General features: G+C 38.1%; 1 protein-coding gene and 1 long non-coding RNA gene across 2 annotated transcripts; one reads left to right on the forward strand and one right to left on the reverse strand.

The window, feature by feature from the left end:
* Positions 1–5441: 5441 nt before the first annotated feature.
* plpp4 (phospholipid phosphatase 4) lies at positions 5442–115166 on the reverse strand. Its single transcript, XM_084390761.1, has 7 exons — positions 114694–115166; positions 47118–47226; positions 43668–43758; positions 38185–38248; positions 33142–33266; positions 15471–15641; positions 5442–6498 (listed from the first exon to the last, which is right to left on the reverse strand). The coding sequence occupies exons 1-7, from the start codon at positions 114780–114782 to the stop codon at positions 6287–6289; spliced, it is 861 nt and encodes a 286-aa protein (XP_084246887.1). The 5' UTR covers positions 114783–115166; the 3' UTR covers positions 5442–6286.
* LOC311279342 lies at positions 89158–90058 on the forward strand. The gene is made up of 3 exons (XR_014625551.1): positions 89158–89475; positions 89726–89757; positions 89921–90058. It is a non-coding gene; the product is annotated as an uncharacterized lncRNA (long non-coding RNA).
* Positions 115167–118725: the final 3559 nt, after the last annotated feature.

Genomic DNA, 118725 nt, shown 5'->3' on the forward strand with positions numbered 1-118725 from the left:
AAGAATCTCCCATTTAGATATTAAATCAGTAGGATTTTGTTGTTGTACTGTAACACTGTGCATGTTTTAATTTGTACTTATATTTTCTAATATACCAATTGTAAATTTGTGGATGTACATCCTTGGAGAATAATAAGTAACACTGATCTAAAACAATCAATTTCGAAGTTCAAATTGTAAGATAATTAACTCAGCGTTGTACTTAGAAAGCTTTTAATAATACTTATTTAATCATGGCCATTTTTCGATTTGTTTTGGGCTTTCCGTTTCCGTGTGTATCTCACACAAACATTTTGCCGCAAAAAAACTAAAAAACAAAGATTGTGTACAGTCTTAATAAAATACAGATGGTGATTTGTAATTTGACATTCCTTTAAAACACAAATTATAATTTCTGTGTGATGGCAGAGCAGCAAACACATGATGTATCAATGCTAAATACAACTATTTAAAACCTTTTTTATATATAATATGTAACTTCATTTGCATTTAGCACCAAAATATATTCATCACTCTAGACCACTGTTGTTTTTCAATGCTATTTTTTCAATACATTCAGAACTGGAACATATAAATACAACAATTGTTCTCTAAAATATGAAAATCAGGTATGCCAACCAGGGGAAAAAAAATTTTTGCATTACTATTTGTGTTGCCAAACCCCTCAGGGAAACGTCCTTTGGATGATGCTTATGTTCTTTGCTTCCAAAAATAAATCCAGCAAGAAGATGTTTGAAACAAACTTAAACTAATCAATCGTCATCTTTTCCAGGGGAATAACACTCACAAAAGATATTAAACATGCTGACCTTGCTACTGAAACACAAAATAGATCATTTTGCACAAGCTTAGCCTTATTTTGTCCTCTGCTACTATTACACAACTACTTAGACAATATGAGGACAGCTATTAAAGAGATCCATCTTCCATCTTCATCAAAGCTATTGAAAAGGTGTTCAAAAGTGTTTCATTAAAATTAATGAAACACTTTTGACATACGCTGAGAATAATTTCTGCAGCAGATGTTAAGGGAATTGATATGCATGGGCAGAATCTGCTTCATATATAGATTCATTTTGTGTGTTGGATTGAACAGCTGTGTGATGTTGACCCTACCGAGGGATCCTTGACTCAGCAGTTACACACAAGAAACAAAAGTGTTCTCCATTCTGCATTCTGCACACAGAATATAATACATATCGCCTACTATGTTATTGTGAAATAGTTCATAGTATACCAAATTAAACACTTCAAACTGGAATATTCTGTATTGTTGTGACATGACCTCACTATTGTATGTTTAATTCAGTACGAGTCATCCAGTCATCTAATTATGAGTCAAGAATGAGATTTCATTCACAAACATTCACATTACATTGTTCACTAGGGAAACAGAAGTTCAAGTCGATTGCATTGCATTATGGGATAATGTATCCCACACAGTGTGCTCTGAATGGATACTGCATATTTTGGCAAACATGGTAGGTCCTCCAGATATAATACATACAGAAATGTGTACAGCAGACTGTACATACAGCACAAACAACCAGTGATATCAGGGCATGGCAGATGGGACAGAGTGCTGTACCTGTCCAGGGCTGAAGACCTTGGTATCAGTTTATAATGCAGTGAACACTCCAGTTTTACCTAACTCTGACTAATCCTAACTCCAGTCATTAAACAAAACAATGCTAGATGCATGATCTTTTAAAGCAATCTAAGTTGAAAAATATGCTGTTCTAAATGAGTGTAACACATTTTAATAACACTTTGTTAAAGGGATGGGTCGGAGTAAAATCAACCTAGGGTCCTTTGCACCATGACCTCGAGCCAGACACCCCCCCTCCAGAAGCCTTTTTTCCCTTGGTTGAACATTATTAAAGTTAGAGCTTATTTAGAGATATCAGCCGGATGGCTTAGTGCAGGCGCTAATGGATCCTATGATGTATCTCGTAAATTACCCCACTAATAATGCCCAGAATGGTACCAAACTTCTACAGTCGTACAAATAGGTTCTGTACTCATAAAACGAGGCATTGGAAAGTTTGTAAGTACATCAGGAGTTTATTTAAATAACACTTGCCTGACGGCTAATGCTACTGCTAACCCGGACGTCGACGTCACTTCACTGAGTTCAGAAAAGCACGTAAAAGTCCTGGCAGAAAGCGATGCATAAGGATGTAGTGTAACGACGCCCAGTTCCAGGAATGCACTAATATTTTATAACAATTATTAGTTAACACTAAGTTGTCAACACTTCGAAAAAAATAATAATTCGTTGTTACACTACATCCTTATGCATCGCTTTCTGCCAGGACTTTTACGTGCTTTTCCCAAATCACTGAAGTGACGTCGACGTCCGGGTTAGCGGTAGCATTAGCCGTCAGGCTAGTGTTATTTAAATAATCTCCTGATGTACTTACAAGCTTTCCAATGCCTCATTTTATGAGTACAGAACCTATTTGTACTACTGTAGAAGTTTGGTATCATTCCGGGCATTATTAGTGCGGTAATTTACCAGATACATCCCTGGATCCGTTAGCGCCTGCACTAAGCCATCCGGCTGATATCTCTAAATAAGCTCTAACTTTAATAATGTTCAACCAGGGGAAAAAAGGCTTCTGGGGGGGGGGTGTCTGGCTCGAGGTCATGGTGCAAAGGACCCTAGGTTGATTTTACTCTGAACCATCCCTTTAAGACAATCGCAATAAGTCTAATTTAATGTGTAACTTCAATGATTTTCAAACAGCTTGTATTTGTTACAATGTCTGTAGTATATGTAAATGAGCAATGTGTAGTTCTCTGTGTTACCGGACCGATAAATTCATGTTTATTTGTCAGCAAAACGCATCACTCTGTGTATTTTTGACAGCTCCTGGGCTTTCGTGAAAACTACAGATTATACTTCCTATAATGTTCGTATCCCCACCTGCGGACAGTCGGATCAACAGAGGGTTATTAACAAAACAGTTATTATAAGAGTAGGTTTATCACTGGAAATTGTATCGTACTATGTAGTCTTTAAACAACATTATGGTAAAAATGGAACACTATGGCAACAGCTTTCTGACCTGTATGCACTCCCACTAAACGTTTACTCTTGCAACCAGGAACAAAACAAGTCGACACCGTTATGACTAAAAGTTTGCTAAGAAGTATTTCCTACTAAAGCAAGGTGGGGATAAGGTTAGGTTTAGACTCTGGTTAAGCGTTTCCATAGCAGACTGGTGGGATTGGCCTTGGACGCAACATGCCCAGGTGCATTATGGGTGCTGAAGTTTTCCTACCTATTTGGCAAATGGGAAGACAATAGCCTTTTTTCTTTGTTTTCTCTAATCAGGTAGCACCAATAAAAAAAATTAAATAAAAAAAATGTTTAAGCCTTTCTACTTCATAGGCAGACAAAAAGCCCATTTTTCCAGCAGTGAAGTACCCTTTAAATTTTCATTATTTTTTTTTTTTATTGACCTTTGTTCATTATTTAAGGAATAGAGAATATAAAAGGAATTTTTACTCATCCTTATGTCTGTTGTTTAAAACTTGTTTTCGTGGACCTCAAGATTCATTCAAGCAAAAGACCAAAATGTACTTTTATGGTGCTTATTACCCTTTTGGCAAAAGGATGATGTATTCACTATGAAGTGCTGATGAATGGAAAGGAACATATACTCTTCAAAATAATCATTTCGTGTATGGGCTTTTGTCCTTTTATTCGTGGCTTAGGATGAGATGAATTTAAATTTTTGGGTGAACTATTCCATATAATGGACCATAAATCAAATTTATAATCCAATAATACTGGTGGTGATGATGAATTAATGAACTATGGGAACAATTACTGTGAGCTACTGGATATTTTGCTAGATTGCTGTGATGATTACAGAAGTGCTTAATTTTCTCACCATGTTCTCACATTACCTCCTTGAAATCAAGTTTCTAATCATCCCAAGGATATTAAATGTCAGTTCATGAAAATCTGAATGAGGGATGAGTGAGAGAAAATATAAAAAGGGAGATAATGTTCTACCTGGGTCTGTGTGGGTTTCCTACGGGTGCTCCGGTTTCCCCCACAATCCAAAGACACGAATTGGGGATGTTAAAATGTCTTTATGTGTGATTGTGAGTGCAAGTGTGTGTGTGTGTGTGTGTGTGTGTGTGTGTGTGTGTGTGTGTGTGTCCTGTGATGGACTGGCCATCTGTCCATGGTGTTTCCCTGCCTGTGGCGCTGGGATAGACTCCAGCATCCCTACAGAGGATGAGCAGTTTGGAGAATGGATGGATAAAGATAATAAAACAAACAAACAAAAAAGGAACCGATAATGGAACAGGTAAAGATCAAACAGTGGAATAGTTTGATTGGATTGAGAAAACAATACAAGGAGAAAATAAGACAAAAGCTGAAAAAGTACTTTGCTAATATGCACAGTGGCAAAACCGTGGTACAGTGGTCAGGCGCTAATACCATGGTATTTTATGATTACAATATCCGGTGTCCTTTACAGTGTCCTTGTTGGGTATGTTACATGTACTTACCATAGTATTAACAGTAAATGATGCATAATTACATGCAACTAACCCTCAAACAAATCCTAATCCTACCCTAACGCTATAGTAAGTGCATGTAGGTCATTATTATTACCCAGTACTTAAATGTATAATTACACTGTAACAATGAGAAAATAAAGTGTAACCCAATATTCATATACCATAGTACTTAAATAACCTTGGTATTAACATGGCAATGTGTTCAAAACCTGTATTAGTTGTATGCCAGTCGCAAGTGTATGTGGTTTTAAAGATAAAAAGGAAGCATTTTGAAACAGCGTAGGTTGAAGGACACAAAATGAAGAACCTTTAAGCTACAGAAGAGGAAAAATAAAGTGAGTAAAAGAAGAAATGCAGCGAGAGAGAGTGGCGGAGACTGTCGATGTCACGGGCCGATGATCTCTGGAAGCTCAAGTGTAGCAGGTCGATATTTATCGGCAACATAATGCGAATAAAAATACAACAGAGTAGCAGAGACGCAGTTTGTGAAGTCAGTAGAGACGCATTATTGGGTATGTTATATCTACACTTTTATAACTATGTTGATGCGTCACGGCTTGATTTGCAACAGCAATTTGAGTCTGTCTACACTGGAATTATAGTAATAATGTTGCAGCTGCATATACAAATGGTTAGAAACTTTTATAACAAATTAATTATTTGTTATATATTTAGACTCCTGACCAGTACATCAGACATATGCTATATAGGGCAGTGGTTTGTTTTGGTGGGGGAACAGGATTCAGAACCTCACATAGCATGTGTGGTCACAGATTAACTTTTATTTGCTTGTTGCAAGGGCTTCAAACCTGGCTCTTTCAATCAGAGGTTGGAATCAGAACTATCCTTTTTCTAAATAATAATTTAACATTTTAATAATTGCAATGGGACTCATTCAATCAAAAATTGGATTTTTTTTTATAGGGTTAGGGTTAGCTTGGGTTAGGTACAATGATGATATTAAATGGGAGTAAGATGGCAATCTGACAGCTGGGCATTGAATTATTACCAAATTCTTACACCATGATATTTACTTTGAACTTCTAAAACATTCAGCGACCAAAACCTATGGTTTGATCATAGTACTGTCAAAAAAATAATCTGTTCTTGCATCTAATTCCTCTGTGCCTGGCACACGGTACATGGCAAAGCTACAGAACATGGCACAGTTTTACACGAGCCGCTAACATGCATGCACACCTGCTACTGAATAAACACAAAACAATATGAAGGAAACCAGTGCAAATAATGAACTGGTTAGAACGAGGTTAGAGATTTATGAATGAAACCTTTTAGAATAAGAATCTCTCAGAGAACCAATTTGCTATTTGGATCATAGGCAGCCCTTACAAAAAGTCTCAGATGGTTATACAAGAGATACCTCAGCATACTGTTTAATGGCACTGAATGATTACCGTTTTTATCAATCATGGTACTCTTTATTACGTGCCATGGTACTTTTTTGTTAGAGAGAGATTCTTGCGCCAGGTTCCAACTTGCCAATGCTTATAGTCAGTGATCAAATAAAGTGTAACGGATCTGTGAGCAGCAGCTGTAACTCTGCTTAATGATTGGAGGAGGAAGAAGAAGGAGAAGAAGAAAAAGAAGAAGTAGAAAAGAAACTACATGAAATGGAATGGTCCAATTCATTGGAATGTGCAAGTGTCAGTCAAGTGTGGTTCATACCACGTCGGTGTGGTAGGGGGTCAGAGGACTGTGAGCCTCGGTGGGTCTCTATTAGTCATACTGGTCCCTCGGTCATGCCCTCCAGAGGCAGGCTGGTGGCATTATCAGTGGGCAGAGGTTGATCCTGGGAGGTTGGCATGTTGTGGGCGGTCGCTACAGCCAGACTAGCGTATGGCAGGTGGCAGTCTGTGTGGAGGAAGGGTGGGTAGTGCTGCCGATAACAGATGTAGGCAAAGAAGAGGCCGATCACTCCCCCAACAAATGCATCTGTGAGGGACAATTCAAGGTTCACAAAGTAAGACACAGTCACAATAAATCTCATCCATCCTTACAGCTAGCTTTCTAACTGTCTTGCCTGTCTTTAACATGTATGTTTTAATTATTTTATTGTCATTCCCATGAATAATTACAAACAAAAACAAAAAGACGATAGATTGTATTTTATACGATTTTACAACATTTTAAAAGAATGTCTTGCTACTGACCTAGGATTCTGTAGCAAACACAATTCACTAAATGGTTTCTGCCATTTAATGCCACCCTGAGAGGAAGCCGTTAAGCACCGCCATTAAAAAGATCTGCAGTGCGCACTGACACACAGCTGTATAACCTGCGTATATACACACCACACAGCTATTTAATTCAGTCTAAAATCAAATCAAATGACTGAAACATCATTTTGAGGATGGACTGAACAATTGCCACACTCATTAAAGGATTAGTTCACTCTATCCTCATTTACTCGCCCTCAATTTGTTTCACACCTGTATGAGTTTCTTTCTTCTGCTGAACAGTTGGTCGGTAACCAAACAGTTGATGGACCCCATTGACTTCCATAGTATTTTTTGTCCTACTATCAAAATAAATTGGGTCCATCAACTGTCTGGTTATCGACATTTTTCAAAATATCTTCCTTTGTGTTCAGCAGGATGAAGAAACTCATACAGGTGTGAAACAAACTGAGGACAGAATTTTCATTCTGAAGTGAACTAACCCTTTAAATCACTATGAGGGCAAGCTTTTATGAGTCCACAGCTTGTATTTACTTGGACCAGATTGGACCCATCAAGTTTAATGGTCCATGCCACTATTGTTCAGATTAGTTCTGTTCTACTACCCAGCAGGCTCTAGGGGATAGGTCCATATAGTCACACTAATAAGTATCCGCTAGCAGTTGTTTGACTGATATGAGGAGTCTATATGAGGTGACGAGGAAATACATATAAATAAATGGTAACACTTTACTTGAAGTGGTGAGCATAAGACTGACATGACACCTTCATAATCATGACATGACACATGTCATGAGTATGAAGGAGGTTTTATGCAGGTTAATGACAATTGTCATTAAGTGTCATTCGCTCAATTATGTCATTTTTAATGCAAAGATGACATTGTTTGAGATGTCTTTGTTATGACAACTTGACATAAACCAATACATCATAACCTGTCAGTGTCTTTGTCATGACAACTTGACATTACCAAGACAACATAACCTGTCATAAATATGTCATAAACATGACTTAGCAGATTAATCATCAAACTTAAGAAACTACTTAGCTTTATGGGTTAACATTACATTATATTTCTGACCACTTTTTTTTCCAGTGGTACTAATTTAATTTGTCATTAAAATGTCATTAAGTGTTAATACTGTCAAATTATTTTATAACTAATACTGGAATACTGAAAAAACAAAAACAAAGTGGTCCAAATATATTCATGACACAGTTATAATGGCCTCATGACAGCCAATGTCAAAACCAACCACATGACAGTTTAATGTAATGTTAACCCATAAAGCTAAGTAGTTTCTTAAGTTTGATAATTAATCTGCTATGTCATGTTTATGACACATTTATGACAGGTTATGATGTATTGGTTTATGTCAAGTTGTCATGACAAAGACATCTCAAACAATGTCATATTTGCATAAAAAATGTCATAATTGAGCGAATGACACTTGTCATAAACATGCATAAAACCTCCTTCATATTCATGAAATGTCATGTCATGATTCTGAAGGTGTCATGTCAGTCTTATGCAAACCCCTTCAAGTAAAGTGTTACCAAATAAATAAATAAATAAATAAAATAAAGGTAACACTTTATAATAACTTTCATTAATAAATCCTTAATAAACATGATACAATGCTTAACAGAACATTAGTTAATATATATTCACATAACTAGAAATATGCTTTTTAATGTTTACTTACTAATGAATTTATTAAACATTACACGTTGATTGATTAACAGATCATTGTTTAATGTAAATTAAAATGCTTACAAATGTCATTAAACTTCAGTTCATATAATACCTAATGCATTTTTTTTAGATTTACAAAAGTACAAATGCAAAAAGGTGTTTGGTAGCAATGAGTTATCTGGATGTTCAACAGAAAATTGAACAATATAAGATTGACTGGTCTTACTTTATATTTGGTGTCTTTAACTACAGTATATATGCTTGCGTAAAATTGTTATGTACTTCATGTGTTCATATTCTATTACAAAACACTCTTGCTGCTATTGACGTGTGATACGGGTAAGGTAGGACAGGTTTGGCAGTATGGGTAGGTTTAAGGGTTGGTTAAGGGGTTAACAGTGTAAAAGGGTTCAATATGATTACTATAAGGGAACATGGTTCAAACTGTTTATATTACATAATCTATCAAAACAAACAAGTATTTTCTTGTAACAAGTATTTTTGCAAAATGTAATAAAATCAAGACTCTGTGATTTGTTAATTCTCTTTAACCATTATTTACAGTTTCAATCCAAATTATTCAACCCCAAATGCAAATCGGGTTTATTGGCAAATTTAGTCTTTCAGCTGTTTGCAATGAACAAATCATACAAAAGAAAATGGCTCATTAATTATTGGAATAGCTCAACACAAAAAATGTTTTAAGTGGTTTCCCCAAATTCAACTGAAAATGCAACTTTTAATGACTTCTGCAGTGTCAAAATTATTCAACCCCTTCTTGGCAAGCATCTTTAGTACTTAGTAGAACACCCTTTTGCTGTTATGACCTGCTGAAAAAGATATGAACAACCAGACACCAGCTTCTGGCAGGAAGGAATATTAGCCCGTTCCTCATGAGCAATGGCCTCCAGTTCAGTGATGTTCTTGGATTTACCGCCTTCTTCAAATCCCATCAGAGATTTAGAATCTTCCAGGACTTCTTCTGAGACCAAGCCTTGGTGGAATTTGAGGTATGCTTGGGATCATTGTCCTGTTGGAAGGTCCAATGACACCCAAGCTTCAGATTCTTCACTGACGGCATGATGTTTTCTCCTAGGATTTCCTGATACTTCAACGAATCCATCTTTCCTTTCACACGCTGCCGGTTTCCAGTGCCAGAGGATGCAAAGCAGCCGCAGAGCATCACCGAGCCACACCATGCTGAACTGTAGGCAGAATGTTCATTTCAGCATAAGCTTAATTGTTCTTCCTCCAGACATACCGCTGAGCCATAGGGCCAAAAAGTTCCAGTTTTGTTTCATCGCTCCACAGAACAGAATCTTAAAACTTCTGTGGCTTATTTATAGGATTTTGAGCACTTTTCTTGTGCTTTTGGGTTAGTAGTGGTGTAGGCTACATGTTCTGGTATGCGTTTAGTACGTGCCTTACTGTGCAAGCTGAAACCTCAGTGCCTATTGCCACCAAGTCTTGCTGTAGGTCTTTTGCAGTCACTCAAGGGTTTTTCTGAACCTGCCTTCTCAGAAATCTGGTTGCAGCCGTTGATAGCTTCCTTTTTCTGCCCCATCCAGGTAGTGTAACCACTGTTCCTTTAACTTTGAACCTGCAAACTATGCTTCCAACAGTGTCTCTAGGAACATTTTGTGCCTTCGCTATCTTTTTGTATCCTGTTCCTTGTTTGTGAAGGGCGATGATATCTTCTCTTAACTTTTGGGACCATTCTTATTTCTAACATGCAGTCAAACGTGACACTCAACAAACCTAGCCAGTTCAGGTATTTCATGTTCATTAGTTGAATCAGGTGTGCTTGAGACAACACCTGTTTCGCAGATTTGTGCTGTTGTGAGAAATTCTATTTTTATTGAATATTGAATAATTTTGAGACTGCATCGAGTCATTAAAAGCTGCATTTTCAGTTGAATTTTGGGAAACCACTTGAAATATTTGTTGTGTTGAGCGATTTCAATTACTTTTGTGAAAGTCTGTACATTTAACCAATAAACCTCATTCAGCTACAACAGAGTGGTTTCTAGACACTCTACACTGTAGAAGGGATGTGATTGATGGATGTCTCTTATTGAAAATGTATGGCCCATAATGAAAAGGAGAATCAAACAATGATGATCACGGGACTGTTGAGCAGCTGTCTTGTATAAGGCCGGATTGGGCAAAAATTCCTCTTGAAAAACTTGTGTTGCATCCACAATTTGTTTATATTTACCAAATACACTTAAGTTGGTCAATGAAAACTTTGAAAATCTTTCTTTGCACTTTTGTCAGTTAAATAAAGTTTAAAGAGAATTAAGAAATCACAGATTCTTGATTTTAATGCATCCCAACTTTTCTGGATTTTGGGGTTGTAAATGACTTGTAAAGATGTGTAAATAGCGTGAATTCAGGTTATTTCCAGGTTTTGTTACTTTTTTAAGGACACTTTTTGCCATTGAGACGACTTGGAAAAAGTGTCTTAATATGTACTAAATGATTATAAACACGCTACAATCTACAAATAATGAATAGTTTCAACTTTAGATTGTGTACTACAAAAACATGAACAAATAATGAATAAATGATTCATAAAAAAATAAATAAAATACACACCACAAAAAATGAACACCAAATGTATGACTTTTACAGACTGTGGTTATGAGTTATTGAATAATATGTTAACATGAATAGTGTGTGAAGTGCTCAAAATGACCAATTCAAAAAAAAAAATTCGCAAAATGTGTCAATTAGGTACAAAAGTGCATTAGGTAATAAATGAATCGAAGTTTAATGAGATTTGTCACCATTTTATTTACATTAAATCATGATCTGTTAATCATTATGTAACATTTAATAAGTTCATACGTTAACATTAAGAAGCACATTATCTCATATTTCTATGTGTAAATATAATTACTAACTAATGATCTGTTAAGCATTATATGATGTTTGTTAATGATTTATCAATGAAAGTTATTATACAGTGTTACCAAAATAAATATATATGTTGTGTTAATATGCATATTTAGAGTTTAGCAACATAAAATCTAGGACATACACACTTTTCTGGAGATAATTAACAGGGCTAGCTGCATATATCCAAGAAAACGGTCCTTTCTGCTGTCATTCCTTTCAAGGATTTCACTTTTTTTATTCTTGCTGTAGTAACTTTTCAAAATGCCACACATGAATACATTACATGAATAGTTCATCCAGAAATGAAAATGACTTCTATTCTTCTGTGGAGCACAAAAAGAGTTATTGTTCACAATAAAAGTGAATGGGTGGAATGCTGTGGAGCTCTAAAGGTGACAAAAAGTCCTGAGAATGTATTGTAAAATTACTCCTTATAATATGTGCATGTATTTTAAGTCTTCTAAGGTCATGTGCAGTTTATTTAAACAAAACGTGAACAAACACAAAATAAACAAAGACTTGACTTGAGCATGAACAGGAGATAAACTCACCAACAGCGGTAACACAAAAACAAAGCTTTACAAGAGACAATGGGAACATGAGGGCTTTATATACACAAAGACTAATGACTAACATTATACACCTGCAAGCAATTAAACAATTAACCAATGAGAAAAAGACACATAGAGCAAAAGAAGCACATGACATTATCACATTAGTGGCAAAGGTATCACATTACATGACAAGAAACATGATAACAGGTGTGTTCGCCGGAGTGATGAGATACTTAGTAGACTGTCCTCACTCAATGGCTGGCTGTCTAAGTGATGTCCGCAAAAGAATATAGGGTTCATAGACAATTGGAAACGTTTTTGGGGCAGACCTGACCTGTTGAAAAGAGATGGTATTCATCCCTCCTGGGATGGTGCTGCTCTTCTCTCTAGTAATATGGCACATAGTCTTAGAGCTCAAACATGACAATCTGGGGCTCAGGTCAGGAAGCAGACAGACTGACTAAACCGACCGTCTGCCAGCTGTCTCACGTCACTGAGGTCAGATAAATCCCATCACACACATTCCATCACATCACAGAGACTCTTTCACCTAGATATCATCATATAGAGACTGTGTCTGTTCCCCGAATTAGGAAATACAAAAAAACTCCCAAACCCATTTAAGGGTAAAAATGTAATCGATGTTCAACAAATAAAAAATAGATATAATACAGATGACCAAATGATAAAGCTCGGGTTGCTGAATATTCAATCCCTTACTTCAAAAGCACTTATTGTTAATGATATGATTACAGATAATCTAGATGTGCTGTGTTTGACAGAAACCTGGCTAAAACCAGACGATTACATTACTTTAAATGAGTCCACCCCCAAGATTACTGTTATAAAAACGAGCCACGTCTGAAAGGAAAAGGGGGAGGTGTTGCTGTAATCTATAGTAATATCTTCAGAATTACTGAGAAGTCTACACTCACCTAAAGGATTATTAGGAACACCATACTAATACTGTGTTTGACCCCCTTTCGCCTTCAGAACTGCTTTAATTCTATGTGGCATTGATTCAACAAGGTGCTGAAAGCATTCTTTAGAAATGTTGGCCCATATTGATAGGATAGCATCTTGCAGTTGATGGAGATTTGTGGGATGCACATCCAGGGCACGAAGCTCCCGTTCCACCACATCCCAAAGATGCTCTATTGGGTTGAGATCTGGTGACTGTGGGGGCCATTTTAGTACAGTGAACTCATTGTCATGTTCAAGAAACCAATTTGAAATGATTCAAGCTTTGTGACATGGTGCATTATCCTGCTGGAAGTAGCCATCAGAGGATGGGTACATGGTGGTCATAAAGGGATGGACATGGTCAGAAACAATGCTCAGGTAGGCCGTGGCATTTAAACGATGCCCAATTGGCACTAAGGGGCCTAAAGTGTGCCAAGAAAACATCCCCCACACCATTACACCACCACCACCAGCCTGCACAGTGGTAACAAGGCATGATGGATCCATGTTCTCATTCTGTTTACGCCAAATTCTGACTCTACCATCTGAATGTCTCAACAGAAATCGAGACTCATCAGACCAGGCAACATTTTTCCAGTCTTCAACTGTCCAATTTTGGTGAGCTCGTGCAAATTGTAGCCTCTTTTTCCTATTTGTAGTGGAGATGAGTGGTACCCGGTGGGGTCTTCTGCTGTTGTAGCCCATCCGCCTCAAGGTTGTGCGTGTTGTGGCTTCACAAATGCTTTGCTGCATACCTCGGTTGTAACGAGTGGTTATTTCAGTCAAAGTTGCTCTTCTATCAGCTTGAATCAGTCGGCCCATTCTCCTCTGACCTCTAGCATCAACAAGGCATTTTCGCCCACAGGACTGTCGCATACTGGATGTTTTTCCCTTTTCACACCATTCTTTGTAAACCCTAGAAATGGTTGTGCGTGAAAATCCCAGTAACTGAGCAGATTGTGAAATACTCAGACCGGCCCGTCTGGCACCAACAACCATGCCACGCTCAAAATTGCTTAAATCACCTTTCTTTCCCATTCTGACATTCAGTTTGGAGTTCAGGAGATTGTCTTGACCAGGACCACACCCCTAAATGCATTGAAGCAACTGCCATGTGATTGGTTGATTAGATAATTGCATTAATGAGAAATTGAACAGGTGTTCCTAATAATCCTTTAGGTGAGTGTAGTTTCAAATATAATTCTTTTGAAGTGTTGGTGCTTAATGTAACACTATCTAGTGTAAATGATAAACCATGTAACACCCGATGTACTCGTTACATCATAAGAAGAATGGCATCTACGCTAATGTTAGTCTTTCTGCTTATTCCGAGGTTTACTATAATCAACTAGATCCAGGCCGTATCCAGATCAGATGGTGGATCTGCGCCTAGACACGACCACAACGCATGATATCTTTTTCCAGGAGGCGTTCTTAGTGGGAGGGGTACTGTCACAGTTCACAGGTGTTCATCTTGCTTTTCCTGTTGTGTTTTCTGCGTTGCTGGGCAAAGCTTCTCAGCTGATGAGCTAATCAGCACAGCACACCTGAAGCTCGTCAGTACTGCCTTTAAATGTGGTGTGTTTGCTCTTGTCTTGTCAGATCGTTTTGGTGCTCATGCCTGCTGTTTCAGGAATTCTGAAAACCAATGGGCCATGTTGTGTTCTTTTCCTCTTCATCGGTTATACATCCCTTTCCATCATATTATGTCATGCTTTCTTTGGTGATTCAGACTATTCATTGGATACATCATGTGGCTTCACATCCTGTCTGAGGCTGTTATTGATGGTGACAGTATAGCTATGCGCCAGTGTGATTCTGGATGATACACAGACATGATTAATAACTGTATGGGTAAAACATCTAGAAGCAGGCCAGTGAGCTGTAAAGATGATGTCAAAGCTTGCAAACAATTGCTGAAGCTTTATCTATCTCTATCTCGAAGAAGAAGTAACTCCAACAAACCATGCATACTCAGTGTTATGTTCTACAAGTATTGAAGACAGTTCAATCTGTATAAAAGTTCATTAGCTTGATATATATTTTTAATTATCATGCTTAATGAAATAACTATTTAAATGGTAGATCGTGTAAAGATGTCAATAATGTCATAAATGCTAGACAGAATAAACATTTTGGTTACACTTTATATTGAATACATATTATATAACTAAGTCTCAGAGTATTAGTAGACTGTTAGATTAATGGGTGTTAGGGTTTGGGTTTGTAGAATAAGATGACATGTTTCAAAGTTACTTATAGTAGAATGTCTGTTGAGGAGCATCAAAATAAAGTGTTAGCAGATATTAAGCAGACAAGCTCATACTCTAATAAGAGTTAGTTGCAACGTTACTTAGTAGAATATCTAAAGTGGACAATTGAAATAGTGTTACCAAGATTACATGTGTTATTACACTTGAGAAACAATGTTTTAAAAGTACATTTATGTAGTGACATATTTCAGTAATCTATATGATCTAATTATGTTTTTAAATTAATGGTCTAAGTCACTGTGCTGCTAAACAAACCATTTCTGTAGTGTAAATGTAGATGCTCACACGCATGTATTAAGCAGTTGTGTGCTTTTGTAGGACACTGCTGCAAACCTCTGACCTTGCCAGTGATGCTTGTAATCGCAGGTGCGGGACAGCGCGATCATCATGGCACTGTAGAGGGGCAGGACCATGGCACAGAGACGCCAGCTGCGCCCGCGTCCAGCATCTGTGAAGCACTGCAACTTGCCCGCCAAGTAAAATGAGGTAAAGCCCAGGCCAGAGAAAGCAACTAAGACAAAAGGTGAGAGAAATAAAATATAGAGTAAAAGTAAATGCAAAGTTCTGTAAGAAACCATATTCAGTAGGAAATGACTGAAGTGAACTTTTTAATATCAAAACTGTCTGCTAGACAGCGGTGATATTAAATAGATAGCAAATGGCGTCTAATCCTACTATAGAAGTAACAGTAATCTGACATGTGTCTGCTCTAAAGTTTTAAATGAGAGCTCAACAATGCCTTAAAATGTGCTCAGATTTGCAAAATACCAAGCTCTGAAATCAGATGTCAGATATCTCAGTATGAATTCAAATATGTCTCCTCAATTCTTTCCAAACCAAATTATCGGAGCTATGGCAAATTTATTTTATAACTCTATGCTTTGTCAATGGTCTCATTTATTTCAAGCGAATTTTATGAGTGAAAACCGATTATAATCATTTTGTAGACATTGGGATATAAATACATTGTTGTATAGCACAGAACAGAGCTTGTATTTCACTGAATTCCATGGGAAAACATAAATAAAAATGGGATTTGCTAGCACTCTTCCTACTTTCCTGTTCTCTGCAAACCTGTTGCCCTGGCAACCTGAGGTAGCATTAAAGAATCAAGATAGATTTATTGCTGTTGCATTTTTAAACTCTGTATTACATCTCATTTATTGAGATACTACAGCTTCTACTTACTATAAATGAGATTAAATAGAGATTTGGACTCCAGCAATGTTGCATTAAAAAGCATAAACTGATAACACATAATTAGGCATCCAAGCTGCTAATTCAAAATTTGCACATTGGATTCTGCAAAGTGATTATGCGCACTCTCTGTAACAATCGTAAGACACGCAATGTCGGTTTTCCTAACCAGGGGTTCACATTTACACTGACAGTGATTGCATTGACGGAGGTTGCCCAAATCACTTACTGTTTGTTGGGTACTATGTGTTCCTGCTTAACTAGAGACTGACTGTCTGCCCTCCCGCTGGTGCATTGCTTCTCATTTGCATCAAGTCTACCTTGGTTGCATTACCTTTCTTCAATTACTCATGCTGCCTCAAATTGTAAAACTCTCAATGACAATGAAAGACTAAAAATGTCAATGCTAAATCAAATTAAATATTTTTCTAAAGTACAATGTTTAAAATTATGCAATAAATTACTCTGACCTCACAAAAAAGTGGGTCTCGTTCATAAACTTGTGTGCAAAATCTGCCTACAAACTATTTCATTTCATACAAAAATGTATTTAGAAAAAAAAATAGGAAGGAACAACTAACTACACATACAGACCCTTTCCAAAAAAAAAAATAGAATATCATGGAAAAGTTTATTTATTTCCATTATTCCATTCAAAACGTTAAACTTCCATAGATTATAGATTCAGGGCCCACAACTTAAACGATTTCAAGTATTTAGTTGTTTATTTGTACATAATTTGGGCTTCCAGCTCATAAAACCCACAAAAACAGGATTTCAAAAAATTTGAATATTACATGAAATCACACAGTAATTACACAGTGATACCATGGTCATTGAACCAGGTTTTGGTTCTTTTGGCAGTGTGGGCAGGTGCAAATCCTGCTGGAGAATGAAGTCAGCATCTCCATAAAGCTTGTCTGCTGAAGGAAGCATGAAGTGCTCTGAAAATGTCCTGGTAGACGGCTGCGTTGAGTGGACAGCACAGTGGACCAACACCAGCCGATGACCAACACAGACTGTGGAAACTTCACACTGGACTTCAAGCATCTTGGATTGTGTGCCTCTCCATTCTTCCTCCAGACTCTGGGACCTTGGTTTCCAAATCAGATGCAAAATTTGCCCTCATCAGAAAAGAGGACTTTGGTCCACTGTGCTTTATTAAATCCAGAGTCAACGCAGCCGTCTACCAGGACATTTTCAGAGCACTTCATGCTTCCTTCATTTTCCAGCAGGATTTGCACCTGCCCACACTGCCAAAAGAACCAAAACCTGGTTCAATGACCATGGTATCACTATGTAATTACTGTGTGATTTCATGTAATATTAAAAAAAAATTGAAATCCTGTTTTTGTGGGTTTTATGAGCTGGAAGCCCAAATTATGTACAAATAAACAACTAAATACTTGAAATCGTTTAAGTTGTGGGCCCTGAATCTATAATCTATGGAAGTTTAACGTTTTGAATGGAATTATGGAAATAAATAAACTTTTCCATGATATTCTAATTTTTTGGAAAGGGTCTGTACTGTATGCAAAAATCACATCTGGGTGCCTATATCATCAAATTTTATACATAAATATTTCCTCTTAATTATATTCCATCATATACACAGAGAGAGAGCGTCATATGTTTCCTGAGAGTAACAAAAGGTTGTAAAGGAAAGGTTGTGCTGTGGGTATGTTTTATGCAGATGTCTCTCCTTGGGCGAGCAGTCGGAGAGTGGAAAGAACACACGCCTCTTTGCGGAGTATGGTGAGGAGACAGGTAAATATAATTTTCCGAGGAATAGCTTACGGGAGATCAGTGGAGTATCACAAAGAGAGCCCTGGAGATTAATAAGGAGATGGCTGTTTCACAAGGGAACTTCACAGGTAAGTAGAGAGGGTATATTGGAGACCAGACAAAGAGTGACTGTGAGGTGTGTGCTTTTATACAGGTCCTGATTGGTGTGCTGACGAGGGACAGGTTCAGGTGATCAGTATTCGGGAGAGAGTGAACGTTGGATGTGTGAGACAGAGGAGCCTGGTGAGTGCGTGACACACGTGTTTCCTATTAGGCAGACATTTTTGTGAGAACTTCTCCTGTGCATACAAATACGATATAATCAGGGTTCAATAAGGCCTAAAGAATAATAATAAGAAGAAGAAGTTTTATTTATATAGCGCCTTTCCATAGCTCAACGTCGCTTTACATTGTACATTACAATACATTTAAACACCCACACATACATATACAGTCACATAGGATACATATAGTCACATTATCCAAAATGCATGTTATATAGATATGTTTTTCACTTGGTCTTGAAAGAAGCCACTGATGAGGTATTACGTAGTGTAAGAGGTAGCGAATTCCTCAATTGAGGAGCATTAACACTAAATGACCTTCCACCTACAGTAGACAACCGGAAACGAGGGATGGACAATAAACCAAGTTCTGCTGATCTAAGGGACCGGGCAGGGTGGTAAGGGTAGAGTAGGTCAAGTCAAGTCAAGTCAAGTCAAGTATATTTGTATAGCGCTTTTCACAATACAGATTGTATCAAAGCAGCTTCACAGTATTAAATTAAAATAATACAACAAGGTTTGTTTCTAGTGGAATTTATTGATAAAATCAAATTAGATATCCCCAGAATAGTAGGTCAGACAGATATTGGGGAGCAAGACTATTTAATGCTTTGAACATTAGAAGCAATACCTTAAAGTGGATACGTGATGCCACAGGTGAAGGTCATGAAGCAGAGGAGTTATGTGAGCAGAACGCCTAGTGGAGGTGAGAACTCTTGCTGCAGAGTTTTGAACGTACTGTAATCTTGCAATACGTTTTTTGGGAAGACCAAGAAATAAGGCATTGCAATAGTCTAGGCGTGATGTGATTAATGCATGAATTAAGGTTTCAGCATCAGCTAAAGTGAGAGAAGATTGTAGACGGGCAATATTACAAAGATGGAAAAAAGAGTTTTTAAGAATAGCTCTGAATAGCACAATAGTATTACTATAACATAAGTACATAGTAAAGACAATTTCTGTTCAAACTATTGGCCTTATTAAAGCACCTATTGGTGCAACAACTCTTCACTCAAATGGTGTGATCCTACTTAGGTTACGCACACTTATTTCCCATTTAATAGGAAATGCAACCATCCCACAACATGTAATGCATTACAATCAAAATTGTAACCATGAATAATTATTTACTTTGTAGCCTTGGGCAACTCATAATGTCCTTGCCAGTGATGCAGGCTTGATGATGTGAATTAGTGATATGGAGCGGGATGGGGTCTCTTTGCATAAAGAAATTAAACAAAAATAGAGTGTTTCCTATTACCATCTTTTATTACCATTTCTTAAGAATATTTTAAATGGCACATCTTAAACCATATTGCCATAAAAGTTTCACCTACAGTAACACAATTAGATTTGGGTTGTAATAAATCGAAGACAGGTATGTATTTTGACTGGATATAACTTTGAGAGCAACTTTAGGTTTCCCTTATCGCAAGAAGTCTAGGAATTTTGAATCTGTGCGATTATATAACAAAAGCACTCTTTGCATTTCACATTCATTTATGTCAAGATGTAAATTTCAAAACAACTTTAATTTTGTAGCAGATTATATATATAAAATCAAAGCAAACCTGGTGTCTGAAAATAAAAACATTGATGTCATGGTTATGGTCTGTTTTGGCTTAGTTTTGTGCTCTTCGTTCCTGTGTTAATTTTCTGTCTTCTTTAGTTGACCTTTAGTTGACCTTAGTGTGGTTTTTTGTTCTTCTGTATATTTGTATGATCTCCTGAGTATTTTAGTTTATTATTAAAATATTGTTTGAATTTGATATTCCCCTTTGTTTGATTGAACCATGCTATTACAGAAGAACCGACCCTTGTTATGAGCTCAATGGATGATTCAGCCCACCTGGTGTCCTGGAACGATGGCATGCTCAAGGTAAGCTTTTGGAGTCCTGGCACAGTAAGTCGACTACGCTCTATGGCTCACCCTTCACGGTTGGAGAAGTAAAAGACAATGTCATTCAGTCATAGACCTCCCAGTCCACTCCTGTCCTACTGATCCCTCATTTGGGAGACCAGAGCCAAAACCCACCAAGGACCTTCCGCGGATGGAGAAGGTCACTTCGTAGCCAGAGCTGAAGCCATACTCGTCCTGGAGCCTGGGCTAGTTGCAATGTCTGACCAGGTGCAAGAGTAAGAGCAGATGGAGTTAGACTGTGTGAAGTTGGACCCCAACCATGCCTCAGCCCTGAGCAGTGGCGGATTTAGTTTTGTATTTCACGTTTTCACTATTTCAATTCAATTCTTGTGATTTGATTCAATATTGACTCATTTGGATAAATATTAGGTACACAAGATAGGCGTTTATTTTTCTGAAGAAAAAGAAAACTCACATAATGCTGTAAACATACAGAGAGCCCTATCAGCTGGTAGTATTATTTAAGGTTAAAAATAATTATAAACATAATATATTTTTATTATAATAACAACTTTATTTAATGTAGTATATACTAAATATGTAATATAGTACACATATTTAGCAAAATACTCTCTATAGCTCTTTTTTTCTAGCCAACAAACATGCTATAGCCTATATTATGGTCATTAAATGGCTTTCCTGAGGTAAATGTTGTGTGGCAATTGTTCTCCAGCTGTTTTACCTCTTTCCGCGGTTGAAAAACACTGATTGATCGATATTATGTATGAGGAATATACATTTCGTTAAGTATCTTTCAACATTGTTCATTCGTGTTTATTTAGCCTACTATTAGCTAGTAGAGATGATCGGTTCACGTGCCGCTAGGGATCTGTCACATCACATTTACAAGCGCCAAAACAGTATTTATAGTAAGTGAGTGAAACGGGGTAAGAGGGGCGAACTGGGGAGAGGTGATGTTGCATTTGGCTCTAAGCAAATCCACCTATATCCATGTGAGCGTGTTAACGTTATCCCCACCTAGCCCCACTTCACAGCTAGCTGCTGTAGCGGCATGTTCAACGCTTTGGACGCTGTTGTTCCTGTCTGTATCCCCAACAATAGCCGTAAAAAAGTTTGTAATCTTTGGCAGCGTTGCCAAATACTTATCAGCGTCTTTTCGCTTTTTCTTTTATTTGAGCCGCTTGGGTAAATTCGTTTCATTTTCGCGTTTAGACTCATCTTGCTTCGTCTCTGTTTGTGTACTTCCCAGTCCTCCTGTCACTGCGTGCTTATCTTTCGCGCCGCGCACCATTACGGACTAGTCCATTTCATTGTGAAAGTAGGGGGTGTATGTGTAGGGACAGATAACCATAAACTGGACATTTTAACTACTACTTCAACGTTTCAACGTATTTCTTAAGAATATTAAAAAAATTTACCATGCGTTTGAAGCGTTCATGATGATAAGGGGCTTTTTCTTTTCTTTTTTTCTGTTCTTTTTTTGAGGTTGGTTGGGGGCCCCCCTACTACGACCGCTGGTAGGGGGCCCCAAGCAGCCGCCTACCTATGCCTCTATGTTAAGACCGCCACTGGCCCTGAGGTAAATTTGCTCCCTACAAGCTTAAGTAATATAATGGACTGGTTCCATTCAACTCTTATGTTCAGCTCCACCAGACTCCCTTGACCCTCCGGCTACGCCTTGGTCAGTCATTGCTCTGCAGCCCCACAGACTTCCGGGTCTTCAGCTGCACTTCATCCCTCCACCCCTTGGGCTTCATCGGGCTCCGCCTTCCTTCTGGCTTCACCTTGGTCCTCGGTCACACCGGCTCCGCCTCAGTCATGTGGCACCCCACCTCCACCTCGGACCCTCCGTTGTTATGGCTCCGCCTCGGCCTTCAGGACCATCAGTGTTGCCCTGTCTCTATGGCTCCTTGGCTCCGCCTGGGTCACCAACTATCCTGACTCCACTGCGGGTCTTCGGACGTCTGACTCCACTCTGTCTCCTCCCACCATCAGTTCCGCCATGGGCCTCTATCCTGGCTGGGCTTTGGATCATCCTCCAGTCTCCACACTGGCTCCTCCCACCTTCTTCTCCTCCCTGGTTTCTCCTGCCGTCATCTCCTGTGTATAACCCTTTGCCAACCCCTCGTCATCCTCCAAAGCAAGGAACCCAAACTCCATCAGGTGACAGAATGGAGAAAAAAAAACTTGTCAGAAACCAGGCTCAGTCGGGGGGGTCAGTTCTCCTCTGGCCAACAAACGAACAGTGCATGATTACGATTCAGACAGCATTATGGTCAGAAGTCAGATTGGGATCGGAACATTCAAAATAGTTAATCCACTTCCATCTGGTTGAAGATCGCATCAGTTGTATTGGTTCTTCTGGGCCCAGTTGCACAAACCCCTTAAGCTAAGAAAACCCTTAGTTATAATTATTAAAAGCCATACTCGTCCTGGAGCCGGGGCTAGTTGCAATGTCTGACCAGGTGCTCTCTGGTTTCTCCTGCCATCATCTCTTGTGTATAACCCTTTCCCAACCCCTCGTCATCCTCCAAAGCCCCCTCCCTCCCTCCCTCCCTCCCTCCCTCCCTCCCTCCCTCCACAGGATATTCAGTTATGGCATGAGGACACGCCTTATGGGAGGGGGCGACTACTGTGATGTCATTGTCCAGCTCAGTTCAGTTCTCATACAATGGTGTCAATGCAGGCAGATCTTATATTAGATATATATTAGATAATAATATTAAGTGTCCCAGACTAAGCAAGCCAGAGGCGACAGTGGCAAGGAACCCAAACTCCATCAGGTGACAGAATGGAGAAAAAATAAACTCGTCAAAAACCAGGCTCAGTCGCTCCGTTCTCCTCTGGCCAACAAACGAACAGTGCATGATTATGATTCAGACAGCATTATGATCAGAAGTCAGATTGGGGATCGTAACATTCAAAAGAGTTAATCCAGTTCCATCTGGTTGAAGATCGTATCAGTTGTATTGGTTCTTCTGGGCCCAGTTGCACAAACCCCTTAAGCTAAGAAAACCCCTTTAAAAATTATTAACAGGGATTTGTGCAACAGCTGCTGGTCGTTAGGAATAGAAACTATCCTACGTCCAGAGAACTCTTTTATCCCAAAGATGGAAGAAACTTTTATTCCTCATAAACATGATTTTTAGTATTCAAACCTGTGTACGTGCCAGCACATAATAGACCAGTTGGGTAAAAAAAGAAATGCAAATGACGGCTGTACATTAGGGTAGACACCTGTTACTATAGAGTGTAAATTAAACCAGGGCAACTGAACCACAGAAGATCGACATTCTTTTGTTGCACACAAAGGAAATGCATTAGAGCCAGAAGATCTTCATCAAAAGATCCAATACAAAAAAGGGGTGCGAAGAAAGAGAAAGAGCCTGCTTTCAGGAGAGATGGAGCTTGAAGAAAATGCAGACGTAATTGCACTACTGGTGCGTCACTGATCTGTCCAATCTCTGCTGATATATTTATACTATTCTCAAGCCTCAAAGTCTCAAAGAGTCCAGGGCTTTGCTGATAAATGCCTTTTTCAAAAGTGATGCAGCTCTAAGAAGCAAAGTGAGTGTTTGGCCAGATGGGACCCATTACCAGACACTAAGCCTCCTGGCAAGACTGCAAGTTTGGTAATTAAGTTATAAGTGGAAATGACAGCCTTTTGCTTTTATTAGATTTTTTGTTATAATTGCATCTTCATTTGCCTGCAGATGCTTATACTGAATAAAATATTAAACTCACTATAAATAAAGAAAACCACAGAACAAAAACATTTGTAACACTTTATAATAAGGGTACATGAATAATCATGTATTAACACTTGAATTAATACATACTTTAACATGAAGTAATGATTAATGAACATATTAACTAATCAAGAATGATACTATGACTTTGGCTTTATGTTGTTTGATAGTAATGAACTGTAAGTGCCTGGCAAATGTTCCACTAACTGTAGTGTATATGTTTCCTGTTTGGGTATTTATTTTGGGAACAAATCATTTTTATTTTTATTTGTAGGTTTTAGATTTATTATTAGCTTTTGTATAGCTGGGTATAAGCCAGAGTAGGGCGAGTTTGAAGTTTGAAATAATCTTGTAAATCAGAGTATCAAAATATTGGTGAGTTATTAGTGTATTTAGTATTTTCTACATTTGATAACAAGGATCCATGTAAATAATGGTGAACTAATGTGCCATCCAATATATGTTATAATGAAACCGCAGATGGCAAAATTTTACATTATGAAAATATTAAATTATTCACCTTTAATTCAAAGTCAGAGTACTTCTTGTTTATTCTTAAAGAGACTGTTCAGTTAAGTTCCCCCTAAATGTTAATTAATGCATTAATTATCATTATGGTTGTCATTATTCACGCATGAAACCACATGGAAGGTTAGCTCTTTATTCGTTCTTGATTAGTCATGCCTTCACTAATCATTATTTCAGGTTAAAGTAAGTATTAATTCAGGTATTAATAAATGATTATTAATATACCCTTATTTTAAAGTGTTACCAAAGCATCTGTATGTATTGGCAAAATATTTGAGGAATTTTGAGACATTGTGTGGGATTAGATGGCTTTTCTTTTTTAAACTTAAAATACAGAAATTGAACCATTTTAAAATCTGATATTAGTTGACACCCTCAAAAGATCAATCCCTTTTTCCATCCAATTAGGCATCATTCTCAAGTTACAACCCTAAATGTTGGCCTACAGCGCTCATTAACAAAAACTACCCATGTGGGGAAAAAATCGCATAATCTTCATGCAAAATAAATAAATAAAGTAATTAATACAGGGTTTGTTTAGATGAGATTCATGTTGTCAGTGGGCAGCTGTTCTTGCCAATCACCACTGCAAACATAGTTAATTAAAATATCTCGGTTCTCCCATCAGATTTAAATAGTTTTAACATTTCACTGATAAACACAATTACTGTTCTTCATACATATTAATACAGCAATATGTGAATTCCTGCAAGAATAAACAGGAAACTAATGAGATAGTCGGATCATCAAAGAGCTGTTGGATTTTTCTTGCAGGCTCAAAATTAAGGTTACCGAAGAACTTTTGGAGAAGAAAAGGAAATTAAGAGAATATCTTGGCTGCAAATAAATGTTGGAAACCTCATTTCTTCTAATCAAATTATTCTCACTCTTGGGAGTGAATTTAGAGCTTGAAGTGAAATTAGAGCTTGATCTTTCAATGCAAAGACTGCTTTTTTTTGCCTATATTTTTCATATAGGGCCAGCAAACATTTATATTTATGGATTATAATATTTTTGTGGACGTTAATTTGGTAACACTTTATTTTGATGGTCCCCTTTAGACATTCTGTTGACTATACGTAACTTTGCAACTACATGTCAACTTATTCTACTAACCCTAACCTTAGCCTAACCTAACCCCTTATTATACTAACCCTAACAGTTTACTAATACTCGACTACTAGTTGAAAAATGAAGGTGCAACATTACTTTTAGTCAACAGAATGTCTAAAGGGGACCGTCAAAATAAAGTGTAACGGCTAATTTCTCATTAGACACAAACCTTAATGTTTTACCTACCTAATTACTTTCATTTTACTATTGTAAAGTGATCTTACAATAGATGAAAAGCACTGTTCAAATCCTCTGTATGCAACACAATACAGTATACTTTCAATTAGTGCACAGAAATGATCAGGTGCAAGTTTTGGGCATTTGCTAAAATGCCCAAAACTGCTAAAATGCTAAAATGCTTTCACCCCTGTACACGTTAATTATGTTTTCCTGGTTCTCCCATCAAATTTAAACAGTTATGACATAGCATGGATATCCACAAATAAAAAAATATGCAAATGCAATTAATGGTCTTCATACAAAATGTGAATCACTGAATGTGAAATTTGAGATTTGAGTATTTTGCTGTGTTCAGCTGTCCTTTCCTTTGACCAGTCCCTCATTCCCTATACCTCACAGCGTGACGCTACACCTCTGTGCTTCACAGCAGGGATTGTACATATGAGCAGTGCCTGATTTCCTCCAGACATGATGCTTCGAATTGAGGTTAAATCTTGTTCTAGACAGTGTAGTCATTTAGGTGCTTTTTTTGTGTGTGTGCAAACGTCTTTACTAAGGAGAGGCCTCCATCTGGCCATAAAGCCAGTTCGGTGAAGTGATGTAGTGATGGTTGCACTTCTGCAAAATTTTGACATTGGTGGGGACATAAAAGCAGTTCCCACAGGAGGATTTGTGCAGTTATGATAAACTTTTGACCTCAATTTCATTTAATCTAAAGCCTTTATTTATAGATATGGTAGCCAACTCACTCATAAAGTAAGTTTTATTTTTAATTTTTTTTTATGTCAGTTACACATTTTCTATTATGTAAACTAACAAATTGCAATAGCTTTCTAAACTTCATGATGGAATATACTGCATAATATATTGTATGTCTACATAAAAAAAAAAAAAATTTAAAAAAACATTACTCAGGGATTTTAGTCTATATTGGCTCAATGAATAATAAAATAAAGGGTAACAAATGATGACAAGGCATCTTGTTGCAGACATTACTTTATTTTAATATTAAAAATGAATTAAAAGGATGATGATTCTTAAAAGAAAACGTGTCGTGACCCTAACAAAAACATGAACTTTTACATGAACCTGATTGACAGATAACCCATTCACTCTTTATATTAATTTTGTGGATATTTCATCCAACAGTTTGCTTTATATATTCAATATAAAGAGGGTAAACCTTAAAATGTACTTGCATTATGTTCTTGCTCTGTATTATTTAATCATGACGGTCTTTTAAACTTTATCATAATTACTTTAACTCAGCTAATGTCAATGGTGTTACCCATTAAGCTGTTATTAGCCTCATATCATCCTTATTTAATTTAGAGACTGGGATCTGAGTCAGGATGCTTTAGTAAAAGAGATTCTTAATCTCAGTAAGACTTTGGACCACACTTACTCATTTTATTAAATAACAAATAACAAACATAGCATAAAACAACACTGATGCATCTCGATTGCCTTGGATTTGTGTCTATTTTTCTAGGCAAAAAAACATTTTTCAGGATTCATTTCATTCGTTTATTCATTCATTCATTATAGGATTTAAAGGGAACACATTATAATGTTGATAAAACTGCACCAGGGTAAACTTAAGTCTTAATTAGACAGGCTTAATTTTTGCTTTTGATGAATAGGAGGGGCAATAACAAAAGTTTTTTTGCGTCTCAAGTCGGTTTGCTATCTTGACAAAAGCAAGTGTTAACCTTCTGTTAGTCAAGTCAAGGGCTTGGGGGAAGGCTAAAAAATGTATGTTACAAAGTCAGACTTTGGAGTTTCTGTTTAAATTTGTTGGCCTGTCACTGAATATGGAATAAATGCACTTATTTACAAGCATTTGCTCTCTACACGATGAAATAAAGAATGACTGTGCCTGCAGTAAGTGCCAAGGCGCCATAACATCCGAGACCAAAGAGTCTTCCAGCTTAATAAATTCACCAACTCTAATCCACACGGCCAAACCTCAGGAGTAGCAGACTATAAAACAACTGTTCCTTCATCGTTCTCTTACTTTGTTCTTCTATGCAACCACTCTGAACAGTTTCGAAGTATTTTTACAAGCCTATACATACCAAATGCCTCTGAAGTATAAAATACAGATGCAACAATAGTATTTATATTCTGAGATCCTTTATTACCCCTTTTCCACCAAGGCAGAGCTGGTGCTGGTTCGGAGCCAGAGCCTAGTTTCAAATCGGTTCTTTGTTTTTCCACCGCCAAAGCACCAGCTCCGAACCAGTAAAACTGGTTCTTAAGTAGCACCAAATCATTGCAGGGTCTAGAACGGAGCCAAGAAAGAACCGCTTGCGTCAGACGCTGGGGGCGGGGTTACCATGGCCAACAAGACTGAAGAGAAACTTGTGACCGCCATTTTCAAATAGCAGCTAATCGAGCTAACAGCAGCTAAACACGATGGACGCGATCTAAAATATAAATCTAAGGCTAAAGTCGGCATCTTATTGTTAAAAATAAATGTTATGTACATGCCGTTACTCTCGCTTGTAATCTCCGTCTGTATAAATAATGGCGAGCCGCGCGAACACGTTGGATCCGCCGTGTTTGGATGCCGATGTAGGTCCGCAAAGCCATGAACATCAATAGCAAAGCAACGTGCGCCATTGTTGATGATGTGTTTGTGTTTGTGTTTGGCGCCGCCGCGCTAACGTTGCTGAAAAGATGAGACGTAGCTGTGACGTAAGACCTGGCTCTGCGTTGGCTCTTTTAGCCTGTGGAAAAGCAAACCGGTTCTTTGGAGGCTCGTCAGTCGAACCAACTCCGAACCGGCACTAGCTCTAGCTCCGAACCAGCACCTGGTTCTTGTTGGTGGAAAAGGGGTATCAGTCACTCAATATCATAGTCTTTCACTGTAAAGGCAAGATCCCTGTGCTGAACTATAAGGCCAGACGAGTCTAAAGGCTTTGTACAGATGGCACGCAGGCATGATGTTTGGCTTTCATAACGTTTATTCTTCTTTCTTTAAGCTTTCTTTAATATTTTTTAGGACAAGGGTTTGGAACCATTGTTGTATGTAGATGCATTCAGTGTCCTTGACCGCAGATGTTGTTGTCACTTGATGCAATTACCTTAAAAAGTCAGTTGGCGTTGCTGTGTGCTGTTCAATATCTAATCACTTTTCATATCCTGATGGTGCCGGCTGATAGGTCCTTTACATGCAATCAGCAAGCATTCACACCATTACCACAAACTGCATGGCACAAGCTGATTGGCGCCCTTCCCTCGCTATCTTCCCTCCGTCTTGTTCACTCGGATGTAAAGCATTGCTTATTTTGCACGAGTACCCACTACTTGTTGAAGCATTGCAATGTGTTTAAATGTGACGCACTTTTGTAGCCCCTGATCACTTGCAATCAGCAATGGAGCTGATTTATTATTTACAGTTTTTCCATTATACATTTGTTTGCGCACCATTCTATTGCCCTGTTGGGGCTGTTAAAAAAATGTAATACAAACAAATGTTAAATATTAATATAATATTATACTTATATTAAATATAAAATACAAAAATTGCGTTGAAATTGCGTTCCGGTTGATGATTTACAAGTTTGTGTATGATGCAAAATAAGTTAATTAAGTTTATAATCAGTCTAGTGAGAGAGCATGCATTCTGCATTTAACAACAACGGCAACAATAACAGCATCAGCAGAATTTAAGGCAGCGTTGTTGCTTGAGGAAACAGTGAGTTTTGCCTGAATGAGAACCCATTAAAAATGAAATAGGCATTGGGATGAGCTAGCAAGAGAAAGCAGGGAGATTGTTCATGCAGTGCAAATCCGACCAAATGCAACAATGAGTTGGCTAATGGAGGACATTTTTAGTTGATTTTAGTCAAAAAGGCTGAAAAATCATTTCTACAGTCACTAGTACCATATTGTTCCGAATATAAGACAATCTTTTTTTCTTAGAAATACATCTGAAAAATTGATTTCGTCTTATATTCAAGGTCTAGACTTTTACATTTCGAAGATACGCCCGCAACAATAGGCGGCGCCAAATACGCATAAAACGAGTGTGCCAAGAAATACGGTGTGTCAGAGTGTAACGTTAGAAGAATCGCGAGCACAAAAAGACAATCTTAAAAACGCAAACAGTCAAAGAAAAGCTAACCGTCTAAGAGCTGCGTGACTCATGTTTGCATGTCTCTTTGCAACTTCCCCCCGTACGTGATTTCAATTTTGCTAGGCAACATGGTTTTCACTATGAGATGGATAGCCTAATTGTTATATAATTCAGATGGGCTACAGGTTATTTTTATGGTATGACAAAAATTGTGTATTTTTTAATGCTCCACTCCTCATCTCCAGCATGGACCATCAGGCATTTGGCCAGGGTCCCTCGGACCTTCTGCTCCACCTGGGTCGGACATCGCACCACTTTCGTAACGGACCTGCGGGACTTTGTTTTCATTTGCATTGTTTCTCAGTTTCTCTTGGGTCACAGATTTGATTTCATCATTCAGTTCAGGTGTGTGTGTGTGTAATCATCCTTGTTTGTATTTAAGTTCCCTTGTTTCTGTTCATTGTTGTCGGGTCTTGTCTATGTTGGATGTGTGTTTCGCTACTCTTACTCTGTGGATTACCCTGTGGATTTATTAAAGACTGCCTAATTATTCCTTCTATGTAAAGCACTTTAAATTACCATTGTGTATGAAATATGCTATGTTAATAAACTTGCCTTGCCTTGCCTAATTATCTTCATCTTGATGTTTGTAAGTATTATACCAGGACAATCCGTGACAGTAACGCAGCAACAGGAAGAGGATACAGCAAACATAGCTTGCATGAGGCCATGTTTTATATGAAAATAAGTCATTTTGTTCCAGTAACACATAGTGTACATTCTAAGTTTGAGCCTTATTGGCTCAGGCACACATACTATAACTGGTTTAGGCCAATATTTAAACAAACCTAAGGTTATGGCACCCAGGTACACACTGCTCACTTGCAAGTCACTAGTTAAATATATTTGGGCTTTGCTAGCCCAGACAGCCTCTAGATTTTAAGCAATTCAGCAAAGCAGGCCCAAGCACAGGGATCTTGGCGATAGATCTGCTGTAGTGTCCTGTTGTCTTTCTGATGTGTCTGTTGAGATGATTTAGGATATTTCTATCAATACAGAAGTATGTTTCACATATAGCAGCATGATTGCATCTTGTATTTGTATCATCTCCTTTGTTTTTTTGTCTTGTTGAGGAATTTATTTGTGCCTATTCATGCAGCAGCACCATATCTGTGTAGTCAAAACTCCAGTCCGCCAAGATCAAATACATTATCATATTCATTAAAATGATTCAGAGAGTTGTCATGATTGAAATATACATTAGGGATGCACAATAAATCGGCCACCATATCGCTATTGCCCGATATGGAGAATGAGAATGTGCAAAATGTCTGTTTGCATCACTGAAGCTTGGTTCTGATTGGAGCAGCTGCTGCCTGTTACAACTGACAATACTCTCCCCTATTCACCTTATTTTTCGGCGCCACAATTTTTTAAATATAATGTATTAGATTTCCGGTAAGCCACTTCCGCTAATCGTAGTTGTATTGTGAGCCCGTAGTTTTGCGTCGACTGTGTAGTTTTGACTGGCTATCTACTTTTTAATATGGACTACAGACAGACTGGCGTCCTTTGCACAGTTAGGCCGGTTTTTAGCCAGCTGAAAACTCTAGACGCTCTGCTGAAAACGCCAAGCTGTGGGCACTTGAGGGCGTTTTGGCTGCACAGTGTTTTTTCAGTTGAGACGCTTCGTTGCTATAAGTTCGTAACTGAGTTCGCAGATAATTTGTTTCATACTAAAAATTTATTTTTCATCCATTTTGTTCAGTTAGCTTTGCTGGTTTATGTTGTTGTACAGAAAGAATGTTGTGACAGTTGGTCGGTGTGGTATTTGTCCCGCCCCTCCTCTACTGTGATTGGACGGCTGGGTAAAAAGTGACAGTGATGAGCGCTGCGTTTTACCCAAAGTTGAACATTTTTCAACTCTCATTTTTACAGGCAACCTGTAAAAAACGCGAGCGCTCAGCGCTTCAGCGTGAAAAAAACGCTCAGTGCCTCGTTACGCTCATGGCGTTTTAAAAAACACGGCGCTCCCATTGAAAACAATTGAAAAAACACGCCAGCCGCGTGAAAAAACGCTTTTGGTGGACACACGGCCTTAGGGTGTGCCATAATCACTGGTTCAAGCATAAAAAATACATGCAAGATATTTGTTTTGACCATAATCCACACACCAGAACTGAATGTGGACGTGGGGCAACCTATGATCTATACGCTGCAAGAAGCTCGTCGGCTTTGGTTAAAAGCATTATTGTAATGTTTGAACATGCTGGCAATCCGAGTTGCTTGTTATTTTTATGTTTTAGTCAAATAGTTAAGTGTATCTGTTGCATTAACCATTCAATCACTATTTTGAGGTCTTTGCACGCACATGCTTATTGTGTGACACGATGCGTTACATGTGAAGCGGTGCATGTTAAGTTACGTTAAGGCTCTAAATGCAGCAGTAGTTTATGTATTTCTCTTGTGTGTATTTGAGCGACACACTTGTGAGAAACCGACAAAATTTCTGTACGTTTGCTCTTTCCACTTCGTTAATGGCAGACCCACGGAAGATCATCCCTTTAATATTTGGTCACTTCTTAACGCTAGAAATGTTACAGCCACTGTAATTTCTTGAACAATAACATGTGGACATCAAAACACACACACTCATGAGGGTTTAAACTTTTATTTTGAAGTCGCGATGAATGAACAGTTTGCATATATAGAAACATTTTGATGTGTTCTCCTGTGTTGGCATAGGTTTATAGATTATTTACATTACAAATCTGGTGAAATGCGCACATTGCGTTCCCATATGAATGTCATAAGCAACCCAAACTCACAGCATATGCAGAGATGGCATTTGTTAAATGAGCGGCTGAGACGCACATTGAAGACCCGTCTACTCCGAGTCACAACACAAAATAATTGAAAATACTCTCATTAGATTTCAGGCCACTTCTTCATTTCATCCCCCCACCGCGGGTGTGATCAATATTAACCATCACGGTGTTTAATAGTGTTTTGTGCGTGCTCCCATAACATGGCTTCTTACCTACCGGCTAGCGAAACAGAAGTCTGACACATTAAAAGGAAGTACGTGATCGTATTTACTTCCGCGTTGCAAAATAAGGTGAATGCAGGTTTGAAAGTTTAGCCAAATAAATGATTTGTATAACTAAAGCAGATCAAGCAATGTGTTAAGCTTACGCATTGGCACTTACAGGAGGAATGGCTGCTGGGAAAACTCTTCCGACCCTCAGACACTAGGTCTGGCTCTCCAGTGCACAGCATCTTGGCATTCATTTGGCCATCAGGGAAACAGCGGTGGAAGTAGTCTGGCCTTGGCCTGAGATCAAGATCAACATTAGAGATCTCAGCCATTGGTAAGAGCATGATTACAAATAAAAGCACATATATAATAATAAAGGGGTGCAAAATTCAGTTCCTGGAGGGCCACAGCCCTCACGAGTTGGAACGCTCAGAAAATTACCAGTTTACAAGCTGTAATTACAAGTTATACAAGGATGTGAATGTTTTTTACAAGTAAGAATCTCGAAATTATGGTAATTACGACATGGCATGAAAGCACCTTAACTCTGCAGGGCTGTGGCCCTCCAGGAATTGTGAGTTTTGCACCCCTGTCCAAATAGATCTTTATACAGCAGAGGTCTTCAACCCTGCTCATGGGGACCCACTGTTCCACAGAGTTTAGCTCCAAACTCACCTGAACCAGCTAATCAAGTTCTTCAGGATTGCTTGAAAATCACAGGCAAGGAAATTGGTCTATCTAGCACAATAACAGAGGCGGACATAGTACACAGCTTCATTACTTGAGTAAAAGTTTTTTCTCAAGTACAAGTAAAAGTACTACAGTCAGATGTCTACTTAAGTAAAAGTACTAAAGTACTTGTTTTTAAAAGTACTTGAGTATCAAGAGTACAAGAGTACATTTTCTAAATATTGCATTACTACTGCCACAGTGCTTACATTGGTAAACACAGCAAACACTTGAAGCGAAAACTATCATTAACTTGTTCAGAAAATTGAAATAGTCTGGCGAGGTGGGGCCATGCGATTTTCCCAGGATGGTAGGGGAAGACTCATGAATATTCATTAGGGAAGTCATCCCTGATTGGTCTGATGACCTACCCCTAACCCCACCCCTAAACCTACCTGTCACTGGGGGTCTTATGACCTCCCTAACCCCGCCCCTAAACCTACCCGTCACTGGGGTTAAGACCAATCAGGGATGACTTCCCTAATGAATATTCATGAGTCTTCCCCTACCATCCTGGGAAAAAAAATACTCCCGGGATGGACCTGCTGCGTCTTCATCCATTGTTTCGTCTCTTATCTAAATCTGACCATGGAGTTGATTTTGGCAGAAAGCTGAAGGTGATTGCTGATAGGTTGTCCCAATCAGTGGCGCCTGCACAATCCAATCACATTTGAGAGGGAAACAACAAATTGAGGGTTTCCGAGATGTTCCGAGAGATCTTTGTTCCTTTTTTTTTTTTTTTTAAGAAGTAACGGGTACTCATAGTTATGGATAGAAATGTAGTGGAGTAAAGAGTACAATATTTGCCTCTCAAATGTACTTGAGTAAAGTCATGAGTACTCCCCAAAAATTATACTTGAGTAAAGTACAGATCCTTCAAAATTGTACTTAAGTACTGTACTCAAGTAAATGTACTCCGTTACTGTCCGGCTCTGCACAATAATCATATCTAGTGATGGATGATCTGTTATCTAGTTATTAAATCACTGTATTTATTTAGGTGGAACTTAGGTTTCCAAACCTCTGAACTACATAATAAACACCACTTATATGTACAAAATTGTGCAATTATCCATGTTTTGTATTTTTTGTATATTTTTATGATATTCTATTTAAGGCCTACTGGCCATCCAGCCAGAGTGTTTCCCTGCCTATAGCCCAAGACGCTACGAGAGCTTCCACCATCCTTCAGCAATAGAACATCTCAGTGTGACTTTGCTTCCCTGAGAAGGGAACTAGATGCTTCACCAGTAGCTGGTGCTATGGGGGACACCCTCCAGGTGTGATGGTTATCTGAAGCCTGGATAGAATAACGCCAATGTATTGCTAGTGGAACTCACTGCAGAGTCAAATGAATCAAATGGGTCCACCTCTTTGGATCTAAGGGATGTAGCTTAACCTAATTTAGTTGTAGGGATAGGGTTAAGGTTAGGGCTAGGGTGTGGTTAGGGCTAGCTTTATGTCAAGCTCCACCCATTGTCTCTGTAGTGAGCAGCCTTTCAATTTTAAGCTGATACACTACATATTAGTGTCATTATCCATGTTTTCATGGGCACTTTCCAATTGATGAATCCGAACAGTGTTTACACGAACGCTAAATAAAGTGATCGGATTGATGTGTGTTTATGTCACATGATTCAAATCGGATTTAATCTTTTGACATGCGCCCACTGCACGAATATACAGAGTTCCCCGGTGTTGTCGTATACTATCAATCATCCTTTTCTTTGTTTTAAAAAGCAGACCAAATATTGATCTATTTTGGGTCCTAATTAGGAGAACAACATCGCACAAAGCTTTATGCAATGATACTTATATTAATCAGGGAGTAAAAACGCCCATTACCACACCCAAAACAAGGTGGCTGCAGATGAGAGTCCGAAGCAAGCACTTTTGGGACAACGTTGTTCTGCACCACTTCACAGACGATGAGTGGACAGAGAATTTTAGATTAAATTTCAATCGGTTTTTATTCCGATTGAGGTGTTTACATGGAGCATTTTCATTCAGTTTGGACTTTTAAACCAATTCACATGGAATTCAATGCACCATGTGAATGCACCTATTGATGTCACCTATGCCTCAAAAAGACATGCTCGTGCCATCACCCCTCAGATCTCCAACAAAGGAAACAAAAACAGAACAGAGGTTCACTTGCGTTGCATCAGTAGCTGACACTATGGAAACAGTATACCACAACAAAGTAGCTGAACATGAAACTGATATTATCCTCCAAGGAAGACCCTCTAAACAATACTTTGGAAGAAGTTACACTCCTAGTAGAGTTTGCATGAATGCCCAGTGGCAAAATCAATTAATGAGCCCCATAAGCTGCAGAAATAGCATTTTCTTGTTTCAAGAACGCTCAATGAGGCTGACTTCAACAGTTATAACTGAGAGTCCGTCAATCCCTGCAGGGCCACGGGCAAATCCCATGAAGGAATGGGCCCGTGTAGGCCTTAGCTGTCTCCACACATAAAGTGGGAAACCAATGAATGTTTTCACTGAACCAATAGGGCAGTGGACTGGGTCCAACTCCCACTCCCTGCACCACAACACAAAGAGCCGTGACTTATAAGAATAAAGACGCTTCATAGAGGAAGGTCTAGTATTCAAAATGGTTTCAGTTATCTCAGAAGAAAGGCCAGAACCAATCAGAGTGCTCCGTACAGAGGCCAGAAACAGGTCAAACAGATACACCTTTGCCTTATCAAACCTCTGCTTACTTCCTCACACTTACTACTTGAGGGTGTAACCTCCACTTATGGTCCTCAAACTGTGCCTTAAAAAGTTTTGTCGGGTTTTGTCAGATCAGTGTTTTACCCCTAATGGAGTCATCATTGTTTTCACTGTTGGTCAGTGCAGTGTGAATTGGCCTGTACTAGTATCTAATTTTGCAGATAGTTTGCTTCTGATTATAAAAATTAAGACTTGTAAAGTACTTGCTCTGCTTTTGGATGATTTTGTTCCATTTGCAATCAGGATGTGACAATTGGTCACTGTGGTATTCGTCCTGCCAGGCATTGAAAACAACTGAAAAAATATTCTGGCCTTAGGAAAAAATGCTTTGGTGGACACACGCCCCAAGTCTGCTCCCAGCTTCAGCCGATCTGGAACATGAACCCCCCTGACAGACAGAAACTTGTTCTAAGCCCAGAGCAGAACGTGCCTCGCTAACTTTCACAGGGAGTGAGAATGCATTCCCCCTTGCTGATTCAGATAAGAGGTCACTGGCATGTTGTCCATTCTGATCAACACGGGGCAGTCCGACAGTCCAGAAGGATTTTGTTTCAAATTTCAGAAAAACCACAAACAGAGATGGGCACCCTCTCAGACTCAGTAAGCCGGACGGACTTGATAGACCATGTCCCAGCCTACCAAAGAGGCATCCATCTTGATCACAGACCGCACCTAGCCAGACATCCTGCGTCAAAAACCAGGGAGTGTTCAAAGTAATAGAGTACAAAATCCCTTGCAAGTAACTCGAATAACTCTGTGGTGAGAATGCCAACTTGGGGTTACCCAAGTGAATCGTTGATCCACCACTGAAACAGATTCATTTGGAGCTGGCCCAGCAGAATTAAGAAAATACCTGGGAAGGATGCACTTCCTCTATGGTTCCTTTCTCCAAAAGAGAAAGTATTTCCTGCCTGAGTACTGGAGTTTTCCATTAGTACTGGACAACAGTCGTGGAAAGCACTCTGTTGAAGCGAGACGAACCCCGTCGAAATTGGTTTAACCATGTTGTATAGTTTGTAGAACCCAGCAAGATACATTGAGCAGAAGTCACAGAATGTACTTCTTTCCTCAGAAAGAAGGTGAGTCGACAGTCAGATAGGCAGTTAAGTGCTGCTTGAGCAAATACTTCACACACACATCATATGTGTCATCATTTGTAAAGAAACGCTCAAAGAAGGTTGTCTGAAAATGATTCTCTAAGGTGAGAATAGGAAGATAACGACTCACTACACAGGTCAGATCAACCACTTCCTGAAGAAAAGAAATCTGAGGAGTGATGTCGCGAGTGCGTCCTTTTGAGATACAGGTGATGTGTGCCTCGATGGGTGGTGCAAGCACCATCAGCCAGTAAATTGCTGTGATTCTAGACAATCATAATAACTGAAGGGTGTTCCACATGGCATCAGCTACTGACACAGCACTGAAAGAACCTATGATACGAAACATGAGAAGTCCACCATTGTTTTCTAACTGTGCCAATCTATTCAACATTTGCTTGCATTCTGCACCCCTGTGTCTGTCTTTTGTTCACTCCTCCAGTGTGTATTTTAAAATGTATCACCTGGCCTTGTTTACTTCCATTGTAAGTGCCTTATTGTAGCTGTGATTTTTGTTGTTGTAAAGAATACTTAAAGATGAGTCTAAAATCCTTTCAGTGATTCCAGTTTTTAATCATCCCGGAAAACAATCCTTTAAAGTGCTATAAAATTCTTATGGAAATGATACAGAAATCATGTTTTTACATTACCTGCCAACTATCAACTTGATGGTATTTGTGAAGACGCCGTTCAAAGCTAGTGCGAGAGATACCGCTGCAAAATAGAGAAAACAAGAGACAGGCAGATAAATAATGACTCTGTTAAACAGCATTCACAGTTAAATGACCTTTCTAATCTGACATCAGCCTTAAACAATCCACTATATTATGTCCTAAACAGCAACAGCTGTCTTCATGATTGATGCCTGTTAAATACTAGATTTACATTTACATTTAACCATTTAGCAGATGCTTTTGTCCAAAGCAACTTACAAATAAGAACAATAAAAGCAGTTAAACCAACAAAATAGTAACAATATGTAAGTCTAGAACAGTACACAGTTATATATATATATATATATATATATATATATATATATATATATATATATATATATATATATATATATATATATATATATATATACAAAAAAAAGATCATTGTTGACTACAGTGCAGCATTGCTTAGTCGTAGGTTTCAACTGAAATTTCTTGTTAACTGTCAAACCTTTTCAGGTACACTTTTCAGGTGCTTGATAATAATAGAGAGTGAGTTGAAGGGTAGAATGAAGGGTAGAATACTCACAAATTGTACTGATTTAAAATTACATTGTGAGAATTATAATTTGTAACAATCTATTACATTACACATTTTAGATATTTACACATAATCTGAATGCTTTTTTATTACTTTTGACATAACTTTTTCTTCCTGTTTTCGGTCGAAGTCCACAGTAGTCGATTGTCGAGTTCACGCGCGTGATAACCTATGCGCGTGAACTTGACAATCGACTACTGTGGACTTCGACAGAAAACAGGAAGAAAATACAGGTATGTGCGCTGGCTGAATTAACATCATTTTTATTCATATCTTTCACATCTACTGCAGTCAGATTCACCCGTGTTAACTCTAAAGGAATCACTCACATGGCTGGGCACTTGTAATGACACATCAAGGATGTTAAGAGGCTAAAAGCAGGTTTAAAACTTGCCCCATTTAAGTCAACGGGGTGCAAATTTTAAAAAGAGGATAACACGGTGTAGGCAACACCGATTTTTGTCGTTGTTCTCTGTACTGACAGCACTCCAAATGTACAAAAAAAATGAGCTCAATGTTAAAATTGACCGGAGTTCTCCTTTAAGAGACAAACTTCCATACGTTTATCACACTGATTTGAATAGAATAATATTGTACCATACTGATATGAAGATACAAAGAGAAAAAATATATATATTTTTTTAATCAAAAACAGTTAAAAACAGTGCATTAAACATTACATTACATCAGGGTTTCCCAAACTGTGGCTTGTGAAGGAACTCAGTGGGCATTTACTTTCAATTCTGAAAGAGGAAATGCTCCCTGACACTGTGGGAATGGAAAATCATAATTTTTTACAAATGTTTCATTGTGAGCGGCTCTTGCTCTAAGCTTGCCATCCTCACAGTTCGAGTCCAGCTGTTGCCGAGGCACAGCGGCGGCTCAGATTGTGGGGATCGCAAATGGATCTAGTGGAAGGGTTTGAGACAGGACCAGCCTTTTCTCTGCCCTCAACCACTGGATGTATGATGCACTGCCTAAAGTGGAACAGACGCTCAAGAACTATCTGTCTTCTAATACGGCATTGTCCCTCAACCCACCGACCCATGTAGAACAGCTTCGACTTTGGTGGGTAAGGCTTACATTGCAGCAGGTCAGGCCGGTGCATGTCTACATACCATGTCGCTTTTGTAGGCGTACCAGGCTGACCTGTTTCGAGACCTAGATAAGGCGAGGCTGTGGGCCCGGATGCATATTAGCTCAATCAGAGCAGATGGCAGTTCGGCATTTAGATCTGGTCCTTGCCCCATATGAAAATGTTGGAGTTAAGGCTGAACGCAAAGTACCACTTTTCTAGGTGTGGTGTGGGATTCGACGACGATGCAAGCACATCTGGCCCCTGCTTGTATTGTTTCGATCCTCACAGCCTCAAACAAGCTAAAGCTAGGCCAGTCACTCACTGTCAAACAGTTCCAGAAGCTGTTGGGTCTTATGGCAGCAGTGTCCACCGTGATGCCTTTTGGCCTGCTGTACGTGAGATCCTTGCAGTGGTGGCTCAAGACCAAGGAGTTTTTTTCCCAATCCACAAGATTACCCGCAGTTGTCTTCGTACCTTTGCGATGTGGAAATAACCTCGGTTTTTGTCCCGAGGTCCTGTGCTGGTAGCTCGACAGATGCATCTCTCATAGGCTGGGGAGCGATCATGAGTAGTCGCGTTTAGCACAGGGAGGGACCATCATCTTTCGTAGCACATAAACTGCCTGGAGATGATGGCTGTCTTTCTAGCTTGGAAACACTCAATATTAAACTATTTTAGGCCTAAAGGCTTAAATAATCCTTTACCTGGCATAAGCGATATAACCGGCACTCCCTGTGGTGGTATCCACACACACAGCTACACAGTCCATTGGAAATTAACTGTGGGAAAAAATAATTCTGAAAAGCTTCCTGTGCTATACTTTACCATCCCAATTTTACTTCTGCTGTCTGGTATCTCTATCCATTAAAAAGTCTGTTCATTTGCTTGAAGCAAAAAATGTTGAAGGGATGAAGGTTATGTTAAAGCACTGTGCAGTTCAGACTCGAATCAAAGCATAAAATGCATATTGTATTACAGTACATTATATGCACTGACATAACCAGGTCTAACCAAGACCAATGAGCCATTTGATAACATTGATCGTTTTATGATTCTTAATGCTGGCTTGATTATTTATTTCCAAAACCTTAGAAGCATTAAAAGCCAAATTGAAAAAATGTTATTATAATACCTGGTTTTATTTATTAACTTGTAGGCTTTGCATTATGATATGGCACTAATGTAAATTTGGTAAAAGTGTATTGTCAACTTGAATATTAGCATATAGATGTTAGCCTCTAATGACTTGCAGGGCCCTATTTTAACGATCTAAGCGCATGGTCTAAAGCGCACGGCGCAAGTTCACTTAGGGCGAGTCCGAATCCACTTTTGCTAGTTTAACGACGGGAAAAATGGTCGGCGTGTCAGGCAGGCACATGGTCTAAAAGGGTTGTCCCTGTTCTCTTAATGAGTAATGAATGTGTTTTGGGATTTACGTGCGTTAAACCAATCAGAGTCTCATCTCCCATTCCCTTTAAATGCCAGTTGCGCTCGCGCCGTGGCAGATTCGCTATTTACATGACGGAATTTGATAGTGGAAAGACCGAACACGTCTCCAGAGCGCAAACGGATCTGCTCGTGCGCGAGGTAAAAGTGCGCAAGCAGACCAATCTTTTACATTGCAATCCTATTATTTTAAATATTTGGCATGTTTGTGTGCTGCTGTGCGTCCCTGTGTGTTTAATAAGCAGAATGTACGCGCGTTGTGGACCCGCCTATAGGCGCACATTACTAACACGCTCTTTAAATAACAAAAAATAAATAAATATTGCGCCATTGACTTTAGACCAGGTTTCAGTTGTCTATTTCTGTTGCCTCAAAATAGCAACGTGCCAACAATACGCCAGAACACACCTCGTTTTCAGACCAGCACGCCCATGGGTGCACAAATGGGCGCAAATGCATTTGCTATTTAAACAGCGTGGCGCAGGACGTGAAAATGATAACTGCGTCGGGCTGAAACTAGCAAAAAACACTTGCATCGCGCTTGGCGCTGCATTGCACTGGGTGTAAGATAGGGCCTGCAAACTCTAATTATGATTGTATGGGGTCTTTTTGAACTATTAGGACAGCAATGTTGAATAATTTCCATTTACGTAATCAAAAAACTGCTTGACAAGTTTAATGTAACACCTTCATAAACACTTATTGGACAACCAGAATACCTTTCTGAGGTGTAGGAGACAGTTCCTGTTTTTCTTCAAAATAACATTAGGTTTATTTTAGGAATTTACTAATTGGTGCAAGCTGAATAGCTGTCCACACTCTAGTGTATGAACACAGAGAAAATGTGCCTATAATTACTGTATACACACTGCAGTTCTTAAGTGAACTGACTGACCTAGAATTGATGTTACTTTTTACTGACACTGATTTGTTACTTTTAGTTAACAGTTACAGTTAGTTGGACTGTTTTGAACCTTTTTTTCAATGCTTAAGCTTGAGGGGAACAACGTCAAGATTAGAAAGTTGTGAAAGCTTCTCTACGAATGAAACATCATTAACACTGAGAGTTTCTATTCTGATTCACCTTTGGCACCTGTTTGAACAGTCTTCTCACAATACACCATCTAAGACACTTCATTAGAATCTCTGACATATTTGAATTGGAGGGAAGAAATAACTTGCCATGATGCATGACCCTCGACACAAGTACTTTACCACCTGAGACTAAATGTTCATTGTCATTACTTCTCTCACCCATACTGGGTAATGCGAATGATAAAATTCTGTAGAGTAGAAAAGAGTGTGTTGGCCCTGCACAAAAAAAACAAAAAAAAAACATTGCATTCCCAGGCTGCTCGTTGAGGCTTAAGGCAAACAGCATTAAATGTTAAATGTGTAATGTAAGTCCCATAGTGTTGACTTTTGTATACTCTCAGCAGAATGTGGGATTACCATGGAGACAAATGGCTGATTAAACAAAGAAACACAGAAACATGGTTTTGAGGAACAACTTGAACAAGCAAATAAGGCAACAAGGGAGAGCATGTGTAACCATTGCATTTTAGATTCTTTGGGAATTTGTGGCGTGATAAAAAAGCATGGTGTGTTTCCTGAATTACAGGGCAGAGTGTATGCAATCAATTTAAATAGGCCTTTATAAAAAAAAGCACAGTGATTACATGTGGAACATGAAATAAACAAATTATTTGACTGTGACTGGGCAGATCGAGTTTATGATTGTCCAATAGGCATTGTGGGCATCATGTTTAAGAACCATTTTTGCAGCTTTGGAGAAACCTTTGAGTCTCATAGTTTCATAGTACAGTACATCATGGTTTAAAATCTTGCCTGCATATTGTCTTAAAGTCACCATGAATTCAAAATTGACAATTAGATTTTTTTATGGAATATTGCAGTAATTATTATTAATAGATGAATAGATTTATGCGTGCACATCACCATTTTGAGCCCTTGAAATGTTTATCAAAATAACTTCCTCTCCTTCCTGCAGTGACATCTCTTCTCTGATGACATGTTTACTGGCACGAGGGCGGGACAACCTGTCACTCACATGAGATCCACCAATAGCAAGCCACAACCATAAAAACATCCAATCAATTCCCCACGGACAAAATCAAGTCTCACCCTATGTTTTTTCTTGTTCCAGAAGTGGTTTCACTCGGATATATGTCACAATAGGGAAGAAAAGACAATCACTCATGCAGTATAAAAGTCACTTTTCATGTTTACCTAAGTAATAATGGTAGAAACATTCATTTTGTACAGATTTGAATGATGTACATTAGTCATTGACTTTGTTGACTATATGTTTGGCATGGTTTGGGTACTCACCTAAACAAGCCTCTTTAATTTCTGTCTTGTCTGTCCTCTGTATAATCTTCACCACGAATATCACAGCCAACGGGGTGAGGAATGAAATCGCCTGTAAAGAAAAATGAACATAATATCCCTTCGCTGCATCCTATTTCACAAAGCCGGCATGATTATGGTAAAAAAGAAAAGAAAAGAAGAAGCTGTTTTTCTATCCAAAAGCATATAATAGGCTAGATGAAATCAAAGTTTTTTTTTTCCTGCCACTTCATGAATGTCTTTGTATCTCGAGGTTATAAAAGCTCGTGCAGTGTACACCTCCACCTCCCACACAAAACGGCTCAAACTGTTAGATGTTTTTGTTAACATTTCTGGATTTAAAGAAAATCCACAGAAGGGCGAGATCATGCCTGTAAAATGTTAAATCCACAGATTCGTGACCCTTTATAAGTACTTGAAAAATTAAACATCTGTTAATATGGGTAATATATGAGTTTAAATATCTTTAATCTGAGAATTTCCCCACTTCTCATCTGAAGGAAGAATATGAATTTTTGGAGCATTATATATATATATATATATATATATATATACAGTGGGTACGGAAAATATTCAGACCCCCTTACATTTTTCACTCTTTGTTATATTGCAGCCATTTGCTAAAATCATTTAAGTTCTTTTTTTTTCCTCATTATTGTACACACAGCACCCCATATTGACAGAAAAACACAGAATTGTTGACATTTTTGCACATTTATTAAAAAAGAAAAACTGAAATATCACATGGTCCTAAGTATTCAGACCCTTTGCTCAGTATTTAGTAGAAGCACCCTTTTGATCTAATACAGCCATGAGTCTTTTTGGGAAAGATGCAACAAGTTTTTCACACCTGGATTTGGGTATCCTCTGCCATTCCTCCTTGCAGATCCTCTCCACTTCTGTCAGGTTGGATGGTAAACGTTGGTGGACAGCCATTTTCAGGTCTCTCCAGAGATGCTCAATTGGGTTTAAGTCAGGGCTCTGGCTGGGCCATTCAAGAACAGTCACGGAGTTGTTGTGAAGCCACTCCTTCATTATGTTAGCTGTGTGCTTAGGGTCATTGTCTTGTTGGAAGGTGAACCTTCGGCCCTGTCTGAGGTCCAGAGCACTCTGGAGAAGGTTTTCATCCAGGATATCCCTGTACTTGGCCGCATTCATCTTTCCCTCGATTGCAACCAGTCGTCCTGTCCCTGCAGCTGAAAAACACCCCCACAGCATGATGCTGCCACCACCATGCTTCACTGTTGAGACTGTATTGGACAGGTGATGAGCAGTGCCTGGTTTTCTCCACACATACCGCTTAGAACTAAGGCCAAAAAGTTCTATCTTGGTCTCATCAGACCAGAGAATCTTATTTATCACCATCTTGGAGTCCTTCAGGAGTGCTTTCATGTGTCTTGCACTGAGGAGAGGCTTCCGTCGGGCCACTCTGCCATAAAGCCCCGACTGGTGGATGGCTGCAGTGATGGTTGAATTACTACAACTTTCTCCCATCTCCCGACTGCATCACTGGAGCTCAGCCACAGTGATCTTTGGGTTCTTCTTTACCTCTCTCACCAAGGCTCTTCTCCCCCGATAGCTCAGTTTGGCCGGACGGCCAGCTCTAGGAAGGGTTCTGGTCGTCCCAAACGTCTTCCATTTAAGGATTATGGAGGCCACTGTGCTCTTAGGAACCTTAAGTGCAGCAGAAATTTTTTTGTAACCTTGGCCAGATCTGTGCCTTGCCACAATTCTGTCTCTGAGCTCTTCAGGCAGTTCCTTTGACCTCATGATTCTCATTTGCTCTGACATGCACTGTGAGCTGTAAGGTCTTATATAGACAGGTGTGTGGCTTTCCTAATCAAGTCCAATCAGTATGATCAAACACAGCTGGACTCAAATGAAGGTGTAGAACCATCTCAAGGATGATCAGAAGAAATGGGCAGCACCTGAGTTAAATATATGAGTCTCACAGCAAAGGGTCTGAATACTTAGGACCATGTGATATTTCAGTTTTTCTTTTTTAATAAATGTGCAAAAATGTCAACAATTCTGTGTTTTTCTGTCAATATGGGGTGCTGTGTGTACAATAATGAGGAAAAAAAAATACCTTAAATGATTTTAGCAAATGGCTGCAATATAACAAAGAGTGGAAAATGTAAGGGGGTCTGAATATTTTCCGTACCCACTGTAGATATATATATATATATATCCCTATCTTTTTACTAAAATCCTTTTTCTTAAATGTTAGACAAATTGAGGGGGAATCCATCTGTACGTGTTACTGCCTTTTTGTATTACTATTGGACTTCTTTGCTATTTACTATTCTATACTCTTATTATTGAGCCATCTTTTTACTGTAAGTTATCTATAGTACTGATATTACAGATATAGTTTATAAGTAAGGGATAATGTAGAGCGAGGCACTTGTTATAGTGAATACAACCCGGACAGGCTGATCAGGACCCCGATGCGAAGCGGAGCTTGAATCAGCCTGAAGGGGTTGTATTCGCTATAACAACCGCCTCGCTCTACATTATCCCGCTTATTACATGGCTACCTACCAAATAAATCAATAATTTTACACAAAATAATGATTTAAAAAGGAGTTTATTGATTTAAAAACTATTGTATTGCTTCTGCTAAAGAAAATAGTCCATTCCGTCTCTACGGTTAGAATCCTGCGTGTCCATGACAACGCTCTGCTTTGCATGGCAACGGTGTGTTATACTTATACTTAGAAAATATTCAATTAAAATATTCAGTTAAACCATTTGGAAAAATGTTGATTATTGTTGAATTTAATTTTTCATTTATTTATTGCTTTGTTAAAGATAATGATGTATTTTGGGTCTCCTGTATGATAGTTGCACATGCCTCTTTTCTATAATAATGTGTGGTGGAAACATCTGTTGTTGTGGCATTGTAATATATAAACAGTTCCTTTTGTTTTATGTGTTGTAATGTATTACAAATTATATTGAAAAGAATTTGATAACGACTTTTAACACACCATTAAAATACACCAACACAAGTGGTTATTGAATAAGACCATTGAGGAAAATAGGCAGACTCCTGGAGATAATAGCAAGACTTGTGTAATGACTGCATTGGATGTTTTTATGAATATGATTATTGCTTTTTGTAATAATATGTGAGTGCAAGCCACTAAACACTGTTAGCAAACGGAATTAAAGCCATGCACACCCTCAGCAGTGTTCATATCATATTGAACCCATCAAACTATTATGAAATCAGTGTGGAATAATAAAAATGTGCCTATAGTGTGTCTCTGAAGCTCCTCTTCAGCAGTAATATGAAAGCAGTCTGGAAACTTAATGAACAATCATGCATCATGTTAAAATGTGTTCAGACGAGTTAAAGCAATCCAGCCTTACTGGAAAGCATGATTAAATCTGCCATAATATTTGTGCTGAATGATGTGCACTCACAAACATGACTCTCTTCGGGATGTGGTCTGATTCCACCAGAGGGTTCTTGTAAAGCCATAGTTCTTCAGGTTGGATAACTCTTTCAAAAGGCTCCAGGAACTCTGTGAACCTAGACAGAAGAAGAGAGGATGAGACCGTACGCTGCTTTCAGTTTTACTATAAAGCTTTACTATAAAATGACCTGCAGGAGAGTTTGATCAGGGTTTGAGCAGGGCTTAAGGCTTGGATTTGAGGAACCCTGCTGTACACATTTCAACATTTAGGGGCCCTATTTTAATGATCTGAAACGCAAGTATCAAACGCGAAACGCAAGTAACTTTGTGGGCGGATCTCGGGCGCCGTTGGTATTATACCGGCAGGATAAATGACTTGCGCCCGACGCAAATCTAAAATGGGTTGGTCTGAAGTAGCTTCATTACTCATAGGTGTGGTTTGGGCGTAAAGTGAAATAAACCAATCAGAGCGACATCTCACATTCCCTTTAAGAGCAGGCGCGCTTGTTCCATGGCGGATGGCTATTATAACAGCGGATTTGCCAGACGCACGCCAGGAGCGGTTCACAGCCGAGGAGACCGACGTTCTCGTCAGGGCCGTAAAACACAGAGAAGTGACATTGGGGATGGAGAAACACACCCAAATTAGCTTCGGTTAAACAGGCGTATAATAATTTTGGTAAATGTGTAAGCTAGATTTATGCCTATTTTTTCACATCTTCATGGACACCACAATGATTTCCCTCATGTGGAATAATTTTCCTTGTAATTATGTATGGTTTGCAAAAATGTCAACTGTTGCGTCTGTGTAGATGAGAGAAGCAAAGTGTATGCGCGTTGTGCACACGCTACATTATGGCCAAGCATGCGCCCTCAAAATTGCATCTGAACGGGCCACTGACTTTAAACGAGGTTTTTCCTGGTCAGTGGTGGAATTGTTTTCTGGAACTGCAAAATAGCACCAGGGAACGTTTGTGCCGGAACACGCCGCCTCTTTTCGCTGAACCGCCCCCGGGAGCGCAAGTTCATTTCCTAATTTACCGACGTGCGTCTGTGGAGGGAAAAGTCTGCTGTGTGTCGGGTGCAAAATAGGAATGATACATGCGTCGGTGTACAAAGTCAATTGCGCTGGGTGCAAGATAGGGCCCTAAGGGTGTGCAAGGCTATATAGTCAAGCAGTCCCTCCAGGATTTTGCAGAACTTTGTGTTCGGTGAGTGGTTTAGCATGGTCGAGTGGGTTTCAGGAAGGACCAACAGTGGAAGATAAAGTATCCAAGCCTTATTTACTCTATTTTTAACATAAGCGTGGACACATGCATGTTTAACTTGGCTTTCAGTGTCAGCCACTTCCAGTTACAGTATTTTAGCTGCACAAAAACAGTCCATTATGCTGCTTGATATTGCAAACTGATATTTGTTATCATATTCTTTTAATTTGTGGTCATAACCATAAACACACTGGCTTGTAGCAGACAGTTTACTACACTTATACCTATAGTGGCTAATGAATTAGAAATCTGAAAAATAAGGTGGATATTCCCAGGGAATGCATACACTGATTGATTAAAGGGATACCTTAAATTCAATGCAAGTTGCTTTGGATAAAAACATCTGCCTAATGCATAAATGTATGTGTAAAGAATCCAAACCATTATCCATAGAACAGCATACAGGTTTTAGACTCGCTGCAAAATATAACAAACAAGAGCACAGAGAAAACATACAAATATATTGTGCCTATATTTGCTCAGTTATTCACTTTATTTAAACTGGTTTTGGAAATGGGATTTTTTTGGGTTACTGGTTCTGCAGGTGAAATGCAAGAGAGCATCGTGTGTGAATGGCCCTTAATTCAAACAAAATTAAATAAAACATATGAATATTTAGTTTAATATTTAGAATATTTAAATGTTTAGCACTAGTCTGAGCTTATTTTGGTATTTGTCTTTGAGGACAACATTTTGAAAATATTTCTACATACTGATAGTCTCGCCCATAATGGATTTTGATAATAGTCAAAGCATTTAAGCCACAAACTCACTTCTGAAGAGATTATAATGTACAGTAATCTCTGCAAATATGCTGACTGTGACACTGGGACTCTGCACATATGCCTTTGTTTAACCTTTTATTCCAGGATATCTATATATACACACACTGGACAATAATATTAATAATACTATGCATTTCTCAGCCTTTAAAGGTTTGTTGCCTTCACATTCAAACTAGATAAGAGCGCTTCAATATATTTCAGATTACAATAAATGTAAATAACTGATGTGGCAGGCATTCTGAGGTGAACAGAAATGATTCATCATATTATATGCCACACAGAAAAAGATGACAGCTACTGGGCTTTCTTTCCTTAGCTTTGTTTTGTTTTAGCTTCAAGATATAGCTTCAGAGAAGCCATAATCCTCTGGGGAGAACAGAAGCACTGAAGAGAGAAATATTACTCAGGCAGCATTACTAATTCAGAATAACTTGTTACTGGATACTGTGTTTAATTATTCTGTCATGCAGTACAGTATACAGTACAGTACAGTTAAAACATGAACAAATATGTCATTCTACAGGCTAATGACTTGTCTAAAAGCTAATTAGAGTCAGAATTAAACTGCCCTTAAGCAATGAGCCGAGATTGGAGGTGTTTGTCAGAGCCACTCTGCACTATTTATAATAAAATAAAAAAACTCTGACATTTTGAGTTTGCTATTCACAAGAACAGCTCTGCGATAGTAAGAACATAAAGACAGTAAGCGAAAATGACCTGGATGACCTACTACTTCCGGTGAGATTCGCAACAACCGGACACTTTACTATCCCATAAGGCCACAGGAGAGGATTTGTGAATGGAAGTGAAGCAACGCAACTGAGGCTGTAGGTCACATGACAATGACAACATGGCGAAATTGTCTAATTTCATTCATGCTACACACGTTCATACTATATAGACCATACTTTTTTAACAGTCGGAAAAATTTAGTACCAGTGTGCGATTTCAGACGAAGCATGTGAGTTAAAGACCGAATGTCTATGGAATGTGCTAACATGTCTATGACACGCAAACCACTGAGCAAGAATGATGTTCATGGGAGAACATCAGGGAGGAAAACATGATCTCCAAAACAAATAAAACATACAGCTGCACATCCTGAGTGTGAAAAAGAGCAACTGCTACTGGCAAAACATTTTCTGGACACATGTGTCTGGAAATAAAACACAAAATGCTAAGTGTGGAGAAAAAGGCAGTATAGTGGAAGAGCCGTCATGCTTTGTTGCCTCAGCTTGCTATCATTGACAGACAAATTCATTTTCAAGTTGATCAGGACACATTGCAAGAATTTTCTGTCAGTTGAAACTCAAAACACAGGAATAAATTAACCACAATAAAAATGCTTTAACAGAAAATAAAAACAAACAAAAAACTCTTGAGTGGCGCAATCAGAGTCCTGATTCATCGTGATTGAGATGCTTTGGCACGACTGATTAATTATTCCAATTTGCACCTAAACAAGTTTTTTTAAAGGAATGGTGCAGGTGCAGGAGCAACACTTTTGCAGGTCTTTTGTGTAAGTACTGTACATTAAATGCTTGGTGGATGTTATGCAGCCAAAAGGTCAGCCAGTTATTATATCTGTTTTTCACCCTTCACTGTGAATATTTGCACTATATGGTCAACAAGGACATCATTATTTATGCATTATGTGTTCAAGCAGATTGCTGTTTGTGTTTGTCAGTCTACTTTACATTAATAGCACATGTGAACACATTTACCGTGAGTGAAATGCCTAGGCAGAATAATATGCAAATGTTGGACAGCTTAGATAAGTTTAATGTATATAGTAGTGTGTGTACTATCTTGTTTGATTGCACTGGACAAATTCACATTGGCCTTCACATGTCACTTTCACTTTTTTACCTTTTCAAAACAGCAGTAATTGGAATTTCATTTAAAAGAGATGTTTGAGTACATGTTCTATTTGTGCTGGCAGCAGATATTCATCAAATAATTCCAGCATTTCAGCATTTTAAAGAAATGATTCAGGTGTCTGGATTGCTCTGCAGTCCAAGTTAAGAGTGTCAAATTATGAAGTACTCTGCTGCATCGTCCACAACCTAGTGCTCACAACCAGCTTACAAGATTGGGAATTCTGCTGTGCAAATTGAATTTAGCACAGATTCTGGCTTTGCATAATTCAGTTTGTGAATAATTCGCTAGAATACTGCAGATGGTGTTTGAAAGATTTTATTTTAACCAAAAAGAATTTCCTTTTCAACTCCAAAATAAGTAATGTGAGTTATTAAATACACTTTAAATGGTTAATATGTATAAATAAATAAACAATAATAAAAATAATCCAACATTTTCTGATCTCTTCACGTTTGAAGCCTCTAGACAACAGCAGCCTGAATATACTTCCAGTGACAGTGTCACCAGAAAAGAGTATGGCTCTTTTGCGGGTTGAAAGATAAGGCTCATAACTCTTCACTGGGCAGGATATTTTCATCCAACAAAATGCTGATGTATGTTTCTTGGGCTTTTCAAACTGCATTTACCTTGTATTGTCTCTTTAAAGACACTTTTAGGAGGCTATCCCTTATTGCAGTACCAAAGTTATACAATGTGGAACTAGGCGCTCTTGGCCAAATATTTACCAACAAATGACCAATTATAAATGAAACAGTGCTCGCCTCTAAAAATGTTCACATCCTTATACAGCCACAGAAAATGTTATGCCCTGTATTTCTTTCAGTTTGAGGGGAAAATCTGTGGCAGAAAACGTATTAAAGGAATATCCAATTGACTGCTATATGGTCCAAAAAGTCATTTCAGGACAAGCTGGATGGTTCATCTAGGTATAAGTGTGACTGATGCGCAAGTGCGAGACAAGATATGTTTATCAGGGTGCATGAATGTGAAACTTGGAAACCTGAATACCCACACTCTCAGAAAAAAAGGTACAAAAGCTGTCACCGGGGCTGTACCTTTTTAAAAGGTAAATTTTTGTACCTAAAGGGTGCATATTGGTACCTTAATGGTACATATTAGTACCTAAAAGGGACAAATTAGTACCTAAAAGGAACAAATTAGTACCTAAAAGGAACAAGGGAAGCCAGTGACAGCTTTCGTAACTTATTTTCTGAGAGTGCAGTATCATGGTCTAAATGTCAAGCTATGTTCATGATTAAAGGTGCTGTAAATGATTTTGGTAACACTTTATTTTGATGATCCCCTTTGAACATTCTGCTGACTATAAGTAACTTTGCAACTGCATGTCAGCTTATTCTTACCCTACCAGTCAATTAATACTTTATTAACACTCTACTGAGGGTTAGTAGACATGCAAGTGCAACGTTACTTAGGCTATATAATCAACAGAATGTGTTAAGGGACCATCAAAATAAAGTTAAACCATGATTTGTATGCAATTGTACGCAGAAAATTATTCTACTCCCTTTAAAAATATCACTGAAAAAACTGTCTTGAGATCTCTGTGACAGCCTGTCACAATTATGCTCTTTAGTTTCATTTTCATAGACTCCTGGTTTGTTTCTCTTCAGTACCTGCTTCCTTTGTTCTAGTTTCACATAATCTGTTGTCATGGACATTCATTAACTAGCACACCTGTCAGCACTTCATTATCGTTGTGTATTTAAGTTCCTCTGTTCTCTGTTCATTTGAAGGTTCTCGTCGTGTGAGTGAAGTTTGGTTAATTTAATCTTCTGCCTGTGTCTGTATTCTGATTTATTTTAGATTGTTAATAAAGAACTGTTTAAATTTCATCATCTTCGTTGTGCCTGCTGATCAAAACCTCACCAGACCGTGACACAGCCCTGGTCTCTGTAAACAGTATTATAAAAAGTGTCAGATTGTTTGTTCAGCCAAACAGAATGTTTTTGGGCCACTTTTTCTTTGAGTCATTTGGCATGTTCACAGAGTATCCTTCATATCCGTGAAGCCGGATGATGAGAGCATGATAAGTGAACTTGAGTTTGGACAGTGGACTGGGATGTGTATAATGCAGACAAGCTTTGAGGGTATGTCTCAAACACAGTGTATGCAAACGTGCATGCAGATTTCTCTCTATAACCATCATGCTGGTGTGCATATAAAAATGCTGCCTGTGTTTCTGTGACATTCTTAAACATTGAACATTTTTGAACAGCCGACTTGTCAGCCTCTGGCTTAACCAATGGCGTGAGTTTAGGGAGGGACAGTCTATTTGTCTGAGCAATGGTATAGTAAATGGGGACAGAGAGGAAAGGGCCATAACTGTGTTTGGGAATTTTGCAAATCCGTTTGGTACATAAAGTGGCACAGAAATGACAAATTTCACCTTTAAATACTGGGCATTCACATTGGGAAAACCAATGCTTTTTCTCTACAGCATGCATTAGAGATTCTAGACTTCTTGGACTGGCTACAGGATATTGTTTTTACAATTATTCTGTTTGACTGCTTTTAAGCACTTGTGCATATAAATATAGCTTTTCTGTAATAATAACTGCCAATATTGAGCACTGTGATACACTGAGACAGACGGATGTGTAGGAGGGTGGGAATCCCTCTCTCCCCGTCTCTCGCTGTCTTGCTCTATCTCTCGCTGTCTCACATTGGCTTTCTGACATGCTGCCACAGAGACATACTGCCAGGACGCTCAGCAGATCACATAAAACATGTCTGTTGAGCGGGGGGCGCTCGAATACACACAAACAAACACAAATCAGTATAAGAACTCTGTTGGATTCATGCGTTGAATAGCATAAGTCCTACAAGGTGTTCAGACTGTTTCTCAACAGCCTGTCATGCCAAAACAAACAAACCACCTGAGGAGCAAACAGACCTCAAAGAGACCTCAAACTGACCTCAGAGACCTCAAACTGACCTCAGAGACCTCAAACAGACCTCAAAGAGACTTCAAAGAGACCTTAAACAGACTTCAAAGAGACCTTAAACTGACCTCAGAGACCTCAAAAAGACCTCAAAGAGACTTCAAAGAGACCTTAAACAGACTTCAAAGAGACCTTAAACTGACCTCAGAGACCTCAAAAAGACCTCAAAGAGACTTCAAAGAGACCTTAAACAGACTTCAAAGAGACCTTAAACTGACCTCAGAGACCTCAAAAAGACCTCAAAGAGACCTCAAAGAGACCTCAAAGAGACCTCAAAGAGACCTCAAAGAGACTTCAAAGAGACCTTAAACAGACTTCAAAGAGACTTCAAAGAGACCTTAAACTGACCTCAGAGACCTCAAACAGACCTCAAAGAGACTTCAAACAGACATTAAACAGACTTCAAACAGACCTCAAAGAGATGTCAAAGAGACATTAAACAGACTTCAAAGAGACCGTAAACAGACTTTAAACAGACCTCAAAGAGACCTTAAACAGACTTCAAACAGACCTCAAAGAGACCCCAAAGAGACCTCAAACAGACCTCAAACAGACCTTAAACAGACTTCAAACAGACCTCAAAGAGACCCCAAAGAGACCTCAAACAGATCTCAGAGACCTCAAATAGACCTCAGAGACCCCTCAGAGACCTCAAACAGACCTCAAACAGACCTCAAACAGACCTTAAACAGACTTCAAACAGATCTCAGAGACCTCAAACAGACCTCAAAGAGACCCCAAAGAGACCTCAAACAGATCTCAGAGACCTCAAACAGACCTCAAAGAGACCCCAAAGAGACCTCAAAGAGACCCCAAAGAGACCTCAAACAGACCTCAAAGAGCTGACACTCATCAAGGTGAAAACCATCAAAGGAACAAATGCTTACACTTTATTTTAAGGTGTCTTTGTTACAGTGTAGTGCATTTAAGTACTGAGTAATATAAATTAACAACATATACCTAATATATAGGTAGGGTTAAGAAAAGGGTTTGGGGTTGCAGTTTATTTAACAGTACGTGCACTTACAGTGTACTGGTTAACTACATGGGTTAAGGTTAGGGATAGGTACAGGGTTAGTACGTAGTTATTATCCGGTTATTGTCATTAATTTTAATAGGTACATAGTATGTAAATGGGAAACAGGACTGTAAATAAATTGCTTCCGGGTTTAATTTAAGTTTAGTAGCATGTATTTATGCATGATTTACTGTTTGGTAATAGTAATGATATGTTTTGGCAGGATGTAACTGAATAGTTCTGAAAGTTCAACTCTAGGATTGGAGATGGCATAAAAAAAAAAATAGTGCTGCAAAGACAAGTCTGAGGGACGAGGATGAACAAACGGAATGGAAAGTGATGATTAATTTCAAATAATTTTATTGCACTTTCACCCACAAGCTGATAAAAGCTATTGAAAAAGAAATGGGTAAAATCAAGTTTGATAAATATCTAAGCAACAGGAGGCTACTGATTTTTGCTAAAGATAAACTGCAAAAAGATAAATCCTCCGTGCTGAAACATTGAACAGAGAAAGAATTAATGCACACATCCCAGGAATAATGCAGCGAAGCTTAAATGTGTTATTTATGATGTACCTTTAACAAAGACGATGGATGAGATAATTCGAGAAGTGAAAGGGGGAAAGGTTATGAAATCTACAAGATTACAAATGCAAAGAAAGGGATACTGTCAGTACTCCTGGAGTTTGAAAAGGCTATGCCTAAGAAAATAAGAGTGGGTTACTCGAGTTATGATTTTAGGGAGTATATCCCAGCCCCAATGCGATGTTTCGATTGCCAAAGAATGGGACACAATGCAAAGGAAAGCAAAGATGTGCTAGATGTGGAGGGGAAGACGAGTGCCATAAATGTGGTAAAGATGCTAAAATCAGTTGAAACTGTGGTGGTGAACACAGTGCTGCTTTTGGAGTATGTTTGGTTCAAAGGAAGGCTAGATATACAGAAGTACAAAATAACTTTAATAAAGTTAACAAAATAAAGTTTCATACGCTGATACAGTTTAAAAAAAAAAAAAAAAGTGAAGGAAATTGACCCAGCCAGATTCTCTGATACTCTGTAGATATTCTAACTCAAGTCAGTCTGCAAGAAGACATTCAATAGAAATCCCATCTCACACAATAAGTCATAAGCAAACAGAAATAATTCCATGGATCAAAAAGATGAATGAGGATACACTGATTATGGATGAGAACATCTCGGTTACGTATGTAACCCTTGTTCCCTGAAGGAGGGAACGGAGACGTAGTCGACATGTCGACTGATTGGGATCACGCCAGGGAGCCTGTCATCTTCGAGTATTGTAAAAACGAGCCAATGGACATTGGCGTGCGTGGATCGCATCACACGCCCGCCCTGCAGCGCGGGTATAAATACGGAAGTGGATGCACATACCAGATGTTTTTCGCTGAGGAGCCGAGCGGAACCCGGTCAGCGGTGGTACAGCAATAGTGGCTAGGGGACTACGTCTTCGTTCCCTCTTTCAGGGAACGAGGGTTACATTATGTAACCGAGACATTTCCTTTCAGTTGGGCACGTTCGACATAGTCAACGTGTCGACTGATTGGGATCCCTACTAGTGCTGATTGGGATCCCTACTAGCCGACACTACAAACCGGGCTAAGGTGAAGCTGGCTTCGTGTGAAAGGAGCCCACGAAGCAACCGGCTCGACACATAGGCTAAATTCTTAGTAAATATACTGGTGTCGCCCAGCCCACAACTCTTAATCTGTCACTCATATCAACACCCAGGAAGGAACTACACTCTCACTATGGAGGAGCTCACTACTCAGGTGGGCATGGTGCACCTTGGAATTCACCAAGATGATGGCCACACTAATCTTAGTGGGCCAACCTCAGCATGGAAACCACCTTCCCTTCTGCTGGTTTCCGAGACAGACAAGAGCTGAAGAGGTCCTGAGACTTTGCATTCTGTCCTATATAACTGCACAGCGGGAGGAACAGAGAAAAGTCAGGGCTGGGTCTGCCTCCTCCTGGACAGCGCTTGCAGGCTCACCACCTGGTCCCGTCTTAAGGGAGAGGTAGGAACCTTGGGCACATATCCAGGCCGGGATCTCAATTAGTGAGAGTTAGCCGGCCTGAAACCAGGTACGATTCATTGACCGAAAATGTGTGCAGGTCCCCTATCTTCTTAATAGAGCAAGCAAGAAGGAGAACTACCTACCTTTAATCTGCTCATTTAAAAACAGATTTTTAACTCAACTACCTGTAGTACTCATGCGAGGTCTCAGAGTTCAGTAGCACTGGAGATAGGTCCCAAGAAGGTATAGAGGGGGCGCAAGGAAGATTTCATCTCCTTGCACTGCTCAGGAACCTGACGATCAAGTCGTACTTCCTATATCTCAACTGTATCCTGATGTGCTTTAATGGCAACATCATTTTCAGGATGGAGCGGAGCAGCCACACTCCGACCCATCTTCTGCAGGAAGGAAGCACAGAAGTGATCAAACACTCTCGGTTACAAACACTCACCCTATTGTTTAAGAACACCAACAAGTACTCTGTTGAAGTAATTATGAAGTACTCTGCTGCATCGTCCACAACCTACTGCTCACAACCAACTTACAAGATTGGGAATTCTGCTGTGCAAATTGAATTCAGCACAGATTCTGGCTTTGCATAATTCAGTTTGTGAATAATTCGCTAGAATACTGCAGATGGTGTTTGAAAGATTTTATTTAACAAAAAAGAATTTCCTTTTCAACTCCAAAATAAGTAATGTGAGTAATTAAATACACTTTAAATGGTTAATATGTATAAATAAATAAACAATAATAAAAATAATCCAACATTTTCTGATCTCTTCACGTTTGAAGCCTCTAGACAACAACAGCCTGAATATACTTCCAGTGACAGTGTCACCAGAAAAGATTATGGCTGGGTTGAAAGATAAGGCTCATAACTCTTCACTGGGCAGGATATTTTCATCCAACAAAATGCTGATGTATGTTTCTTGGGCTTTTCAAACTGCATTTACCTTGTATTGTCTCTTTAAAGACACTTTTAGGAGGGTATCCCTTATTGCAGTACCAAAGTTATACAATGTGGAACTAGGCGCTCTTGGCCAAATATTTACCAACAAATGACCAATTATAAATGAAACAGTGCTCGCCTCTAAAAATGTTCACATCCTTATACAGCCACAGAAAATGTTATGCCCTGTATTTCTTTCAGTTTGAGGGGGAAATCTGTGGCAGAAAAAGTATTAAAGGAATATCCAATTGACTGCTACAGTATATGGTCCAAAAAGTCATTTCAGGACAAGCTGGATGGTACATTCATCTAGGTATAAGTGTGACTGATGCGCAAGTGCCAGACAAGATATGTTTATCAGGGTGCATAAATGTGAAACTTGGAAACCTGAATACCCAGTATCATGGTCTAAATGTCAAGCTATGTTCATGATTAAAGGTGCTGTAAATGATTTTGGTAACACTTTATTTTGATGATCCCCTTTGAACATTCTGCTGATAAGTAACTTTGCAACTGCATATTCTTATAGTCAACTTATTCTTAATACCAGTCAATTAGTACTTTATTAATAATAAGCACAAAATAAGCACAAGATAAAAGCAGAAGCGTTATAAAAGGAATTAAAAGAGATAAATGATAGATATAAAATAAATTACAGTAAAATGAATTAAAGTAGTAAAAAGATGATACATAGAATAAACTTTTCATCTGGCAAAACACCGGTGTATCTTATTTAGCATATAGTTTTACTCTTACACCGTGTCTGTGTTTATTCGGCGCGCCTAAGAATTCCATTGGACGTCTCTAAGCTCTAGGAATGGAGTCGATCCAGTCCGCACCCCACAGAACCTCGAATTTAATCACATCAAACTCGCTACTCCACCACAGACCCAGGTCATCAGCATGGTTTCATCTCTCAATTTCTCCAATTAAGTAATTTATGTTTGTCTCTTATCCAATTCTCAGTGCCATTTGAGTTTAGAATCAAAAGGAGGATGCAGAAATAAAATACAGTGTAATCAGTCTGACGCACAGTGGCACAGCACTCATTCAGTAAATGCTCAGCTAAACAGATGTGTTTTGAGTCTGGATTTGAATGTGACTACTGTAGGAGCACATCTGATCTCTTCTGGAAGCTGGTTCCAGCATAATAGCTAAAAGCAGACTCGCCATGCTTAGAGTGAACCCTTGGGGCCCTATTTTAACGATCTGAAACGCAAGTGTCAAAGCGCAAAGCGCAAGTAACTTTGTGGGCGGGTCTCGGCGCTGTTGCTATTTTCCCGGCGGGATAAATGACTCTTGCGCCGGGCGCAAATCTAAAAGGGGTTGGTCTGAAGTAGCTTCATTATTCATAGGTGTGGTTTGGGCGTAACGTGAAATAAACCAATCAGAGCATCATCTCACATTCCCTTTAAGAGCAGACGCACTTTTTCCTTGGCGTATTGCTATTATAACGGCGGATTTGCCAGGCGCGCGCCAAGAGCGGTTCACAGCCGAGGAGACCAACGCTCTCGTCACGGCCGTAAAGAGAGAGAAGTGACATTGGGGATGGGAGAAACACACCCAAATTAGCTTCGGTTAAACAGGCATATAATAATGTGGGTAAATGTGTAAGCTAGATGTATGCTTTTATAATAAATTATTATATTTATGATAAATTGTCTATCTATCTATCTATCTATCTATCGTTTGTAATAATATGATTTGCAAAAATGAAAACTGCTGCTTCTGTGTAGATTAGAGAATCACAGTGTATGAGCGTTGTGCACTCTACATTATGGTCAAGCATGCGCCCTTAAAATAGCATAATGAACAACGCGCAACGCGCCACTGACTTTAGACTAGGTTTTTTCTGGCCAGTGGCGCAACTGTTTTATGGAACAGTAAAATAGCACCAGGGAACGTTTGCGCCGGAACACGCCTCCTTTTTTGCGCTGAACCGCCCAGGGAGCGGTTCATGCTCTCTGTTGTTTCTGATCAACATTACATATTACTTACTAATTAGTTTCTTGTCAGTTAATAGTAGTTACTAGAATGTCAATATTGCGTTTCTCATTTGTTCCTGTGTAGTTATTCATTAACAACGGAACAGTATTCTAAAGTCTTACCCAGAAAAGTCATACATTTTTACAATGAAGCTATCAATTGCAAATATTTCAAAGGGATTTTAGAAAGTGTTGATAGAAGAGAAATATGGTGTGGCTTTAACTCCCATAAAAATCTATAGGGAATCAATCACGCAGATATAAATGGAGAAATGGTTGACGAACTAATGGATGAGAGATCACTTGTCTGCAGTCTTAATGATGGAAGTGGCACTAGAGTGGATGTTACAAGAAACTCAGTTTCATGGTCTCAGGAAATATGAGTAATTTATGTGAATGAAAAGTAATGCATGAATAAAGAGTCCACTGAAACAATATCGACGGAGGGTGGTGTAGACAGCTGTGCAGAAGCAGTGATTTTAACATGATTGTTAGTGCTGCATCAGCATCCATTCCTAAAAACACAATGAATGGAAAAAGAGAAATTATTCCATGGTGGAACAATGAATGTAGAAAATAGAAATAGATTTTTTAAGAATTTTAAGGAAGCAAATGAGTGGAGAATTTGAATGACTATCAAAGAAAGAGAGCACAGAAAATAATTACGTTGTCCAAGAGGAAAACATTGAGAGAATTCTGCTCCTCTATTGGTAGAGAAATACAATTGGATGATGTTTGGTCAATGATTAAAAAAAATGACTGGGAAAAGAAAATATGCCAAAATTAGTGTTAGTTGATGAAGAATATTTGTTAATTACAAATAAGGAGAAAGCGGATCATTTGGGCAAGAAGTTTGCAAGCATACATAATGGAAGTGACTAAGATGAAATGCACAAACAATGGAAAGAGGACATTATAAGGAAATTTCCAGAAATATTAAAGAAAAAGCAAAGTGAAAATTCTTCTCTTGACATGGACTTCACACTACATGAGTTGAAAATGGCTTTAGAGAAAAGTAGGTATATGGCTCCAGGACAAGGCCAATTAGTGTGCTATGAAATGTTCAGACAATAACCTGGCAAAGTATTGAAAGTTTATTTAATACGATATGGAGTAAAAGTGCCCAGATATTACCTTTTATTAAGCCTGGCAAAAAACCCAGATAATGCAGGAAATTGCAGGCCTATAGCATTAACATCTCATTTGTGTAAATGGGTGGAAAAGGTAATAGTTCGCAGATTGTCATATTATTTAGAACAAAGAGGAATGATTAGCGCACATCAAAATGGCTTTCACAAAGGATCTACGATAGATGCCTTAGTGAAATGTGGTAATGAGGCAGAAAAAGCTATTAGCACAAAAGAGGTTATGATTATAGTGTATTTTGATATTGAGAAAGCTTATGATTCAATGTGGAGAGAAGGACTAATGATTAAACTATATAAAACTCTTAGTAGTCTGAATGCAATTGAAACAAAAAGAGGTGATTTATTGAAGGAAATATCAATGATATTGTTGAGAATACAAAGAATTATTGTAAAGTTGCGTTGGCTTTCAGCTCATGTTGGTGTGGAGGGCAATGAGAACGCAGATATGATTGTAAAGGCTGCATTGAAATGAATGTATAAAGAAATAATGAAATTTCCCTTTGGAAAAGGTGAGGTCATATCAATAATAGGAACAGCAGTGGGAGACTCATGGCAGATTAAAATGGGACACAGAGAGCAAAGGGAGACGTTATTACAATACACAGAATTTGATAAAGGTGAAGGCTTTTAAAGGAAATTACAAAAGAAAAGTGGTTTTCTCAAGGTTAATGCTAGGACATACCGCACTTAAATTAACCCTTTTTAAAATGGGAAAATGCAAATCGGATAAATGTGAACAAAGTTGAGCATGTTATAAAATGAGGTGTAAAAAAGATAAATCAGAAAGGAATATACTGCGAGATGAAATGTATGAGCTGGAGTTCGATAGGGATTTTAGGGACAGATGAGAAAGTAGTAAGGCAGTCATTACACTTCTTAAAGACACAGGGTTAGAGTGCAAAATATAACTAGTATAATTTAAGTTATTTTTTTTTTTCTTTCAATAAACTGAAGTACATAATGGCCTGATGCACATCCCGGTACAGTAGGTGGCGACAAAAAACCAAGAGAGCGAGAGAGCGAGAGAGAGAGAGAGAATACAGTCTATCTTGGGCTGTGTTTGAAATCACCACTATACCCTCGTCCACTATTCCCTACATTACTCGACTAATATTGTCCACTTGAAGAAGTGAGTGAAAACAAGAGAGTGAATTCGGCTTTTGCATAGTTTGTGCTTGCTGTTCAATAATTATTTGACACTTAGAAAATTGTCAGCTCCAGTAGTAATGAAAAGATTTATCTTGAACTCGTCATGGTAACTAGCATGTATAAACCTTAATTGAACAATTTAATAATAAATTAAAAAGGAAGTTAAACCTGTATGATATTATGCTGTAGCCACATTAGATTATGGATGGATGATTCAGCTGCGTCTTATGGTCAGACGCTGGAATTCAATGAATGCGCGACTTCCACAGTGCATTATGAGTATTCTCTAGCCATTTAACATACATTAGTTGTACACTCATTGCGCGGTGCATTATGGGATTGAATGAGTGCACTCGATAACGTCCACTATGGTTTCGGATTATGGTTTATGGTTTCATGTAATTGTTTATAGCAGTGATTTTTTAATTGTATTACTGAATCATTTAATTGTGATTAAGAATACTGACATTTATATCAACCATATATTTGTATTATGTTCACTGATTTCCTTGCTGAGTGTCTTTGTGAGTGCGATGTGACACGTTAACTGAATATTATTTGTAATTATTTATCTTTATTTGTTCCTTCTGTAGACCACAAACACACACATCCAAGATTGTTCAATAAATCAATTTAGTTAAAAAATGAATAGTCATGTGAAAAAGAAAGTACACCCTTTTGAATTCTATGGTTTTACGTATCAGGACATAATAAAGAAATCATCTGGTCCTTGGCAAGTCTTAAAATTAGGTAAATACAACCTCAGATTAACAACAACACATGACATATTACACCGTGTCATGGTTTATTTAACAAAGAAATTAGGTAAAATGGAGAAGACATGTGTGACAAACTATGTACACCCTTCATGCTTCCATAGGAATTAAAAGGGTAAGTAGCAGTCAGGCACTGCTAATTAAATGCCTTTGATTAATTGATCGTCAGCAAGTGTGACCAGCTCTATAAAAGCAGAAGTTTTGGCAGTTTGCTGGTCTGGAGCACCCAGGTGTGTTAACACAAGACATCAGCAATTTTAGCAATCTTAGAGAAGCAATTGTTGCTTCCCATCAATCTAGGAAGGGTTACAAGGCCATTTCCAAGCAATCTGAAGTCCATCATACAGATTATTCACAAGTGGAAAACATTCAAGACAGCAAATTCACCCCAAGGTCAGACAGTGCAAAACACCCAAGAGCTACATCTCAGACTCTACAGGCCTCACTTAGCATGTTAAATGTTAGACTTCTTGACAGTACAATTAGAAAAACAACTCAACAAGTATGGCTTGATTGGAAAGAAAACATCTTCTCTTGGAGAAAACCACTTCTCTCTGAAAGAGCCTGGGTTCTCCCAAGGTTTTTTTTTCTCCATTAGGTCACCTGATGGAGGTTTAGGTCACCATTAGGTCACTTGATGGAGTTTTTCGGTTCCTTGCCACTGTTGCCTTTGGCTTGCTCAGTTGGGGATATTTTGGGGAAATTTAATTTTATCAATCAATAAATTCCACTAGAAACAAACCTTGTTGTATTATTTTAATTTAATACTGTGAAGCTGCTTTGATACAATCTGTATTGTGAAAAGCGCTATACAAATATACTTGACTTGACTTGACTTGAAAGAACATGGTCAGTCATGGCCACTACATGACCTTCCTGCCTTCCTGATAATGTTCGGGGGCTCAGACTCACTCTCCCAGTTTAAATCTGGATTAAAGGCACATCTCTTTAGCCAAGCATTCACATAACATATATCATTACCTTGTACTCCAGTTATATCAGATCAAATTCACATGATTATCTTTTGCTTGAAATGTTATGAACAGCAGCAACGCTAGTTATTTTCCATTTGCTTTTGTTTTATCTCGGAATGCCCATCCCGAGGTAACTAAAGAGTACATCAGCTCCAGCCTCTTACGAAGACTTTAGATGACCCAACATCTGTGAAGACACTCCAACTCCTGCAAGAACTTCAGATGACGCAAACTCTGAATCAACATTCACCAATGCAAAATTTTCCATATATTGTAATCTTTGTGTTCACGACTCATAATAATTATATAATTAACTGATGACATAACTGATGAAAGAGACAAAAAGCATTTGAAAAACAAAAAGAAACAAACACATACATGGTCATATACTAAACTTAAGGTGATCAAATCCCAGAAAACTGGGACATCTGGTCACCCTAAAAAATACTGTCAGTAACACAATAAGTTGGACAGCTGTGAACTACTACAGTAGGCTTCCAGAATAAGGGCAGGCAGCTTGCGACAAGGCTCTCATTTAGGTTCCATAACAGCAGCAATTAGCGTAATTGATAGGATGATAAGTCACACATGAGCAGTGATTCTTATTTAACCCTAATCATTACTTTATTAAAAAGGTATCGTACAGTTCTCAAGAGAAATGTGCTCCTGGCATCTGGGAGTTACTCAAGCGGATTACAGGGCCCTGCTGTCAGCCTAGAGCAGAGCACACTGCTGATGCGTGTGAAGCCAAGCCTGGCTACAGTGCCTCTGGAACTGGGTATGTTGGACAGGCCACTGTGGGGATGAGTGGAAGGGGGTGGATTTAATCACAGTGCATGTGGACTGTGAGTGGCACTTTGGAAGATCTGTTTCTCAGCATGGTTCCCAAGAGAAATCTGCTCCCAAGATAGACAACTTGGCAATAGTCAAATTGAGTGTCACTTAAAAATGTCCTGAAACTCAACTTGAGTCCATCTCCATTTGCATTCCATTCCAATTAAGCTGCAGATGTGTGTGAATGCCTAGAACTTTTATGGAATGGTAAAAATAATGACTTTTCCAAAACAAATTAAAGCCCACGCTGCATTAATATATTTCTGGTTTGTTTGCTTGCTTGTTTTTCTTATTCTCTTGACAGAAGAAAAGTGGTTCAGTGGTTCTGTTAAACTGGTGAATTAAAACAACATATTATTTATTTAAAAAAGAAGCAGGACATTAAAAACTGACCTCATTAAATGTTACATTTGAAATAACTATCCTGATACATAAACATGTAGTGATGTGTTTTAAGTAATGTGTTTTATATTGTAGAGTAAATGTATAATGAAAAAGTCTACAGTGAACAGTGCACGGTGAACATCATTTCACAAAGTAGAACATGTTCCTACTGTAGATCAACATCCTTCGTTGATCCTGGAACAACATTCTAATCAACCAATCAGGGCAGCATTTCCAAAAGCATTGCAAGCCTAATTCAACTTAGGCTTACAATGCTTATGAGAAACGCAGCCCAGATTCGGTCAAAGGCTAAACTTTGGGAATTTTTATCTCGGGTCGGGATCGGGTGCGTTGGAAAGGGCCCCTCGACAGTTTTGACCCAAGTTTGGTGCCTCTAGGTGACTGTATCGCGTATTTATAGCCGTTCAAAGGTCTGCTCATGCCTACCCCCAAACTCGGAGCATTAATAGGTCTCGAGGGGCCCTTTCGAACGCGACTCTGGAAGGCTTAGCGAAATGCAACAAACCTTGGGTCGATGGTAGGGTCCTTCAAGACCTATCATCGATCTGAGTTTTTACGTTTTTTTCCCAAAGCCCTCGAGAGATACGGCCACCCAAAGGTACGACTTGAGGGGTGAGTGCTCTGCGAAGTGTGGTCCCCGAGCTCCGCGATGGATGTGTTCAGGTGTGTGGTTAGGCGCTTCTACATGGACTTTATGGATATGTTATGGGTAGGGTTAGGTTTAGGTGTAGGGATAGGGTTAGGACTGTGTTTCTGGACAGGCATGTTGTTCCAGCATCAATAAAAGATGCTGATCCAGGAACACGTCTTACTTGGCAAAATCACGGTGACCAACACTGCACAGATCAAGGGTAGGGTAGTAACAAATGGCAGCTGGTGCTTTTCGAGACTGATATTATGATTGTGTGTCTAATGCTAAAAGCTTCCTTTTAGACTTATAGAAAAAATACTTACAGTAATATTTATAGGCTATTTTTACAAATAGCAATATGCAAGAAACAGAATAATGAATATCAAATGAAATGGCTTGTAAGTGTCATGTCCATCAATCTCCAAGCACTCCATGTACAGTGGTGTTTTTCAGTTGTAATCAGTGTCATTTATGTGTATCGTTTAATTAGTGCTATGTGATATTATATTCATTATTTATACATAGATAAATAATTGTCACGGAAGGGTGGCTGTAGTGAAGTGTACGACGAGGAAGTAAATAAAATAGTCTTTTAATTATAGCTCTAAACAAGGAATACACGCAGGAGACAATTTGAATCGAATGTTCAGAATCGAACAGACACTCAAAATAAACAACACAGGACAAGGAACTGACAGAAACATGGGCAAATACATGTACATGTACATAAATACATGGGCAAACAAAGGAGCTAACAAGATAATTAACAAGGCACAGGTGAATGAGGTGAATCAAATGAAACACATGAAAACTAGGTAAAAGGAAAACAGCAACACAATGAAAACTAAGAAAAAACATAACCCTGACATTACTCCCCCCTACAGGAAAGTGCGACTTCACGCCAAAAGGAGTCCAACCGGGGAGGGAGGGAGGACGGTAGCACAGGGAGCCAGGGAGGCGCCAGTAGTTCAAGGAGCCAAGGAGGTGCAGGTAGCTCAGGGAGCCAGGGAGGCACAGGTAGTGCAAGAAGACACCCAGGCTCGGACACTATGGTCAGGAATGTAAAGCAATGTATAGGAGGGTGGTAGCTCACGGGCAGTGCCAGTTAGGCTAGGGATCCTCCAAGGTGCCACCGGCAATACAGGGAGCCAGGGGGGTGCCAGTAGCTCAGGGAGCCAGAGAGGTGCTGATAGCACAGGGAGCCAGGTAGGTGTCGGTAGGTCAAGGAGCCAAGGAGGCACAGGTAGCTCAGGGAGCCAGGGAGGTGCCGGTAGTGCAAGACGCCAGCCAGGCTCGGGCACTATGGCTGGGGATGTATAGCAAATTGTCTTGGGAGGAGCTACGGTGGTGTATGCCGCCCATTCCCCCAAGATGGTAGAAGCAATCAAGGACAGTACTGCATTATCTGGGCTCAGCTCTGGGGGCTTGAGCTGCCTCCTGGCCAAGCTTTGGGGCTGGAGCGGGCTTGTGACTGAGCTGTGGAGCTGGAGCAGACCCGTGACTGAGCTCTAGGATTGTAGTCATGGGCTGGAGCAGACTCTGGAGAGGGCTCATTGGCTGGATCGGACTGTGGAGTGGGCTCATTGGCTGGAGCGGACCGTGAGAGGGCTCATTGGCTGGAGCGGACTATGGAGTGGATTCATATGCTGGAGTGGACTCAGGGCTGTGCTCAGCGGCTAGAGTGAATGTGTGTGTGGCCAAGACACACATAGCAGCAGTAACATATAGGGAAATTGCCACCTCTTTGATCACAACAGACAGGAAGATGGAACTGCTTTTCTCTGGAGCGGGCTCTGGAACTGCTTCGTTAAGAGCGGGCTCTGGAACTGCTTCTTCTGGAGCGGCTCTGAAATTTCAGTCTCTGGAACGGACTAGAGAATTTCATTTTCTGGAAAGGATTCTGGGATTTCAGTCTCTGGGACAGACTCGGGAAATGCAATCTCTGGAACAGACTCAGGAATTTTAGTCTCTGGAACAGACTCTGGGATTTCAGTCTGTGGGACAGACTCAGGAATTGCAGGCTCTGGAACAGACTTGGGAATTTTACTCTCTGGAATGGACTCAGGGATTTCATTCAATGGAAAGGACCTCGGGATTTCCTCAATAATGAAATCTGAACCATTCAGCCAGAGAACATAGTTCATATATTCTTGCAATGACGAACTGCATCTAACGGGAGACATGGGAAAACTTGGTCAAAGAAAAACAGCAACTGAGCACGATGAAAACTAAGACAAAACAAAACATAACCCTGACAATTACACTGCTAAATTTTTTTGTAAATTTTAAGCGAATACAATAGACTTCCAATGCAATATTAAAGCAATCCTGACTAAAGTAGGTAATCAGATGTACATTTAGTGTACATTTTAAAATACATTAAAACAAATATGCCCCGGGTTCACAGACAAGGCAGAGACTAAAATGCATGTTTGAGCTGTTTTAACTGAAAGCAACTTGCACTGACACAACTTAAAATATGTTTTTTGGCAATACCTGCAACACTTGTGATGTCAAGGGGTCAAAAAAAAAGGAGCTGAAAAGGTAATACTGTTTTTATTTTGCCAATGTGTTTTAGCTAAAAAGGTCTTCATCAGGGCTAAAAGGTTACAGGTGTACATAGGTTCCTTTAAATACAAACAAGGACAAAATTCAAACTTGCAAACAACCAATGAAAAAACTAGATAATATATTATCCACCAATCGCAAAACTCATCAAGCAAATGGTTTGCTTCCAATAAACACTGAAAAAAAAAAAAAAAAAAAAAAAAAAAAATCTTAAACAATTATATATACATTTTGCCAGCATGGGTCACATATGTATAAAGATATACATTGATAAATTTATCAAAATGAAAATTACATTTTGATAAAATGTTTTTTTTTTCATGTGAATAAACAAACACATATTTTTTTTTTGTGAAGATATACAGTACACAACTATATTCAAGACCTTTGTAAAAATATATTTAAAAAAAAAAAAAACATATGCAATGCCAACCCTCATATAAGTTTGAATGTTGTCCTTGTTTGTATTTAAAAGAACTTATGTACACCTGTAACCTTTTAACCCCAATGAAGGCCTGTGTGCCGAAACGCGTTGGCAAAATAAAAACAGTGTTACTTTTTCAGCTCCATTTTTTTTGTTTGTTCTGACCCCTTGATGTCATAAGTGTTCCTGGTATTGCCCAAAAATAACTTTGTTTTTATTCCATGCACCTTGCTGATTGTGTGAAGTTGCAGCAGAAAAACTACACAGCATATCCTAAAATAAATCATTGCCATTGTTTTCTCTCAAGATGCACACCAGTAATCATTTTTTTCTAAGGCACTTTTATAAAAGCTATTTAAATGTCCTAGTTGGACTAAGGCATAATCCTGGCTTAATCTAAGCCCTGTTTGTGAAACCAGGTCATAAGTTACTTTTTATGGATAACATTACACCAATGCCAATAACTTCACTCACTGAGCGATTTGCTGATTTACTACATATCGCTCCAGGTATCATGGGCTTCAGCTTCCAAAACACAATATATTCTTGTGACCAACTATGCTGAGCATTTCAGCAAGGATCAGATCAATTCCTATCACATTTATATAATTGCCTGGTACATCAAAATTATGGACTTCAACCGACAGGCAAATTGGAATAGTGTATGATTGTAATAAATGGAGGCTGTTGGCAGATAGAATAGCAACAAAAGCTAGGATGTTGAATTCCTACACTCAGGACAAGGTCAATTGATCTGAAAACTACATTGAACAAATATCCTGCACTTTAATGGGTTATTCGACAGTGACTGATTCAACAGTCTGCATGTAGCTGAATATCAACTGCTGCATCAACTATCTTAAATATAAAGGTCCTTTCACGAGTTCACATGTTAATGAAATCTGATGTAATATTATAATGCGTATTTGGCTTGCTGTCCGGGGGGAGGGCTCCGACCCCAGAGTACTCCCCCCTATGAATGTATACATCGTAGGTATCTATGAGCAGACCCATCTGAATGTGAGGTGATGGGGTGGTGGCGGGATGCTGAGAAATTTGTCATGAGACAGGAGGTAAGGGAAGGCTTTATTTATACTGGCTTCTTCTTGTGCTGATTGGATGATTACCTGAACATGCTCCTCCCAAACTTTGTTACATAAAACTTCATTTATTGGCATCTATGGTTCCATGAAGAACCTTCAACATTCATGTAGCCTTTCCATTGCACTAAAGGTTCTTTATCGTGGAAGAAGGTTCTTCAGATTACTAAAATATTCTACACACCAAGAAATTTTTTTTTATTTTAAGAGCTTTTCACTTAAAGGTTCTTTGGGGGACCCGAAAATGTTTTATCTATGTCATCTCTGTTATTCCCAGAGCTAGCTTTAATTTCATCATTTGTCTTATAATTATTAATATTATTTCACATTAAAACATTGCTTGCATATGGAAGTGGGTTTGCTACAGTATGTCAAATGTAGCTTATTTCAACTAGGCCACAGTTTTGACCTGCATGAGACATTCAGTCTATAGTTGGAACGAAAGCAGATGTGATCTCAAATTTACATTTATCTGTGCAGAAGACCTAATAAATACTGTCATAGTTTTACAATTCAATCAAAGTTTCTCCCAACTTTTTTTTTCTTTTCTTTTTTTTCGTGAAAATCCTGTTTTACTTGAAATATGTCAGAAGTAAAATAGGTTGTGAACTGTGAATGTAAAATCGAAGCCACTAGCTCCATTTGCAAGACTGCAGTTGGCAAGTGTGCTTTTCACTTACCTGACATTTCAGTGTCAACAATAGAAATGCAACTACGGCACATTTCAGGCTAAATGTGCAAGTGGAAGAGTGGAATCCTCAACTCAACCCACACAAACCCAGGTGAGACCACATCTGACAGCTGTGCCACTGCTGTGCTGTTGTTATCTTGCTATTATCTAATATTACTTCAGTCATTTTATCTCAGAGAAAGAGAGAGAGAGAGAGAGTGAAACTGAGATGTTCTTATCAGTAGATTTCTACTGCTGTCTACCAACAACCAGCTGTCCCTTACAAAAAAAAAAAGTTTATTCAAGTGTGCTATTATTATACTTTTAAATGATAAAAATAAGAAAGGGTACTTTCAGTCTACTTTTGAAACATACTTAAAATTACACTTAAGTATACTTGATTTATACTGACAGAAAAGTCCAAGTATATTTGCCCTATACTTGTACTCAATCTTTTGATCGAGATATACAGTACTTAAAGTATAAATAAATATTCTAAGTAAACTTGGCTTGTAGTTGTGTTTACTCTTTTGATTTAGTTCCCTAAGTTCCTCAAAGTTTATTACTGTTACACTTGAAGCATTTTAGTCCCAAGTAGTATTGAAATAGTACACTTACAAGTATACTACTAGTACATTGATATCAAGCCATATTTTGATACAAAATGTTCATAGCCTCCAGAATATTTTGTTTTGTTTGAATATGTAAAGAGTCAGTATATCAAAACAAAGAACAGAGCCTCTGCTTTTAAACAAACAAACAACAACAACAAATGTTTTTTATAGCTTCATGCATTCTTTTTTCTAGAAACGCTTGAATGTGGATAAGCTTCACTGAAAAACAAAACAAAAATAAGAAAACCAGGGTTTTGTAAAAGACTTCAGAACATAGATGGAGTGAATCGAGTCCATCAACACCCCCAAAGCTTACCTTTTCATGGGTTCGCAATTTCATTCAGTAACATTAGGCAGTTTTGATTTATATGCTGTTGAATGTTTTATTGTCACTCTAGATTATACTGTGTGTAAGTAATCTTCTATCCGCTTCATCTGGTTTATGACCTATACTGGGACCAACCACCGTGGGGGGGTGGTCTCGTTCCTTGTTTGTTTCCATGGTTTCTAATTAAATTGCACACCTGTTCCCTGTTCTGTTGATGACCTGCCCTTGTGGATTTTTAGTAGTTTTCCTCTGTGCTTTGTCCTGCATTAACGAAATGTTCATGTGGGTAGTGCTCTATTGCTCCTGGTGTTTATAAAAAAATATAAATATAAATATTAAATTGTTCGCTCTGTGTCATGCACATCTCTTGTAGAATAATCTACACACGCACTCGCAAGGGCGCATTAACACACGGGCTTCCATGGGCTGAAGCCCAGGGGTCTACATTAGGGAGGGACCTACTAGCTGCATGAAAATAATCTTTTTTGATATATGGGAGTTTACAGCAGTGACAACTGCATTCTATAAACAAACTCACACACCCATACATTTTCAGGACTCAAAACCGCATTTTCGGCGAAGCCTGGACTGGACAGCTAGTTTTCTGTAACGTCATACAGTGCGAGAGAGCCGCTCTGCGCTGAATGCAGCGAGCGAGCTGTCATCATAGTCCGCCATTGTTGATACGCTGCAGCAGAATGGCGTCTGGTGTTCTGTTCTTGGGTGTAAACATCAATCTGTCAATGAACTAACGTATACATCAGTAAACACATAGGGTTCGTATCTCACTACTCTACCCAGCCAGTACATACAAACATAGATCAAAGTGAGAGAAATGAAAAAGAAATGTCCTGTTAAGAAATGTAGCCTTAATTGTCGAACTTCTTCGGGGCCGTCATCTTGTTCCGGGTCAGACCCCGGTTCAAATTGATATGGTTGTGTCCTCAGTGACTACCGCTGCCATTCTTTCTCCAAAATATACCCTCAACTGTTGTCAAGGCAACACTCCACATGTGTTGTTGTGTCAAAACGCCCCACAGAATAGAGGGGCGGGGTGAGCAAAGCTCATTATCATTTAAAGACACATGCACTTAAATGGCGTGCTGAAAACAGAGCTGTTTTTGACCAGGTAAAATTAGTGTTTTCTTACAATACTTAGAATTTTTAATTAAAGTATATTACAAACTTTCCATTTAGACCCTAAAGAATCATATTAACTTGTACAAAAATGGCATTATATGACCTCTTTAAGGAGAAACAAAGTTGGGTTTTCTAATTTGTGCTGCATGTTACATTCTAATCCCAGTTTAATGCACTGAAAAACAGCCCTGAATATCAAACATCTGTCACAGCACTGGCATTTGCAACACCCCTGACAATGCCTTGGAGATCTCAAAGCCTCTGGGAATTTCTGCCTGCTGTGATGGTTCGGCTCTGAAGGAAGAGGAACAGATTGCATGTGAGATTTTCCTGTCTTTCATGTCAGGCCATGTGGTGCACTTCTGATGACATTTAGCACTGTTTGCACTCTCATTCTCATCAGAGCAAATGTCAGAGATGACAACATGCATCAGCACTCTTGCCTGTCCGAAGACATTTATCTGCTCAAGAAAATAAGTGCATGCACCAGAAGCCCAGAATTCTGTCAAATAAAAGTCACAGTGCTAATTGATATTACAGGGAGGTTAAAGTGGCCATAACCAAAACTTAAACAAAACTCACACCTTTTCACTAAGAGGGACTCAAAATTACTACTTTGTCTAATGGCTAAATTTTTTTCACCTAAAACAATATCAACCTAAAGGTTTATGCTAAACGTTGGCTAAAAGCTTTAGCTTTCATGCAAAAACACTGCAAATTCTGATTCCACTGAATTAAATGCACTGAGATTATGTAAAAACAACATAGCACATTACTTTTTTTTTTTTATATATAAATGCTCCACATGCTACTTTTTAAAAATACTATAGGCCTATGTACTGTGCAATCTGGAACTAGTGGACATCCAAGTTGATCCAGGAACTGTTGTAATCCATTTCTATGGCTTCACCTCAGTCTTCAGACTAATGAGGGATTCCTGCAGCTTCTTTCAGATGTTCTTCAGTCCAGAAATAGAAGTAGTAAAAATACCACAGTAGGATCATGTCAGCTGGTACCTGCTATTGAAACTTTCTCAGACTACTCAATTAACATCAGCAGCTGGGGCACTGAGGTAAGACTATCGGTCTCTCTCTGTTTCATCTCCCTGTCTTCCCTCTAGTGTTTGACCAATTATTTAGCTGGTCAGGATGGGAGACCAGCTGAACACAAGCTTGACCATCTTAAACCAGCTAAAACCAGCCAAGCAGCTTTTTTTCATCAGGGATGAGTTATTTAATCATTTCTGTTCACACTGGTGATTTAGTGCATGAGTGTCCAATCCTGCTCCTGGAGAGCCATTATGGATTTCTCCCCGGCTGGAAGATTCTAGTGATCCCAAAGACCTCGATTAGCAGGTTCAATTGTATTTAATTCTGCTGGAAGGATTGGTCACCCCTGATTTAGTCGATTCACTCCCACATTTAAACATGGCTGTCACTTCCAGGGGTGGGCGAAATGCCGGTAGATACAATAAACTGGTAAAAAATGAATCATGGGTCTTGTAATGGTCATTAAAAAAAATTATGGTGATAATTAAAAATATTGTGTATGTTTTATTAAGAAAATTGTGGTTCGGTGTTGTATAGAAAATATTGACAACATTTCACTAATAAAACCAAGAGATACATTTTCCAAATTTTTTGAAGGAAACACACTTTTAAGGCTTGAATTGAGGAACTGATTAAGCTGATAAAATGAAGGAAAAAAGGCTACCTATTTATTTTAAGAGAATTAGTTCAATTATGCGGTTTTATTTAGAGATACCATTATAGTTCCCAGCATGGTTTGCACATGGCTGGAAATGGAGCGTAAATATTGAAATTAAGTGTTATTTTATGTGTTTTTGAGTAAAGGGAAACATCTGTTGATGTTTAATGTTCAGGAATGTTTGACATTTGAAAGAGTTTCTACTGTATTATGTTGAAGTTTTGATCGTTACCTTTGTGCAGAAGAGTAGGGCTTATGGTTAGGTTGTGAATACAGTAACTGCTCTTTCCTAACTGAGCATGCAACACAACTTCTCGTCCAGGCCCTGGTCATTTCTAGGCTTGATTACTGCAATGCTCTTCTGGCTGGACTTCCATCATGTGCAACTAAACCTCTACAGATGATTCAGAACGCTGCAGCTGCGTCTTGTCTTCAGTGAGCCAAAAAGGGCCCACGTCACTCCTCTGTTCATCTCTACCACCTGCTGCTCGCATCAAGTTCAAGGCATTGACGCTTGCTTACAGATCTATCACAGGCTCAGCTCCCTCCTACTTTCACTCGCTCCTACGAGCCTACATCCCTACCAGAAGCCTACGATCGGTCAACGAGCGACGGCTCGTGGTTCCATCACAGAGAGCCACAAAAATCTCTTTCCAGAACATTCTCATTCACGGTTCCATGCTGGTGGAATGATCTCCCCACCCTCATCTGGAATACAGCTGAAAACCCATCTCTTCCGTGAGCACTTAACCTCATAAAAAATAAAAAATAAAAACTTTCCTTTTCCTTTAATCCTCCATTATCAGGCTTATGCTACTCTGAACAATGCCTGAACTTTGTATTTTGAGCACTTCTTGACTCGCTTAATTTAGTCCTAAATTGTAAGTCGCTTTGGACAAAAGCGTCTGCTAAATGACTAAATGTACAAATGTGCGAATATTAATACTCTGAAGCATGTTGCTTTGCTCATAGAGCAGTATGGAATAACAAGCTTGTTTCTGTGCTGTGCTAGCAGCATACAGTCTTTTAATTATACAACATAAATCAAATATAAACAGGTTGTTTCCATTCACTCTAATTCACACACTTTTGAAAGTCAACTTAAAATAAAAAAGCATATTATACTAAAAATACTAAATTCATTGTGTCATAGACTAAATAATTTAGGGGATTTTACATGATTTATTCAGGTAGATTCCATGAAAGAACTCAAGCCTTAAAAACTACTCAGAAATATCATGTGTAATATTGTTACCATCATTTTTTTAAGTAAGTAGCATTTTATTTTTTACAGTGTAGAGATTGGATTATCATCTCTATTATGGTTCAGTGCTGCACCATCACAAAAGTTGCATGCATTTTCAAAGCCATATCAGTTTAAAGATGCAAATGATTTTAAACCTTTCACGCCATAGAAGAGAACTCACTTTCTTATTTGCAGGCTGCGCACACACCCGTGTGCAGTGCATCCTTATAAAGCTGCCGCTCACACAATTCTGACTATTGAACTCTTTTTCACTGCTTATTGCACTAAGGCAGTCAAATAGATACAAAAAAAAGTCCAAATGCCAGTTTTGTATGCAGGGTTCGAATCACACAGTGACCTTCAGGGGGATCTTTATCTTACATCATTTTACTTTCTGCCAACCAGTGATTATTATGAAACAAACCATGCGGGGACCCTATACTGTTGCTAGAGTGATAAACTCATCTTTTAGACAGATAAATCACATGCTCCTCTTTCATGGTGTCGTTAATGTTGTTATTTCAGCAGACAGTTAGCTTCATACATACTGATCAACAGCAACAAGTTAGTAGGTTAATTCAGTTTCTTTAGTATTTTTTATTTCTGATAGATGAACCTGCCTGAAAAACTTCAAGCACTGTTTATTTCATTTGCATTTTTGTACTATTATAATGGTTTGTCCTTTCGTATGGCTTTTAATTAATTTCTTTGTTTTTATTACTCATTGTTTATTTGTCCGTCCCTATTGATGGATGGTTGACTGAATTAACAGATCATGTCTTAAATATAGTAGCCTTTTTTTCTGGTGTTGCCAGCTACTAACAGGACCTACTTAAAATGATCTAGAAAATGATCTAGAAAATTATAAATAATTCATTAACCGTCACACTTTAGATTAGGGTCCAATTCTCACTATTAACTACGACTTTTGCCTCAATAAACTCCTTATTACTGCTTTATGAATAGTTAGTAAGGTAGTGGTTAAGTTTAGGTATGGATAAGTTTAAGGGATGTGGAATATGGTCATGTAGAATAAGGCATTAATATGTGCTTTATAAGTACTATATAAAAAGCCAATATCCTAGTAATATGCATGCTAATGCGCAACTAGTTAATTGGACCCTAAACTAAAGTGTTACCTATAAATGTCTAATGGTATAGACACACACACTAAGGGCTTTGAAACCTTAAGAAAAGAGTGTGTTTATAAAAGCAATCTCTTTTTTCAAATCATGGTCGACATGTTTTTTTGGGAGCCAGATATAAATATATTTACCTAAAATATTGATTAATGGTTTACTGAAACTGTCCATTATTTTGGGAGGTGATCAGTTATTTTAATTTATTTAACTTTTTTTCCCCCTGTTCTTGTCTACATTTGTTAAAAACATTCTAATAATCTCTCATCTCTGATTCAGTTTTAAAGCGCAAGAGTTGTTACTTTCAGAACTAAAGTTATGGGACCTATTTTGTCCCAACTCTGGAGAATCAGTCTACTACAAGTGAGTGAATAATGTGTGTACTGTCTGAAAATGTATTTCTAGGTCTTGAAATAACACCGTCTGTGATGGACAGACCAGCCCGTTCTCATCCCAAGGCGTCATATACTGACGCTTTTGACATTTCGTCTACATCGAACGCACATGGCACCCTTTAGCGTCAATATGAGACGCAGATAGATATGGGCCAGAAGACGCCTCCTAGCGGTCTAACCCTAACCCTACCCCAGACCTAAACCTACCCATAACCGAACAAAGCTCTGTGCGTCTCATATTGACGCTAAAGGGTGCCATGTGCGTTCGATGTAGACGAAATGTCAAAAGCGTCAGTATATGACGCCCTAGGATGAGAATGCGTTGGACAGACTGAGTATGTCTTGTTAATAATCAGGAAAAAAACAAAGCCGCAGAGAAAGACTTGTGAAATACTGTACATTTGCTAATATCTCTTCATCCCGCCTTTTCCCAGGAGGCATTTCTGCCGCCTTGTTGCTGAGACTGATAGTTGGCGGCTCTCCAGCACTGTTCCTCTCTAAGCATCTACAACATAATTCAACCTGTCGTGATTAATGACAGTCATGGTCAAACTGATGACATTGTAGTCTCTTACAGTGATCTCTAAATGCGAATCTGTCCGCAGTTTAAAGGAGGAAGCACAACTGCATATCCTGGGTTTCGTTTTCTAATCAGTTCGAGCAGTTTCTTACAATCAAAGGGAATCCATCGGGAGAAGAGCTGTGAATACAGAAATGCTAAAAATCTTCTCAGCTGTGGGTGACATTTGGGTTGGAAGGCAATTTAGTCAATTAATATAATTTAGTAAAGTACTACTCTGAGTTGCACACATGTATTAGTGGAGTGAAGATGAAGTGTTGTTTATAGCAGCTGTAAAGACCGCTAATTACAGTAATACTGCTCGTTCCATGCTGTTTACCAGACAACTATTAATTACAAAGAAGCCACACTATCATCTGCTGAGCTATTAGGGTTAAAGAAAAATTGTCGCCACATACTTCACGATTTATGTTTGGTATTTCATGTTTCATGACTGTCAACAGAGTTTGAATCTGAAGCTAACGTTCAGAGAAGAAATCTACAGATGATAAGAATAGCTTGGTGTAATTGCAGAGGCCTAACTAATTGGCTAATTTATTATTTCAAGAATCATCCTCACACATGGAGATCCCAAAAGCCAGAGCAGAGATGAGCGACTGATTCCAAAGGTGTTTTTAGACTGTTGCTCAACACGCTACAACACCACCGCTTTGGGGTGTTGCTATTAGCAAATGCATTTAATAGCTTTTTTTTTCCAGTGCACCGCCAATACAATCGTCCTATATGATTGCTGTTGGAAAGATGTAAGCTGTGTTTCTGAATGCTTGAATGCTTAAAGTCCCCGTGTGGTGAAAATCCAGCTTTTAATGTTGTTTATATGTCTATGTGGTGTTTTTGACAAACCATGTGTAAATTCATAAGTCAACAGCATTGCTGAGTATTTTCTCCTTAAAACTGCAGTGAACCAAAGACAGTCTCAAACACACGCTTTGAAATCGCTGGTGTTTCTGACGTCACAAACTACCTTGTAACTAATCAGATCAACGTGTGATCGTCAACCAGTGGATCTCTGAGCTGAGTGAGTGAGTGGAGGCGGGGCTCATTTGCATATTCATAACGAATAACAGCATCCGTAAGATGCAGCCAATCCTTGTGTTTGCTGGATAATGTGAGCCAGATGGCAGGACGATATTTTTGATAAACATTTAAAATCACAACACAATAATGGATATGGTAAAGGGAACGAGTGTAAACTATGAACAAAGAGTGCAACGCATTCAAACAGCAGCAGGAGCAGCAAACAAGTGAGGTTGTCTTAAACACTGAGAGCGAAACAGTCAAGTCCCGGAAGTAAAAATCTCATTCATTTTATAGGGGAATGGCTTTTTTTTACAGGAACTTATAAAACTTTGAAGATGGAACTACTACTGTGAGCTACAGGGTTGTTAATCGATGGTATATGCTTTTGTTGAAGACATCAGCCCGCATTATTCGTGCTGGAATTCCTAAAAAATATATCCACCAATCAGTGAATCGAAACAAGCAAATCACACCCAAAAAACCTCTTTAGTACAACCCTGTCTGTCTACATGCTCTCTCAAATACTTTATTTGTGTTTATACATATTTTGCGATAAAATGTAATGATTTCATTTACATAATGAACATATTTAAATCAATAGTTATACATGTATCCATTGTTATTATATCATTTGCGATGCTTCATGGGATAGTTATTTCCATCATTAAAGTGCACCTTGTCTTTATGTCAGATTTTCTAATACTTCAGTCAGTTTGCATGTTTGCTGGTTGGATTGGTTCATGGCTTATATTTATACAGACTAGATATAGTCTCTTTCAAAGTTAAGCACAGGACATAAGTAGCTCGATCATTCGACCACTGAACATTAGCGCACATGTATTTCCTGTTATATATATATAAATAAAATTACGAATGTGAGGGAATGAAGATGCATTTTCTGTGTGTTGTACATACTGTAGCAAGCTATTTTTTCAATGCCTTTCAAAAGTGGTGGGGACAATTATGTCTCTATGAGCTTTTTTTCTTTTACCAATGTGTAAGAAAACAAAATGCAGAATCTATAAATTGAACAGAATTACTTTTAAAATGGGCTTTTAATGTACGGTTGACAAACTTCCGGTTAAAGACCCACCCGTTTGCAAATGATTTTGCCATTGCTACAAATGCAGATGAGAATATTGGCTTGGCTGCGGTAAATACTGGGTACAGTATGGCATGACAGTAGCAATGACTTAACCTTGAACGCGAGCGTGAGTGAGTGATGTGTAGTCAGAGCTGCAAATGAATTGCTCGATCAGCTGTCTCCTCAAAAACACCATTTGCAAGCAGCAGAAAGCCAGCTTCTCCTGTACATCTGTTGAATTACACCATGTGAACCATATAGAAGTGTCATTCTGTGTATAAATCACAAAATTAATTAAAAAACAAATATGAATATACAAGGTAACACTTTATAAAAATGATAAATGCGTTATTGACATGTATTTCTACTGTAATTCAGGGTTAATTCAGGTAGTTATAAAGCATTTAGTAGTGGTCAGTTAACTATTTTTGTGAGGCCCCGTCCACACTACTGCGTTTTAGTTTAGAAACGGAGAATTAATACGAATACGATCTCCGTCCACACCAGCGTTTTAGCTGCGTATTAGAATTGATCTCCGTCCACATTAAAACGACTGAAAACGCGGATCACGTGACCATTCACCAACACTGCGCGTGCCGGTGTAAACCTAGAGACTTTCAAACATCAAAATGTAATTTATTAATATCTATTTGTGTCAAAATGACATATAAACATCTTTTCCTATTCTATTTTGCCTGGAAACGCTTCAACACGCTTGCGTGTCGCATGAAAAATAGGTGTCAGTTCTATTTCTAGCTTTCCTAGTTTACTAGTACTGAATATTACCTGTGTATACTCCATGACTGATGACACCCAATCATAGAGCCGAGCGTGAGCCTCTGCGTCTTCGTTTCTAAAGTCCTCCGTTTTGACCCGTCCAGACTAAAACGCCCTCCGGAGATTCAAAACGCAAAACGGGGTCGGCAGCGTTTCTAAACTTCTCCGTTTTAGGTCTTCGTTTTTGCCGTTTTAGTGTGGACGGGAGGTGCAAACGTAGCAAAAGGTCTCCGTTTCTAAACGAAAACGCAGTAGTGTGGACGGGGCCTAAAGTGAGGACTAGTTATGCCTTGTGAAGCATTTACAAAGGAGATTTAAAGGCTGTTAAATATTTGTATGTTCTGTATCACTGTGTTGTGTTTGTTTCCTTTTTCTGTTTAGAAGATAACTGAGCCTTTAAATACAAGACATAACTAGTCCTCACTTTAGATGAGCTCACATAAATAGTTCACTGACCACTACTAAATGCTTTATATCTCCCTGAATCTACTATATTTACTTACACTTTCTAAGTGATCTTATTAATCAATGACAACACCTAAATAACTGGTTTGTAAATAATGCATTTAAAAATGATAAATTGATCATTAATAAATTATGAAAATACAATTATTAAACACATTATAGATATGCTTATAAATCAAGAATAAAGCATTTATAGCCGTATTTATAAACTGCTTAATAATGTCTATTAATGATTTATAAATGATGAATTAACTGTTTACTAATGCTTAACTAATGATTAATAGCGTGTAGTTATTATAAAGTGTTACCATATACCAGGGACGTCGTTAGGCCTATTTTAGGGGGGCTAGAGCCACCCCAAAATGTTCCTAAGCCCCCCTAAATGATAATAAGAACAACAATAACAATTCGATTTATCAATAACCATATCCTCATTCATATTTAGACACAACAAATGATATATATCCAGCTACAAAAATAGCCGAAAAGTTGGAAGTTGGACAGAAGTACAAAGATTCGTTGTGCTATCAAGATGATCATGCACCGCACCGTCTTGTTGCATTGGTGTGAACTGTGGCAGCTTTCAGAGCGTTGTAGACCGGAGCGCTCCAAGTAACTGGAGGATTCATCTCGTCTCGTCGTTACTCTAGTTTGGTCTGAAGTTGAACTCGCTAGTATATGCACCCTCCCGCCCACACACACCGATACACGCTCAAAGGTGCGTTCACACCAAACGCGAATAGAGCGTCTGGCGCGAGTGATTTCAATGTCAATGAAAAGACGCGTTTACGTGCGTCTGGAGGTCCTGTGGCGCGAATGAGGCGTTTAGCGCGGCGCGGTGGAGGCGAATCCGCCTCATTCGCACGTCAATTTAGCTTCAAACTTTTGCTTTTTACGCGCGTCAATTTCGCTCTGGACGCGCGAATGGATTCAAAATGTTCAAGCGTCCAACTAGACGCGAATTTGACGCGGTATTCGCGTTTGGTGTGAACGCACAGTTAAAGACGGTGAAATGGTGAAAGGAAGATTAAGTAAACAATTTTTTTTTTAAATAATTACCTGCTTAATCAAGTCAAGTCATCTTCATTTATATAGCGCTTTTAACAATGTAGACTGTTTCAAAGCAGCTTTACAGAGATAAACGTTAAGGTAACAGAGATTGTTTTGGCTTTATAGCGGTTCTTTAATAAAGTTATTTTACAGCTAAAGTTGGTTTTGATTGATTCACTTCCGTCGCAACGATAATTTGTTATTAAATTAGGGGCCGCCAAGATGCTTACCTTTAGCTACGTTTTCTTGAGGTAAAGGAAATGGGATATTTTGGTTTGCTATGGAAAACTGTAGTCTAGCTAGAGTGAACAAGCAAAATACAAGAAATGGTATTAGCATGACATAAGTGTAGCTCTAGATGTGAGTGCAAAGTTTTTGCAAACGCAAGTTACAAATACCCTGGGGGCTAAGCCCCCCCCTGTCTTCCAATCCTAGTGACGTCCCTGCCATATACAAATATCTGCATTTCTGTCCATCCGAGCAAATTATGTCAGCAGGAAGAGATTTTTATTTATATTTATATGTATATATTTCTGCATGGCTCTCAGTGGGCAGGACTGCTTTCACAGATGAGAGCGAAGGAGAAGCATTATGTAATGTAAAAAAGTAGAGCGAATGTTCCCCAAACAAGTCAGGATGAAGACAAACGTATTACTTTTTAGTTTATTATTAAGGTGTGCTGTCAGGCACAACGCGAAGTAGAGCACGCATCCTATTTAAACCGTATCTGCCTGATGTAAGGTTTGAGAGTCAGCCAGAAAAAGCCCACTTACATTTTAACCTAAACTCCAGCTGTATTTATAGAGAATTTTTAATTGCAGTAATATCCCATTTAATATTTTTGACACATAAAAGAGTTTATTTCTCCTTTTGCTGCTCTACTTCTGGTTTACTTGCTGCTCTGTGCTCCCAAAAAACAAATGACAGGTTCCTGCATCTTTACTGTTTAATAAATAAGACAGTCATTAGATGAATGAAGCATTGCATAAAAAGAGTGCAAGCACTCAAGCAAATGGCTTGAGTAAGGAATGCAAAAATGGAAGCAGGAAATTGCATGTATGTGATTGTAATGAGCAACTGATGAATCAAAAATGTCAAAATGTTAATCTGGGATGCGTTTCCCAAAAGCATCGTTAGCCAAATATGTTCGCAAGTTTTGTCGTTATCAGTATAGTTCAATGAGTCACTGTTTCCTGAAACCATCGTTCTAACGAACATTTGCAAACAGCATCGCAAAGTTGTGTGTTTGTAACGACAGCTCTCGACCTGTGGTTAGAAGCAGAGTTTCTAGTTTGTATGACAATAAATCCTTATCTTGAGCAAAATAAGCAAGCTGACATTCAGTACAACCTGTGTCTTTTATTTAGAATACATACAAATGTCATTTACGTCTTTTAGTTTGTCAAGAGATTTAAAGCGTAGTTTTTGAAGAGTGCGCATGTGCAAACGTGCTCGACTATGTAAGAACGAGCCAATGATTGAATCTGGAAATAAAGCAAAATAATTGAGAAAAATGAGAAATAGTCCTCAGATGTCATGTCTGTAATTTATAGCAAAACATCTAGCATTAATTCGATCTCAAACAGATTTGTTAAAAGAAGTTATTACTCCACCACGTGCGTGACGTCATAAACCAACGTGGTTGAACGACCACTTCGCGACAATATGGTTCCAGGAAACAGTCGTGACTAGCTAGTCGATTTCTTCTATGGTAGTGAAGCAGCGAGTTACGGCGTTGTTCGGGAAACACACCCCTGTTTGACATTCTTGAATAGATTCATTCCCTCTTTATATTTGACAGAACACAACATGCATGGCCTATTTTCACACTTTATCTCTGCTCCAAAAAAAAAAAAAGACACAATTAATTTATCATTCAGCCAATAAACCATCTGTTAAATGATGCTGCACATCATAAAAGCTTATGATTCTGTAAGGCTGCGTTGTACAACAACAAATTAAAATGCGAGAACACTTTTTTTTTTTTTTTTTAGCAGTACTAGAGTTTACTCCACATGTGCTGAGTCGTGTTTACAATAGACTAGGGTTGTTAATCGACTTTTAAAAAAATCATCATCAACTTAATTACATGCTGGGTTATTGCTTTTTTAGCTGGGTTTATACCCTGCTGGGATATTTCCAGCTAAATTTACAGCAAGTGTCGAGCAGTTCATTTGTAGTTGTTGAATCACTGCCACTCAAACAGTGTACAATTACCTGAGCCAAACTGGATCAAATTGGCTCGTCATTGGTCATTTTGTCTCCCATCCTGAGAGAAATTCAAGTAATTGCTCTAATCCTCAGTTTCACAGTAAACCTCCTTGTTGTCCTTCTATCTTGCCACAGTCGCTGCTGTAACTCAACGCAACACTAGATTGCATCAGTAATAATCAACAAAGCCACAGTCACACACTTGCTCTGCTTCATTAATTATAATGGAAATGATCAAGTACGCTTTAGTCACGGCCGTGATCACACCACCAGCTTGACGGGAGGTGACACTTAAATGTCCTACACAAGGATGACAGGAAGTAAAGCTATTTCTTAAGTTACTAGCTGTCTCTTCACAAAGGCCTATATTAACTGAGACTGCTCCTACTGCAGCCACTTCCTAAATACATTTTTTATACATGTAAATAAATATTTTCATGAGTTGTAATGACATACAGTAATAATATCATTAATATAATGATTAATAAACTGACTTACTTATATATTTGTATATAAAGTGAAAAGTGACAGAATTTGTTCTCTGCATCTAAGTTAGTGCACACACATTAGGATCAGTGAGTAGTGAACACACACACACACACACACACACACACGACTGGGGATTAGGTGTCTTGCTCAAGGGCACCTCAGTCATTTCCTGCCGTTATTGAGAATGAAACCCGTGACCTTCGGGTTACCAGTCTGACTCTCTAACCATTAGCCATGACTTATAAGGTATTGTACCGTAAGTGGTTTTAGAAGGCTGAATAAAAGACAGAATCACTGACCAGAAGTCCATGACTGACCAACGCTCCACTGCAATCCCTTTTGCAACTGAGAGACACAATCTTCCATTCTATCTGCATTATTTTTTATTAATTTTCGCTCTATGTACACATTCAGACTGGTGTAGCCCACACTGTAGAGATCTGCATTGGGTTGATTTTTCAGTCCCACTCCTGCTAAAAAATAAGTTATATTTCTTCCCACTCCCACCCACAACTTTTATGTTTAGATCTACTCTGATTTTTCAGTCCCGTTTAAGATTCTGCCTCACTGTGGTGTCATAGGCTATTTTTACCAGTTCCCACACAACGCTTCTGAACATTGCATTGTCACGGCAGGTACCTTCAAACATAAATACATTTGAGTAACTTTTAATTTTATTATTATTACTATATATACAGTATATATATATATATATATTTTTTTTTTTTTTTTTTTTTGCGGGAGTCCACAAATCATTTATTATCTTCTCTCCCATCCTCAATAAAAGAATTGTGGCAAATACAGACACTGTACAATATTTGTCGTCACATCTTTTTTAAGCTTGGTGTGAAGTTAAAATGAGTCCAAATTTTAAAATAGGCATCAGAAGACGCCTGAAGTCAGTTCCATCACACTGGGCTTCTCTGAATGCAGGAACACGTCCTGTGTAAAGACTCCTTACTCATTCTGACAGCGTTTGGTAACTGTAGTTTGGTAAGGTGTATTACTTTTAGTTGCTCCAGGGGCTCAAGGTTAGAAACTGGAAGTTTGCTGACACTGAATGTAAAAGTTGAAAGATAAATCTTTTTTGTTTGTTTTTGGTTTTATAGGTACTGAAGAGATTCCATGTAGAGATCACCGAATCTGACAAGAGAGAATTGCATTTAACCCTTTGATGCACAACATGGGTCTAAAAAGACCCGACTGAGTTTTCATTTTCTATATCTTTGCAAGAAATTAATTTCATCATTCAGTATTCCAGGTATTCCTCAATTAACTTGTTTTAGATCATTCAAAATCCAAATTAAAATTTTTCATTTCTTTCTTTTCGAATAAAAATCGTTTTTGTATCGCAACCCTTCTAATGCGCAACATGGGTCCAAAAAGACCCGTATTCATTTCCTATGTTATTTCAGTGATGGCTGAGTGTTTCTTTGCTGAATCTTTAAAATATATGTATTTTATCATTTGTTATTCCAGGTATTCATTAAATATCTTGTTTTTGATTTCCACAAATCATTATGTTTATGTTTCCTTTCTTACTTTATAAACAAACACAGTTTTTGTATTTCTACATTTTTTTTACATACATGGGTCTAAAAAGACCCGCATTCATTTCCTCTGTTATTTCAGTGATGGCTGAGTGTTTCTTTGCTGAATCTTTAAAAGATATGTTTTTTTTTTTTTCTTATTCCAGGTATTCATTAAATATCTTGTTTTTGATTTCCACAAATCATTATGTTAATGTTTCCTTTCTTACTTTATAAACAAACACAGTTTTTTTTTTTATTTCTACATCAATTTTACATACATGGGTCAAAAATGACCCATATAGAAACCTTTGATATTTGCAAATTTTTGCAAGTAGGAACATTTACTGCAGAATACTATTCACCTGCCACACATTTCACAACTCAACACGGCTGCTTTTGTATATTTGATGCAAGTCTTATTTTATTTTAACCACAGAAAATATTTTATATTTTGTAAAAGATGGACATATTTGAATATTAGGCTATGGTTACCTTGACCTTGTAATCCTAGTGAGAAATGACTTGTGAGAAGGAGAAACATGTCCAATACTATTAGCTAGCTAGCTGGTGACATATTCTAGCTAGCTAATGTTAGCTACACTAAAAAAAAGATTGTATTTTAAAGCTTATTTACATGTAGAAGGCCTAACAGTTCATAATCCTTCATATGCTGAAATGATTCAATGTTTTAAGAGTTTAGGTGTCATTTGTCATTTGTGAGGCATGTAAGCACTAAGATGGCAATTTGAGATGCCGCTGTACCAGTGATTTTATTTTGTTTGTTGTATTTTCTTTTATTTGATCACATTCACCACAATTCAATACAGTTACACAGTTCAATTTTATTGTTATCAGTTATCTGTGATATGTGAATGCCAGAGGTGTATAGTCCAGGGGTCAGAAAGTAAAAGTCCTGCCACATGTTTATTCCACCCATGACCTCAGACAGCTGATTTCACTAATTAGTTCTACCTACTGGCTGAAAATCTGCTAATTAGGTGGTGCAATTAGGCTAATTCAGGTGATTGGAACAAAATACTGAGGAGGACTTTTACTTTCTGAACCTGGACTTTACACCTTTGGTGATTGCTATGTTAGAGAAAGTGGCAAATTAATATTTCAAGTGTTAAATGTGTTGTCTAAATGACTGCTAAAATGATTAATTTGACAAAATGTTGTCTTTATTCTTTTGTTTTATCATGCTTGATAAGTAAATTTGATAGAGTAACACAAAACCTAGAAAAAATTAAAATAATAATTTTTGGTAATTGAAAACAATACATTTTTAATATTTATAAATCATGGAATTTATAGATCATGGAATATTAAATGCTTAAATTGATCTCAAAAGATAAAAAAAAAAAAAGTCCAGCAATGCATGAAATAACATATGAAATGAATACGGGTCTTTTTAGACCCATGTTGTGCATTAGAAGGGGTTTCCATAGCTTGCGCATCAAAGGGTTAAAGGGTTCGTTGTCACGTTAGGTTTTGGGTTTTGTTCATGTTCATGCTTGGATGTCTTTTATTTTGTAATATTAAATGGAAACGTATCTGTCGATTTGACAAATATTGCATTTATTTCACTTCAGCTGTGGTAAAGTATGTAAATACCACGTGAGCGGTCACTACGGGAAGCAGAAAGTGTCCGACTTCACGTCTCTGTTTTCAGCTTCATCCAGCCGATGTCCAACACACCTATTTGCTTCCCATGCTTCACGTGTTGTGTTCTCATTGGTTGGTTTAGTCATGTGGTTTTTCAGTTCTGTTTCCACAATGGTTTATTGCGTCACTGTGTTCAGGTGTTCTTTGTTTAGTTATCAGTTCATGTGTATAATTAGCCCTCATGTTCTCATTGTCTTATTAGTTCAGCCTATAATGAAAATTAAGTCATTTTTTACTTACCCTGGCTTTCTATGCCATATGCCCTTCTTTCTTTTTTTTTTTTTTGGAAGACAAAAGGAGAAGCAACCAGCCTCAAGCTTCATAAAAAAGATGCAAAAGTGTCACAGAATGAGAAAAAAGGAAAAAGAAAAGTACATGGATTGTATTTAATTTAGTGTTTCTATTCATCTTGATTTCTTAAACTTTTTTCTTGAAAATGTTTTTCTTGGAAAGGTCAGGATTTCCGTTAAAGGTGCATTAAGTAATTTTTTTGCCGCACCTAGTGGTGAGGTTGTGAATTGCACCCAACAGAAGTTCCGGTGGCCGACAGGAAGTGATGTCGCCGTCTGAGACAGCAGAGAGTAGCCAGTTAAGCAATGAGGTTTCTTTACAACGATAAATTAAGAAATAATGTTTACTTAATTATTCAGTAAAACGATATGTTAATGCGAATATTATTGTTATTTGTTCATCATTGTGTCAGTGTTTTATTCGCTGACTTTAGCTGAAGCTTCTTTGCAAGAAGAACAACATAGTGATGAAACGCGTTTGTCCGTTCAGGGCCACCGTAGAAACGTGTCGATGTAAGGGGACCCGCGGTGTGTGTAGATACACTGTAAAACTTTACTGTAAATTTACAGCGAATTTCCTACAGAATTGTACTGTATTTCCATAATACAGTATCCGGCTGTATCTTTTACAGAACAGCTGTAAATATACAGCACATTTCTGTTTTCAACCCGATAAATGCGTAATACAGTATCATACTGTAAAAGCACTGCATTGTGGGATTGATTTCTTTCGCGCTCAATTCAGTTCAAATGTGACGCGAGCAGACAGTAGCTACAGTACTACAGGCAAACTTGATTTGTCAGCGGGATTCAACTGAACAGAATAATCATTCCTGTTATCAAGATAAACAGTGTCTGCGAATCTGTGAGCAATTTTTAAGCTTTTGTGAGCTTCGGTTCGTGTTTCAAACATTAGTTGCCTGTGACGCAGCAGAAAATGGGAGACATTAACTTTACATGAAGACGGATGGAAGAATTTGTCATCTGAATAACCTGCGCCTGTGACGATTAGTGGGATTTAGAGTTTGAGAAGATGGAAAATTGTTCAACTGAGTGATACGGTAAGCCAATATATATATATACGTTATATATATATATTTTGCGTTCGCATTTCTAACATACGTTGATTTCACGAATGCTTATTTGGTTTGATTTTGCAAACGCGGTTTTCTACCGCGGCCGCGCAAACAATTCACTCTGTTCCACCTGTTTACCAAGTAACGTTAACGTTAACTTCAATATTTCACATAATAGGCAACATATACCATGTTATGCATGACCTGCTTTTGATATATATATTTTTCGTTTCAGGCTTTGTAATCTGATGACGGTCCAGTGCTAATGTAAGTACTTTTAAGTAGTGTTACAGTTATAGTCTATGTGGTAAAAAAAAAAAAAAATGCTATCAAATGCTGTCAGTTCTGTGATCGTGCTTTTGAATCGTTGTCATAATTTTGCTAGCAAGCACAAGAAAATCCATGTTCCTAATGCTGTTTTCAAATGTAGTATTCCTGATTGCCATGCCATGGTCCTACAACTAACAATTCAAAGAGAAGTTAGACGGTGTTATCCTTCAAGCAGATAAGTAGAGATTATTCAACAAATCTCATTAATCTGTAATATTTTTTATGTTTTGGTTCTGTTGATCATGGCTGTGCTGTCCTTTTTAAAAACTGTTTCAGGAATTTGCAACGCTGATGTCCAGCAATCTACACTTGCCAGAGAGTCCGACTACACCTTATTTCCTGGTATGTAAACATTAAAGGGGTAGTTTAAACCTAAAATGAAAAGCCATCATTTACTCACTCCACTGCAAAATATATTTTTCTTAATTAGTGTTTTTTTCTTGTTTCCAGTCCAGATATATAAAATTCTTACATGAAGAAGCATTTAATAGACAAGTAAAAATTGTCTTGTTTTCTGAAAGAATATGTCAAAATTTAGTGAGTTTATGCTTAAAACAAGCAAAATAATATGGCAGTGCGTTTTAACGTTCTAACCCTAATCAATTTTAATTTTTAGGTGAAAATTTTAATTTATAGAACTATGAATAGATAGACAACTACATCGAACCACAGTGGAACCCACAATAGTTATTTTAATTATTAATATTATTTATTAATTCATTTTATTATTATTTTTTCAATTACAGGTCAATCTCTAAGCAACCAGTGCTGGACATTACGTTTGGAAGGTCAAGGTGTGTGTGAAGGATCACAGCCTCTTCATCATCACTGGCCTGGCAGCGCTGTTTGCCTCCTCCTATAACTTCAGCTTGCAGTACCAGGAAGAGGCAGCACCTTGAGTTTGTTCAGAGGTTAGTCATTAGCATATTTGCCATTCATATAAATATTAGACTGAATTGTGACTTGTCTTGACAGTATTTATTATGTTGACTACTGGTATGAACAATATGGCCCTGGTTTCCATACTGGGCTTAGCTTAAGACAGGTCTAGGCCTTAATAAAATTAGGGTATTTAAGCAGCTTTTATAAAAATGTCTAATAATAAAAAAAAAACATTACTGGTGTGCATCTTGAGACAAAACAGTGACAGTCACATATTTCAGATATGTCAGTGCAAGTTGTTTTCAGTTGAAGGATTAGTGAAAATTCTGTCATTAATTATTCACCCTCATGTCGTTCCAAACCTGTAAGACCTTTATTCATCTTCAGAACACAAATGAAGATATTTTTGATGAAATCTGAGAGGTTTCTGAACCAGCCATAGACAGAAACATCTTTGTAACTTTCAAGGCCCAGAAAGCTAGTAAAAACATTGTTTAAATAATCCATGTAACTACAGTGGTGCAACCTTAATATTATGAAGCGATGAGAATACCTTTTGTGCACAAAAAAACCCCAAATAACGACATTATTCAACAATCTCTACTCTTTCATGTCATTCTCCTACGTGTTGACGTAGTGTAAACAGTGTCAAGTCATCTTCATTTATATAGCGCTTTTAATATAGATTGTTTCAAAGCAGCTTTACAGTGATAATAGGAAATTACAGTAACATAGATTGTTTTGGCTTTACAGCAGCTCTAGAATAAAGTTATTAGATCGACTATTTTTGACTGTCAAAATGTAGGCGGACACAGTTTTCGTGAGTTGTTCAAAATCTTTCTTTTTAGTAAACTCTGGGTACACAAACAATGTTCTCAATGCTGGAGTTTAGAGTCTCTGGTGATACTGAGAGCACAGTTTCATGTTGTGTCGAGCCTTCTTAGTGTTTTAAAAATAGCGATTTTTGATGCTATCATAGTCGTGCCACAAGCACTCCCATTCAAAAGGCAATTTGACCGAAAACGAAAATACAGTCAAACTTAAAAGTGGCGTTTCCATCCTAATTATGCTTTTAAACGAAGGTTTGCCTCGGGTAGATTAACAAAAAGACCCTAGGTTGCATTTTGGTAAGAGTTATCCTTTAATACACTCTGGCCCACTCATCCTCACAAAACAGTGTAGGAGAATGACATGTAAAAGAAGAGATTATTCTACAATGTCGTTATTTTGGGGTTATTTTGCACACAAAAAGTATTCTCGTCACTTCATAATATTAAGGTTGAACCACTGTAGTTATATGTACTATTTACCAATGTTTTTACCACCTTTCTGGGCTTTGACAGTTGCAATGACATTGATGTCAATGGAGGGACAGAAACCTCCCAGATTTCATCAAAAATATCTTAATTTGTGTTCCGAAGATGAACGAAAGTCTTAAGGATGAGCAATAATGACAGAATTTTCATTTTTGGGTGCAAACATGCATTTTAGTCTGGTAAATGTCATGTTTAACATTATCATGTCATGTATGCAATAAACATTGCAAGGCTTGCAATTAAAGTTAAATTATTTCTGTCACAAAGGTTTGGGCTAGATTCTGGCAATGTGTGCTCTATATAAACAGAGTCTATGGCTGCCTTTCCACTGATACTCTGATGGGACCTGATGAGGGGATGATATTAAAAGTTGTAGAATAAAACTTTAAATCTGGCAACCCCACTTCCAAAAGTTTAGTTAGTTGACAGTGCACATGTATTGTAAACAGACACATTGAGTTGATGTATTTTAACCAGGGCAGAAAAAATACCAGTTATTGATCACAACATCCAAAATTGAATTTTTTTTTCATGTTGTTCAGTTTTATCCAAACAGTTTAGTCGTTAAAACCGATATCTGGTTTTTATTTACACATCCTTTGTGCTGTCTCTCTTTGTCAAAATATATAAACTCAGTCCATAATATTTCATTGTTTTTTTTTTTCCTTTCTTTTCTGCCTTTTAGACGATTTCCTGACATCAATCCTGAACGTGGATCAAAAACAAAGAAAGGACAAGTAACTTCAAAGAAAACTGGCCAAGTTGTGCAAAAAAAGAACACTGTAAGCCTACAGGTGTCCTCACTTCTGCGAAACCTTGAAGACTTTGAATTGGGACTTGAAGACTTTGAATTTCGTTTGCACTTGTATGGACTTCAAAACAGAAACAGCAATTCACTGCCATTATAAAGCTTGGAAGAGCCAGGACATTTTTTAATATAACTCCGATTGTATTCGTCTGAAAGAAGAATGTCATGTAGACCTAGGATGACTTGAGGGTGAGTAAATCATGAGCTAATTTAAATTTTTGGGTGAATTATCCCTTTAATTAAGTGCTAAGTGTTACCTGTTTGTTGTTAAGTGTTAAAATTGCATTTTATGTTTAAAAAAAATTCAGCCAACATGTTCACAGAAGGCAATTTTCTGATCTTTGCTTTTAACCAAAATAAATGTTTTTAAACCCAGAAAATGTTGTTTTCTTTTTCATAGTGTGACTACTATACAATTTATTGCTGTAGACAAGTTTAATATTGTAAAATTATGTGGTATATACTGTATTTGGTAATTACAGTGGAGTACTGTAAATGCTGTTTACTGTACTAGTGCTGTAAAAATACAGTATGTGGCTGGCAACCCAGCTGCCAGTATTTTACTGTAAATTTACAGTACAATGTTTTACAGTACAATACTGTAAATGCTGTTTACAGTACTAGTTCTGTAAAAATACAGTATGTGGCTGGCAACCCAGCTGCCAGTATTTTACTGTAAATTTACAGTGAAAAGTTTTACAGTGTAGAAATGGCTCATTCTAAGGTAATAAAAACATAACGGTTCATTAAGTAAGATCTTTATACACCACTGACAACATAGTTATGTATATGATATTGCATTTCTGTCAACAGATCCTCCAAAATATTACACAATGAATGCACCTTTAAATAATGCATTAAATTTCAGTTTATTTTTCACCAAACCTGATCGTACCCCAGAACACTTGGAATATGAGATACGTGTTGCAGCATGAGAGCATTCTGTGATACTTGTGCAAGCTTAAAGCTTGATGCTGATCGCTATTTACTGCCATTTTAAGGACGAGACATGTAGGACTTTTTTTTTTATTTCTCCTTTTGTAGTCCAAAAAAGAAAGAAGGGCATTTTAGGGTGAACTAACCCATTAAAAGTGAGCTATCACAATGACTTACTCACTTTTATTGGGTAATAACTGTCTAACCAGCAGATTGAATGTGTAATTCATCGTTAGAATTATAGGTCTATTCAGTTGCTTGTCCCGCGTAGCCATTTTTCCACTGTTGTGTGATTATTGACATCAGGAACACCATCCTTTTGTTATATGGTTATTAGTTAATTTGCTTCACCTGCCATCCTTCATTTACCCTGCTTGGTTTCTTTTCTATTTAACCTCCCTATCTATTTCTATTTTAGAGTCAGTCAGTCTTGTACTGTCTGTTCCCAGATTGTCAGTCCTGCATCAGTTACTTCCAGTCCAGTCCAGTCCAGTCCAGTGAGGTAGTCCTGTCTAGTCCAGCAATCCAGTCCATTCCAGTCCAGTCCAGTGAGGCAGTCCAGTCCAGTCCAGTCCAGCAATCCAGTCCAGTCCAGTGAGGCAGTCCAGTCCAGACTAGTCCAGCAATCCAGTCCAGTCCAGTCCAGTCCAGTCTAGTCCAGCAATCCAGTCCAGTCTAGTCCAGTCCAGTCTAGTCCAGCAATCCAGTCCAGTCCAGTCCAGTCAAGTCCAGTCCAGCAATCCAGTCCAGTCCAGTCCAGTGAGTCTGTTATTTTGTGCTAACACTGTGTTATTGCCCTCTGAGTTTTTCTGTTTGCGGCTTGTGACTTCTTTTGTTTGTCCTTTTTGTAAATAAACCCCTGATCTCTCTGTACTTGAGTCCTCCTCACTCTTTCCTTTCCATGACAGTAAGTTGGAAAGTTGGTAAAATTGTGCAAAAGTGCATAAGTGTGATTTACCAGCCTAACACATCAAATGCTGAGGCAAATACTATATTACTACTGGTCATATCACCAGGTGAGTTGTCATTAAAATACTGTTGAACTTGATTGGACAATTTGATAATTCAGTTTATGTTGCAATCCTAATTTGCATTCAGCAGTTTCTTTTTCACTGCTCTTGTGATGGATTTTTTTAATGAATAAAATAGTAAACTGTATATCAAACTAATCATAACTCTAACATCTAACCTTACTTCTCCTTTAGGCCTAACACTCCACCCACTTGAACAAAATGTACTCTGAAGATTGTGTCGAAACCAGTGGAAAATTCTGAGATGCTGGCTAGACAATATCTAGAATAGTCTTATGACATATTGAGTAATCAAATTAACTTCTAACCCTTTTCAATTTTTCTCTAAGTTTCTCTAAGATCTAAGTTTGCTCCTACATAGTAACAGAAGCGTTTGCATATGAAGAACCAATCAAATTGTAAGGAAATTACCTAATGTTTCATGTCATTTTTGCCATGCTCCTATTCTATAAAAACTGTTGTATTCTGTTTGCTGGTGGGATTCTCTCTGAAATTTGTCTGAGATCCTCCAGCCGTGATTAAAGCATATTCAAAGGCATTGTCTGGAGTCTGTTTAGTTATTGCTGTGCAGCAGGTTAGTAAGTAGAACCAGTTATTTAGCGAAACACTAGAGACCTTACTACCAAGTGAGACGTCGTTCGACTCTTAGACGGGGTTAGATTGTGGTCAGGTAACTATAATTCTTAGGCATTTTATTTATGCGGTAAGAATAGCTACTCTTAGGCGTCAACCCGCGCGTTCACAGGTGAACTCAATTGAGTATAATATTTTCAGGTGTCAAGGACACTCGGTTCAACCTAAGTCAGGTGCGTAGGGGAAAAATCTACCACGCTCTCCATAACCCTAACATTGAATACCAATTTTTTGGTCTTAACCCAGAGAGTAGAAAACATTGGAAACAAGCTATTCACGACTATATCCTGTAACATCAGTTTGTCATTGTACATCAGTAATGTTGTTTTGCTGATTTTAAATTCTGATAGGGAAGTCAAACATGATGATTTCAGCATTCACACAAAGCAAACTTTTTATGAGGATGAACACTACTCTGTCAGCCTTTTTAAATAGTTTTCAGTGCTTTTTAAAAAGTGGAGCAGAACTGCATGCATTATTCAACGTGTGCAAAAAAACAAACAAAAACACAAAATAGCAAGCCCTAATATTTCATGAATAAGAGTGCATAGGCAGATGAGGGTTCAGCACATTCCTTAAAGTCACTGTGAAATCAAAATTGACAATTCTTATTTTCCATGGAATATTACAGTATTTATTATAAATGATTTATCCGTGCACAAAATAATTATTTTCAATTTTTTTAAATTAATGTGCCCTCATAATCTTGAATCAGAATAACTTCCCCTCCCTCTTGCAGCTTCTCTTCTCTTCTCTTCTCTTCTCTTCTCTTCTCTTCTCTTCTCTTCTCTTCTCTTCTCTTCTCTTCTCTTCTGATGACGAGGGCGGAGCAACCTGTCACTCACATGAGATCCACCAATAGCAAACCACAACCATCCAATCAATACCCAATGGACAGAATCAAGTCCCGCCACATTTTTGTTTTCTTGTTCCAGAAGCCGTTTCACTCTAATATACATCACAATAAGGAAGAAATGATTATCGCAACTTCCTTTTCATGCCAACCTTAAGCATGAAGGATTATTACTTTCCTGTATAATCAAGGTAAACTTGGAAAAAAAAAATTCTACTTTGAAAACGTTTTACGCCAAAAGAAATGAATACATTTGGACAAATACTCTAAGTATGTTGTACACATTTGATATGAATACTCCAGTTATATGGGTGGCCTAGAAACAGCTGATGTCCTTTAAAAAGGCATCCCTTAGGGCAGCGGTTTTCAGTTTGAGCCCTGGAGACTAAATGTTGCGTGTCTCTCTTATCTGACACACAGTTCATAGAACTGAACTGAGCAGATGATGATCTGAATCAGGTGTAAATGATCTAAATAAGGCGCGTCTAGTTTCAAAGACTGCGTCCTGCGTCTATAACCAGAGCTTCCTTTTCTCTGGGTTGTTTATTGGCTGTTATTTTGGCTTTTAGACCAAGTCTAGCTACATCCGTGATAAGCAAAAGATTTTGTGTGATCCTTAATCTACACCAATCGCTGTCTATGTAAAATCCAAGATCACTTTTATATCCCCCTGCAAAACAGTGGCGGCATCTGAAATCGAATACTTCAGTATGCAAAACAGTATGTGAGTCAAGTGGTATGTCCAAATTCACAGGAGGGTTCAACAGGGCTAAAGGTTCACTGGGGTAAAAGGCGCATTTGACTTCATGCTCTTTTAAACCAGTAGATGGCACACAAATTCGGCTCAGCACTTTTCTTAACAACGCATTTGAAAATGCACGTGGAAATTTGTCAGATCCTTGATGAGATCGCAGGACAGCAACGTTGATTCTGCACTAATTTGATCTAATATTTAATGTTTTTTAAAATGTTGTAGATTTATGTAAATAAGAATTGATAAAATTAACTATATTTTGAGACAAAGGTCTTGTTAATGTTTTTCATTTTTGCTCAAGGTAATTAAAGCAACAGTTTTTCGATAACGGAGGGACATGTAAAAGTATGGTATTTGGGGTAAAAGGCCCCCCTGCTGTCGGGGCTAAAGACACAATAATTAACATGATAATAAAGACATAATTGGACAATTATAATTGGGTGTCCACCTTAGAGATAAATCACCATATTTATAATTATTTAAAAATGTGATATTAATCATATCATATAATAAAATATCATATTTATTGTTACTACTCTAAAGCTATATTAAATTATTATGGGATCTCATTCAATGCTTTCAGAATCTTGACTTTTTTTCTAAATCATTTTGTTCCTGTATTTTTTAAATGAACAGGTTTTAATGACAGTGTTGAACAAAAATAAACAGAAAATAGTACAAACTTCGCTTAAAGGATTAGTTCACTTTCAAAAACAATTCTGCTGATAATTTACTCACCCCGATGTCATCCAAGATATCCATGTCTTTCCTTCTTCAGTTGAAAAGAAATTAAGGTTTTTGAGGAAAACATTCCAGGATTCACAGACTGGACTTCAATGGCAACCAACTATACCAATGTTCAAAGAAGGTTCAAATGTCCGTCTCAATGCAGCTTCAAAGTCTCTACACGATCACAGTCGAGGAATAAGAGTCTTCTCTAGCGAAACGATCGGTCATTTTCTAAAAGAAAAATATACTTATTTAACCACAAATGCTCGTCGTGTACCATCTCTGAGACGTATTACGTCATCACGTTGGAAAAGTGAACTAATCATTTAAGCGATTGTTTTGAATTTTGTATTATTTATTAACCTTTATTTTACCAGGAAGTCTCATTAAGATTAAAATCAGCAGCCATACAGTAAGACAACAGTTTAAAATACAACATGTAGACAATAGAACAAAAATATTACAACATAGTCTCCTCTCAACAAAAACAATGTCAAGCCTCCATTAACTCTCTCTTTATGCTCTCTTTAAATTCACCACTAGACACAAATTTGGCTAGTTTTAGATCTTTGTGCAGATTATTCCATGCTCATGGTGCATGGTAGGAAAATGCAGGTTTTTTTCCTCAGTTCTGTAAAAACTTGAGGTACATTAAAAAGCAAACACTTGGAAGAGCGAATCTGGTAACTGCCAGAACTAAGAGAAAGAAGGGTACAGAGATATAAGCTGGAAGGTTACCTAGCATTGCTTTATAGATACAAATTTACAGTGCTGTTTTCTACGTATGGTTAGTGATGTCCAACCCACCATCTCATTGAGAATCCAATGATGAGTATGGGATTTTGCATTTGTAATAAAACGTACACTGAATCAAGGCTCGTTAAGATGGAGGAGGCTGCATGCATGAATAATATGTCCCCATAGTCAATCAAATTAGATTCATTTCTGAAATAAAAGCTAATCTTCATTTTGAGCTTCCTGATTAGATTAGCAATATATATACATTGAATAAAAGTTTATCGTCTATCCAAATGCCCAAGTACTTGTCAGAGCGTACCCTTTCAACAGCTGATGTAAAAATGCTAAGATTATCAAGTCCTTGTGAATGAGTTTTATGAGAGTTTAAAGACCATTTTAAGCTCACCAGAGCACTTTGCAATGACTGAAATGCAGTCTGAAGCTCTTGCACCGCCTGTGTTATGGATGGAGCAAGTGTATTAATAATAGCATTGTCAGCATAAAAGTTTTTTTTTTGCATGGATCCCTGGGGGACCCCTTTAGATATGTCAAGAAAACCATATTTTGTGATCCTCCACTAACACACTGAGTCCAATCTGCCAAATCATTTCCAAACCATTTCACCGTCCCTGGTCCCGAAAGTTTGTTCGGAAGCAATTCATGGTCCACTGAACCAAACGCCTTGGATAGACCCACAAATAAGGCAGTGCTGTTTTCTGTCCAGGGCACCAATTAATCAAAACACATTACTCTAGCTAAAGCATTTGTATAAATAATTTGTACACCAAAAAGAATTGTATGCGCTCAAAAAAAGAAAAGCCTAGTCAGTTTTTCAGGTGCGTATGAGCACTGAAGAAAGCTATGAGCTAAAACGTTTGCTCTCTAGTCTGCTTTTAATACACTTTGCACTTTTTAAAATGCAAAAAAATACATTTTTAATAGACCTTTTTTTTTCGGTCTGATTACATTTTGTCAGTGTGTGGGCAACTTCGGCTACTTAGTTTATAAATAATTTGTGCCTTTTTTCCCCATAATGCTGAGCCTTTTAGCCCATGTGTGAGGTAAAAGGTCCACCTTGCCACCTCATACATTTGTACGATTTTTAATCAAAACAAAACACTTTTAGTGAAAAGCACATTTTTGTTAAGGTGTTGTACCCTACTCATAAAAGAGTAAGCAAAATGTACCAGTTAACTTATTACTTCCGTCAAGATTCTGAAGTGTGCGTACGATGGACACTTTACTCTCCCATGAGGCCACCGGAAAGAATGTTCTGTTCAGCCTTGTTAGTCACATGTCTTTTGTTTTCCCGCCACTCATCCGTTGCCATATCTACCATCATTAGTTCATTATCATCACCTGTGTCTTGTCAATCATTTTCATCTGTGTCACCTGGTTTGTGTTCATCAGTGTCTGTATTTAGTTCCCTCTGTTCAGTCAGTCTAGGTCCATTCTCATCTATGTAACATTGTTACCAGTGTGTGTATATCCTGCCTATTTGTATTTGTAAGTAAACACTTTGTGTTGGAGCCTTCTGCCTTCCTCGTCTTCTTCTGCCTGCACACACCCTGACAACGACGACATGAAATAATGACGACATGGCAAATATCCAGATTACATTCACACCATGCATATTCATAATATATAGACAGACCATACTGTTGTTAGCGCTCACAGAGTAATTACTTGCTCAAAACAAGTACCTACTCAGAGAGTATATGATTTCAGACGCAGCCAAAAATAACCTTGTGCACCAAATAGGAGGAGTGTGACATTTGTGCAAACCAGGGTTTGACAGCTTAGCATGGACCCGTTAGCCCCTCCTGGTATAGATGCAGTGACTTCACAATACATCATTCTACATTGATGGTAATTTAAAATTAGACATGTATTCTGATGCAATTAACATGCATCAGTGACTCTCAGCTGATCCACGTCTACCTATGAATACGACGCCTATCACTGTATTCATATATAAGCTCCTTCAGTATTATCAGCAGCTATGGTGTTTCTCAGGAGTGAATTACCCTCCTCCCTCCCCAGCTCCTCCTCTCTTCAGTCAGGATTTGGTATTCTGATTCCCCTCTGAATCAGACTAAATTCTCTAATTATGTTGTACATTAAAATTAATGAATGATATCTGCAATACATTCATGTTGGTTCTGTTCTGTTTACCCTAAGGGGGGTTATTGCTTATTGGGTTATTATCCGTATAAAGACGGAAGATTTCAAACCGCACACCTCGGGAGGATCCTGAACCAATAGAGCATCTGCCATTGAGATTAATGGGAATGTTAGCGAATAGCCGTCTACGGGTATTCCAGACCGCCCTGAGTGCACCTTTATAATCAGGATGAAAATGTCAAGCGAATAAACCACACACTACACTTATACTCCCCTTTGCCCAAACCTAAAGTAGATAACAGATCCTATTCCTGCAGAAAATACCTGTGTGACCTTGGGTGAAAGCTTTACGCATTCTCATTTTATAGTTTAGGGTGATTTTCTCTGTGCCGGGAGGGTTAGAGCTCCACTTGAGGATCTGATCAAACTTTTCCTCAGTTTCTGCCCTTGATTGTGACAACATAATTGCCCTCTTTATCAGATGTGGTCTGATATCAGATGGAGGGTTACCTTGATTCAATTCCACTTCAATCTTACTTTACCCTCCATTCTGAAAAGAGACATTGATAGAGTACAATAGGTCCCTTAGTCACCACTTTCTACCCATCACAGCTGCCTATATAGGCAGCATCCTAAATAATATGTAACCTAACATAAAATAAGTGACCAAGTCGAGTAAGTATTGTAGCATTTCATTTGAATAATGTTACGCTCTTAAGCATGAAAATACATTACACAGAGATATTGGGTAAAGAGTCAATTAAGATGAACTGTTTTGTCAACTTTTTACTTGTCAACTTTTTACTATTAAAGGAATTATTAATAATTCACGTTTCACTCTTTTTGTAACAGAGGCTGTCAGAATACATCAAGGGAAATCCCAACTAACAATTAAAAAAATGTCAGACAACAAAACTAACTCAAATGTCATAGAGCAAAAAAAAAAAAAAACTTCTATGAATGATGTACAAATAATGTTTTTCTCCTAACACCTTGAGAACATTAGACCCGAACACAGCATATTAATGTTACTGGAAGAACGTTTGCTCACAACAGCGTTCCCTGATCGCTGGGATGAGGCCTTAGAATTTGGTCAAAAGGAAAACATTTCAACAGCCTATAAACACCAATGTTGCTTTTATTTGCAAAATTGAACTCTATTGGTAACGAAGGTACTTGCGAACATTGGCTTTCGGAAAAGCACCCCTGCTCAATTTCTAATGGATAATCGGTTTCACAAATTAAAAAAATCTGTACTTTTACTGTGCTTGGATTATACTGGACAAGGTAGCAGTCTTAAAGTGATTAGGACCGTGAATATTAGTCTGCTGGTGTGGAAGACATTTCCAGATTTTAAAACGTCACTGTGACATTTCTTGAGACGTCACTACCTTCATTTTAACGGCTGACTGACTTTTTCATTTCTAACTTGTGACACTCTCGCTGTGCTTTTCTGTCAATCTCAAAAAACCCTATGCAAGCCACCTATTCATGCCAGTGAACATGTACTGTAATAAATAAAAAACATCCCATAATCCGCAGGCGGCTGAGCCCCTCTATAGCTGAAATGTCTCCTATATTCAGTGAATGTTTAGGCACCTCAAATTGTTTTCATTCTGAAGCAAAACCTTTCCTTGAAACGAATCTCAATGCATCTACTTTCTTTTCTTATGGATCCTTGTACATAAAAATGAAAATGTATTCCTTTGTATTATTAACAAAGTGTCCCTTTGGAAATTCATTATGAATAAGCTCAACGCACATTCTCTCAGGACTGAATAAATATCTCTGGGCCAATTTGGAGAACAAAGGAAATGTCAGCAGATGAAGGGGGTCTTCAGAAAGAGAGAGTCGCACACATCACTATTTGACCATTTCCTTCACAGCTCTGGCACAGACTGATAAATGCGCTGGATCACAAAAGGTTACGGCCAAGCAGATTTTATGGCAAAGTGGAAACCCTCCTTTTGGGTGCAGAGGGACTTTAAGGATAAGTTGAAAATTGAAATACCAGTCATTCACAGACCCTTGTGTCATTCTAAATGTGGCTTTTTTCTCTTCGGTGGAACACAAATTACAGTAAATTGACACTGACACTCTTGTTTTAAAAAGAATGGGAAAGCACCATATTACAATTTGCACACTATATTCCAAGCCTTCTGAAGTCAGACAATAGCTTAGGGTGAGTAACAACTTAAACTAAAATATACTCTCAAAATAATGTTGTAAATATTAACTTACACGTGGGGCTGTTCATCACACAAAGGTATCTGTAACGGTCATCAGCTGGAGCGCCCTTGAGAGCCACCTGAGGGCACTCCACATCAGACTATCATTATTCATTCACTACTACAATTCCCATAATTCACTGCCCGGACTCATCATTCCTGATTATCACATTCACCTGTGTCTCATTATATTGTTTAGTTCACCCCATATAAGCCTGGTTCACCTCATCATTCCCTGCGAAGTCTTGTACGTTACTCCACTGCATTTCTGAGCATTTCCTTTGTTGTCGTTGTTATTCCTGGTTCTTGATCTCTGCCCGTGTCCTGGTTTTCCTGTTTCTGCCTCACCCTCTGGATTTGTCTGTTTGTTTGTTTGATTGCCTGCCTGTGTATGACCTTTGCCTGGATTTTGATTACGATTCTGTTTAACCCTTTAAATAAAACTGTATTTGGATCTTCTACCCTCGTGTCTCGGAGCAGTACGTAACAGTATCGCATGGCTTAAGATGACTTAGGGTTTACACAACAACGATGCGCTTAAAACGGAGACGTTTTTCCTTTGAGTTTTCCGTGTACAGACGACACCATTGTCAAAACGATCCCCATTCACACGGATCCACAAAAACGACTAAAAACGGCATATTCTTCTGCCAGGCCAGTAGATGGCGATGAAACATTATAGACTGAACACGTAATATGCATACGTGCATGACAGAGATTCACGTTTCTGTTGTTTACACGGAGACCGTTTTCAAAAACTTGCACTTTGAAACCCTTTTTCAAAAGACTGCTAACCCGGACGTCGACGTCACTTCAGTGGTTTGGGAAAAGCACGTAAAAGTCCTGGCAGAAAGCGATGCATAAGGATGTAGTGTAACGACGAATTATTATTTTTTCCGAAGTGTTGACAACTTAGTGTTAGCTAATAATTGTTGCAAACTGGTACTACCAACAAAATATTAGTGCATTCCTGGAACTGGGCGTCGTTACACTACATCCTTATGCATCGCTTTCTGCCAGGACTTTTACGGGCTTTTCTCAAACCACTGAAGTGACGTCGACGTCCGGGTTAGCGGTAGCATGAGCCGTCAGGCAAGTGTTATTTAAATAAACTCCTGATGTACTTACAAACTTTCCAATGCCTTGTTTTATGAGTACAAAACCTATTTGTGCTACTGTAGAAGTTTGGTATCATTCTGGGCATTATTAGTGGGGTAATTTACCAGATACATCCTTGGATCCGTTAGCGCCTGCACTAAGCCATCCGGCTGATATCTCTAAATAAGCTCTAACTTTAATAATGTTCAACCAAGGGTAAAAAGGCTTCTGGGGGGTGTTTGGCTCGAAGTCATGGTGCAAAGGACCCTAGGTTGATTTTACTCCGACCCATCCCTTTAACATTAATAAAGTAAAATCTGATTCAGCCTTAGAAACCACTCTTACATCTCTCTCCTCTTTTTTACAGTAAATGCTGGTCAAGAGCAGCAGCTGTAACAAAGACTCTTCTCCTGCACATTAACTTTAACTGAGATCCTCAGTGATGACCTCTTTATCTCCTGATGTCTGATCAGTGTAGTTCTTTGGGACCTGGATGAGTTGAACATGTTATGGAGCAATTAATTACATTGTGGAGATGGCCTCCTCTAACAGTGAGCATCTTTCTTCAGCTTCAATGCCTTGAAAACATAATTTACATATGAGAAATCCTCTTCAGTGATCATGTAGTCGTCAGAAGTGATAGAAACTAATACAGACAGTGGGTTGGTGCTCCAGAAATCTATCAACTTTCTCATATGCACTGTTCAATGTGCTGATGATTTATGCTTTTTGTTCTGTGAGACGTCTCTCTCTGCTTCTCTTCAAGCGCTGTGCTGGGAAAAAAAACAATCATATATCCGACCTGAACAGCCTCTGAACAAGCTTTGATACTACAAGTTTGAGTGTTTTTGTGTGGAATTTGCAGCAAGCAAAACAGTCTCCTATGGTTTGCCCTATTCGAAACGCACACCGGTGTGGACCTGAGAAAATGAGAGTAGAAACTAAAGCATCCCAACAGTGACACTTTTAGATGTAACAAAACAGCCACTCAACCACTAAGGATTTCGCATGGATACTGACTCTAAAGGTATATGGTCACATTAGAGACATTTCAGTAACATTTCCTGTCCATTGTCAATAATGTAGTGATGTATAAAACACAGCTCACACCAAAGTCACTTTTAAACCAAGCAGCTTTCTGTTGGTCATTCAATGAATTAGCATTACTTGAACATGACTGAAAACTGAAATCTCACAAACAAGTGGATTCCTATTTTAAATGACTGGATTTTGCATGTGAAATGTCTTAAATAAGCAATAGGCTATATATAAGCATATCAAGATTCTTTTTTTAAATCCTGCACCGTGCTCGTTGTCTTTTGACTTCCGGTCTGTATTTTCACAGCGATTTTGCGTGGTTATTAAAGGAGAACTCCGGTCAATTTTAACATTGAGCTAATTTTTTTGTGGAGTGCTGTCAGTATCTTTCACATCTACTGCAGTCAGATTCACCCGCGTTCACTCCGAAGGAATCACTCACATGATCTGTGCACTTGTAATGACACATCAAGGATGTTAAGAGCCTAAAAGCAGGTTTAAAACTTGCCCCATTGAAGTCAACAGGGTGCAAATTTTAAAAAGAGGATAACACGGTGTAGGCAACACCGATTTTTGTCGTTGTTCTCTGTATTGACAGCACTCCAAATGTACAAAAAAATTTGCTCAATGTTAAAATTGACCGGAGTTCTCCTTTAATGAACGGCTCGTTTGAAAATCTTCCCGGTCGACTGACATTTGTTTAGTCATCTGCTTTAAACATTACAGTCCTCATGATAACTTTCGTTAACTTTACATTAAGTAAATCCACTTCAAAAGCTAATTACTCCTGGACAGCAATGCCATAGAAACATACAGAGCGACCGCAAAACAGAAGTTAAAAGACAATATTCTAAAGATGGCGGCGCCCTCGTTTCTCTGGCGCATAAGGTCTATACACAGGCACTTTGAGTAATAATTTTAAAACTCATGTTAATAATATTGCTACATATTTACAACAGATACCACACAATTCAGAATCATCACATTTTTCAGATAAACTATGCATTCCGTTCATTTTATGAATTGGTATGTTCTGACAGAAATATAGAGCTGAGAATCATCAACATAACAGTGAAAACATATGCCATGCTTCCTAATGATATCTTAACGAGTTTGTTTGCCCATCAAATCTTTAAGATATTAGGTTAAACTTATTTGGCTTGCTGTCCACTGAAGAGGGGCTCGATGAAGCAGCTTCAACTCGAGCTCTGATATACCCCCCCCCCCCCCCCCCCCCAGTGGCTAAATGTAGGATATGATTATTGAAGGGCAGGTACCTGAGATGAAGGTGGAGTTTGGGGAGGTGGAGGGATACTGGAACAGCTGATGCTAGAGAGAGGTAAGCGGCTGCTTATATACTCAGGCTGTTGATTGAAAGATTAGATGGGCTCACTCCTCCCTAACTTACGTTTAGGACCTTCATTTAACGGTAGCATGTACAGAGCAAACAGCAACGGTCCTATTACTGAGCCTTGTGGTACACCATACTGACCTTGTGATCGATATGATATCGCTTCATTTACTGGTAATGGTCAGATAAGTATGATTTGAACCATACCAATGCAATTCCACTAATGCCAACATCATTTTTGACTCTATTTAAAAGAATGTTGTGGTTGATAGTATTAAATGCAGCACTAAGATCCAGTAACACTAATAGAGAGATACGACCATGATTGGATGATAAGAGCAAATCATCACATAAACATGAATCCCACTATGCCCGTCTTCTAATTGGTACTAAATTGGTACTAAAGTCTGCAGGACACCGGTCCCCTGGACTGCAGGTTATTTTATTAAAATAGGCTGAGTTATTCAACAGGTTCCACACGAACTTCTTGCTTCAACTAAAATCAAAGGAGAGAAAATTGTATCTGTCAAAGCATATCAAGAGGGCTTTTTTTTGTTAAATTAGCACAAAAAGCAGGCACTTTGAGTAATGATTTTCATTTCCACCCCCCAAGATTCATATCCCATATATATAATATTAATAATATTGCTACATTTACAACAGATACCACGCAATTTTTTAAAAAAAATTTAATGCAATGATATTTTTCATGAAAAAAATAATAATAGCCCAACAGCATGGATTCTATTAAAGCAACGGGAGTATTATGGAACAGAAATATAAACAGCACACAAACTCATACTTTTATTCACTGGAAAACATTTGTCCAAAATGCATTTTTCTGCCATGTTTCAAAAGTAAAATCACACTCTTGTGGTGTGGGGTTGAATAATTATTTCCATATAACATTGCATTGTGGCTCTAAGATGTCTAAATTAAAAAGCTGTCCTGACAGAGTCATTAATTTCTCTTCATTTTCTATGTCTACCCCTAGCGACAATGTAAATGCTACCTCTCATGTTTGTCTCGGAGCATGAATCTGTCTCTTGTTGAGATTTAATTTTGGAAAAGCCTTAGAGAAAACAAAACCTGTTTATGTCTCATTTGCACTTTAATAAATGCCAAGTTAGATTTCATAAACTATAAATTTAATTTAAGGATCCTTTACAAAAAACAAAAACAAACAAAAAAAGAGTGGAGCTGAGAAACAGACTAGCTAACCTGCAAGAACAGATAATGGCTTGATGCATTCTTGGAGAATCCAGACACAAAAAAGATAAAAGGTTTACAGTAAATAATAATACAACAATATATTAGAGATACAAAATAAGTCTTAGGGTGTTGAATAACGTCTTCGAATAAAGAAACTTGATAAACTGTGAAAGCTGTTGACCACATGACCAGCCAGTGCTGATGTGTGACACAACGAGCGCTTGGACACCCTGTGGAAGAGCATTGATGATCTAAAAAAAAACTGAAGGCGGCGCAACAATGTCAGATTGATTGCACTAAGAGAAGCGGAGTCCAGAATGTTCTATCCTTGATTGATGATGTGAACACTGGAATATCCAGCCTTGCAGACCCATTATTCAGTTCTGTTAATGGGACCAAATGTCGTTTATTAAAAATGGAGGCAGTCAGCTTTTTCTCAATTCACAACCCTTCGGAACAAACAAAAAGTGAGTCCCCTGAATTATCATTCTGTGTGTAACCAACACGATTCACTTCTGCAATTGTGATGATTGACACCGTGCAAAGTAACGTTCTGTCATATTGCGACCAAAGAATAGTTTTTTTTCTGCAATTTTAACTAAACCATCAGTGTTGGTTTAAACAGTGTTTTTGGGCCACAAATATCCATCCATAGCTATGTCTGTAAACATTAACATTTATGTAAACTGCAACACATCCACTTCATACTTATTCAGAGAAATAAGTATTCTTAACGACAGCTATTTTCAGTACAACAGTTTACACAAATGCAGCTTTTAACATACAAATGGATGCATGCAAGATAGTTCAGTCTTTTTCCATAATGTGTGGACTCGACGTGTTCAGAACATAGCTAAAGGTACAGTATTCTGGTGGTGGTTTGGGAAGTAACTAATGCAGTGAATTTGTAATTCAGTTAAAGGATCAGGAAAGAAAGAGGCGGGAACCAGCGAACATTCAACAATTTAATCTAAAATAAACAAACACAGAATGAAAGTAAAAGCCAGATTGCAATTTCAAGCTCCAGCAAGCAAACCTTTACTTCTAGGTATCTGCATGTTCCAGAATAAGGACTTTCTGCTCCTTCAGGCCTCATTTGATGCTCTAGTAGATCAGGAACATTAAAGGGGTCCTATTATACCCTTTTTTGTCTTGATTTTGTTTTTGGGGTGTACTAGAATATGTTTTAATGCTTTTTTGTTCAAAAAACATATTTGTCACATATTTTATATTATTACAGCACCTCTTTCCCCAGTCTGTCTCGAACGAGCTGTCTAGGTCCTGTTTCGATGAAGCCCCTCCTTCTGAAATACGAGATGTGCTGTGATTGGTTACCGGTGTTTGAGAAATGTCCCACCCCTCCATAACCGCGAGTTCTTCTCTAGTGTAACTGTGGATAAGGATGGTGTCAATTTCAAACCAATTCGAGCCCGATTCAGACCCTGACAATGTTAACGAACAAGAGGATCATGAAGAACAGATTTCATGCACAGGACTTTGCAGAGTGGTATGTTTTTTGTAATTTTCTTATACATTATAAATACTATGTTATCCACCATTTAATCGGGATATTTGTCATAAAATTAAGGTAATACAAACAGTAATCGGTAACAAAACCTAAGGAGCTCTTAGATAAGCTACCTAAGGAACCCTCTTTCAAAAGCGAGAGCTTACAAAAGCAACAGAAAACAAGCTGTTCTCCATAAAATGTGCAGCACACAGATAAATGTTAGGGTTACAATGTTCAGGAACAGTGTTAAAAAAGCACTCTAAGTTTGTCCGCCTTAAGAAGGAGGGTCTCTTCGACACAGCAGCAACACTCTTCATCTTCTCTAGTGCAGCTCAACCAGGCCTCGTCCCCTTTTTTGTGTATCCCATGGGCACAGATTATTTAAATGAGTAATATTGTGACTTCATAAGATTCTGAAAAAAGTTGTCCATCTCCCTTTGGAGTGGACTTCGAACTTTGTAATCTTAAAGATCTTTTTATGCTCTAACAGCAACATTACACAATAGCTTAAAGGTGCTCTAAGCGATGTCACGTGTTTTTTAGGCCAACATTTTTTTTGTCACATCCAGCAAACATCTCCTCACTATCCACTAGCTGCCTGTCCCCTGAACACACTGTAAAAAAACGCGGTCTCTGTAGACAGCCCAGGCTCCACAAACGGCAACAAAAACAAACTGGCCCAGCCTGGACCACGAAACATAACAAACAGTGTTCCAGCCAATAACCGACAAGAATGATTTGGGGGTGGGGGATGGGGGGTTAGTGCGCGTGCACGTGAAGGGGGGTGTGGAGGAGAGAGAAGCATGAAGAGGGAAGTTAGCTAGAGGAGAGATGTCCTAACAATGACTAATGTTAAAATTGTATATTCTTGAGAATTTTGATATGGCCGACACATGACCAAAGAGACGACGTTCCGATAAACAAATAACAAAGAAGAGGGAAAAGGAAAAGGAACGCAAAGTCCCGAATTTACATCAGAAAAGCGTTCAAAAGGTGGCGAGAACTCCGCTGGGAGAACGGCTTCCAATCCGACATTCAGGTGGCTCTGTTTTTGCTGGACAGGGGGGTAAATCCAGTTTGGGCATTTTAGTCAAGTTATGATTGGTGTTCATCAGTGCCAGGGAATGTGGATGTTATTCACATGTTATTACAGGACCCTTGTCTTGTTGATATATGGTGGTCAAAGCCCAAAGTAAATAGAATACACATACCATTAATGTCATAAATCTTGTTTAAGATAGACTTTTTCTTTGTATCAAATTCTATTGATCAGATATTACGATGCAAAATTGGCACAATCACAAGAACATGCGGAGCACTATGTCAACTTAACCCTCAAAGAACCACTATAGCAAAATTGCAATAGTTGTTTCAAGCAAATAATGAAGTCATATAATTTCCACTGAATAAAACTCATACCCTGAAATGTATCATAGCAACAAGACTGACAGGGAAATATTTACAATTTTCACCTGGACTAATGGACGAAATAAGCTCACGCAATTTACACATGAACACTACCAGAGAAAACTTTTATGTTTATGTAAATGGAAATGTTGATGTTTATGCGTTATGCGTTAGGTCAGTAGTCTTTTGTGGCTGTTCGAACACATTCTACACTACGAAAGCAATCCGGTTTAATGTGCTGTCGACTACCTCTGGAAGTGGTTGAAACTGGACAAGCTCAAAACGCTTTAGACCCCATTTACACCTGTATTTAGTGTTGAAACGCATCTTAATACCAGGTGTAAACAGGGCCAAAGACTAGCCATCTGTCCAGGGTGTTTCCCTGCCTTCAGTCTATATGCTAGAATATGCTCCAGTGCTCCACATCACAGTCTATTAGATGACCTGGTATATCGGGTAAGTTGGAAGGATGGATGTTTAAATATGAGACAATTTTAGTGGTCTTAAAGATTTTTATTGTAATTCACACAGCAGAGCCTATTCAGTAAATTATGTTTAGATTGCTTCAAATGATTTTCAACATAGTCAAATTGAAACTTTAAATAGTGTAAGAGGGGTTCTCTGAACAAACTGAAGTTCCAACCTTATTGGGAAGGATTTTATCGAGGTCAGTGCATCTGCGCTGTCGGCCTCTAAATATGCAATATCAGGAGTCAACAAGAATATTCCAGGATCATGAGATAAGCTGCTATCTATTCAAATTGATCAAAGTCGAAGTATGTGTATAACTATAACGGTATAACGAAAAATTGGTAACCTAAAAATGGTAACATTCAAATTAGCCGGTTTTGTTCAAGTCAGAAAATATTATTACACCTCACAGAATCCACCTAAATATATTAATTTATGTCAGTTTTTACAGAGTGTCTATTCACACAAGGTGCAAATACCCCTCCTTGTTGGCAGAGGCTATATACACTAACTCCACCCACTGACGTTTGGTTGGACCAGACAAAATTACGGAAGACACAGGATTGCCAACAGCAGCAATAGTGTAGGGGTAAAGGTTCACGGCAGAGGGTTTTGATGCAAATTGACCCGTGTTCGAATCTTCCTTTTGCCGAACTTGCTCTACTCCCTTTTCCCATAACACAGAGGTCTTCAATCCTGCTCCTGGAGGGCCACTGTCCTGCAAAGTTTAGTTCCAACCCTAATCAAACACACCTGAATCAGCTCATCAAGCTCTTCAGAATCGCTTGAATATTCAAAGGCAGGTGTGCTGAAGCAGGTTGGAACTAAACTCTGCAGGACAGTGGCCCTCCAGGAGCAGGATTGAAGACCTATAACATATTGGATCGGAAAGGCAATTATTTTCAATAAAAATGAAGAAAACATTCGAAATGTGGAAATAAAGTGTCTAACGTGTGTTTAATAATAAATTGTTTATCAGGTTATACGGAAGCTTGTTTCCGCCACTGAATAAAAAATTAAAAAGGTAATTGCAAGTTTTTATCTCACTATTCTGACTTTTTTTCTCACAACTGGGAGTTATATAGTCAGAATTGCGTGAAATAAAGTCAGAATTGCAAGATATAAACTTACAATTGGGAGTTATAAAGTCCGAATTTCACGCAATTCTGACTTTATAACTCCCAATTGTGAGAAAAAAAAGTCAGAATAGTGAGATAAAAACTTGCAATTACCTTTTTCATTTTTTATTCAGTGGCAAAAACAAGCTTCCATAGGGTTAGGGGTAGGGAGACTTTTATTGTCTTAAGGCGTCATCCATTTAATAATTTCGATAAATATAATAATTTACACTCTATGTTATTATTGCATACTGTTTAATGCACAACAACACTGAGGTGCAAATAGTATCTGCACTATTTATAAGTATAAATAGCAACATTTACACTTATTGCTACATAGTGTAAATATAATCTATTGCTATTTAAACTTCGTGTAAATAGCAGCTATCACTAATAAAACATGGTATTTTCACTTAGTGTAAATAGCCGCTGCCCAATTTTTATGGGTTAAATCAGGTAAAATGGCTCTTTAAGGGTAACAATTTCATGTCAACACTTTTTAAGTTTTGCAAACTTCAATTGACTGTTTACCCAAAAATGTTATGTCCCTTTTGTTAAAATTGTCCAGAACAACATTGGATCTCAATGACTTCATTGTGTGAAAAAAACAACAACAAAAAACAATGAAGAGGCATGCATATCACCCTCTCTGTTCCACAGAAGAAAACAGTCAATCATACAGGTTAGGGATGAGGCTGTGTAAATGAAGACAGAATTTTCCATTTTAGATGAACCATTCCTTTAAATATATGCTTTAATATGTATGCTTGCTTTCTATTTTTTTTTTTACAAAAAAGGTTTTTGGTTGTTGTTTTTTTTCACACAACTGAGCTTCACTATGAACATGATATCCAGTGATCAGCATTCAGAAGGCACGTCGTCTCCTGATGGCTGATATCTCAGGGCACATCAAATCTGGGCCAGTCAAGGAATCGCTGACAGACAGCAGATGTTGTGCTTGGAGGCCAGCTTTGCTAGTAATGGACTCATATTGTGAAGACAATGAGGGGTTTCAATGGATTCTTGTTGCAACAGACAACACCTGGCAGTTTTGAAGTAATCAAGTGCCAGGAAAGATAACAGGTATCATATAAACATGCTAACTCAGGTTTACTACATTGGATATGTGATGTGAAGAAGGCTAATGTCAAAACTGAATGTCAATTCACCACAGTGAAAACTTGATGTGAAGAAAATGTGAGTGGCACTTGCCACAAACTAGAGTGTCAAATGATTTTCTGGTTTCTGGATGGCTTGGGTTTCTCCTTAAATGTATAATGCCCACAGTATAAATGTTGCAGGATGAGTCATGCGTATAGCAATAGTGATGCTTGTTTTAGCAAACACTACTGTACAATCATCATCAACATTAGCCAGCCAAAAAGCTCTTTATTCAACCCTGAAACGTTTGCCTTTTTTTTCTGCTGTCATTCTATGATATGTGAGATATTTCTGTGTAACGTTTCCCCGTTCAAGACCGTTTCAAGCTCTAGTCCTAACTGTATAAGGCCGGCTTTCCTCAAGTCTAAAACAACACATTTATTCCCCCACTACAGACACAAGCACACACTTCCAAATGTTCCTCTTCAAATTGCAACATCACAACAAATTTCAGCAAGGCATGCACACATTGCTTAAGCTTATCTGGACATTTGGACATCTGCAGCGATTTCAATCAAATCGCGGAATAAAATGAAAAGCATGGCTGATTATATTTCTGTGAGCTGGCAGTACAGATTTCTAGAAACTGAGAATTGTTTATAGCATGGCAGGAGACTAGGACATCTAGCCAAACCACAGAGAGTCTCAGGCTTTATTTCCCTCCAAGCATCTCATTCCATTATTATTATCATAAATCATTCCATATTATCACAGTAAGTCATCTCATTAGCACATCAGCTCAGTTCTTATAATTCCACAGGCTTATAAATTCATTTAAAAAGTGCATCGCTCGCTTGTATATTTCCTATCAGAAATCCCTGAATGAACTTGTACTCCAACAACCTGTTTGCACTGAGCGCAAGATTGTCTCCTGCTATAGACAGGGTTTCTCATCTTCTTGTTGTTTCTGCAGGTTGTGACGGTGCTTGCCTTTGCACCATGCATCTCGAGAAACCTCAATCTCCCTGGTAACACCTGAAGCCTACAGTCATTATCATGCATTCCATATCTTATAAATTGTAATCCCTTACATTTTTTTTTTTTATATATATATATATATAAATAATTGTAACTTCACTTAGCCTATAACACTTAACCCATTCATGGTTAAGAATATTATAGCCTAATTATGAACAGCCAAAATATTAAGATATAACTGTCTGTGTGTGAGTATTATTATTTACAAGAACAACATTATAATGCATTAACAATGCATTAAAAAATACTTTTTTTTTTTAAATGCATTATAGTAGCCTAAAGGTTTATTTAAAATACATTTAATAACCTATCAAAACTTTAAACCTGGGAAAGAATGATGTTGATGAAACACCCTATCAGCCTTATATACCGTTATGCCGCTGTGTTAAAATTTTTTATATTTATTTCCAAATATTGGTTAGTTAAGTCATGTGTAAACTACCGCGTCATATTTTCCACTATCTTGCATTGAGCAAATGCAGGTATAGTGTACTTACACGAAAACTCCGAACAGCAGGAGTCTGATGGCGATCTCCAACGCCAGATCACGCGCGTATTTCCTCCTGTCCGGGGGAGACATCTTCATATTCTTCACACAATCGATTTATGACTGAAAGAAACCAAAGGCAGAAAGCAGAGAAGTCGCAGTAGTCCTCAATGTCCTAAACACGCGACACACGACTTTGGCGTCCGGCTCCTGCCGTCTGCCGTTCAGTGTTCATGTGGAAAATACCCGCTGCTGCTCAAATACCTCTTGTTGCTCTTCAGTTGCAGTGTGTGTGTGTGTGTGTGTGTGTGTGTGTGTGTCCAGTACACTATCGAGTTCAGTTTCTTGTGAAGCTGCTGTAGTGTGAATCTTGAATCCTTTAGCGCGCTGAGTGAAGGAGGACCGAAGAAGACAAGCATTCGAGCCAGGTGATGATGAGGAGGAGGATCAAAGTGTCTCTCTCTCTCTCTCTCTCTCTCTCTCACACACACACACACACACACACATTACCATTTGCTGTGCGGCCAGGTAATGAGTTTTTGGAATGCTGATAATAAAGTTCGTCATTTCACTGCTTTGTATCTTTAAATCTATTTGTGTTTGAGTCACAGACTGTTAGTGTACCACACTATTGTGGCAATACTGTATAATGACGGTTTCAGATGGTGATAGCTTGCTCCCTATTTTGCCTTTCATACTACTAACGCATTGCTCAGTATAGGGCTAATGTATATTGCATCTAGCCTATGCATTGAAATATGCTTGAAGAGCACAACTCTTACTGTAAATCAGAAAAATATCCTGGTTAGACTAAACATTAGACTACTCAAGCCATTAAATTGTTCACCATAGGCTATAATGCACATGTTCATAAGTACAAATAAACATATTTACCATATTATCAGGTTACACTTTATTTTACAGTGTCCTTGTTGTTACATGTAGTAATAACAATACATTATATAGGCTATAATTAGGTTACACTTTATTTTAAGGTGTCCGTGTTACAGTGTAATTCTGTAAGTACTGAGTAATAATAATTAACTTCGAGTTAGGGTTAGGATTGTGGTGCGGTTAAGGTTATTTGCATGTAAGTATGCACAATTTATAGTAATTACTAGAGTAACTACATGTAACATTCATCCAAAAACGGTAATGTGGTGGTACTTGTTTTTTGTGTGTGTTTTCTTTCCTTAGTTCATTTGTTGTCATGGCTGTTCATTTGATTTTGTCATTGTGTTCATTAAGTTCAGCTTTCTTTGTCTTTCATTGTCGGGTCTCGTCAATGTTTGCATTGTGTTGGACTGCTCTGTTGGAATTTACCGTGTGGATTGTTATTCTTCATCTTCTTCGTCGTGCGTTTGTTATTACCACACAACCCGTGACAGTACTACGGTACAGTGTGATGTAACAGATGGAAATCAAATAGAAAGAAGTCGTGCATTATGGCATTTACAGGGTTCTGCAAGGTACTTCAAAATATACTTTGTGATTTACCACCATGTGCACCATTTTAGTGCTGTGAAAATAAATACTGCAAAAATTCAATTCAATTACAATGTTTACATTACATAACTACAGTGTAGTAACAACATGTACAGTATTTACATGAATTATTTTCACTGTGACCGCTGGGTGTAGAGAGAGAAGTTGAGGTGTGGATGTATATTTCATGACTTTATTTAATGTAACCAAAAACTCTGGCGTAATTAGAGATCACTAGAAGATGAAATCCACACAAATTGAAATGCAACACGTGACGGTAACACAACATAAAGACGAGAACCAACAATTAAATACTCGAAACAAATGGCTGTACATTACTAGGGATTACAAAGACTCAACAAGAAATCAAAAACCATGCAAACCAAAGGAAAGAGGAAATTAACACAGGAAATTAAACAATATATATATTTCTACAGTTTTGAATCATTGTTGCTTGCTAATGGCCACTGTAACAGATGCAGGAGGCTGCGCATCCCTCTCCATTTCTGCTTGTTGTCTATTAGTGAGAGAAGAAAGTACAGGAACTACTGCGTGGAGACAATGATCTAAAAGCCCATCAGATCTGAGATTCAAACCTGCAGGCAACAGCACAGCGTTGTTCTCACTTCACACAACCTCATGAATATTTTAGGCAAGACTGCCTGTCTCCTTCCTGTTTCGCCACAAAATACAACCAACTTCTCAGGGACGCTTTACAGCAAAGATTCCATCAAACGATTTTTCAGTGCTAGTAAAATACATGTTAAAATGCAATCAGCTTCATGCATAATTTTATGTCCTCCTCAATTTTAATTGGTGATGGTTAATGTCACTTCAGCTGCTTTTACTTCCTCGTCCTCAGATTCTCACATTTTACTCTGTCTCCTTTCAGATTTAATGTGCAATCTCTCGTTATCTGCCTGTTTTTAAGAGCCTCGCTAATAAGGAATGGGTCAACACTTGGTACATGAAAGTACAAGAAAAAAATACCTCAAAGAATGGCTAAACTTTAGTTGTAAGAAGAAACAGACATACTAAAACAATATTTTCTATTTCAAGAAAGAATGTTGCCATTTGGAAACACTTCTATTCACAATGCTAATAGAACAGGTTTGTGTGGCCAATAACAATACGATTTCTGGTTTACACTGTTTTTGTGACTTTTTACCTGAATTTTTGTGTTTAGCAGCACAGATCTTAAACGAGTAGGGTAACCAGAGAACCCTTCTTTAATATCTTGCAATGTCCATTATTTCTTTCTTAGCTTTAGTTTAGGTTAGTGATACATAGAGTAAAAAAAAAAAAAAATAGATATGTTGTGTGGGACAGCTATTCATCGTAAGGGACGAAACATACCCTACATAAAAGTATCTGAGCAAAAATACTACAAAAGATTTTGTGATCGGTGTGTTCCGAAAAGCACAATTTGTGACTAGAAATGCAACGCATTCGACTTTTTTTTAAAGAAAGTACATTTTGCATGTTTACAATTGCATCAAGAGGTGCTAAAGTAAATATTCACTGAAAAATATTTTATATGGACATTTTTTTTTATCTTCCGGTCAACTACTGTCATAGTCGTGCAAGAGAAAATGAGGTACTCTTTTGATAATTTGATAGCTAGCTTCCTTTATGAATATTAACACATTCGGTTTAATAGTACAAACATATTAAGGTTCTTAAGAGCACAGAAACACCACAATTACGATGTGTTGGCCAAGCATTTGAGTTTGTATAGTGTTTTTATGTGGCTTAATATGTTTTTATTTAAAAATTATTTGCTTTCATCAACATTTAAATCCTTTTAGATGACCAAAAAAGTAGCTATATTGACCTCTTTTATGACCTGTAAATGAATGGATGTGCCTTGGGTTTGGAATAGCTAAACCTTGTTTACACTTCTAAATGTTGATTGTAGCAGCCGTAATATCAGTTATATCATTCATGAATTTTATATATAGATCATGCACGTATGTGCTGCCCTGATGGCACATTCTGATATTCCCATCTGAAAAGCAATGAATGTGAAATGTGAGATATTCACACAAGCGTTAGTTCCTGAACATCCTTCTTCTGACTCAGACACCTACTCACCTCAGATTAGCTCGCTCTTACCCACACTGTATCCACAGATGGATTCATTCACTGTTTTTAGACTGCTAGAAATAGCCTCTGATTTGAAGCCATCCACAAAGGATGGCCAATGTACTAGGAGACACTTAAAACAGACATTTCCTCTACAGTGAGGATTAAAATCGCCCTGTAGTCAATACTTGTATTCCTTAAAACTAATTTTTGATCACCAAAATGACAAATTTAAAAACAAAAATCTTTAAATAAATGTCTTCATGCCTTAAAATAGCTTGAATGTAACTCTACACCCTTGCCTCATTTAGTATACGCAGTTCTATGCATATGCAAATGAGCCCCGCCTCCACTCACTCACTCACAGCAGCTCAGAGATCCACTCGCTGACGATCACACGTCGATCTGATTGGTTACAAGGTAGTTTGTGACGTCAGAAACACCAGCGATTTCAAAGCGTGTTTTTGAGACT

This window comes from Rutilus rutilus (genome assembly GCF_951802725.1).
Source record: "Rutilus rutilus genome assembly, chromosome: 20".
Taxonomy (NCBI): Eukaryota; Metazoa; Chordata; class Actinopteri; order Cypriniformes; family Leuciscidae; genus Rutilus; species Rutilus rutilus.

Bases quoted from the DNA above. Each gene is read 5' to 3' on its own strand.
- plpp4 (XM_084390761.1), bottom strand. From the start codon at position 114,782: ATGAAGATGTCTCCCCCGGACAGGAGGAAATACGCGCGTGATCTGGCG. The intron at 47,227-114,693 runs GTAAGTACACTA...TCTTCTGTCTAG, and splicing joins CTGCTGTTCGGAGTTTTCGT to GTTCACAGAGTTCCTGGAGC. The intron at 15,642-33,141 runs GTAAGTGCCAAT...CTTTTGTCTTAG, and splicing joins TCCCAGCAGCCATTCCTCCT to TTGCTTTCTCTGGCCTGGGC.